The sequence below is a fragment of the Amblyraja radiata genome, chromosome 37, assembly GCF_010909765.2.
Source record: "Amblyraja radiata isolate CabotCenter1 chromosome 37, sAmbRad1.1.pri, whole genome shotgun sequence".
Classification (NCBI taxonomy): Eukaryota; Metazoa; Chordata; class Chondrichthyes; order Rajiformes; family Rajidae; genus Amblyraja; species Amblyraja radiata.
Window position 1 is genome coordinate 21,785,220 of NC_045992.1, and position 144,179 is coordinate 21,929,398.

The 144,179-nt window shown below is 47.5% G+C and overlaps 2 protein-coding genes across 2 annotated transcripts; both read left to right on the top strand.

The window, feature by feature from the left end:
• The first annotated feature begins 26,778 nt into the window (after positions 1 to 26,778).
• dnajc9 (DnaJ heat shock protein family (Hsp40) member C9) lies at positions 26,779 to 67,659 on the top strand. Its single transcript, XM_033012442.1, has 6 exons — positions 26,779 to 26,855; positions 27,764 to 27,980; positions 31,951 to 32,091; positions 45,981 to 46,235; positions 49,149 to 49,235; positions 66,850 to 67,659. Exons 2-6 carry the CDS (start codon positions 27,801 to 27,803, stop codon positions 66,964 to 66,966), a joined length of 780 nt encoding a protein of 259 aa, XP_032868333.1. The 5' UTR covers positions 26,779 to 26,855; positions 27,764 to 27,800; the 3' UTR covers positions 66,967 to 67,659.
• A 22,867-nt stretch (positions 67,660 to 90,526) lies between these two features.
• On the top strand, positions 90,527 to 140,100 carry LOC116966358 (tetraspanin-5-like). Its single transcript, XM_033012539.1, has 8 exons — positions 90,527 to 90,672; positions 117,551 to 117,601; positions 120,896 to 121,039; positions 126,255 to 126,425; positions 128,504 to 128,629; positions 134,334 to 134,384; positions 135,332 to 135,445; positions 138,105 to 140,100. Exons 1-8 carry the CDS (start codon positions 90,598 to 90,600, stop codon positions 138,174 to 138,176), a joined length of 804 nt encoding a protein of 267 aa, XP_032868430.1. The 5' UTR covers positions 90,527 to 90,597; the 3' UTR covers positions 138,177 to 140,100.
• The last annotated feature ends 4,079 nt before the right edge of the window (positions 140,101 to 144,179 follow it).

Consider the following 144,179-nt stretch of genomic DNA (forward strand, 5'->3'; position numbering starts at 1 on the left):
ACTGAAGCAGGCCTCTGAATGTAAAATTTGCCAACGAAGTAATCCAGGCAAACCAATTAAAATACCCTCAGGGGTGACGCCAATGCCATCACGACCGTTTGAATGCATACAGATTGATTTTATTGAAATGCCAAGGGCTCAGTGTTATAAATATTGCTTAGTTATTTTAGATTTATTAGCAGGTGGATTGAAGCTCTACCAACCACTAATAATACTGCTGAAACTACGGTAACATTGTTGTTAAGAGAAGTTATTCCCAGGTTTGGCCTACCTACTGTCATAAGCTCGGACAATGGTCCCCATTTTATTGCCACTATTCATAAGGAAATATGTGCACATTTTAATATCCGACAGCAATTTCACTGTGTACAGTGATGGTGGAAAGAGCCAATGGGGCATTAAAAAACAAAATTACCAAGCTGATGGGAGAAATGGGACAGACATGGATTAAAGTCTTACCCTTAGCATTATTTGAAATGAGGGTAACTCCCCACAGTGTTACGAAGCTATCCCCAGCAGATATTATCTACAGTAAACCTCTACGAACCCCCTGGGGAGCAAGCATTATTCATGAAGGAACCTTAGATTTACACGCATTAAACGATGAAATAATTACCTATGTTCAACGACTCACCCATATTCTGTCAGCATTGCATTTACAGGTAAAGGAGTCCCAGAGGCCGCTACCTGATGCTGACCAGTGCGAAATAGTCCAACCAGGGGACTACGTACTTATCAGAAATTGGAACCGCAAGAAACTCGACCCCCGTTGGAACGGACCATACCAGGTGCTGCTGACAACACCAACAGCAGTGAAGGTTGAAAACCATCCACGTTGGATACATCTCTCCGACTGCAGAAAGATTGGATACAAGGATGGCACGAGTGATGTTCGCTCTACTGACGATCCTAACCATGGCCAGGGTAACGTGGACTAATACCTATCTGGCTATGAGCCATGAGTTTGCCGTACGGGCACATGGGACTGAATGTTGGGTATGCACCGGTGTTCCGACTAGCAGTAAGGAAGGATTTCCCCTGGTCCCCATTCCATTAAACCTTACCGAGAGACTAGCGATGAGGTGCTTTAGTAACTCTGCTAAAAAATCGTCATGCCTAAAAATCATACGGATAACAAATACCAAAAACGAAACAATAAACATCACCTATGGAGGCCCGAAATACAATGATTTTGAAGGATGGTACACCCCTCCCTTCAAAGGAGATTGGAAATTGAACGTGACAAATGCAGCAGATATACCCCGACTACAGATAGTACAAGATCCGCACAGGCCAATTAATACTACCTGTTTTTGCCACCACCAAGGCACAGGTGTATTCTTGGGAAACAGTACTTGTATGTCAACTCAGGCAGCCACCATTATCGGCCCACCCCGACCAGTTAATGGCACATATTTTGTATGTGGATCCTGGGCCTACCCATGGTTACCAGGAATGCCGCCGGCTGACGAGGCAGCTTGGGAACGACTAAAAGGACCCCATCACTGGACAGGGTGTTGTTATGTTGCATATGTGGTCCCACGTATGAGAAGCATGAGCCAGTTGCACCAGCACACGGGGATTTCCAAGCGAAGCCTAGCAAAGGCTGAGCAATTTTTTATGATACTCTTCCCGTCCTTTGGTAGTATAATAGTGTCACGGGAACTAATTACAATGGCCTCCGCTTTAGAGCACTTGCTAATGCCACTGCCATCTCCTTAAATGCAACCCAGGAGGAGGTAGAAGGGGTAACAGCTGAAATGGTAGCTATTAGGACCGTAGTATTACAAAATAGAATGGCCTTAGATTTTATCCTGGCAGAAAAGGGAGGGACATGTGCAATAATAGATCGAGAATGTTGCACTTTTATTCCCGATGCTTCCTCCAACATTACCAACTTGGCTGCCCATATCAGAATGGAGGTAGCTAAAATAAGGAAGGTAGGAGCTGAATTCCATGGTTATAGCTCCGGTGGAGTTTGGTGGCCATTTAATATGTTTGGAGGGACTTGGGGAATGATTGTCCACTATGGATTGATTGTATTACTAGTTGTACTCGTAATTTGTCTGATGCGATGCTTATGGTCTTTCGTATGTACTCGGCAAGGACTGTAGTTATCAAAATTTTGATAAAAGGATGGAATGATGAAGCCGAATAAAGTTACAAAAATAAGAAGAAATTAAAATAGGTTTCTGGGCTAGCTTACAGCTTATATTTAGTGTCAAATTAGGCTTGCCTCAGGTTGCAGTGTGTGGGATAATAAGTACCATAACATTGTCTCCCAAGTGAGGAAGTGACAGAGAAAGAAACAGCTGGTCACATCTTTGAAGTAAGATGCCATAAACCAAATGACCAATGTTTATGGGGGAGGAGGCAATAAAGGAAGAGAGAAACAGCTAGTCACATCTTTGAAGTAAGATGCCGTAAACCAAATGACCAATGTTTAGGAGGGGCGAAGTGATGAGAGAGGATCCAGGGAAGTGGAAAGATAAGATGCCATAAACCAAATGGCCTATGTTTATGACGGACCAAGTGACGAGAGAGGATCCAGGGAAGTGGAAAGATAAGATGCCATAAACTAAATGGCCTATGTTTATGAAGGACCAAGTGACAGAGAGGAAACAGCGAAAGAGCTAGGGTGATCTCTTTGAAGATAAAATGACCTAAAAGCAAATGGCCAATGTTTTTAGTATATCTTCTACCATGTAAACAAAGGGCCTTTGATGTGATGCCTTTTCCTGTACCTCTGACCATGATTAATGTCTGTGGAATGTGCTAAGGTGACAAAGAAACACTATATAATGCGATGTAATTCTGTTGTTCAGAGAAGGGGACCGAGGACAGTCGAGTGTCTATATTGGTCACTTAGCTGGAATTCTCGCTCCCTTCCATCGGCCGATGTTAAGTAAAGTTTTGAACTGGTCTACCAAACAGTTTGTGTGGTGTCTGTTTATTAAGAAGCGAACCTGGTTTAGTAGTTATAAAAGTAACTTTTTCACCTGCACCTATTTTCTATGTTTCTATATTTCTATTTCGGAGAAAGCCCACGCGGTTATGGGGAGAACGTGCAAACTCCCTGTAGACAGCACTGCAACTCTACTGTTGCACCATGGTGCCACAAGATTCAAGCATCTGCAGTTCTATGTGTCTACAGGTGATGAACTACAGTCAAGGGAGCTTTTAATTTAGAGAAACAGCGTGGAAACAGGCCCTTTTGCCCACCATGCTGACCAACACTAGTTCTACCCTTCACCCTGGTGACAATTTAGAGGCCAATTGACCTACAAACCTGTACGTCTTGTGGGAGGAAACGGCAGCACCCAGAGAAAACCCACGCAAGTCACAGCAAGAACATGCCAACTCGGTACAGACAGTCCTTATAGTCGGGATAGAACCCGAGTCTCTGGCACTGCAATGCAGCAACTCTACCGCTGCACCACTGTGCCTCCCTGCTTGCTGTATGAAATAGATTGCAATATATTATAGCCGCACCATGAATACACTTTATTAGAGCACCAAATTGGTGCATTGGGAATGCCACCACCGACAGGTTCCCATCAGAGTTACACATCATTCTGAGGTGGAAATGTAACCTTGGTCATTTGTTGTCGCTGGGTTTAAACCCTGGAACATCCTGCCCAGTAGCACTGTGCGAGCACCTTTGCTGTCAGGACAGTTTTAGTTACGTTGGTAGCTGACTTCCATCTTTGATTAAATTAAAGAGCGGAAGAACTGGAGCTGGATACACTTCTTGATTGCTGAGAATTTCGTAAATAGGAGCCTTATTGAGATGGTCACACACAAGTTGCAGACAGCAAGTAACTGAGTGACCACTGGCAAGGGTAGAAGGAGTAGAGAGCCCTGTGGGTCCCAACCCGAAATGTCAACCATCCTTTTACTCGAGATGCTTGATCTGCTGAGTTACTCCAGCACTTTGAGTCTATCTTTGGTATAAACCAGCATCTGCAGTCCTGTTTCTATACTATTTTTGATACTGTTGGGCAGGGGGAATGAGTATGTAGGAGAAGGTAGCAGCAGCAATCAGGTCTGTGCTACCAACACTGCCTCTGAGCTGCAGCTGGGAAGGGTGAAGTCAGATAGGGCTGTAGTCACAGGAGATTGATGAGTTAGAGTAGCTGTGGCAGCAAACAGGTCTCCAGGATGGTGAGTTGCCTCGCTGGTGCCAGAGTCCATGATGTCTTGGTGGCTGCAAAACATTCTCAAGGGTAGGATTCCTCTGGTAGGTTACTGTGGAAGATTACACTGCATGGGACCCAGGGTGATCTAGATAACTGGATATGGATTAGCTTCATGGAAGGAAGCAGAGGGAGGTGGTGGAATGTTGGTTTTCGGACTGGAGACCCATGAGTTGTACCATGCCTCAGGGATTGGTGCGGGGCCCATTACTGTTTGTCATCTACATCAACAGTTTTGATGAAGGTGAGCAAGGCATGATAGTAAGTTAGTTGAAAGCACAGATGGAAGCTCAAGGTCGCAAGCTCGTCAACAAACCCCTCAGCACGGAGAACTATGAGACCGTCTCCTTTTGAAATGGCCATTATGAGGCATCTGTTCCACACTATATGATATATGACCTATTATTTATATATATAATTAACTAACTAACTAACCACTTACGCGCAATAAACTCAACTAACGTTAAAGGCGCAATGTACTATACTAACACGACTAACTATATAGCAGGAAGGATGGGGGAGGTTAGACATATATTTTAAATACTAAATACTAATTATGAATTACTTAACATACAGGTAAATGAAAAGTGTCATTATTGACGAGGTACTTTAACCCATAATTACTTTAATTTTAATCCAAATCTTCTACCTTCCCTTTTATTTTATTCTATTTTAAGCTGTTCAGCTGTTGACCTGATATGATAATTTTGGTAACAATTAGAGGGAACCGACTAACGTTGGGTCAAATTCTAATAGGGGGACAAGGCCCAGTGCATAATTTCATCGACGGAGGTCAATTTAAAAATAAATCTAGCTACCTTAGGTGGCTTTTTTGTAATTTATCGCTTTTTTGATAAATTACATTCACTTTTTTTGTTTATTCACAATTATTTGTTGTGTGACTTAACAATTTTTATGTACACTTTATTTTATGTTTTTCTTTTTCCCTTATTTATATTTAAAAGTGTCAGGAGATGTAGAACTACTGTAGAAATTATGAAGGACAACTCTGGATTCGGGATTCCGAGGTACTTGGCTGCATCACATGAATCATACAGTCTGGTAATAATAGCCAATGCAAGATAATAGTCGAATAAATATCGGAGGTCTCACCTTCTGTAGTTGGAACATCAGAGGTGCGAATGAGCCAATTAAGAGGGGTAAAATTCTGGCACAATTAAAATCATTAAATATGGATATTGCTTTCCTACAAGAGACACATCTGAAACAACAAACTCAGATCAGATTAAGGGCAAATTGGATAGGTCAAACCTATTACTCCTCATTCACCTCTAAAGCAAGAGGCACGGCTATTATAATTCGGAAGGGTATACCTTTTAAATTAAAGAAATCTATATCTGATAAAGAGGGAAGATATGTTATAGTCACGGGAGATATTTACAATACACCATTAACTATGATAAATATTTACGCGCCTAATTTTGATAACCCACAATTTTTTAGGAAAATAATAGATTTAATCGCAGAGCATAATTATCAAAATATAATAATGGGGGGAGATTTCAACTGTGTTATAGATCCATACTTAGATAAATCAATAAAGCTAGGGAAGCGTCTTGTTAAAACTAAGACCTGTGAATTTTTAAATACTTATATAAAAAATAATAACATAGCTGATATTTGGAGAATAGCAAATCCAAGCGGTAGGGAATACTCATTTTATTCATCAGTTCACAAAACTTATTCGCGAATTGATTATTTTTTATTGGACACAAAATTAATCCCGTATACGAATAAACCATCATATCATAATAGTATTATTTCTGATCATTCACCATTGACTTTTATACTTAAAATTGAGGGAATGCCGAGTATAAAACCTTTTTGGAGATTCAATGTACATATATTAAATAACCCGCAGGGTTATGAGTATATAAAAGAACAAATAAAACTTTTTTTCGAAATAAATGACACGCCAGGTATTTCTGCACCGCTATTATGGGAAACCTTTAAGGCATATATTCGCGGCGTCATAATTTCTTACCAAAGTTTTCAAAATAAGGAAAATAAAAGAGAACTTCAGCGGATAGAACAGAAAATAAAACTACTAGAACTGGACAATGCAACTGACCCAACCATAAATAAACATAATAAGATAACTTTATTGAAATATAAAGTCAATAGAATACTATCGGCTAGAGTAATAAAATTATTCCAAATTACAAAACAAGCACACTTCGAATTTGGGGATAAGCCACATAAACTACTTGCGAGGCAACTGAAGCAACGAGAAAAGGAAAAAACTATTACTAAAATTAAATCGGATAAGGGTGAGTTTTTAACACTGCCTAAGGATATTAACAAGAGGTTTGCCCAATTTTATCACAATTTATATACATCTAAAATAAATACAGATGTAAGTAAAATTACAAATTTTTTAGATAATTGCAAGCTCCCAAAATTGGATAGTTTAGAACAAGAGCAATTAGGAGCACGGATTACTAGTGAAGAAATAAAACAAATAATAAACTCACTGAAAAATGGGAAGACCCCAGGACCAGACGGTTTTAGTAATGAATTTTATAAAAGCTTTCAGGAGTCAATTATACCAAGATTATTCAATTTATACACGCAGGCTTATACCGAAAATAAACTACCAGAAACCCTAGCAGAAGCAACAATAACACTTATACCAAAAAAAGATAAAGATTTAGATGAACCGGGTTCTTATAGAGCTATTTCACTACTAAATACGGATCAGAAAATTTTAGCAAAGATTCTAGCTAGAAGGCTAAATATTTATATTAACAATTTAATAAATACGGATCAAACGGGATTTATACCCAAAAGACAATCATTTAATAATTTGAGAAGGCTTTTCAATATAATGTACTCTCATAATGAGGACAATGAAGATATTTCAGTTATCACGCTGGATGCAGAGAAGGCATTTGATCAAGTAGAATGGCAGTATTTATACAAGGTACTCCAAAAATTCAATATGGGAGAGAATTTTATTAGATGGGTTAAACTACTTTACGATAGACCTACGGCAAGAATATTAACTAACAATACGCTATCTCCAAAATTTTACTTATCAAGGGGTAATAGGCAAGGGTGTGCCTTATCACCATTGCTATTTGCCCTTATGATAGAACCGTTGGCCGAAAGGATTAGAAATCACCCGAATATTCACGGATATAACACTAAGGATTCAAAGAATAAAATTTCACTATATGCTGATGATATTCTTTTATATATTACTAATACACAAACGAGTATACCCACCTTATTAACACTAATTGAGGAATTCGGCTCTTTTTCAGGATATAGAATAAATTGGGATAAAAGCGAAATTATGTCTTTAAAACCACAGGATTCGAGACACTTACTAAAATTCCCCTTCAAAATTGCAACAGAAAAATTCAAGTATCTGGGTATTCAAATTACAAGAAGACACAAATCATTATTTAGTGCCAATTTTATACCACTATTAAATAAACTGAATGATATGATTAAATTTTGGAAAACACTTCCGCTCTCATTGTAGGTAGAATCAACGCTATAAAAATGACTTTCTTACCACAATTAATATATTTGTTTCAAGCGATCCCAATATATATTCCAAAATATTTTTTCAAAAAACTAGATTCCACTGTTACTAATTTTATATGGGATTACAGAACACATAGAATTCAACGAAAGCATTTGTGCAAATCTAAAGAAGTTGGGGGTTTATCATTACCTAACTTTATGTATTACTACTGGGCAGTGCATATTAAGAACATAATGTACTGGCTGGATAGTTCCACTCAGCAGTTGGAGTGGATAAGAATGGAGAAAGAGGAGTGCTATCCGCACGATATAGGAACGATCCTGCTCTCACCGATAAAATTGAATAGTATAATATACAAGAAGAACCCAATTATTCACAATATAATAAGAATTTGGAAACAAATAAAAGTATCCTTGAAATTAAATAATTTATCAGTACTAACCCCACTATTGAACAACCCCGCATTCAAACCTTCTCTCATCGACAACACATATCAACAATGGGATAGACTGGGGATTAGGAAAGTAGGGGATATGTATGAATTGGGTAAACTGTTATCATTTCAACAATTAAAATTAAAATTTAAATTGAAGGATAATCAATATTTTAAATATATACAGGTATGTGACTTTATGAAGAAATATATACATAGATTTCAAACTATATTTTTAGACCCTTTAGAAGAAGCAATGAATATTAAGGCTGATTCACAAAAATTAATTTCATACTTTTATAATAATATATTAGATAGAGAATCACCCTCAACAGAAGCACTAAGGGAAGATTGGGAACATGAGCTAATGATAAAGATCTCGAAGGATAGATGGGAAAAGTATTTGATGAATACACATAACTGTTCTATTAATACAAGACATAATTTAATTCAATTCAAATTATTACATAGACTATATTATTCAAAAACGAGGTTGAATAAATTTTATCCAAACGTCTCTCCCAGATGCGATAAATGTTTGTTTCAAAACGCTAATTTAACACATTCATTTGTAGGATGTACAAAGTTGAATAAATTTTGGAGTGATATATTTGATATATTTACAAAGCTCTTCAAGTCAAGAATAGAACCCAAAATGGAATGGATTATATTTGGAATAATAGGAGAAGATACCAATTTAAATAAAGACCAAAATGTTTTTTTTAATTATGGGTTAATAATTGGAAAGAAATTGATACTTAAATTTTGGAAAAATACAACCATACCAACTGTTAAAATGTGGATTAGGAATATGATGGACATAGCACGCCTTGAAGAAATGAGACTCCGACTAATAGATAAATATGACCAATTCTTAAGGAGTTGGTCTCCTTTCATCGACTTTTTGGAATCATGTGATGCAGCGGTACCATAAGGATTGCTGATTTCAGTTCATGACGTGGATAGATCTACATCTCCGAATATAGATTTGAAAAATTCTCTTTTAAGGGGCCTTTTCTTCTATTTCTACTTTCCACCTTTTCTTTTTTATTTTATTTTTTTATTTTTATTTTTTATATCCACACTTCACATTTTTCTACTCTCTACCATCTATTTTTCCACTCTTTCCCCTTTCTATTGTTTTCTTTTTCTTGTCTTGCCTACTCATAACATAAAACTAGAGGTTGTACATGGAATGGATTACGGTATGACATAGTTGGCACCTAAAATTAGGTGCCACTGTATTGTTTTGTATTGTATTAACTTCTAATAAAATAAACAAAAACAAAAAAAAAAACAATTACAGCACGGAAACAGGCCATCTCGACCCTTCTAGTCCGTGCCGAACACGTATTCTTCCCTAGTCCCATATACCTGCGCTCAGACCATAACCCTCCATTCCTTTCCCGTCCATATAACTATCCAATTTATTTTTAAATGATAAAAACGAACCTGCCTCCACCACCTTCACTGGAAGCTCATTCCACACAGCCACCACTCTCTGAGTAAAGAAGTTCCCCCTCATGTTACCCCTAAACTTCTGTCCCTTAATTCTCAAGTCATGTCCCCTTGTTTGAATCTTCCCTACTCTCAGTGGGAAAAGCTTATCCACGTCAACTCTGTCTATCCCTCTCATCATTTTAAAGACCTCTATCAAGTCCCCCCTTAACCTTCTGCGCTCCAAAGAATAAAGCCCTATATATATTACTAGACTAAGTGGGACCCGTTGGGTCCCATGTTCACACGAGAGGGCTGGTCCCCCGACGCAATATTCCCCCTCTCCACCATTTGATAGGTGCATTTTTACTTCAACCCAAACAACCATTTGTAGTGCATTTTTACTTCAACCCAAACAACCATTTGCAGTGCATTTTTACTTCAACCCAAACAACCATTTGCAGTGCATTTTGACTTCAACCCAAACAACCGTTTGCAGTGCATTTTTACTTCAACCCAACCCCCCCCCCCCCCAACAACCCTTTGCAGTGCCTTTTCACTTCAACCCAAATCCCCCCAAACTACCCTTTGCAGTGCATTTTCACTTCAACCCAAACCCCCCCACCCAAACAACCATTTGCAGTGCATTTTTACGTCAACCCAAAACCCCCCCAAACAACCATTTGCAGTGCATTTTTACTTCAACCCAAACCCCTCCCCCCCCACAACCATTTGCAGTGCATTTTTACTTCAACCCAAACAACCGTTAGCAGTGCATTTTTACTTCAAACCAAACAACCGTTAGCAGTGCATTTTTACTTCAACCCAAACAACCATTGGCAGTGCATTTTTACTTCAACCCACACAACCATTAGCAGTGCATTTTTACTTCAACCCAAACAACCATTAGCAGTGCATTTTTACTTCAACCCAAACAAGCATTAGCAGTGCATTTTTACTTCAACCCAAACAACCATTAGCAGTGCATTTTTACTTCATCCCAAACAACCATTAGCAGTGCATTTTTACTTCAAACCAACCATACTGTCAATTTCAAACCACATTAAGGGAACTCACAGTTGAGTAGACATGTGTTCAGTGTTATTCAGAGTTCAGAGAGACGTGATCCTCTGGCTTCCTCCATCTTGCAGAGACTGAGTGAGGCACACCACTTCCTGTATATAGTCCCTCCCCCTCCCTCCAGCGGGGGCAGCAGAGAGAATGGCTAATTTTTTTTAAACATTAATATCGCTCTGATTTTTCATCGATGGGAAAAATCCTCTGGTCCCGGAAGGCGGAGGGGGGCTCTGAGCGAGGTGGGCAAAAATGACGGCCGTAGGTGGCGGCGTTCGATCGGAAATCGCAGCATAGTGAGCCAAAAGCGGTCGATCAGACTTTTAGTAATATAGACGATTAATGAAAGATATGAAAAAAATAACAATGATAAAGGAACGGTGGAGTAAAGAAAGACATCTGCACCAGACATTGTGGGGCATTTTCATACCATCAGCAATGGTTGGATCTTGCTCCAACCCCCATAGTTTCATTAAAATACCCACTCAAGCATTTGGTGTGTGGCCTTACTAGTATTAGTGAGCACAGCTCTCCATATCTACCATCAAATGATGCAGTGAATTCAACTGGCTGAAGGATGATTCTTGTATGGTAAAGATTCTTGTATGTAAAAACACCTGGATTGTGTTTTTATGTTAATTTAAGTTTTGATTTGATACAAGGTTAGAAATATAGAAAATAGGTGCAGAAGTAGGCCATTCGGCCCTTCGAGCCAGCACCCCCATTCAATATGATCATGGCTGATCAGTACCCCATTCCTGTTTTTTTCCCATATCCCCTGATTCCATTAGCCCCAAGAGATAAATCTAACTCTCTCTTGAAAACATCTAGTGAATTGGCCTCTACTGCGTTCTGCAGTAGGCCCATTCTTAGTCACGTGTGTGACCAAAAATATGAAAAATTGTGGAATACATCTTGTAAAGAAGTTAAGTCTGACACACTTGTAACTTTACTTAATGTTTAATGATCACATAGGTTAGACACATTCCAGCACTGACTGCATAGTCTATTACCGTGCTGGAACCAAGGGGGAGAGAGAGAGATAGAGAGAGTTATTATACTTGATAACTAAGGCATGGTTAGTGGTACTGAGGTAGCTATATTATTGGTTGCATGCATGAACCATCTACATCCTTCCCCTTAGAAATCAAAACAGAATTGGAGCCATGGCAGTGTGATTACACAAAACATGCGAGTTTAAGCAAAGTCGCCGTAGCAAACAGGCGGCTTAACAATGCGTACAACGCCTTCCCCCCCCCCCCCCCATCGGAAAGAAGAGAAGGCGTAGCGGAAGCAGGCGAGAAGGTTAAAGCTGGAGAAGACGCAGTCGGAGCAGGAGAGGCAGGAGGGGAAGGAGAACATTTAGGATGGGAAGCAACCCGGCCAAAACCCGGCGGCAGCGGAAGAGGAGAACGCAACAGGCGAGGGGTCTGCGGCAAGCAGGGAACAGCAGGGCAATCGGCAGTGACAGGCTGGAACAGCAACGGAGGAGCATAAGGACCCGCAGGTGCGGGCTTCGGCTCGTTCACAGCCAGCAGGTGTTGACGGCTCCGACGTTAGACAGTCCCATTGTAGTCCACCAGGTAAGATCTGGGAGAGTCAGCCACACCAACCACGGTAACAAGGCGGGAATAGCCGGTGGTAGTTTGCATTCGAACGACCTGTCCGGGCAGTAGAGGCGACAGCGGGCGGCAGGACTTGTCGTGCGACCGTCGTTGAACCTCATGCTTCTGTTCAATCCGCTGTTGGACAATGGCAGGTTCTTGCACTTTGGGTAGCAGGGCCTGTTGGGCGATTGGCATGGGCGGTCTTGTCATCCTTGACATCAGACGCTGGGCAGGGGAACCCATGGTTGGGTCCCGGGAGATGTTACGTAGGTTAAGTAAGCCCAGGTAGAAATCGCAGTTGGACAGGCGGGACTGCTCCAGCAGACCCTTAGCACTACACACAGCCCGCTCGGCCAGGCCATTACTTTGTGGGTACTCAGGGCTGCTGGTGTAGTGATGGAAGTTCCACCTGGCAGCGAAAGCCTTGAATTCGGCGCTTGTAAATTGCCAGCCATTGTCGGTCTGCAAGCGGACAGGGGCACCGAAGGTGGCGAAGTGCCTGTGCAGTTTGCTGATGACCATCTCGGAGGTGATGGAAGGAAGTAGGTCCACCTCGAACCAGTTGGAGAACGAGTCAACCAGGACGAGAAAATGCTTGCCCCGCCATTCGAATATGTCGGCAGCCAGCAATGTCCAGGGCATGGTAGGCGCCGGCTGCTGCAAAAGGGGCTGGCGCTGCTGGTGTGGGGCGAGGTTGTTGCAGGAGAAACAGGAGGACACTCGGTCCCTGATGTACTTGGCCATACCAGGCCAGTAGAATTGTCCTTGGGCATGAGAAATAGTGGCATCGACCCCAGGATGACCGCTGTGGGCTGCGTTGTAGTAAAGATCATATAGAGAGGCCGGCACCATGACCTTGTGGCCCTTGACGATAACACCATCTTGGATCACCAGCTCATCGCGGACTAGGAAGAACGGCTGGGCACCCGACGGCAAAGTCTAGCGTCTGTCGGGCCACCCGCGCTTGATAACGGCTGCGAGCTGCTGCAAAGCAGGGTCAGCGGCGGTGTGCTTGGTCAGGCACTGCAGCTGCTTGGTCGGGACAAAGTTGACGTTCAGTACCAACAGGTCTTCCTGCTCGTAAGGGTGGCGGTCACAGGAGGCTAGTGGGGCACGAGACAGAGTGTCGGCCACATGCATCTCAGTGCCCCTCTTGTAAACGATTTGGAAATCAAAACGCTGGAGCTGCAACATCATGCGCTACATCCTGGCGGGGGCAATATGTATTGGTTTGTTAAGAATAGTCACTAATAGCTGGTGGTCGGTCTCGACTGTGAATTTGCTGCCGAAGAGGAAATCTTTAAACTTGGAGCAAGCGAACACCACTGCCAGGAGCTCCTTCTCGATCTGAGCATAGCTTTGCCACGTGTGGGTCATGGTCCGTGAGGCAGACGAGACCGGTAACAGCGAGCCGTCGTCGTAGAGCTGCAGGCAAGCAGCACCTAGCCCAAAACGAGAGGCATCACAGGTAACAACAATGGGACGGCGCAGGTCGAAGAATTTTTGAGTCGGGGTGCTGGTCAGCTTAGACTTCAGCCATTCGAAAGCCTGCTGGTGTTGTGGGAACCAGGACCAGGCAGTGTCTTTTTTAGTCAGCTGCCTCAGGGGCGAGCTCAGCTCACTGAGATTAGGTATGAACTTCCCCAGGTAATTGACCATGCCCAGGAATCGTTGCAGACCGAGGACGTCGGTGGGGGCTGACATCTCGGAGATTGCATTTGTCTTTTGCAGGTCGGGCTTCAGTCCATTAGAAGTGAAGATATGCCCAACGTAAGGCACTTCGGAGACGCGGAATCTGCACTTATTTTTGTTCAGTTTCAAATTGATCTGCCGGGCCCGGTCCAGGACCCGGCGGAGGTTCTTGTCATGTTCGGCGGCATTCTTCCCGTAAACTAGGATGTCATCCACGATGATGGCACACGGCATGCCGGCGAACAGCTGTTCCATGGACCGCTGAAACACCTCGCTGGCAGAGTTAATACCAAATGGCATCCGTAGGAACTTGAATCTGCCATAAGGAGTGGCAAACGTTGTCAGGTCGGAGGAACGTTTGTCGAGTGGTATTTGCCAGAAGGAACTCTTGGCATCAAGGACAGAGAAGACCGTGGCCTGGCCGACTTGAGCTGCAACATCTTCCACGGTTCTCATGGGGTAGTGTGGTCGCCTGATCGCGAGGTTCAGGTCCTTCGGATTAATGCACACCCGTATCTCGTTCTTATCCTTTTTCAGGGTGGCAACCATGGTGGAGACCCAGTCGGTGGGCTCGCTAACTGCTTCCAGCACTCCCGTAGCGACCATGCTCTTCAGCATCGATTCAACTTTATCCTTCATAGCGAGGGACACTCTGTGTGGTGCACGGACCACAGGCACCACCTTCGGGTCGGTGGCGATCTTGTAAACGAGAGGCAGCTTGCCCAGCTCATTGTCGAACAGGTCCGGGTACTCAGCTATCGATCCAGCAGCACCTGTACTTCATTGACAGTGTGGTCGAAGGACACCAGTCCTAGGTCCTGGCATGCCTGGTTGCCCAACAGAGTCACACAGTCATAGTCGAGAACATAGAACATGAGAGCCCACGATGATTTCTTCAGCACGCAATTAAAAGTGACCTTCCCCACTGGTTTCAGCACCTCGCCCCCATAAGCATGTAAAGTCGAACGGTCTGCAGTCAGCAGCTCATTAAGTCTAATCTTTTTGAACAGGCTTGTTGACATAACATTGACCTTTGCCCCCGTGTCGAGCTTAGCTGAGAAAGAATAATTGTTGACAGTAACGAGGACCGATGGATCAGGGAGTCGAGCAGGTACGTGAATACACTAGCATCTCCAAGAGAACTAATTGGCTCAGAGTCGTGGGCAGTGTCGAGGGAGGTCTGGGAACCAAGATCGTTATCGACTTGTACCAATTTGTTTAATACTTGTCTAGAAGCTGGGGGAAATTTCCCACGGGATCGGCAGGCTGCCGAGAAATGATTCAGTTTTTGATTATCCATCAAATGCATATAATTACAATTGGTGCACTTTTTAACAACGTGTCCGCCGGGGAGGTAGCTTGCCCGCGGCGCAGGTCTAGTGTTGTCTATTTTGGGAAGCGGTCTGTTGAGACCAGTTAAATTGATCGACCGGCTATCAGACTCCCGCTGTCCGAACAGCGGGTCAACAACTTCTGCCAACCTGCATGCGTGCATTGCTTCGGTCAGAATAAGATCAGGCTTTCTCAATAGCTCCGATCGCAGTTTCTGATCCAGCATACCTGTCACTAGAATGTCCCTAGTAAGCTGGTCAGTCATATTTTCAAATCGGCACCGCTGGGCGAGATAGCGCAGATCAGCAATAAAACATTCAACCGGTTCGTCAGGCTGTTGCTTCCGCGTAAAAAACTTAGCTCGCTCTAAAATGCGGTTAGAGGGCAAGTCACAAATCTCAGCAAACTTTCGCAGCAAACATACCGGATCGTTGGCAGACTCTGCAGGTACTTGAACCTGATCATTTTCATCCCGGACCACGGGATTGTAGGCAAAGGTTAGTGCTCTCCTCATGGCATCAGGACCAGCAAGGTTTAGCAGAAGAGATGCTTTGACGGCATCGGGATCGTTGCGATGAACGATATTAATGTAGTGTGTGAGATCCAACTCAAAAGTCGCCCAGCGCTCCGCTATGTCGGCATCAAAGACCAGTGGCGAGGGTTTGCGGCACGAGGATGCCATGGTGGCAAAGGGGTACGGAAAAAAAACTCCGATAAAGCAACACTTTCAAAGAAATAAAACCCGATAAACAGGAGGCCAGCGTTTTAACTTTCTGACACCATGTAAAGATTTTAAGTCTGACACACTTGTAACTTTACTTAATGTTTAATGATCACATAGGTTAGACACATTCCAGCACTGACTGCATACAGTCTATGCAGCAGCGGCTCGCCTGCAGTCCGTTTGTTTTTACTTTTTTGTGTTGTTTTTTTCCGTTTTGTCTAGTTAAGTTTTTGTTTTTTAGGTTGTGTTTATGTGGGGGGGGTGGGGTGGGGGGTTGAAACGGGGCTTGCTGTCTCTCCCTTCGGGGGAATGCAACTTTTTTGTCGTATATCCCCCTTCTCTGCCTCCGTCTGCGCTGAGGCCTAATGGCGGAGCTGGCGACCTCGTGACTCCGGAGGCAGAGCCAGTCAGGACTTGCCCTGGGCTCGCTCCCGTGAGGGCGGTCCGGCTCGGGGCTGGAACGGCACTACCGTGAGGGGCTGTGACGCTCCCGTGAGGGCGGCCTGGCGCGGGGCTGAGACTCTCCCGTGAGGGGCTGTGGCGCTCCCGTCGGAGCGGCCCAGCTCGAGGGTGGAATTGCGCTCCCGTCGTGGCGGCCCAGCTCGAGGGTGGAATAGCGCTCCCGTCGGAATGGCCCAGCTCGAGGGTGGAATGGCACTCCCGTCGGAGCGGCCCAGCTCGAGGGTGGTACGGCGCTCCCGTCGGAGCGGCCCAGCTCGAGTGTGGTACGGCACTCCCGTTGGAGCGGCCCAGCTCGAGGGAGGAACGGCACTCACGTGAGGGCGATCCGGCTCAGGGCTGGAACGGTGCTCCGGTGGCTGGGACGGCGTTCTGGTGGCAGTGACCTGAGTCCGGGGTTCAGCCGCGGGCCAGCGGCTGCGTCCGCTGGACTGGAGGGCTGCAGCTTCGACCACCCCGGGCCGCGGTGTTTGAGCCGGCCCGTTTGCGGGGTTCGTTGAGCCGCGTGACTGTTTGTACCATCGCCCGGTGGGGTATCGCCTCAGCGCAGAGGGAGAAGAGGAGGGAAGAGACTGCAGCCCTAAGATTTTTGCCTCCACCACAGTGAGGAGGTGCTTGGAGGACTCACTGTGGTGGATGTTAATTTGTGTTTATTGTTGTTTATTATTGTATTATTGTATGTATGACTGCAGGCACAAAATTTCGTTCAGACCATAAGGTCTGAATGACAATAAAGGTAATTCTAATTCTAATTCTAATTCTAATTCTTTTTTATTTTTTTTTTTATTTATTAGAAGTACGGTAAATTACAATAACATACAACACATATATCTTAATACATTTTTTGTACCGCTTCATTTTTTTTTTTTTTAAAGCTTTAAGAAAAAGATAGAAGTAAGGAAAGTAAAGAAGGTGCGCAAGAGTTGTGAAGTGCAGGAGAGTGTTGGGAAAAGAAAGCCCCTTAGAAAAGAAGTTAGAGAAGGAAGTAAAGTAAGAAAGTAGACCCTAGAAAAGAAAGAAAAAGAAAGTAAGGACAATCGCTCTATTATAACATTAAACTCCGCAGAAAGACTACCAACCAAGTCTGTTTTTGTTGTTTTATCTCCCAATGCCAGGTCCTGATACCATTTATTTATTTATTTATTTTTAAAATTACTATTGCACCTCATGCTTGTAATAGGTCCATAAACGTAGACCACGTCTTTTGGAATTGGTTTGCTTTATCTGCTCAGAGGAATCTCATCTCTTCCAGATGTAATGTTTCAAACATATTTGATATCCACATTTTTATTGTTGGTGTGGGCGCATTTTTCCAGAATTTAAGTATGAGCTTTTTTCCCATTATTAGCCCGTAATTGAGTAAATTCTTCTGATACACGTTTAATTCAGGGATACCTTCCGATATCCCAAAAATGATCCATTCTGGTTTTGGTACCAGTTTTATTTTAATTAATTTTGAAAAAATATCAAATATTCCATGCCAGAATTTTTGGATTTTTGTACAAAAAACAAAAGAGTGCGCTATGGTAGCTTCTTGACACAGACATTTATCACAGATTGGTGAAACATTAGGAAAGATTTTATTTAATTTAGTTTTTGAATAGTATAGTCTATGTAATGTTTTGAATTGGATAAGCGTATGTCGTACATTGATCGAGCATTTATGCACCTGTAGTAAATGTTTATCCCAGCTCTCTTTTGAAATTTTTATAGCTAATTCTTGTTCCCAGTCTCTTCTAATTCCATCTGTTGTGGGTATTTCTATGTTTAAAATGATATTATATAAGTACGATATTAAGTTAGCTGATTCCGCCTTTGTCTTCATTGCTTCATCCAGTAAGTCGGAAGGCATATTATGATAGTCTTTTGTGTATTTTTTCAAATAATCACAAATTTGAAGATATTTAAAATATTGGTTATTTTTCAAATTATATTTCAGTTGTAGTTGTTGAAATGATAGTAATTTTCCTACTTCATACAGATCTTCGAGCGTTTTGATTCCCATTCTTTCCCAATGTATAAATGATTTGTCTATGATTGATGGTTTAAACGATGGGTTATTGGCTATTGGTATTGAGAGAGATAGGTTTCTTAATTTTAGATTCTGTTTTATTTGTTTCCATGTTCTAATTGTGCTATGTATAATTGGGTTTTTATTATAATTTTTATTATTCAGATTTATTGGTGAGAGGATAATCGCTCCTATATTACTCGGGGAGCAATCCCCTTTTTCCATTACAATCCAGTCCGCCTGCTGGGCAGAATTGTCCAGCAGGTGAATCATATTTTTAATATTTACTGCCCAATTATAATACATAAAGTTAGGGAGCGCTAGACCCCCCCACTCTTTTCGTTTATTAAGGTGTGTTCTTTGTATTCTATGGGGCTAATTCTAATTCTAATGACCGTGCTGGAACCAAGGGGGAGAGAGAGAGATAGAGAGAGTTATTATACTTGATAACTAAGGCGTGGTTAGTGGTACTGAGGTAGCTATATTATTGGTTGCATGCATGAACCATCTACACATCTCTTCTAATTCTGAAAGCATTACAGGTATATTGTTTTGAACTGTATATATGATTCATATTTTTTCAGTTTATCAAGTGAAATATTTATGTTGTGCTGACAATCTTTGTTTAAGGTCAGAGGTTGAATGTGACAAAAGCATTTTTTGCATAACTCAGTTTTATCTTACAAATTCCTGTGAATTTTAAAAAGCTAGAATGTTCATAATTTTTGAATGAGTTACATTCTGTGATGCCATTTGGTAACGTGTGTGACATTTTGGTTCACTTTCCACTGAATGGCCCAGCAGAGAATTTCACAGATCCAGGTTCTTTTTGTTTAGTTTTTTTTTAGTTTAGTTTAGAGATACAGCATGTAAACAGGCCTTTCGGCCTACTGAGTCTGCACTGACCAGCGATCCCCACACACTACCACTATGCTTTACACACTAGGGACAATTTACAATTTTACCGAAGCCTATTAGCTGCAAATCTGTATGTCTTTGCAGTGTGGGAGGAAACTGGAGCTCCCAAAGAAAATGCACGCAGTCACTGGGAGAACGTACAATCTTTATACAGACATCACCCTAGTCAGAATCGAACCTGGGTCTCTAGCTGTGAGGCAGCAATTTCTACCTCTGCACCACCCTACTGACGTATATAATCCTGAAAGTAGAATATCAACTGCCTGTGTTAAAAAACTGTGTGTTTAGCATATAATTACTTTAAGTCATGAGGCAGAAAAAGGGCCCTTCGGCCCATCGTGTCCATGCTAACCATCGGGTATCCTTCAAAACTGATCCTGGCTACCTGCATGCAGTCCCTGGCTGACTGTGCCTGGGTGATTCAAGTGTTTGTCTCGATGCTCAAATGGTGAGTAAATTCCTTCATCATCCAGTTACCCAATGCGATCCAGATTCCAGTCATCTGGATATCAAAGACGGAGTTAAGGAAGGAGATTGAGAACCTCATAACCTGGTACCAAGATAACAATCTTTCCCGCAAAGACAATTGAGATTTTGATCGACTTCAGGAAGCAAACCCTGGTATGCATTGACGGTGCAGAAATAGATCGTTGAACGCTTCAAGTTCTTCGGAATAAATATTACCAGCAATTTGTCCGGGACTGTCATATCAAAGCAATGGCCAATAAACCACACAAAACTAGGAAGTTTGCCAAGTTCCCAGCTACTCTCAGATTCAGATTCAGATTCAACTTTATTGTCATTGTGCAGTGTACAGTACAGAGACAACGAAATGCAGTAGACAACGAAATGCAGTACTCTCACCAACTTCCTTCCATTGAATCCATCTACACATCACACTCCCTCTTTTTCCCTCTCCCATCAGGCAAGAGGTACAGAATTTTGAAAACACACACCTCCAGGTTCAGGGATAGTTTCTTCCCAGCAGTTATCAGGCAACGGAACCATCCTATCACCAACTAGAGTAGTCCTGGCCTACCATCTATCTCCCAAACTTCCACCCTCACCTTTCACTCCACTTCCCCACTGGCACTTCCCTATTCCTCAATTCCACCTCTATCCCCATATCCCTGCTTCCCAACATCCATTATTTCTCCCTTGCTCCCAATCATGTCCTGCCCTTGCTCCCCACCCATTACACCTCCACTCTGATACCCTCAAGAACCAACACAACCTTTTAACATCATTCCTCCCTGCAACCGTCCTACACTCTCATCCCCAACAGCTCTGAAGAAGGGTCTCGACCTGAAACGTTACCTATTCCTTTTCTCCAGAGATGCTGCCTCACCCGCTGAGTTACTCCAGCTTTTTGTGTCTACAGCTAATTTTCTCACACCCCTCCCCAAAACCCACCCACCCCCCACCTCATCGACCGGCCTCCTCATCATGTCCTCTCGCTACCCTCCACAAGACTGCTTCCTTCAGCTCCCAATCAATCCTGCCACTCTCTCCTTCCCCATGACCTCTCCACCAAATATCTTCCTTAGGTTAATAATAATAATAATAAATTTTATTTTTGGGCGCCTTTCAGAAATCTCAAGGACACCTTACAGAGATTAACAGGAATAAAAATTAAAAACAGAATTCAGTCCAAAAACAAAAAATCAAAAACACAATGTGAAAAGAGAGCAGCGGCAGCTAAAGCGCGCCAGCGTCCACTCTCCCTTCCGACAGCCATCTTGGACAAAGACTAACAGGATTACTTACAGACAAAAAAAAAATCACCCCCCCACAATGGTTACGCTACCCATCCTCCCCTTCACCCCACCATTCCCTCCCTCCCTCTCACGTCACACATCACCCCATCGCATTTACTATCCACTCACCCTCAACAAGCCCTCATCTCCGCTCCTGTTATTCTCCCTCCCAATCATCGCACCCTGCTTCTCTCTCCCACCATCTCCTCCACTCTCTTCACCCTCACCACCCTGAGCCTAACCCCAGCAGCTTTCTTCACCAACCCATCCCATCTCATATGTTCATAAGTTCGAGTAGAATTAAGCCATTTGGCCCGTTAAGTCATTCAATCATGGCTGATCTATCTTTCCCTCAACCCCATTCTCCTGCCTTCTCCCCACAACCCCTGACACCCGTACTAATCTGTCAATCTCCACCTTAAAAATATCCTTTGAGTTGGCCTCCCCCATCATCTGTGGCAATAAATCTCCTCCCCATCAACCCTTCAGACAGCCCAGAGCCTGAATAAAAAATCCTCCCTTCTATTAATTTCCCGACAACAAAACGTGTACATCTTTGTAGTGTGGGAGGAAACCGTAGCACCCGGGGAAAACCCACGCAGTCACGGTGAGAACGTACTAACTCCGTAAGTCAGCACCCGTAGTCAGGATCGAACCCAGGTCAGGATTGATCTGTCTGTGTGGAGTTTGTATATGCTCCCTGTGACCTGTGGTGGGTTTTCTATTGGTGCTCCGGTTTCCTCCCACAATCCAAAGATGTACAGGTTTGTAGGTTTATTAATCGGAATTGGTAACAGTAAAAATTGTAAATTGTCTCTAGTTTGCAGGATAGCGCTAATGTACGGGAATCGTTGGTTGGCTCCGACTTGGTGGGCCGAAGGGTCTGTTTCCTCGCTGTATCTCTGAACTAAACAAGACCATGCAAGAAAAAATACATTAGCGATGACATAATTAAAACAAAAGCAAGACCATGGCAATGTTACAATGCCCACAGTGTAATCGGGGAGTGGGAGGGGTGCACAGTTGGTTCAAACACCCAGTGGCAGAGGAGCTGCCCGTTGTGATGGCAGTAAGTCAGGGCCAACGTTCCCTCAAACAAAGGAAGAGACCACGGGTGACAAGGGTGTTTTATGTAAAGACAGGTGCGAACACTACTGAGAACTTGAGTCTGAAGAAGGGTCTCGACCCGAAATGTCTCTCCAGATCTTTAATTGGACTTCACTAGATTTTATCTTGCACTAAACGTCATTCCCTTTATCCAGTTTCTGCACACAGTTTGATTGTAATCATCTTTCCGCTGACTGGATAGCACGCAACAAAAAAAATTTCACTGCACCTGTAATGGAAGTCTAACATGGGCAGAACCTACAAAGTGAATGGTAGGGCTACTTGGGAGTGTTGTAGAGGGATCTAGGAGTGCAGGTGCATGGGTACATAAAGGTGGAGGCACAAGTAGATTGGGTGGTCAAAAAGGCGTTTGGCACATTGCCGTTCATCAGTCACAGTATTGAGTATAGAAGTTGGGATATCATGTTGATGAGGTTGTAGCGGCACCTGCTGGTGCCTGTGGGTAGTTGAACCCTGCGGTTGGCTACCGCAGTCATGTGACTGTGGGGAGGGGTTTTGTTTTCGCGCGTTTTCTGGGCAAGCCCCATTCATTCTTTTTCGACCACTTTTTCGTAGTGGTAAGAGCGTTTGTGTTTTGCTGTTGTATGATCTCCGTTGTTTTCACTGCTTTAACAATAAAGCTCGTTTGGAAACCAACTATCGTCTCGACTCGCTAAATTGGTGACCCCGACGTGCCCAATTGATATTGGACGCTGATATGCAGGACGATTCAGTTCCAGTCGCCGTTCCCGATGCCCATCAGAGTGCCGTCAGCCTCAAGCAGCCGCAGGTGTGGTTTGCACATGTGGAAGTGCAGTTTCACATGCGCTGCATCGTCGCGGACGAGACAAAATATTTTCATGTGGTAGGAGTCCTGACGCAGGAGTCAGCCTCCCGTCTGCTGCCTTTTCTGCAGAACCCACCCGCGACCACCAAGTACAATGGCCTCAAGGCCCTCATACTGCACACTTTCGGGCCCAACCGCCGGGACCGCGCCACCCGCCTTCTATACATGGATGGTTTGGGAGATCGCAAGTCGTCGATCCTCATGGCCAAGATGCTCGCGTTAATGGACGGACACTGCCCGTTCCTGCTATTCGAGCAGGCATTCCTAGAACAAATGCCAGACGACATCCGCCTCATGCTCGCAGGTGCGGATTTCGCCGATCCTCTGCAGCTCGCCGAACGGGCCAACGAACTCTGGCTGATGAAACATCAAGATGACGGCGCCATTAATCGCGTGTCTGCACCAGCGCGCCCTTCGCCTCAGCGAGACCGCAACGAGGCCCCGCCCACGAACCACGCGCAGAACCACAGCAGTGATCCGGGACTCGCGGAAGGCACCGTTGGTGTTACTATCACCTCCACTTTGGCGCGGAGGCTCGACGCTGCCGCCCACCCCGCACGTTTCAGGGAAATGCCTCGGCCGATCGTCTGTAGAGGCGATCAAGGTCGGCCCAAATAACCGCCTCTACGTACGCAACCGCCACTCCGGCCGCCGTTTCCTAGTGGACTCTGGTGCAATCGTCAACATCTTACCCCCGACCGGACGCGACACTCGTGCTGGTAAGCAGGGCTCCGTGCTCACTGCCGTGCTCACTGCCGTGCTCACGGCCTCATATTCAGAACTTCTCCGCGCACCTCAAGGGCGCCGCTTTCTTTTCCAAGGTTGACCTCGTCCGGGGTTACAACCAAATCCCTGTACACCCCGACGATGTTCCGATAACCGCCACGATCGGCCTGTTCCGAATGGCTTCGAATGCCTTTCAGGATAAAGGATGCCGCGCAGGCTGATGGACCAGGTCGGGCGGGGTCTGCCTTTCATGTTCATTTATTTGGACGACATTGTGGTCGCCAACGCCTCACAAGCGGAGCACGTCACCCACCTGGATAAGACCGTGGTCTTTGTTTCAGCTCCTCCACGAACACGGCCTCATCATTAACCCCGCGAAATGACAGTTTGGCCTCCGCTCCATCTCCTTCCTGTGGTACAGCGTTACCCCGCAAGGCGCTACCCCGCTCTCCGTGAAGGTCGAGGCCATCCGGCAGTTCCCCCGGCCGCTCACCGTGAAGGGGCTACAGGAGTTTGTCGGCGTGGTGAATTTTTATCACCGTTTTGTACCAGCAGCTGCTGACATCATGCCTGGCGGGTAAACTGCGGGACCTCGTGTGGTCCGAGCAGGCGGACGAGGCTTTCGAGGGTGCCAAGGCAGCCCTGGCCAACGCTACCATGTTGGTGCACCCGCGTGCTTCCGCCCCTACTGCATTCACTGTAGACGCCTCGAATGCTGCTGTAGGTGGTGTTCTGGAGCAGCTCGTTGACGGCCACTGGAAGACGTTGGCCTTTTTCAGTCGTCAGCTGTGGGCTCCAGAATGCAACTACAGCGCTTTTAACCGCGAGCTTCTGGCGCTGTACCTGGCCATCAGGCATTTCAGGTATTTCCTCGAGGGCCGGGCGTTCACCGCGTTCACGGACCACAAGCCCCTTACTTTCGCCCTGGGTAAGATCGTGGTCCAGCCCAGCTCTACGGTGCCCGGTTACACCATACGACCGCCTACCACCCGCAGGCCAATGGGCTGGTCGAAAGGTTCCATCGGCACCTTAAGTTGGCGCTGAAAGCCCGGCTTACGGGCCCGGACTGGGTGGACCAACTGCCCTGGGCCCTCCTTGGTATACGCACTGCACCTAAGGAGGATTTGGCTGCTTGCTCGGCTGAGCTCGTGTACAGCTTGGCCCTGCGGGTGCCCGGGGATTTTCTGCCTGCCGCCCGCGGTCAGGTCGCATCAACCCCGGCGCTGTTGGCTGGCCTTCGAGAACAGGTGAACACGTTGGCCCCTGTTCCCACTTCCAGGCATAGTTCGTCCGCGGTGCATGTGCCCGCGGTGTTACAACAGTGTGCCTATGTTTTCATCTGCAGGGACACTCACCGCTCGCCATTGCAGCGGGTTTATGAAGGCCCATTCCGGGTGCTGCGAGCCGGAGTCGCCACGTTCACGGTGGACTTGGGAGGCCGGGAGGAGTTTGTCTCCGTCGGCCGTCTCAAACCCGCCCACGTGGATGTGGACAGCCCGGTGGTCGTTACTGCACCGCGACATAGAGGTCGTCCACTGGCCGTCCCGCCCGTACTGAGTACGCCCGTTTCCTCCGCCCGTTATTTCTGCTCGTTTGCCTGCCCCCGGCTTTGTTTCGCTGGGCCCCCATGTTACGCCCGCTCCGTATTCGCGGGCCACACGTTCTGGTCATTCCATGCTGGTCCCCGCTTGGTTCCGTACCTCGGGTTCTGGTGGGGGGGATCCTGTAGCGGCACCTGCTGGTGCCCGTGGGTAGTCGAACCCAGCGGTTGGCTACCTCGGTCAAGTGACTGTGAGGAGGGGTTTTGTTTTTGCGTGTTTTCTGGGCAAGCCCCATTCATTCTTTTTCAACCACCGTTGTGGTAAGAGCGTTTGTGTTTAGCTGTTGTAAGATCTCCGTTGTTTTCACCGCTCGTTTGGATTGTATCGTCTCGACTCGCTAAAAGATTACATTTAGAGTGGCGTGTTCAGTTCTGGGCATTGTGTTATAGAAGAGATGTCAAGCTGAAAAAGGTACAGAGAAGATTTACAAGGATGTTGCCAGGTCTAGAGGGTCTGAGCTATAGGGTGAGGTTGAGTAGGCTGGGACTCTATTCCTTGGAGCGCAGGAGGACGAGGGGTGATCTTATTGAGGTGTATAAGATCATGAGGAATAGATAGAGTAGATGCAGAGCCTCTTGCCCAGAGTAGGTGAATCGAGGACCAGAGAACATAGGTTTAAGGTGAAGGGGAAAAGATTTAATAATCTGAGGGGTAGTTTTTTCACACAAAGGGTGGTGAGCGTATGGAACGAGCTGCCAGAGGAGGTAATTGAGGCAGGGACTATCCCAACATTTAAGAAACAGTTAGACAGGTACATGGATAGAACAGGTCTGGAGGAATATGGACCAAGCGCAGGCAAGTGGGACTAGTGTAGCTGGGACATGTTGGGCGGTATGGGCAAGTAGGGCCGAAGGGCCTGTTTCGACGCTGTATGACTGTATGACTACCTCGGTAAACGTGAGAATAATAAAGGAAAGTTTGGAGCTTTGTAAAGCACTCAGTCTCTCTATAGCGACTGAGAAGATGTAAAGGAGTTGTTTTGTCGCCTTTCTTAAAAGCCGGAATCGTTAATTTTTAGCCCAAGGGGACTCTTTACCTGAGGTGTGCTCTCTCTCTCTCTCTCTCTCCCCCTCCCCCTCCCTACCTTACCCTCTCCCTCTCCCCCTCTCTCCCGCTTCCTCTCTCCCCCTCTCTCTCTCCCTCTCTCCCCCTCTCTCTCTCCCTCTCCCTCTCCCTCTCTCTCCCTCTCCCCTTCTCTCTCCCCCTCCCCCCCTCCCTCTCTCTCCCCCCCTCCCTCTCTCTCCCCCCCTCCCTCTCTCTCCCTCACACACACACACACACACACACACACAGGCTGCGGGGGAGACAAGGCCTCATCGCCGTCACCATGGCGACCGGCAGCGGCGCCGCTCCCCGCCCCGTACAGCAGCGCGCATGCGCGGGGCCGGCGAGGTACGGACAGGCGGGAAAACGTGAGGTGGGAGAACGGCGGGTTCGGGCCGGTGATGACCGACCGGGTCTTGAGGGTTGCGGCTGGGGAGGGGGGCTGTCTGGGCCTCAGCTCCCGCTGGGCTCGGCTCCTGGGTCTGGGCTCGGGCTCAGGGTGGACTGGGCATGGGGGAGGGCTCTAGGCTCCGGCTGGCGAGGGCGGGGGGTCTGGCCTCGGGGTCTCGGGGCTGGAGTGAGTCCATTAACGGCGGCTGTCTCCCAGCACCATGTACTGCTCCAATCTCTGTCCCTGAATGTACACAAATCCTGGCTTGCCCGTGCTCAGTGACTGAGCTCCCTGCCCTTATTAGTAGGGAATTCCGAGGGTCTGCAGCCCTCTTGACTAAAGCCCCTTTTCTCTGTGCTGGTTGACGGGCCCGTTCCCCCGGGTCTCTGGGGCCTCGGTTGTAGGGGAAGCTCCGTCCCTGCTTCAGGCCTGCAGCATCTCTGTGTGGCCTCCAGCTTCAAGCACAACTTCTTCCCAACAACCAGCAGGCGACTGAACACTGCAAACCACAACTAAACTATGTCTCGGTTGCATTATGGACTTTGGGTTTTTATTTTGTACACACTAGTTTTACTTTTTTTTTAATATCTATTGAATAATGTATTAGCATGCCTGTTGTGCTGCTGCAAGTACGAATTTCATAGTTCCATTTCGATGCATATGACAATTAAACACTTAACTGCCTCTCATTCTTGTAACGTTCAAAGTGTATAGACCCAATACGTTTATCATTCCTTGGTTAACAAACCCATCGTCCCAAGAATTCAGTTGCTGCACTCCTACAGTAAGAAGTATATTATTCCTTGAATTGGGAAATCAGATGTGTGTGTATTTGGATGCAGTTCTAATCCTCTTGTGGTAAAGGCTGACCTATCCTTTTCTCTTGCTAGTTCTGCTGTGTGACAGGTGCAAGAAGCCAGCTTGGTCATGGGGCTCCTGGAGCAGTGTAAGGTCGAGTTTGGTACATCGGACTTGTATCAGGTGTTGGGCGTGAGGTCCAGGGCCTCCGAGGGGGAGATCCGACGGGGATATCGAAAAGTTTCCCTCCAAGTTCACCCTGACCGAGTTACGGAGGCGGAGAAAGACGCGGCCACTCAGAAATTCCAGGTCAGTTACTGCTACCAAGATGACATAGAAACATAGTTGGTTGGAGAGAATATGGAATATTGCGGTTCAGAGCGATGCGGTTTGTGTGACTAGTTGATTTTTGTTTCAGAGGCGCGGCGGTAGAGTTGCTGCCTTACCCAGGTTCGATCCTGATTACAGGTGCTGTCTGTACGTGGTGTGTATATTCTCCCCGTGACCTGCGTGGGTTTTCTCCGACATCTTCGGTTTCCTCCCACATTCCAAGGACGTACAAGTTTGTAGGTTAATTAGCATGTTAAATGTAAAAGTTGTCCCTAGTGACTGTAGGATAGTGTTAGTGTATGGGGATTGCTGGTTGGCGTGAACCGTGGGCCGAAGGGGACCAGTCACAAGAGGCCTTGATTGCCACTGTTATGCGTTCAGTTCTCGATCAAGGACCAATGCTGTGCCCTATACAATGCTACCAGAGCCCTATACAACTGCAGAAGAACCTCTTTACTCCTATACTGAAATCCTCTTGTTATGAAGGCCAACATTCCATTAGCTTTCTTCACTGCCTGCTGTACCTGCACGCCAACTTTCAGTGACTGGTGTACAAGGACACCCAGGACTCGCTGCACCCCCTTACCTCACCTAACCCCATTGAGATAATAATCTGCCCCCTTGTTTTTGCCGCCAAAGTGAATAACCTCCCATTTATCTATATTATGCTGCATCTGCCCACTCACTCAACCTGTCCAGGTCACCCTACAACCTCCTAACATCCTCTTCCCAGTTCACTCTGCCACCCAGCTTTGTGTCATCCGCAAACTTGCTAGTGTTGCTCCTAATTCCTTCTTCCAAATCATTAATATATATGGTAAACAGTTGCGGCCCCAACACCGAACCTTGCGGCACTCCACTCGCCACTGCCTGCCATTCTGAAAAGGACCCGTTCACTCCTACTATTTGCTTCCTGTCTGCCAACCAATTTTCTATCCATGTCAACACCCTACCCCCAATACCATGTGCTCTAATTTTAGTCACCAGTCTCCCGTGCGGGACATTATCAAAGGCTTTCTGAAAGTCTAAATACACTTTATCCACTGGTTCCCCTTCATCCATTTTACTTGTCACATCCTCAAAAAAATTCCAGAAGATTAGTGAAGCATGATTTCCCTTTCATAAATTCATGTTGACGTGGACTAATCCTTTTACTGCTATCCAAACGCCCCATTATTACCTCTTTAATAATTGACCAGCATCTTTCCCACCACCGAAGTCAGGCTAACTGGTCTGTAATTCCCAGTTTTCTCTCTCGCTCCTTTCTTGAAAAGTGTGATAGGTAACATTACCTATCCTCCAATCCACAGGAACTGATCCTGACTCTATTGAACATTGGAAAATGATCACCAATGCGTCCACTATTTCTAGAGCCACCTCCCTGAGGATCCTGAGGTGCAGACCATCCAGCCAAGGGGATTTATCATCCTTCAGTCCCATTAGCCTACCCAATACTATTTCTCGCCTAATGAAAATTTCTTTCAGTTCCTCTAGATCCTCTGTCCTCCAGTACATCTGGGGGATTATTTGTGTCTTCCTTAGTGAAGACAGAACCGATGTACCTGTTCAACTCTTCTGCCATTTCCTTGTTTCCCATAATAATTTCACCTGTGTCTGCCTTCAAGGGACCCACATTTGACTTTGCTACTCTTTTTCCTTTAACATATGTAAAGAAGCTTTTACTGTCCTCCTTTATATTCCTGGCCAGCTTCTCCTCGTGCTTCATCTTTTCAGCATGTATTGCCCGTTTTGTTTTCTTCTGTTGTCCTATGAAAGTTTCCCAATCCTCTGGCTACTCTTTGTTGTGTTATACATGCTTTCTTTTAGTTTTAGTTTGTTTATATACCTTGATTCCATTAGCCCTAAGAGCTAAATCTAACTCTCTTGAAAACATCCAGTGAATTGGCCTCCACTGCCTTTTGTGGCAGAGAATTCCATAGATTCACAACTCTCTGGGTGAAAGAAAAATTCCTCATCTCAATCCTAAATGGCTTACCGCTTATTCTTAAACTGTGATCCCTGGTTCTGGACTCTCCCAGCATCAGGAACATTTTTCCTGCATCTACCCTGACCAATCCTCTAAGAATTTTATATGTTTCTATAAAATCCCCTCTCATCCGTCTAAATTTAGTGAATACAAGCCCAGTTGACTCATTCTTTCATCATGTGTCAGTCCTGCCATCCCGGGAATTAACCTGGTGAACTACACTGCACTCTCTCAATAGCAGTAATGTCCTTCCCCAAATTAGGAGACCAAAATGGCACACAATACTCCAGGTGCGGTCTCACCAACTGCAGTAGGGACTTCTTGCTCCTAAACTAAAATATTCTCGCAATGAAGGCCAACGTGTCATTACTTCACTGCCTGCTGTAGCTGCATGTTTACTTTCAGTGACTGATGTACAAGCACACCCTTGGTCTTGTTGCACCTCTCCTTTTCCTAATCTGACACCATTCAGTTAATAATCCGCATTCCTGTTCTTGCCACCAAAGTGGATGACCTCACATTTATCCAGGACTGCCCCACCTTCTAAGCGATGTACAGGAGTCGCTGCGTCAAAGGCAGCCAGCATCATCAGAGACCCACATCATCCTAGCCCCATTCTCACTTCACTCCTGCCATGGGGAGGAAGGTACAGGAGCGTGAAAACTGCAACATCTGGGTGCAGGAGCTGCTTATTTCCAATCATTAGGCTTCTAAACACTATAACCTCTAAATAAGATCTGAACTACCTAGACTTGGGGGCATTGTTTTTGTCTCGGCACTATTATTGTTTGTTTTTTAATATAGTACTCTGCAACCACCATAATAAACGAAAATAGTTTTATATAACTGAATACTTTACATATCTGTTGTATCTGAATTTAATTCTTCCATTTTGGGACATTTAACAATAAAATTTGCTTAGAATACAATACGTGCTATTGTAGAACCAAAACAAAACCAATGATTGAAATCCTAATTTGCACACACTCACCCTGGTTTTGATCGGGAGATTGGTATGCTTCCGTACCCACACACACCTGCCAGTATCACATCACACAGACTGAAGAATTTTGACGTACGCATCTCCCAACACAAAGCTGGAAGCGAGATCTCCCCAGAGTAACATCCCAAGCAATGCACGATCCTGTGCTGAAGTCACGCCGCAGTCCCAGGTTTGGGCGGCACGGCGCCGCAGCGGTAGAGCTGCTGCCTTACAGCGCCAGAGACTCGGGTTCGATCCTGACTACGGGTGCTGCCTGTACAGGCTTTGAATGTTCTGTCTGACCGCGTGGGTTTTCCCCAGTTGCTCTGGTTTCCTCCCACACTCCAAAGACGTACAGGTTTATAGGTTGTTCAAGAAGGAACTGCAGATGCTGGAAGATCGAAGGTACACAAAAATGCTGGAGAAACTCAGCGGGTGCAGCAGCATCTATGGAGCGAAGGAAATAGGCGACGTTTCGGGCCGAAACCCTTCTTCAGACTTCTTCTGGAGAAGGGTTTCGGCCCGAAACGTCGCCTATTTCCTTCGCTCCATAGATGCTGCTGCACCCGCTGAGTTTCTCCAGCATTTTTGTGTACCTTCAGGTTTATATGTTAATTGGCATTGACAAAGATTGTAAATTGCTTCTAGTGTACGATAGTATTAGTGTACGGGGATCACTGGTGGACTCGGTGGGCCGAAGAGCCTGTTTCTGCGCTGTATCTCTAAACTAAACTAAAATTTCAAGTTATGGAATTGGTTCTCCCCAACATCACACAAAATTCACATCTAAATGAGGAATGGAAGCTTGGAATAATCCACCTCTCTGAGGTATCTGAGAACAAAGTTTTAACAGTGATCGATTCTTCTCAATTCCTGAGCTGAAATGTAAATCTCCCCTAGGTTAAGCTCAGACCGTATCTTCTGTTCTCTCTTTGAGTCTGGTTATCATTTGCGTTAATTATTGCTTGTGTTTCCCGCAGACGCTGGGTAAAGTGTACACAGTTCTGAGTGATGCGGAGCAGCGCGCAGTGTATGATGAACAAGGCATAGTGGACGAAGAAGCAGATGGCTTAACACAGGATCGTGACTGGGAGGAGTATTGGAGACTGCTGTTTAAAAAGGTACTGGCAGAGGTGACTCTCGGACCTGGGAGACTTGAGACCAGGAGCCTCAGGAACTGATGTGAAGCAGGAGTGATCAACGAGGGCCTGTTGTACAAGATCTTTTGAGCTGAAATTGGATAGAACGCTTAGGAGATATAAAGATAGCAGGAAAGGACTCGTGGAGAATTGGGGGGTTCCTACAGGGGTTATAAAATGTCCTTGGCAAATAGGATTAAGGTAAATTCAAAGGCATGTTATCCACACTTTTAAGGCTAGAGTGAAAATGAAACTAGTGAAAGGGTAAGACCAAGGATAAAGGAAGATATGTAGGCTTTGAGCTAGAGGGAGTCTGAGAGGCACTAAATATGTACTTTTCATCGGTTTTCATTAAAGAGAAGAATATGGCGGACATTGAGATCAGGCTTGTTAAGATCAAGGAGGAGGTGGTGTTAGCTCTATTGAAGAACAATAAGACGGAGGAGTCCTCGGGGCCTGATGGGATCTATCCCAGGTTATTGAGAGAGGCAAAAGAGGAGATGACGGAAGCCATGATGAAGATCAAGAGTCAAGAGTGTTTTATTGTCATATGTCCCGGACGGGACAATGAAATTCTTATTTGCTGCAGCACAACAGAATATGTGAATAAACATTGGGGGAGCAGGGGGATTGTGCGGGAGGGGGGGCAGCGAGTGTTGTGCAGCCGGGGAGGGGAGCGGGGAGGGGTTGTGCGGGAGGGGGGGAAGCGAGTGTTGTGCAGCCAGGGAGGGGAGCGGGGAGGGGTTGTGCGGGAGGGGGTGGCAGCGAGCGTTGTGGAGCAGGAGAGGGGCGGGGGGGTGTGGAGGCGGGGGGGAGTGGGTTGTGGGGAGAGAGCTCGGAGAAAAGACGGGGATTTTGGGAGGAGTATCACGGGGGAGGGGGCAGGAGCCAGCGAGGGGGACTAGAGGGGAAGGGGCTGGAGGACTCACAGTGGGCGCTGGACGTTATCCTCCGCCGCGATTAGAATCTCCGCTTTCCGTTTGGCTCCAACTCCACGCCGGGCCGGTTTGGGTCGCTACCGGTCCTTCCGAAAATTGTGTGTGGTTAGAGACTTCCGCCAGCCATGCAGAGCCTCTCTCAGCTCCAGTAAAGACGCGATAGCGCAGGAAGGAGCTGACCATCACGCTGACTGACTGGCAGGAGAGTAGATTGATCTGCGCACGCACAATTTTTAAACCTCGCTAACTATTACATTAAACTACCAATCGGAACGAACCTTGGTGCAATCGTAGTACAGGAGAACAGTGAGTAAACTGGCGAAAAATCCTAGCGCTACCGCGTTCCGTTTTTGCGCAAATAGAATGACCGCGCAAACCGGAAGATAACAAGATCAGAGTTTTAGTTATAGGTGATCACTGATCAGCATGGCTCTGTGTGGGGCGGGTTGAGTTTTTTTGAGGAGGTGACAAAGATGATTGAAGGTAAGGCAGTGGTTGTTGTTACTATGAGTTTGGTAGCTCATTTGACTAGGTCTCCCATGGTAGGCTGATTCAGAAGATTAAGATGCTTGGGATCCATGGTGACATAGTAGATTGTTCTCAAAATTGCCGGCCACAGAAAACACACGGTAGTGGTGGAAGGGTGTTACTCTGGCTGGACCTCTGTGACCAGTGGTGTTCCACAGAGATCTGTGCTGGGACTCCTTTTGTTTGAGATATAGATATATATTTGCAAATTACTTGAAAATTGGAGGAGTTGTGGATAATAAAGGAGGCATTTGATAAGGTCCCACATAGGAGATTAGTGGGCAAAATTAGGGCACATGGTATTGGGGGTAGAGTGCTGACATGGATAGAGAAGTGGTAGCAGACAGGAAACAAAGAGTAGGGATTAACGGGTCCCTTTCAGAATAGCAGGCAGTGACTAGTGGGGTACCGCAAGGCTCAGTGCTGGGACAGCAGCTATTTACAATATACATCAATGATTTGGATGAAGGGATGCAAAGTAACATTAGTAAATTTGCAGATGACACAAAGTTGGGTGGCAGTGTGAACTGTGAGGAGAATGCAGGGTGACTTGGACAGGTTGGGGGAGTGGGAGATGCATGGCAGATAAAGTTTAATGCAAATAAATGTGAGGTTATCCACTTTGGTAGCAAAAACAGGAAGGCAGATTACTACTTTTGAGTATAGAAGCTGGGATGTAATGTTAAAATTGTACAAGGCATTGGTGAGACCAAATCTGGAATATGGTGTACAATTTTGGTCGCCCAATTATAGGAAGGATGTCAACAAAATAGAGAGAGTACAGAGGAGATTTACTGGAATGTTGCCTGGGTTTCAACAACTAAGTTACAGAGAAAGGTTGAATAAGTTAGGTCTTTATTCTCTGGAGCGCAGAAGGTTAAGGGGGGACATGATAGAGGTCTTTAAAATGATGAGAGGGATAGACAGAGTTGATGTGGATCAGCTTTTCCCTTTGAGAAAAGGGAAGATTCAAACAAGAGGACATGACTTCAGAATTAAGGGACAGAAGTTTAGGGGTAACATGAGGGGGAACTTCTTTACTCAGAGAGTGGTAGCGGTGTGGAATGAGCTTCCAGTGGAAGTGGTGGAGGCAGGTTCGTTGGTATCATTTAAAAATAAATTGGATAGGCACATGGATGAGAAGGGAATGGAGGGTTATGGTATGAGTGCAGGCAGGTGGGACTAAGGGAAAAAAGTTGTTCGGCACGGACTTGTAGGGCCGAGATGGCCTGTTTCCGTGCTGTAATTGTTATATGGTTATCTAAATGGCGTCAAGTTGGGAAAAGAGGAAGTACAACGGGATCTGGGGGTCCTTGTACATCAGTCTATGAAAGTAAGCATGCAGGCAGTGAAGAAGGCGAATGGCATGTTGGCCTTTATAACAAGAGGAACCGAATATAGGAGCAAAGAGGTCCTTCTGCAGTTGTACAGAGCCCTAGTGAGACCACACCTGTAGTATTGTGTGCAGTTTTGGTCCCCTAATTTGAGGAAGGACATTCTTACTATTGAGGGAGTGCAGCGTAGGTTCACAAGGTTAATTCCCGGGATGGCGGGACTGTCATATGCTGAGAGAAAGGAGCAGCTGGACCTATACACTCTGGAGTTTATAAGGATGAGAGGGTATCTCATTGAAACATATAAGATTGTTACGGGTTTGGTCATGCTAGAAGCAGGAAACATGTTCCCGATGTTGGGGGAGTCCAGAACCAGGGGCCACAGTTTAAGAATAAGGAGTAAACCATTTAGAACGGAGACGAGGAAACACTTTTTCGCACAGAGAATGGTGGAGTCTGTAGGATTCTCAGCCTCAGAGGGCAGTGGAGGCAGGTTCTCTGGATGCTTTCAAGAGAGAGCTAGATAGGGCTCTTCAAAATAGCGGAGTCAGGGGATATGGGGAGAAGGCAGGAACGGGGTACTGATTGGGGATGATCAGCCATGATCACATTGAATGGCGGTGCTGGCTCGAAGGGCTGAATGGCCTACTCCTGCACCTATTGTCTATTGTCAAAGAGATCAGCTGGAGATATGAGTGGAGAATTGGTAGATGGAGTTTAATCTGAGCAAGTGCGAATGGGAGGTCAAATATAAGAGTATGTGGTAAATTGCGACGCCCTCTGGAGCATTGATATCTAGAGATCTTGGGGTCCAAGTCCATAGCTCCCTTAAAGTGGCGAAGATGTATGGCATACTTCTTTGCCCCAGGTACTGGGCATAAGTCAGGAAGTCATATTGCAGCTGTATAAAACTCCTGTTAGGTCACACGTGGAATAGTATGGGCAATTATGGTCACCTCCCATCTTTAAACTTTCCCCCTCCCACCTTCAAATTCTTTAATGTTAGACATTTCTATCCTGAAAACAAAACTAACTACCTACACTATTTATAACTCTCATAGTTTTCTATTTTGTATTCCATCAGCACTGATGCTCCAGGGAAAATGATCCAAGATTATCCAACCTCTCCTTCTAATTGATACTCTCTAATATAGGCAGCAGCCTGTTGAATCTTTTCTGCACCTCTGACTGGTGGTGTGCCTCAGGGGTTGGTGCTAGATGGATTGTTTTCTATCACCTCTATTAATAATTTGGATGTGCAAGGAATAGTTAGTAAGTTTACAGATGACACTAAAACAGGTGGTATGGTAGAGAGTGAAGAACATAGCAGAAATCACAGCTTCTTAAACACCACAATCGAGTCTGCCTCCACCACTACCCTGGCAATGTGTTCCAGGCCCCACCACCCTCTGGTAAGCCTTCTCTGCACCGTTTCCAAAGCCTCCACATTCCTCCTGTATTGTGGTGACCAGAACTCTAGATGCATCATGACTTGTATAGGACGTATAAGTCCTATAAAGCTGCATAACTTCCTGCATCATGGTTTCCTGAAAGTGGCATCACAGGTGTGTTGAGTGTGAAGAAGGTTTTTTTAGTTAGAAGATTTTGGAGTTGGGATACACACACAATGCTGTGGTAACTCAGCGGATTGGCTGGGGAAGATGTGCGGGTCTGGGTTAAAACATAGCCGTAGAGCCAGAGAGCAGTAAAAAATTACAGGGGCTGAAGTGAGAGAGGGTGGCTGCTCCACTGTGAAATCTCGTCAAGTAGGCCCACTTTGAAGAAGTTTTCCTCCGCCCTGCATTTCCCCGTCCAGCAGTGGGCCATTATGGACTCCACCCTTCCTGTGCTCATCTATTGGCGGGCCTGATTTGTTCTGGCCTTCTTTTCAGTCTGAAGAAGGATTCCGACCTGAAACGTCACCTATTCCTTTTCTCCAGAGATGCTGCCTTACCTGCTAAATTACCTACCTTATTTACACCACCATTTTGTGTCTGGCTTCTGTAAAAACCTGCACCTGCATTTAGTTGAAGTGTTATATTGTATTTGTAAGGTGCACTTGGAGTATTGAGTTCAGTTTTAGTCACCCTGCTTTGGGAAAGATTCTATTTATAGACAATACGTGAAGGAATAGGCCATTCGGCCCTCCGTTCAATTTGATCATGGCTGATCACCCCAATCAGTATCCTGTTCCTGCCTTCTCCCCATATTCCCTGACTCCGCTATCTTTAAGAACCCTATCTAGCTTTATCTTGAAAGTATCCAGATAACTGGCCTCCACCACACAAGGCACAGAATTCCACACTCACAACTCTCTGTGAGAAAAAGTGTTTCCTCGTCTCCGTTCTAAATAGCTTGCCCCTTATTATTATTTAGCTGGATAGGGTGCTGAAAAAAGGGCTAGAAGAAGGGCGGCACGGTGGCGCAGCGGTAGAATTGCTGCCTTGTAGTGAATGCCAGAGACTCGGATTCGATCCTGACTTCAGGTGCTGTCTGTACTGAGTTTATAATTTCTCCCCATGACCTGCGTGGGTTTTCTCCGAGATCTTCGGTTTCTTCCCACATTCCGAAGATGTACAGGTTTGAAGGTTAATTGGCTTGGTAAATGTAAAAATTGTCCCTAGTGTGTGTAGGATAGTGTTAGTGTGCGGGGATCGCTGGTCGGCGTGGGCCAAAGGCCTGTTTCCGCGCTGTATCTCTAAACTAAATTAAGGACGGTATTGGAAGAGGTTGGCCAGGCAGTGACTCATGGGGTACCGCACGGCTCGGTGCTGGGACCACAGTGACTAGTGGGGTACCGCAAGGCTCGGTGCTGGCACCGCAATGACTAGTGGGGTACCGCAAGGTTCGATGCTAGGACCGCAGTGACTAGTAGGGTACCGCAAGGTTCGATGCTGGGACCGCAGTGACTAGTAGGGTACCGCACGGCTCGGTGCTGGGACAAAGACACTGGAGCCAGGGGATTTGGGGAGAAGGCAGGAACAGGGTACTGATTGTGGATGATCAGCCATAATCAGATAGAAACATAGAAAATAGGTGCAGGAGTAGGCCATTCGGCCCTTCGAGCCTCAATATGATCATGGCTGATCATCCAACTCAGTATCCCGTACCTGTCTTCTCTCCATACTCTCCGTGATCCCCTTAGCCACAAGGGCCACATCCAACTCCCTCTTAAATATAGCCAATGAACTGGCCTCAACTACTTCTATGGCAGAGAATTCCAGAGATTACTCTCTGTGTGAAAAATGTTTTTCTCATCTCGGTCCTAAAAGATATCTTTAAACTATGTTCTGGACTTCACCAACATCGGGAACAATCTTCCTGCATCTAGCCTGTCCAACCCCTTAAGAATTTTGTAAGTTTCTATAAGAGCCCCCCCTCAATCTTCTAAATTCTAGCGAGTACAAGCCGAGTCTATCCAGTCTTTCTTCATATGAAATTCCTGACATCCCAGGAATCAGTCTGGTGAACCTTCTCTGTACTCCCTCTATGGCAAGAATGTCTTTCCTCAGATTAGGAGACCAAAACTGTACGCAATACTCCAGGTGTGGCCTCACCAAGACCCTGTACAACTGCAGTAGAACCTCCCTGCTCCTATACTCAAATCCTTTTGCTATGAATGCTAACATACCATTAGCTTTCTTCACTGCCTGCTGCACCTGCATGCCTACTTTCAATGACTGGTGTGCCATGACACATTTATCCACATATTATACTGCATCTGCCATGCATTTGCCCACTCACCCAACCTATTCAAGTCACCTTGCAGCCTCCTAGCATCCTCCTCACAGCTAACACTGCCTCCCAGCTTCGTGTCATCCGCAAACTTGGAGATGTTGCATTCAATTCCCTCGTCCAAATCATTAATATATATTGTAAATAGCTGGGGTCCCAGCACCGAGCCTTGCGGTACCCCACTAGTCTCTGCCTGCCATTCTGAAAAGGACCCGTTTACTCCTATTCTTTGCTTCTGGCTCGATGGGCAGAATGGCCTACTCTTGCTCCTTTCATTCCTTAGAGTATAGGAGATCATACATCACGTCTCTATGTTATGGAGGTGTATAAAATCATAATGAGAAGAGATGGGATGAATGCGCAGTCTTTTTCCAAAGGTAGGGAAATTAAGAACTAGAGGGCATAGATTTAAGATGAGAGAGCAAAGATTTAAAAGGAATCTGAGGGGCACCATTTTCACACAAGGTGAAACGGATATGAGCTGCCAGAGGAAATGGTTAAGGCAATTTCAAACACATTTAAAAGACATTTGCGCAGGAATACGCATAGGATAGTGTTACAGGGATACTAGACCAAGTGCAGACCCGTTGGGTCTGTGCCCCCAACGCGCGGTTGCGGGGGGTGGATTAGGGGGCGGCATGCGGCGTCGCACACACAAACTAACCACCCCCACACACACGCTAATTACCCCCCTTGATATTATATTAATATTATTAATTTGCACCTTTTACCCCATAACCGCCCTATCCACTGACGCATAGCCCCCAACTCGCAGGCGCATCTAGAGGGGGGGAGGGGCAGAGACAGAGAGGGGCAGAGACTAGGGGGAGGGGGTTGGAGGAGAGGGAGGGGGGAGGGTGGGTGAGGAGTGGAGAGTGGAGGAGAGAGAGAGGTGGGAAAGAAGGGGGAGGAGAGGGGGGAAGTGGGGGAGAGGGGGTGGAGAGGATGGGGAGGGTTTGGATGGGAGAAGGGGTGAGGGGGAGAGATTGGTGGGAAGGGAGGGGTGGGGGAGGAGAGCGGGGAGGACAGAGGGTAGGGGTAGGGTGGAGAGGGGGGGAAAGAGTGGGGAGGGGTAGGGAGGGAGTGGGTGGAGAGAGGGGGGAAGGGGCGGGAGATGAGGTTGGTGTGGGGGGGTGGAGGTGAAGGGGGGAGGAGGATGGGGGAGAGCGAGGGAGAGGGCGGCTCTGTTGGGGCCGACTGCGAAAGGGCAGTGAACCTCGGAAGCTCTCTGGACCTCGGGCGGCGTGGAGAGCCTCGGTAGCTCTCGCTTCACGATTCCCCGTGTCCCTGCGATCAATGGAGGAATTGCAGGTTTTCGCAGGGAGTAATGGCCGCCAGGGCCACCTTCTCATCGCGTGCCCCGCGCAACGATAATGGCCCCCACCGCCAGTTTCTACGATCGGGCAGGGGAGACGGAGAGGATTCAAGTAAGACGGTGGCCTCCGGGTGTGAGGGAGCGGTTTATATTTGTACGGCGCAGATTGACAGATTCTTGATTAGTACGGGTGTCGGGGGTTATGGGGGGAAGGCAGGAGAATGGAGTTGAGAGGGAAAGATAGATCAGCCATGATTAAATAGCAGAGTAGAATTGATCGATCGAATTGTCTAATTCTCCCCCTAGTAGGTATGTTGCAAAACTTACCTTCAACGGCGCTGCAGTTCTGCCGCTTCCCGTGTGCGCGACCTTGGCGCCTTTAAGAGGGGGGCGGGTTTAAAACGCGATTTTCTCTAGGGTGTTGAAATCGATGTTGCTCAGCCTACTTAGTTGCTGACGAAAAATCGCTGCGAAATTCGTTCGCTGCAGGTATTTTTAAACTAAATTGGGTTATTTAATTGTTATAGTAGATTAAAAATCATCCTCTAAAGCCGCGAACCCCGACAACGGGACGGATCTCATGTAGGGGACAAGGCAAGGTAGGTTGTTTATTTTTACATTAAAAAGGGCTTCTTAAGATCCCTTTATACAAAATGTTATGTTGCGAGTAGCTGACTTGGGGGCCCATTCAATCCCGCAGTATCTTTCATGCCGATATGGGGTACAAATTCACCGCAATGGCAGCGTTCTAAACCAGCGCGTTCCACATAATCCCACTGGCAAGCTGATTTAAATGGCCATTAATTTACAGCAATTGAACACTAAATCCCTTCCATTTGGCCTATAAATTAATGTCAAGGAGATTTAAAAATCATGTTTTATTGTGAATTCGTGTGTGAATGTTCTTTGGACACTTAGGCTATTAAAAAATGTTAATCTTTCCTTAAGAAATGGATAGATGTTTAGATCTAGTAATTGAATTTTGGAATTAGCTACAATTGGGTAACTAACTAATTTTATGCTTTAATTTCAGGTCATCCAAGTAAGATTGTTTAATATTTGTTTCAGAATGCTTCAATCTATAATAACTGAAAATTTATTTCAGTTCTCTTAATCTTTAATAAAGTTATGGGCTTTAGACTGTCCTCGATCACAGCTTTTGTGTTAAGTCAATGGAAAATCAATAGGGAACAAGATGCTAATTTCCGAGTATGAAAATGGCCATAACTTTTTTAATACTGAAGATATGAAAGTGAATTAGGTGTCAAATTAAACTTCTTTTTGTGCTTTATCTGATGGGATAAATTGCAGACTTGATTTTTAAAATCTCAAAATTTTGTAACATTGCTACCCCTAGAATTTATAGCTTTTGTCAATATTCCTGTCCACAAAAATCTAAAAGCTAAAACCAGATGCTGGGAGTCTGAAATGATTGCAAAGAATGCCTGAAATGTTCAGCGATCCGTCGGCACGTGGCAGAATCCTCATCAGCCTTTGAGGCCAGGACCTTCCTTGTTGTCAGGAAGGCCATTGAACTGAAACACTGACTCTCCACACGTGCTGGCTCACCTGCTTAGTGCTTCTAGGCATTATCTGATTTCATCTCAAGTTTACAAGAATGCCTGATGGAGAGAATCGTACAAGAAAACTCCAGTAGTCTGGCACGTGGTTGATGAGAAAGTCTGATGATTTGGTACCTGACTCATTTGTCAGTCGGAAGTGTAATCTGTGTATGATGCTGGAACCAGGGTAGGTAGGGTGAGTTAGGGGGGCGTGAGGATAGCGAGTGGGTGTAGGCAGAGCGTGGGATGGAAAAGACGGGGGCGGGGGGGAGGAAGGGCTAGATTGCAAAGGGTCAGCAAGAGGGGTGTGAAGGAGGTAGGGCAGGGATGGGAAGCAGGAGGGGTGGAGAGCTTGAGCAGGGGTGGGTGAGGAGAGCGTGGGGGTATTGAGGGTGGGGAGGGCAAGGATAGAGAGGATGAGCAGGAGAGGTCGAGCGGGCGGGTGGGTGGGGAGTTTATTTTGAAGACAGGTACAGTGCCTTCCATAATGACCCATCATTTATTTATTTGCCTTTGTACTCCACAATTTGAGATTTGTAATAGAAAAAAGATCAAGTGTGGTTAAAGTGCACATTGTCAGGTTTTACTTGGGCAGTGTTTACTACTTTTTGTAGTCTTTTCCTCTCCAGGGCGCTCAAATTGCCGAACCAAGCCACGATGCAACCGGTCAGCATGCTCTCTACTGTACACCTGAAGAAGTTAGAGAGAGTCTTCCTTGACAAACCGACTCTCCGTAATCTTCTCAGGAAGTAGAGGCGCTGATGAGCTTTTTTGATAATTGCGTTAGTGTTCTCGGACCAGGAAAGATCTACTGTGTCTCTGCCACAGAAGGTAGTGTCCGAGAACACTAATGCAATTATCAAGAAAGCTCATCAGCGCCTCTACTTCCTGAGAAGATTACGGAGAGTCGGTTTGTCAAGGAAGACTCTCTCTAAGTTCTACAGGTGCACAGTAGAGAGCATGCTGACTGGTTGCATCGTGGCTTGGTTTGGCAATTTGAGCGCCCTGGAGAGGAAAAGACTACAAAAAGTAGTAAACACTGCCCAGTCCATCATCGGCTCTGACCTTCCTTCCATCGAGGGGATTTATCGCAGTCGCTGCCTCAAAAAGGCTGACAGTATCATCAAAGACCCACACCATCCTGGCCACACACTCATCTCCCTGCTACCTTCAGGTAGAAGGTACAGGAGCCTGAAGACTGCAACAACCAGATTCAGGAATAGCTACTTCCCCACAGCCATCAGGCTATTAAACCGGGCTTGGACAAAACTCTGATTATTAATAACCCATTTTCTGTTATTTGCACTTTATCAGTTTATTTATTCATGTGTGTATATATTTATATCATGGTATATGGACACACTTATCTGTTTTGTAGTAAATGCCTACTATGTTCTGTGTGCTGAAGCAAAGCAAGAATATCATTGTCCTATACATTGTCTCTGCCACAGAAGGTAGTTGAGGCCAGTTCATTGGCTATATTTAAGAGGGAGTTAGATGTGGCCCTTGTGGCTAAAGGGATCAGGGGGTATGGAGAGAAGGCAGGTACAGGATACTGAGTTGGATGATCAGCCATGATCATATTGAATGGCGGTGCAGGCTCGAAGGGCCGAATGGCCTACTCCTGCACCTATTTTCTATGTTTCTATACAGGGACACATGACAATAAACTCACTTGAACTTGAAAATACATATTAACATGCCCATCACAGTGACTCCTCCACATTCCACACTGATGGAAGGTGGAAAGAAAATATTCAATCTCTTCCCTTCTTTGTTCTCCCGTGGTCGGGGGCCTCAAGCCTTCCATTGACGTGACAATCTTGGCTCCAACAGCTGGCGGTCGGGCCCTACGTGTCATGGCGATCAAGCTCCTATAGACAGTACAGGAGGAGGCCATTCGGCCCCTCGAGCCAGCACCGCCATTCAATATGATCATAGTTGGTCATCCCCAATCAGTACCCTGATCCTGCCCTTTCGCCATATCCCCTGACTCCTCTATCTTTAAGAGCTCTATCTAGCTCTCTCTTGAAAGCATCCAGAGAATTAGCCTCCACTGCCTTCTGAGGCATAGAATTCCACAGATTCACAACCCTCTGTGAAAAAGTTTTTCTTCATCTCAGTTCTAAATTGCCCACTATTATTAAACTGGTTCTGGAATCCCCCAACATCGGGAACATGTTTTCTGCCTATAGCGTGTCCAAACCCTTAATAATCTTATATGTTTCAATAAGATTTCGTCTCATCCTTCTAAACTCCAGAGCGTACAAGCCCAGCCGCTCCATTCTATCAACATATGACAGTCCTGTCATCCCAGGATTAACCTTGTGAACCTACGCTGCACTCCATCAAGAGCAAGAATGTCCTTCCTCAAATTTGGAGACCAAAACTTCACACAATATTCGAGGTGTGGTCTCACTAGGGCCCTGTACAACTGCAGAATGATCTCTTTGCTCCTATACTCAGCTCCTTTGTTATGAAGGCCAACATGCCATTCGCTTTCTTCACTGCATGCTGTACCTGCATGCTTACTTGCATTAACTGATGAACAAGTTCCCCCAGATCTTGTTGTACTTCCCCTTTTCCCAACTTGACACAATTCAGATAATAATCTGGCTTCCTGTTTTTGCCACCAAAGTGGATAACCTCACATTTATCCCATTAAACTGCATCTGCCATGCATCTGCCCACTCACCCAACCTGTCCAAGTCACCCTGCATTCTCATAGCATCCTCCTCACAGTTCACACTGCCATCCAGCTTTGTGTCATCTGCAAATTTGCTATTGTTACTTTTAATCCCCTCATCCAAATCATTAATGTGTATTGTAAATAGTTGCTGTCCCAGCACCGAGCCTTGCAGTATCACTCTAGTCACTGCCTGCCATTCTGAAAGGGACCTGTTTATCCCTACTCTTTGTTTCCTGTATGCCAACCAACACTCTATCCATGTCAGTACCCTACCATGTGCTCTAATTTTGCCCAATAGTCTATGTGGGACCTTATCAAATACTTTCTGAAAGTCTACGTACAGTACACCCACTGGCTCTCCATTGTCCTTTGTCCTAGTTAAATCCTCAAAATTCCAGAAGATTAGTTAAGCATAATTTTGCATGTCAGCTCGACCCCGGGTCGGGGCTGGTCGAACCTTCTGCGACTTTGGCGCATCCCAACATCGGCCTCTACCTGAGACTGCGAGCTCGACGGTGAAATCCGCGTTTGGGGTGTTGATCCCAGGCCAGGGTTCGCAGGCTCCGATGGTAAGTCCACAGCCCCGCTGTGGGGCTCAAAGTCAGTCTCGAGCAAGGCCTCCAGCTCTCTGATATTAGGCCGCAGAGCGATCGGAGATACGATCTGGAAAACAATCGCATCTCCGGCAAGGTAAGAGATTGGAAAAAAAAGTTTCCCCCGATCCCCTCCCCCCCCCCCCCCCCCCCCATCCCACATAAAACAAACCAGAGACCATTAACACAAACTTTTAAAACACACTAAAAATAATTTAAAAAACAAAAGGACAGGTAGACCGTTGGCGAGACTGCCATCGCTGATGGCACCACCCGGTGGAAATTATGGAGTACAGAGGCCAATAAATAAATGATGGGTCTTTGTCCCAAACATTATGGAGGGCACTGTGCTTGCAACAATGCACAGATTCCATTTACCGCTCCCTCTAAACACAACAGAACATTTACCATGCTGCTATGGTAGTTAAAAAAATAATCAATGATGATTTGTTATCACGTGTGACAAGTGCAAATACACAGTGAAATTAAATTCATAATAACAGTACCATCCCCTGTTTGGAGATTGTACATAGGTAGTCCACTGAGCCCACATGCAAGAGGTGCCGTGTTTTGGCATTAATTTCCAAGTCCAGTCCATGCTCCAGTTATGAGCCTTGCCCAATTCAGGCAAGCCCCAGGCTGCTGTGGGACTCCAGCCATCGCCTTCCTTGGCCAGCAACCAACATCCACTCCTCGCCTATCCACCTTTGTTCCCCCAGGGGCGCCTCCTGCAGCCAACCCTGAGGCGCAGTATAGAAATATGTGAGGGTATTAACAGGAGTGACATCCTATAGTCCAGAACATCTCGGTCTGGCACCACGTGGAATCACAGGTACAGGGTCCTGGATTATCAGGTTTTCTGCCTATAACAGAATCTCCTGACTACTGTGATGTAACATTTCTCTCGATACCTGTACTAGACATAGCTTTAGCAGATAGACACAGTACTGCTGTAACTCAACGGGTCAGACAGTCATTCAGTCTGAAGAAAGGTTCCGACCCGTAACATCACCATTTTTTTTTCTCCAGATATGCTACGTGTCCTGCTGAGTTACTCCAGCACTTTGTATCTATCCTCGGTATATACCAGCATCTGTAGTTCCTTTCTACATGTAACTTCCTGCATGTTCAGTGTGATCACTGAGTGACTAAAGATGCTTAATTCATTGTTGCCCAGGTGACGGTTGCTGATATTAAGAACTTTGAGGATATCTACAAGGGATCTGAAGAGGAGATGGTGGATATAAAGCAGGCGTACGTGGACTTCAACGGGGACATGGACCGCATCATGGAGTCGGTGCTGTGTTCCACAGCGGAGGATGAGCCACGGATACGAGACGTGCTGGAGAAAGCCGTCAAGGCCCAAGAGCTCCCGGAGTACAAGGCCTTCACCAAGGAGAGTGTGAACAAACAGAAAGCTCGCAAGAGGCGGGTAAGAGACTAACTGTTTCAATTTGTCATCCATCTGCTTGTTTTTCCCAGCTTGTCAGCCGTAGTTGTGAGAAGCCATCTGTGAGCCAGAACATTCCATGGATGTAACTATGAGTAGTTGTGCCAGAGACCCGGATTCAATCCTGACTACGGGTGCTGTCTGTACAGAGTTTGTACGTTCTCCCTGCCACCGTGTGCCTTTTCTCTGGGTGCTCCAGTTTCTTGCCACACTCTAAAGACGTACAGTTTTGGAGGTTATTTGGCTTCCATAAAAATTGTAAATTATCCCTGGTGTGTAGGATAGTGGAAGTGTACAGATGATCATTGATCGGGGCAGACTCAGTGGGCCGAAGGGCTGTATCTATAAAGTCTAAAGAAAGATTGCAGGATTTCAGCGCACATAACTTTTGTTGTAATTTTACGTGTTGTTCAAAAATACATCTAGCCGATTGAAGTTAAATTTGACGTTAAATGTATGTCCACATTTCCCTGACTTGATTTGGAAAGGTCCCACCGGCCTCAGGAGGCATCTACTGAAGCCTGCAATCCTTGACTTCTGAAACCCCTACAATGCCCCAACAGGCTGAGAGGGGGCAACGCTGGGCTGGAGCTTCCTGTCAAAGCTGGGAGCCTATTTATTAATTGTTATATAATTATGTATTTAAAACTATTTCTGCACGAGTGCCTTTTCTCTGGGTGCTTCGGTTTCCTCCTACACTCAAAAGATATACAGGTTTGGAGGTTATTTGGCTACCATTTCAATTTCATCGTCTTCATTCTTTAAAATCTCGTCTTCTCCAACTTTCAACAAAATTTAAGAATACTCGCCTTCTGCCTCTCTCAATCGCATATTCGTCTGCAAATGAAACTTGGTGAAAAGTCTCCACAAGTAGGATTTCTTGATGCAGGAATTTTCAACATTAGCATCATTTCCCCTTTTCACTACAGGAAGTTGTCGAAAATCGCCACAACAAATGGTAAGAATGCCACCAAAAGACTTAGTGTTGGTGTATACATCTTGAAGAGTTCTGTCCACCATTTCAAAGCTCCCTCCTAATCATTGGGCATTGATCCCAAACAATGAGCTTCGCTTGCCTCATCAAACGTGCCGTGTTAGAGTTACAGAATGTATCCTCGGTCACTTGGATGGGTATCTTGAATCGAGAATGTGCAGTTCTTCCAACTGGCATTAATTTAGCTGCTATCCCAGAGGATGCTACAGCAATAGCCACATCACCTTGACGTCTAACTTTGGAGAGGATCAAATAGGTGATAAATGTTTTTCCCGTTCCTCCTGGTGAATCAATGAGAAACATTGAAGAAAGCTTCCTTTTCAAGCAGTTGCGCACTTGGTCATACATTGCTCTCTGCTCAGCATTCAGCAGAGGCTCATTCTCCTCAACAAATTGCTGTTGTTCAGTTCTATTGTATTGCAATTCCTGCAGGGGGGGTGAGCGTCCTGCAGCTTGGGAAGGGGGACGGCTTGAGGCGGGGCTGCCGTGGTGGGGGGGCGGGTGCAATCGTCCTGCAGCCGGGGGAGGGGGCGGCTTCAGGCGGGGCTGTGGGGGGGGCTTCCTGCAGCCGGGGTAGGAGAGCGAGCGTCCTGCAGCCGGGGAGGGGCGTGGCTTCAGGGGGGGGCTGTTGGGGGTCCGTCCTACAGCTGGGGGGGGGGGGGGGGCACGTCTTCAGGAGGGGGCTGTTGGGGGGAGGTGTACTGCAGCCAGGGAGCGGACGGCTTTAGGCAGGGGCTGTCAGGGGCCGGGTGGGGGGAATGTCCTACAGCCGGTGTAGGGGACAGCTTCAGGCTGGTGTTGTCGGAGGGGGGGGGGGGTCCAACAACCTGCAGCCGGGGGAGAGGGATGGCTTAAGGTGGGGTCTGTCGGGGACCGGTGAGGGGGGAAGCGTCCTGCAGCCGAGGGAGGGGGACGGCTTCATGCAGGAGCCAGTGGAGGGAGGGCTTCAGCCAGGGGCCAGTGGGGTGGGGGAGAGGGGGGGGGGGCTTTCTTAAGGGCTAGTGTGGATGTTGTGGGTCGAAGGGACTGGTTTCCGGGTGGCTAGTACAGACATTGTGGGCCGAATGGAGTTTTCTTGGGCTTGTCCTGCAGCTGGGGACGGGGACGGTTTCAGATGGGGGTCAGCGGGAGTGTTCTGTAGCTGGGGTAGGGGGACGGCTTCAGGCAGGGGCCGGTGGGGAGAGAGCGCTGCCGTGGATCGGTGCAGTGGCCTGCCACTTTCTCAATGGGATGTTATAAAATTGAGGGTGCTGCCAGAGGAACAGGGGCAACACAGTGGTAGAGTTGCAGCCCTACAGCGCCAGAGACCCGGGTTCGATCCCGACTACAGGTGCTGTCTGTATGGAGTTTGTACATTCTCCCTGTGACCACGTGGATTTTCTGTGGGTGCTCTATTTTCCTCCCACACTCCAAAGACGTACAGTTTTGTAGGTTAATTGGCCTCTGTAAATTGCCCCTAGTTTGTAGGATAGTGCTAATGTGTTGGGTGACCGCTGGTCGGCATGGACGCGGTGGGCCAAATGGCCTGTTTCCACACTGTATCTAAAATCTAAAGGAAATATTCGAGACAGGTAATATAACAACATTTAAAAGTCACTTGGACAGGAGCATGGATAGAGGGATATGGGCCTAATGCAGGCAAGTGGAATTACCTTTGATAGGGTATCTTGGTCGGCAGGTAACGGTTGGGCCAAAGGGTCTGTCTCAATGCTGTGTGACTGGAGGTTGGGATGAGTCTGAGCCATACCATTGCTGAGGAAAGCTGTGTTCCTGTCCTTCTGCCCACTGCTCCACTCCTTCCCAAGTAGCTTTACGTTGTGTGCCTATCTCTCGAACGGTGTGATGGTGGTGTTATACGGCAGGCTGCTCTTTCATCATTAATTGGTATTTCTTCCTGTCAGAATGACAAAGAAGCGAAGGAAGCAGAGGCAGCGAGGCAGGAGATGGGGCTGGACACAGACACGGACTCTCTCAAAGCACTAATCCAGGTGAGTGAGACGGCAACATTGTGACACGCTCACACCCGGATACCCCATGTTGCCGTTTGTCTCCTGTCATCTTCTGAATCTTCTGAATTTGTAGTCGGCAGGGCAGTACTCTACATATCGCCAAATCGTCATTGTAACCATTTCTACAATATGCTGATTAGCTTCTTCCCTCATTACTAAAACTGCTAACTTGCTCCCGGAACTCTCAAGCATGGCGCTAAGGTGGCGCAGCGGTAGAGTTGCCGCCTCAGCGCCAGGAACGTGACTACGGGTGTTGTCGGTATGAAGTTTGTACGTTCTGTTCCCAATGTTGGGCGAGTCCAGAATCAGGGGCCACAGTCTTAGAATAAAGGGGAGGTCATTTGAGACTGAGGTGAGAAAAAACGTTTTCACACAGAGAGTTGTGAATTTATGGAATTCCCTGCCACAGTGGAGGCCAAGTCACTGGATGGATTTAAGGGAGAGTTAGATAGAGCTCTTGGGGCTAGTGGGGTCAAGGGATATTGGGAGAAGGCAGGCATGGGTTATTGATAGGGGACGATCAGTCATGATCACAATAATAATAATAATGGATGGGATTTATATAGCGCCTTTCTAATACTCAAGGCGCTTTACATCGCATTATTCATTCACTCCTCAGTCACACTCGGTGGTGGTAAGCTACTTCTGTAGCCACAGCTGCCCTGGGGCAGACTGACGGAAGCGTGGCTGCCAATCTGCGCCTACGGCCCCTCCGACCACCACCAATCACTCACACACATTCACACACATTCACACACAGGCAAAGGTGGGTGAAGTGTCTTGCCCAAGGACACATCGACAGTATGCACTCCAAGCGGGATTCGAACCGGCTACCTTCCGGTTGCCAGCCGAACAATGAATGGCGGTGCCGGCTCCAAGGGCCGAATGGCATCCTCCTGCACCTATTTTCTATGTTTCTATGTTCTCCCTGTGATCGCGTGGAATTTCACCTGAAGCCCAGGTTTCCTCCCACATTCCAAAGACGTACGGGTTTGTAGGTTAATTGGCTTCAGTAAAATTGTAAATTGACCCTAGAGTGAAGGATATTGCTAGTGTACGGGGATTGCTGGTCGGCATGGACTCGGTGGGCTGTAGGGTCTGTTTCCGCTCTAAACTAAACTAATTAGACCTGTGGCAACACAGGGGCAAAGAGTCGTTTGAAATATCATTGGCGGTTAGGTTAAGGAAAAATGTCAAAGCATTGTCTATCTATATTACTAAATCTCTGATCTTGACCGCTTTTGGCCCACTGTGCTGCGATTTCCGACAGAACGCCGCCACCTATGGCCGTCATTTTTGGCCACCTCGCTCAGAGCCCCCCTTGGCCTTACAGGTGCGGATGATTTTTCCCATTGATGACAAATCAGAGAGATATTAATGTTTTTTTTTAAATCACCATTCTTTTTGCTGCCCTTGCTGGAGGGAGGGGGAGGGACTATAAAACCAGGAAGTGGTGTGCGTCACAGTCTCTGCAAGGTGGATGAAGCCAAGGGTCACGTCTCTATGAGCTCTGAATAACACTGAACAAATGTCTACACAACTGTGAGTACCCTTAATGTGGTTTGAAAATGAAAATATGGTTTGTTTGAAGTAATAAGGCACAGCCTGCAAATGGTTGTTTGGGTGCTTTGGCTTGAAGTTGAAAGGCACTACTTACTGCAAATGGTGGCGTGAAGTTGAAAGGCACTACTTACTGCAAATGATGGCTTGGGTGCTTTGGCTTGAAGTTGAAAGGCACTACTTACTGCAAATGATGGCGGGTGATTTGTCTTGAAGTTGAAAGGCACTTATTGCAAATGGTGGCGGGTGCTTTGGCTTGAAGTTGGATAGCACTATTTACTGCAAATGGTGGCTTGGGAGCTTTTGTTTAAAGTTGAAAGGCACTACTTACTGCAAATGATGGCTTGGGAGCTTTGGCTTGAAGTTTAAAAAAATCTCCATTCTCTCTGCTGCACCTGCTGGAGGGAGGGGGAGGGACTATTAAACCAGGAAGTGGTGTACCTCACAGTCTGCAAGGTGGATGAAGCCAAGGGTCACGTCTCTATGAGCTCTGAATAACACTGAACAAATGTCTACACAACTGTGAGTATCCTTAATGTGGTTTGAAAATTAAAATATGGTTTGTTTGAAGTAAAAAGGCACAGCCTGCAAATGGTTGCTTGGGTGCTTTGGCTTGAAGTTGAAAGACAATACTTACAGCAAATGGTGGCTTGGGAGCTTTGGCTTGAAGTTGAAAGGCACTGCTTACTGCAAATGGTGGGTTGGGTGTTATGGCTTGAAGTTGAAAGGCACTACTTGCTGCAAATGGTGGCCTGGGTGCTTTGGCTTGAAGTTGAAAAGCACTACTTACTGCAAATGGTGGCTTGGGTGCTTTGGCTTGAAGTTGAAAGGAACTACTTACTGCAAATGATGGCTTGGGTGATTTGGCTTGAAGTTTAAAAAAAATTACCATTCTCTCTGCTGCACCTGCTGGAGGGAGGGGGAGGGACTATAAAACCAGGAAGTGGTGTGCCTCAAAGTCTCTGCAAGGTGGATGAAGCCAAGGGTCACGTCTCTATGAGCTCTGAATAACACTGAACAAATGTCTACACAACTGTGAGTACCCTTAATGTGGTTTGAACATGAAAATATGGGTTGTTTGAAGTAAAAAGGCACAGCCTGCAAATGGTTGTTTGGGTGCTTTGGCTTGAAGTTGAAAGGCACTTCTTACTGCAAATGGTGGCATGCAGTTGAAAGGCACTACTTACTGCAAATGGTGACTTGGGTGCTTTGGCTTGAAGTTGAAAGGCACTAATTACTGCACATGGTGGCTTGGGTGCTTTGGCTTGAAATTGAAAGGCACTACTTACTGGAAATGGTGGCATGAAGTTGAAAGGCACTACTTACTGCAAATGGTGACTTAGGTGCTTTGGCTTGCAGTTGAAAGGCACTACTTACTGCAAATGGTATCTTGGGTGCTTTGCTTGAAGTTGAAAGGCACTACTTACTGCAAATGGTGGCTTTGGTGCTTTTGCTTGAGGTTGAAAGGCACTACTTACTGCAAATGGTGGCTTGGGTGCTTTGGCTTGAAATTGAATTGCACTATTTACTGCAAATGGTGGCTTGGGAGCTTTTGTTTAAAGTTGAAAGGCACTACTTACTGCAAATGGTGGCTTGGGTGCTTTGGCTTGAATGGCACTACTTACTGCAAATGGTGGCTTGGGTGCTTTGGCTTGAAGTTGAAAGGCATTACTAACTGCAAATGGTGGCATGAAGTTGAAAGGCACTACTTACTGTAAATGGCGGCTTGGGTGATTTGGCTTGAAGTTAAAAGGCACTACTGCAAATGCACTTACTTCCTGTTTGCACTGTATATTGATTTTAGATAAAACACTACCACTTACGGCTGTGATTTATGGCCATCTTAATCAGTCCCCCCTCCGCTGAGCAGGTGCAGAGAATTCTTCCCATCAATGAAAAATAAAAGTGTTATTAGTGTTTAAAAAATGTTGAGACTCTCCTGTCAATCACGCCCTGAAAGCCACACCTTTTCCGGGGGGAGGGGTTATGAAACCCGGAAGTGTGGGTGTGGCTCAGTCTCTGCATGATGGGGGAGGGAGAGGTCATGACTCTGTCTGAGCTGTGAATCAACTGAACACACTGAATGTCTACTGAACTGTGAGTTTGGTGCTTTGTGTGGTTTTATGGTGGTTTCACCCTGCATGAAATGGTATGAAGCTGCATTTGAATTTGGTGGCCTTGGACCCTGCTTGAAATGGAATGAAACTGCACTTACAACCATATAACAATTACAGCACGGAAACAGGCCATCTCGACTCTTCTAGTCCGTGCCGAACACATAATCTCCCCTAGTCCCATATACCTGCGCTCAGACCATAACCCTCCATTCCTTTCCCATCCACATAACTATCCAATTTTTTTTTTTTACGTCCTATTTTGATTTGTCCTGCCAAGATGTAGCACCTCACACTTATCAGCATTAAACTCCATCTGCCATCTTTCAGCCCCCTCTTCCAACTGGCATAAATCTCTCTGTAGACTTTGAAACTCTACTTCATTACCCGCAACCCCACCTATCTTAGTATCATCTGCATACTTACTAATCCAATTTACCACACCATCGTCCAGATCATTGATGTACATGACAAACAACAGTGGACCCAACACAGATCCCTGTGGCACCCCACTCGTCACTGGCCTCCAACTTGACAAACAACCATCCACCATTACTCTCTGGCATCTCCCATTCAGCCACTGTTGAATCCATCTTGCTACTCCACCATTAATACCCAACCATTGAACCTTTGTAAACCAACCTTCCATGAGGAACCTTGTCAAAGGCCTTACTGAAGTCCATACACATAACATCCACTGCTTTACCCTCATCAATTTCCCGAGTAACATCTTCAAAAAATTCAAGAAGATTAGTTAAACATGACCTTCCAGGCACAAATCCATGTTGACTGTTCCTAATCAGACCCTGTTTATCCAGATGCTTATATATATTATCTCTAAGTATTCTTTCCATTAATTTGCCCACCACTGACATCAAACTAACAGGTCTATAATTGCTAGGTTTACTCTTAGACCCCTTTTTAAACAATGGAACAACATGCGCAGTACGCCAATCCTCCGGCACTATTCCCGTTTCTAATTACATTTGAACACTTGAATTTGGCGGCCTTGCACCCTGCTTGAAGTGGTATGAAACTGCACTGAATTTGGTGGACTTGCACCCTGCTGAAAGTGGTATGAAACTGCACTGGAATTTGGTGGCCTTGGATCCGGCTTGAAGTGGTATGAAACTGCACTTGAATTCGGTGGCCTTGCACCCTGCTTGAAATGGTCGGAACATGGATTTGAATTTGATGGCCTTGCACACTGCTTGAAATGGAATTTCAAGGAATAGTCATGAGTCAACTGCCAGCCCACCAGCCGTGAGTGAGCTGCCAGCAGATCAGGCTTGAGGGACTGAGCTGCCACCTCAAGAACCCATACCAGCACTCCAGAAAGCCCCCCCACTGGCCACCAATATTGGAATTGGTGGAGAGGTGGAATATTGCGTTGGGGGACCAGCCCTCCCGTGTGAACATGGGCCCACTAAGTCTAGTATATATTACTAAAAGTCTGATCTTGACCGCTTTTGGCCCACTGTGCTGCGATTTCTGAGAGAACGCCGCCACCTACGGCCGTCATTCTTGGCCACCTCTCTCAGAGCCCCCCTCCGCCTTCTGGGACCGGGGGATTTTTCCCATTGATGAAAAATCAGAGAGATATTAATGTTGTTTAAAAAATCCCCATTCTCTCTGCTGCCCCCGCTGGCAGCAGGGGGGAGGGACTATAAAACCCGGAAGTATAGTCCCTCGCTCAGTCTCTGCCAGACCCAGGAAGCGAGAGGGTCATGGCTCTTTGAGCTGTGAATAACACTGAACGCACGTCAACTCCACGGTGAGTCCCCTCGATGCGGCTGTAAAGTGGCTGCTGCCCAATTGTTTGCCTCGCCTTTTTAAAAAGTTTGTGTTCATAAAATGAATTTTGGTTGTCGGGTGGCTGCAGCCAACTTGGTAAACCAGTACCTTCGGCCCACAACACCCATACTAGCGCAACAGAAATCCCCCCCTCCCCCCACACTGGCGAGCAATATTGGAATTGGTGGAGAGGTGGAATATTGCGTTGATGACCAGCCCTCCCATGTGATGCAGGGACCCAACGGGTCCCACTTAGTCTAGTATAATATAAAGGCCAGGAGGTTAATTGGAGGGAAGACGAGGGAGCATTAGACAAAATGACAATCTGTGTATTGCACCACAGCATAGAGGTGAGATCGAAACTGAATACTTCTCATCTGCTTTCACTGAGCAGGACTTGGTAGCTCGATAATTCATGGGATAGGGAGATGAAATTCCAGAACACCATTAATATATAGGAGAGGAAATAGATGGTTTAGTGGATTTACAGGCGGATATCTCGTCTGAAGAAGGGTTTCGGCCCGAAACGTCGCCTATTTCCTTCGCTCCATAGATGCTGCTGCACCCGCTGAGTTCCTCCAGCAATTTTGTGTACCTTCTCCCCAAGGCCTGGTGAACATTGAACAGTGCAGCACAGGAGCAGACACTTCAGTTCACATTGTCTGTGCTAAACATGATCTCCTGTACCTGAACGTGATTCATTACCTGCATATCATTGTGCCTCTCTAAAAGCTTCTTAAACAACACTCTCATATCTGCCTCCACCCACCATCTCTGACAGTGCCTTCCAGTGTGTACAAAATAAACTTGCCCCGCACATCCCTTTTAAACTTCTCCCTTCTCACCTTGAAGCTATGCCCTCTAGTCTTTGTCATTTCCAACCTGTGGAAACTTTCTTCTGTGTAGGAAAGAACTGCAGATGCTCGTTTAAATCAAAAGTAGACACAAAATGCTGGAATAACTCAGCGGGTCAGGCAGCATCTCTGGAGGGAAGGAATGGGTGACGTTTTGGGTCGAGACCCTTCTTCAGAACTGATGTCAGGGGAGGGGGCGGGACAAAGATAGAATGTAGTCAGAGACAGTAAGACTAGTGGGAGAACTGGAAAGGGGAAGGGGCTGGAGAGAGAGAAAGCAAGGGCTATCTGAAGTTCGAGAAGTCAATGTTCACACCGCTGGGGTGTAAGCTACCCAAGCAAAATATGAGATGCTGCTCTTCCAATTTGTACTGGGCCTCACTCTGACAATGGAGGAGGCCCAGGATAGAAAGGTCAGCTGGAAATGGGAGGCGGAGTTGAAGTGCTGCGCCACCTGGAGATGAGGTAGGTTAAGACGGACTGAGCGGAGGTATTCAGCGAAACGATCGCCGAGCCTGCGCTTGGTCTCGCAGATGTAGAGAAGTTGACACCTGGAACAGCGGATACAGTAGATGAGGTTGGAGGAGGTGCAAGTGAACCTCTGCCTCACCTGGAAAGACCTTGGATGAAGTCGAGGAGGGAGGTAAAGGAACAGATGTGGCATTTCCTGCGGTTGCAGGGGAAAGTACCTGGGATGGGGATGATTTGGATGGGAAGGGACGAGTTGACCAGGGAGTTTCAGAGGAAACGGTCTCTACGGAATGCAGAAAGGGATGGAGATGGGAAGATGAGGACCAGGGGGACTCTGTCCTTGTTACGAGAGGGGGGAGGGGGAGCAAAAGCGGAGGGACGTGATATCGAGGAGACCCTGGTGAGAGCCTCATCTATAATGGAAGAGGGGAACCCCCGTTTCCTCAAGAATGAAGACCTCTCCGATGCCCTGGTATGGAACACCTCATCCTGAGCGCAGATGCGGCGTAGACAGAGGAATTGGGAGTAGGGGATCGAGTTTTTACTGGAAGCAGGGTGGGAAGAAGTGTTGTCAAGATAGCTATGGGAATCAGTAGGTTTGTGGTAGATGTCGGTCAATAGGCTATTTCCTGTGATGGAGACGGTTAGATCTAGAAACGGCTGGGAGATGTTGGAGATGGGCCAAGTGAATTTGAGTGCCGGATGGAAATTAGTGGTGAAGTTGATGAAGTCAGTGAGTTCTGCATGGGTGCAGGAGGTAGCACCAATACAGTCAATGTAGCGGAGGTAGAGTTCGGGGATAGGGCCAGTGTACACATGGAACAGGGATTGTTCAACGTCCTACAAAGAGGCAGCACTGCTGGGGCCCATGCGAGTGCCCTTAGCTGTGCCTTGGATTTGGAGGGAGCCAAAGGAGAAGTTGTTGCGGGTAAGGACCAGCTCTGCAAGGCAGCGGATAGTATTGGTAGATGGAAATTGGCTGGTTTCTTCTGCTTGTCTAACCTATCTGTGCCTCTCATAATTTTATATACTTCTATCACATCTCCCCTTTAACACTCCAGAGAAAACAATCCCAGTCTGCCCAATGTCTCTTTGTAGCCAATACCCTCTAATCCAGGCAGCCTTCAGGTAAACCTCTTCTGCAGCCTCTCCAAAGCCACCACATTCTTCCTGTAAGGAGGCAACCAGAACTGCACGTAATACTCCAGTTGCAACCTAACCAAAGTTTTATGAAGCTGAAACATGATTTCTTATACTTCATGCCTCAACCGATTGAAGGTAAGTATAGCACATGCCACTTTTGCCACTCTAGTCTACTTTAGTTGGCACTTTCAGAGACCCCAAGATCCCTCTGTACATCAATGCTGTGAAGCATCTTCCTATTAACTGTATACCTATTGTGAAGTTTAATATTGAGAAGTGCACGTTGTTGTTTTTTGGGAAGTATAACATGGGCAGGACTTACACTGTTTATGGCAGGGACCTGGGGAGTATTGTGGAGCAGAGGGATCTAGGAGTGTAGGTACATAGTTCCTTGAAAGTGGCGTCACGGGTAGTTGGGGTGGTCAAGAAGGCTTTTGGCACATTGGCCTTCATCAGTCAGAGTATTAAAGACACGGAGGCCACATTTATAGTATTGTTTAGTTTTGGAAAGATGTTGTTAACCTGGAAAGGGTGCAGTGAAGATTTATGAGGATGTTGCCAGAACTGAAGAGCCTGAGCTATAGGGAGAGGTTGAGCAGCCTAGGACTTTATTCCTTGGAGTGCAGGAGGATGAGGGGTGATCTTATAGAGACATAGCTAGGGTAAATGCACAGCCTTTTACCCAATGTAGGGGAATCACGGGACACAGATTTAGGGTGAGGGGGTAAAAAGATATAATAGAATGGAATGAGGAGGTGGAGGTTGAGGCAGTTACTATCACAATGTTTAAAAGACATTTGGACAGGTACATGGATAGGACAGGTTTAGAGGGATATGGGCCAAACACAGACAGGTGGGACTAGTGTAGATGGGGCATGTTGGTCGGCGTGGGCAAGTTAAAAACATTTTTTTAAAGTTTAGTTTAGAGAAACAGCGCAGAAACAGGCCCTTCGGCTCACCGGGATCAAACCTGCGCCAACCAGCGAACCCCGCACATTAACACTATACCCACTAGGGCAATTTGTACATTTACCAAGCCAATTAACGTACAAACCTGTACATCTTTGAAGTGTGGTAGGAAACCGATGATCTCGGAGAAAACCCACGTAAATCACGGGGAGAACGTACAAACTCTGTACAGACAGCACCCGTAGCCAGGATCGAACCCGGGTCTCTGGCACTGAATTCGCTGTAAGGCAGCAACTCTACCGCTGCGCCACCTTGACCTGTTTTCACACTGTATGACTTAACCGACCTCCAAAGTGCAACTCTTCACACTTGCTTGGATTAAACCTCGCCTGACATTTTCTGCCCAAATGTACAGCTAATCTAAATCCTGCTGTATCACTTCGTCACTGCCTGGGACTCCACCATTTATGGCGTCATTTGCAAAGGAACTAAGCATGGTTAGAAGATTGGCTGACTGGCAGAATAAAGGAGGCCTTTTCTGGTTGAGTTGAGAAGGATGAGGGGGAAATCTCGTTGAAACCTACCAAGTAATGAAAGGCGTAGATAGAGTGGATGTGGAGAAGATGTTTCCACTAGTGGGAGAGTCTCGGACCAGAGGGTACAGCTTCAGAATAAAAGGACATACCTTTAGACTGGCCATGAGGTGGTATTTCTTTAGTCGGAGGGTGGTGAATCTGTATTTCATTGCCATTGAAAGCTATGGAGGCCGTCATTGGGTATTTTTAAGGCTCGTTCTCGATGAATAAGGGTGTCAAAAGTTACAGTGCGAAGGCAAAAGAATGGGGATGAGAGGGAAATAGATCAGCAATGATCAAAATTGCCTAATGTTGCTCCTGTGTCTTATGATCTTATGACTGTTGAGGAATAAAAGAACAGTACAAGTCCAAAGATCCCAGAAGGTGGCAGCATAGTTAGATTAGGTGGTAATGGTGGCGTATGGGATACTTGCCTCAGAGTCATAGAATTCCCAGCATGGAGACAGGCCATTTGGCCCAACTCATCCATGCTGACCAAGTTGTCCACCCGAGCTTGCCCCATTTGCCTGATTTGGACTGTATCCCCATAAACATTCCACTCCGTGTCTGTCTAAATATCTGTTAAACATTGAAATTGTACTGCCCTCTCCAGCGTCTTCTGGAAGCCTGTTCCACACACCCAGTGTGAGAAATTGTCCCTCGGGTTCCTTTTAAATCTTTCCTCCCTCAACTTAAACCTCTCTCCTCTATTTGTGAACTCCCTTACTCTAGGAAAAAAGACTGAGCATTCATTTTATTGAAGCCCTTCATCTATATTACTAAAAGTCTGATAATTCCACCACCCTCTAAATGGAAAGGTTGCCCTTCAGTTCCTATTAAATCTTTCCCCTCTCGCCTTAACCCTTATGGGCCTGTACCACTTACGCGATTTTTTTCGGCGACTTCCAGTACCCGTCATAGGTTGTTGCAGGTCGGCGAAAATGTTCAACATGTTGAAAATTCAGCGGCGACCAGAAAGACACTACGACTCTTTGGGCGACTGAGGAGACTACTCACGACCATACAGGCGACACCCTGGCGACATGTCGCTGGGTGAAACCTGTATGGTCGTGAGTAGTCGCCCAAAGAGTCATACCTTGTTCTGGTCGCCGCTGGATTTTCAACATGTTGAAAATTTTCTGTGACCTGTTGCGACCTATGACGGGTGCCGGCAGTCGCCAAAAAAGCTGCATAAGTGGGACAGGCCCGTTAGTCCTCATGTTCTTGATTCCACTACTCTAGGTAAAGTAAAACTGTGCATTCACCCTATTTCTCTTGTGATTTTATACACCTCCTTAAGGTCACCCCTCAGCCTCCGGCTCTTCAAGGATTAAAGTCTGAGCCTGCCCAGCCTCTGCCTATAGGCTCAGGCCCTGGCAACATCCCTTCTAAGTCTTCTCTGCACTCGTTCCAGATTAATGGCATCTTTCCCACAGCAAGGTGGCCAAAACAGAATACAATACTCTAAATAAAGCTATTGATAATGTCTCATTCATTCATTCAGTTTCATTCATAAATGCGGCATCACCAATATCTTTCACAACTTTAGACTTTTGGACTTTAGAGATACTGTAAAGAAACACGCCCTTTGGCCCATTGATTTTGTGCCAAATACTGATCACCCGTAACACTAACACTATCCTACACACTAAGTAAATTGCTGCAGCTCTTGCAGAGACTTTTGTCTCATTGTGAGCCATGGGTGGTCACGGATAAGTTCTAGAGGGCTGGTGGATGGATCATGTTGTTTCTATATTCTAGATCATGCTAAAGAAGGCATATGTTGTGCTTGGCTTCATTGGTTGGGGCATTGAGTATAAGTGTCAGGAAGTGATGATGTATCTTTATAGGACTTTGGTTGGTCTAAGAATAATACAGTGGAAAAAGGCCCTTAGGCCCAACTTGCCCATGCCGACCAACATGTCCAATCTACTTGTCCCACATGCCTGCTTTTGGTCCATATCCCTCTAAACCTGTATCCATGTACCTGTCCAAATGTTTCTTAAACGTTGGCATGTAATGTTCCCACGTAAAGGAAATTAATTGTCCCTGTTCACCCCCTTTAAGCCTCTCACACACCTTACACATCGTTAAGCCTTCCTCCTTTGTAAATTAGAACAAGCTCACTTACACTAGTCCCACCAGCCTGTGTTTGGTCAATACCCCTCTCAACCTATGCTATCCATGTACCTATCTAAATGTTTGTTAAACGTTGCAATAGTAGCCACAAAGGATTAGAGTATTGCATGCAATGAAACATTTGAAGTATTGCGAGCAGTCCTGGTCACCCCATTACAGGAAGGATGTGGAGGGTTTGTAGGGAGTGCAGAAGATGTTTACTAGGATGCTGCCTGGATTAGAGAGCTTCGTCTAGAGATACAGCATAGAAACCGGCCCTTTGGCTCGCTGAGTCTACGCTGACCATCGAATACCCGTTAACACTATTTCTATGTTATCCCATGTTCTCATCCACTCTCTACACACTAGGGCCAGTTTACAGAAGCCATTTGACCTACAAATCCATGTGTCTTTGGGCTGTGGGAGGAAGCTGGAGCACCCTGAGAAAACCCATGTAGTCACAGGGAACGTGCAAACTACAGACAATATCTGAAGTTAGGATCAGGCCCAGCTCTCTGGTAGGATCAGGCCCAGCTCTCTGGTAGCTCTACCAGCTGTGCCACTAAAAGGAGAGTTTGGACAAACTTTTTTTTGGGGTATTGGAAGCTGAGGGGAGACCTGATGTAAGTTTATAAAATTATTAAAGGCATACAAAGTCTGAACCTTCTTCTCAAGGGTGAAATGTCAAATAATAGAAGCAAAGCATCAAAGCGACAGAGGCAACGTTTAAAGGAGATGTGCAGGGCAAGATTCTTTTGTAAACTTATTTTTTTACAGAAGAGGCTGGTGGGTGCCTGGAATGCGTTGCCAAGGTTGGTGATGGGAGCAGATATGATCGTGGTGTTTTAGTGGCTTTTAGATGGACATGCAGATGTGCAGGGAATGGAGGGGATATGGGTCATTTACAGGCAGAAGAGATGAATTCATTTGGTATCGTGTTTGGCACAGATATTATTTGCTGCAGGCATGATTCTGCGCTGTAATTTTCTAGGTTCACAGTTTACTGGAATTATTCATCTTTAATCTAGTTTAGGGATGCAGCATGGAAATCGTCCCTTCAACCCACCAAGTTTGTGCCGACCAGCAATCACCCAATAAACTCGCATTATCCTACACACTAGGGACAATTTGCAATTTGTACCAAAGCCAATGCCTTACAAACCTGTACGTGTTTGGAGTGTGGGAGGAAACCGGAGCACCCGGAGAAAACCCACGTGGTAACAGGGAGAACGTACAAACTCCGTACAGACAGCACCCGTAGTCATGATGGAACCCGGGTCTCTGTGTGAAAAAGTGTTTCCTCGTCTCTGTTCTAAATGGCTTGCCTCTTATTCTTAAACTATAGCCCCTGGTTCTGGACTCCCCCAACATCGGGAACATGTTTCCTGCCTCTAGCGTGTCCAAACACTTAATAATCTTATATGTTTCAATAAGATACCCTCTCATCCTTCTAAACTCCAGAGTATACAAGCCCAGCCGCTCCATTCTCTCAGCATATGACAGTCCCGCCATCCCGGGAATTAACCTTGTAAACCTACACTGCACTCCTTCAATAGCAAGAATGTCCTTCTTCAAATTAGGGGACCAAAACTGCACACAATACTCCAGAGCTAGATAGGGCTCTTAAAGATAGCGGAGTCAGGGGATATGGGGAGAAGGCAGGAACGGGGTACTGATTGGGGATGATCACATTGAATGGCGGTGCTGGCTCGAAGGGCCGAATGGCCTACTCCTGCACCTGTTGTCTATTGTCTCGGTGTGGTCTCACTAGGACCGTATACAACTGCAAAAGGACCTTTTTGCTTCTATACACAACTCCTGTTATGAAGGCCAACATGCCATTTGCTTTCTTCACTGCCTGCTGTACCTGCATGTCTACTTTCATTGACTGATGAACAAGGACCCCCAGATCCTGTTGTACTTCCCCCTTTCCCAACTTGACACCATTTAGATAATAATCTGCCTTCCTTTTTTGGCTACCAAAGTGGATAACTTCACATTTATCCACCATAAACTGCATCTGCCCACTCATCCAACCTGTCCAAGTCACTCTGCATTCTCATAGCATCCCCCTCACAGTTCACACTATCACCCAGCTTTGTGTCATCTGCAAATTTGCTAATGTTATTTTGAATCCCTTCATTTAAATCATTGATGTATATTGTAAATAGCTACGGTCCCAGCACTGACCCTAGTGGTACCCCACTAGTCACTACCTGCCATTCTGAAAGGGACCCGTTAATCCCTACTCTTTGTTTCCTGTCTGCTAACCAATTTTCTATCCATGTCGGCACTCTACCCCCAAACCATGTGCCCTAATTTTGCCCACTAATCCCCTATGTGGGATCTTATCAAATGCTTTCTGAAAGTCCAGGTACACTACATCCCCTGGCACTCCCTTGTTCACTTTCCTAGTTACACCCTCAAAAAATTCCAGAAGATTAGTCAAGCATGATTTGCCCTTTGTAAATCCATGCTGACTCAGACCGATCTGGTTACTGCTATCCAAATGTGCCGCTGTTTCATCTTTTGTAATTGACTCCAGCATCTTCCCCACCATCGATGTCAGGCTAACTGGTCTATAATTCCCTGTTTTGTCTCTCCTGCCTTTCTTAAAAAGTGGGATAACATTAGTTACCCTCCAATCCACAAGAACTGATCCTGAATCTATAGAAAATTATCACCAATGCGTCCACGATTTCTAGAGCCACTTCTTTAAGTACCCTGGGATGCAGACCATCAGGCCCTGGGGATTTATCAGCCTTCAGTCCCATCAGTCTATCCAACACCATTTCCTGCCTAATGTGGATTTCCTTCAGTTCCTCCATCAGCCCAGATCCTCTGGCCACTAGTACATCACGAAGATTGTTTGTGTCCTCCTTAGTGAAGACGGATCCAAAGTACCTGTTCAACTCATCTGCCATTTCCTTGTTCCCCATAATAAATTCACCTTTTTCGGTCTTCAAGTGTCCAACTTTGGTCTTAACTAATTTTTTCCTCTTCACATACCCAAATAAGCTTTTACTATCCTACTTTATATTCTTGGCTAACTTACCGTCGTACCTCATCTTTTCTCCCCATATTGCCTTTTTAGTTATCGTATGTTGCCCTTTAAACATTACCCAATCCTCTTGCTTCCCGCTCAACTTTGCTACATTGTACTTCTCTTTTATTTTTATACTGTCACTAACGTCCCTTGTCAGCCACGGTCACCCCTTACTCCCCTTGGAATCTTTCTTCCTCTTTGGATTGAACTGATTCAGCACCTTCGGTATTATTCCCAGAAACACCTGCCATTGTTGTTCCAATGTCATCCCTGCTAGGGTATCTTTCAGGGCAACATTGGCCAGCTCCTCTCTCATAGCTCCATAGTCCCCTTTATTCAAATGTAACACTGACACCTTCGATCTACTCTTCTCCCTCTCCAATCGTAGATTAAACATGACCATAATCACTACCACCTAATGGCTCCTTAACCTCAAGGTCTTTTATCAAATCCAGTTCATTACATAACACTAAATGCAGAATTGCCTTCTCCCTGGTAGGCTCCAATGCAAGCTGCTCTAAGATTCCATCACGGAGGCACTCCACAAACTCCCTTTCTTGGGGTCCAGTACCAACCTGATTTTCCCAGTCAATCTGCATGTTGAAATCTCCCATAACAACCGTAGCATTACCTTTACTACATGCCAATTTTAACTCCTGATACAACTTGCACCCTATGTCCAGGCTCCTGTTTGGGGGCCTGCACATGTCCCATTTGGGTCTTTTTACCCTTACAATAGCTTAGTTCTATCCATACTGACTCCACATCTCCTGTTTCAATGTCACCCCTTGCAAGGGATTGAATTTCATTCCTCACCGATAGAGCAACCCCACCCCTTCTGCCCACCTGTCTGTCTTTTCGATAGGAGGTATACCCTTGAATATTCAGTTCCCAGCCCTGGCCCTCTTGCAGCCATGTCTGTAATTCCCACAACATCATACTTGCCAATTTCTAACTGAGCCTCAAGCTCGTCCACTTTATTTCTTATACTTCACGCATTCATATATGACACTTTGACCTCGGTATTCACCTCCCCTCTCACACCGCTCGCAATTGGCCCTGACCTTACTCTCTTATCCCTTCTCGAACTTTCCTTCCCAATAAGTCGGGAGTCTTGTAACTTTTCTTGTACTCGCTTCCCCTTCAACTCCATCTTTATACTCCCAATTTGTCAATCCTTAACCCCCCCCCCCCCCCCCCACTATTTAGGTTAAACCCACACGTGTAGCCCTAGCAAACCTGCCTGCCAGAATGTCGGTCCCCCTCCAGTTAAGGTGTAACCTGTCCCTTTTGTACAGGTCACCCCTACCCCAGAAAATATCCCAGTGGTCTATAAATCGAAATCCTTGCTCCCTGCTCCAGCCCCTCAGCCACACATTCAGATCCCCTATCTCCCTGTTCCTGTCCTCACTAGCACGAGGTACTGGAAGCAATCCAGAGATAACCACCCTGTCCTGCTTTTCAGTTGTCTTCCAAACTCTCAGAACTCACGTTGCAGAACCTCTTTCCACTTCTTCCCGATATCATTTGTGCCCACGTGCACAACTACTGCCGGCTGTTCACCATCTTAGTTCTCTATGCCCCTCCATAAATGCAGGATGGAACCTGGGTCTCTGGCTCTGCAAGGCAGCAACTCTACCGCTGTGCCTCCATGCCAATCTCATCTGTGCATCACAACCTTTTTTTAACCTTCATTCTTTTTCTTTTGTGTGTTCTGTTACTGTGTACGTAAGGGTTGATTTGGCTGATGTTATTGCGAACCTATGTTGAAACATTATGCTGCTTGTGGAGTCACGGGTTAGGGCTATTCTCTAAAAGCTAGAGCAGAGTTCTGAGAAATTAGGAAACACTGTCACAAATGTTGCAATTGAACATAGTTGTGGTTTGTGGGGAAATAGAAGATATATGGAATTGGGTCAGAGATTAGTCACAGTATCGTTGGTGACAGCAGGCTTGAGTCAAACAGGAAGGCCCTGTGGCCATGTTTCCACCATATCCTGCTTCAGGCTGAAACTAGAACACAGTGCTGGAGTAACTCAGCGGGCCAGGCAGCATCTCCATATAACCATATAATATAACCATATAACCATTACAGCACGGAAACAGGCCATCTCGACCCTTCTAGTCCGTGCCGAACACGTGTTCTCCCCTAGTCCCATATACCTGCGCTCAGACCATAACCCTCCATTCCTTTCCCGTCCATATAACTATCCAATTTATTTTTAAATGATAAAAACGAACCTGCCTCCACCACCTTCACTGGAAGCTCATTCCACACAGCCACCACTCTCTGAGTAAAGAAGTTCCCCCTCATGTTACCCCTAAACTTCAGTCCCTTAATTCTCAAGTCATGTCTCCTTGTTTGAATCTTCCCTACTCTCAGTGGGAAAAGCTTATCCACGTCAACTCTGTCTATCCCTCTCATCATTTTAAAGACCTCTATCAAGTCCCCCCTTAACCTTCTGTGCTCCAAAGAATAAAGCCCTAACTTGTTCAACCTTTCTCAGGAGAACATGGGACATGGAGAAGCAATGTTTTGTGTTGGGGTTATTATTCGGACAGATTGTAATGGTGGGGAGGGTGGGGGGGGGAGCAAGCTAGAAAATATAGTACACGTGGGGTGGGCAGATAGTTGGATAAAAGCAAGAGATGATAGAAGACAAAAGGATCTGCAATCAAAACCTCCATCACTTTCACTAAAAAAACATCCACTATCACTTGTCAGGCATTGTCCCATCCCTACTTTTCCAGCTTTCCCTCCCTGCGATAATCAGTCTGAGGCAGGGTTCTGATCCATGACATTGTCTGTCCATTCCCTCCATGGATGCTGCCTGAATCACTGAGTTCCTCCAGCACTTTGTGTTCTCTGCAAGTGTGCTGGGAGCATCTGCGAGTGGCTCGTGTGTTTGGTGTGAGTGCAGAGCTCACCTCTAATACCTCTATAATACTGCGTGTCGTGTGCAGAGTAACCACCAGCTGTGTTCTTGTTTGAACCTTTCCATCCTCCAGAAGAGGCAGAAGGACCGAAAGAAGGAGGTGGACAGCTTCCTGGCTGCCATGGAGGCCAAGTACTGCGGCGACTCGCAAAAAGGTGGGAAGAAATCTGCCAGGAAAGGGAAGAAATAAGAGGAGCAGTTGTGCTGTTTATGTGCAGATGGAAGAGCTACAGATGTGAAGAACCTGGACTGATATGATGATGCTTGATGCAATTGTTATGTACATTAATTTTTTGCCTGAGATTTGCTCTTTCCACTAGCTTTGAGCTTTGTAATGTTATGTAATTTATTATGAATTATCGTCTACTAGGATGGAAAGGGAGACAAGTCCTGATGGTCCTGTTTTGTGGCAATGATGTGCTTCCTGGAAATCATTAATTTGGATGACATTGTAATTTAAACAGAAGTTCTATGTTGATAATCAAACAACAACATTGGTATGAAGTAATACACTGCTTCACAGAGTTCCATCGCCAGTGTTACTGGTTCCGACAATGCAAGTGTCCTTCACGGCAGGGGCAGGGGCAGGTGTACCGTGGGGGGCAAATCACCTGGGGTGGGGGCAAATCTTCTGCAGTGGAGGGGTGGTCTAGGGACCCACACTGGGGCGCGGGTGCATGGTATTTGCTCCAGCACGTTACATCACTTTGTGCACACTGACACATGCAGGAATAGAGATGCTTTCAGTTAAGACTTTTTTAAGCTCTTAAGTGCCTCTTACATGTTATGTTAATATTTCTGCATTAAACCATAGAGTATTGGATGAGAAGGCTGGAGGCTGTGGTAGTCATTGACAATTAAATATTTAGACTTTTGAAGTAAATGCCGTATGTACAATTTGTTGCTTGAAATTCCCTCTCAAGGTCACACTGCATTTGCAGTGAGCGTTTCCAGGCTCTTGATTGTCCGAATCTTCCAGCAGACTGTTGGAGATGGCAGGGAGGTCTGTAGTTTAGGGGTAAATCATAGAAACAGTCCCATCAGGGTGATTAGTGCGTGTGTGGAATAGGCTGCCAGAGAAATCTGTAGAAGCGGATACAATTACGCCTTTCAAAAGAGAGTTCAATAGGAAGGGTTTGGAGAGATATGGGCCAAATGCAGGCAAAGAGGACTAGCCCAGAATGCCTCTTAATTGGCATAGACAAGGTGGGCTGAAGAGCCTGTTTTTATTCTGTACAGCTCTGTGAACATCTGTAATACAGTGTCCAGAATTTGACACTATTCCTATAGAGGGTGTGCAAGTGTTTTTTTAAGAGGTTCAGCATAACTTCCTTAATGTTGTAAACAGTATCCTCAGTCAGAGCCACACCTCTTCCTCTCAAAACTGTTGTCGGCATCCTCTCTCCCCCCCCCCCCTCCCCCATCGTCTCTATAAAATGCAGCTCTATCTATTCTCAGACTATTTGGAGAATCATCGTGAAAACAGGACGTTCGGCCCACCGAGTCCATGCCGATCAGCAAAAATCAGTACACTAGACACTGCCTGTCCCACTGAGTTACTCCAGCATTTTGTGTCTATCTTGGGTGTAAACCAACCAGCATCTGTGGTTCCCGTACTCCAGTTCTAACCTACACACAAAGGGCAATGTACAGAAGCCAATTGAGCTCCAAATCTGCACGTCTTTGGGATGTGGGAGGAAACCGTAGTACCCAGAGAAAACACACATGGTCACAGGGAGAACGTACAAACGGACAGCATCTGTAATCGGGATCGAACCCAGGTGTCTGGCGTTGTGAGGCAGCAACTCTACCACTGCGCCACCGTGCTGCCCTTGTCCAAGTCTACCTGCACTCCCTTTCGTGTCATTATATTGCCTCCTCTTCTCCCAGTACATAGAACAGTCCAACAGAGGCCCTTCGGCCCATCAGGTCTGTATCTCGCTTGATGCCAAGTAAAACTAATCTCTGTTGCCTGCAAGTTATCCATATCCATTCACTGCACATCCTCTAAAATCCAGAATGCACTTCTTGCCTCGTGTGCCTATTTCACCAGCTGCTATCTTGTTGAGGTGATCTTTGCTCTACAACATATTCCTTTTGATTTCGGACTTTAGAGATACAGTGCAGAAACAGGCCCTTGGCCCACCTAGTTTGTGCCAACCAACAGTCACCCCGTACACTACACACGGGACGATTTACAATTTACCCAAGCCAATTAACTTACAAATCTGCATGTCTTTGGAGTGTGGGAGGACTCCAGAGCAACCGTAGAAAACCCACGTGGTCACAGGGAGAACGTACAAACTCCGTACAGACAGCACCCGTGGTCGGGATCGAACCCGGGTCTCTGACGCTAAAAGGCACCAACTCTACCATTGTGCCATCATGCCTCCCGTTCCTGTTTGGTGTCATGAAGTTGTAGTTCACTAAGTGCTGCCCCAGTAACAGACCCTGAAGATACCATTGCAGCACTCCACCAGCCCAAAACACTGCCATTCCACTGTTCACCCTCCCCCATCCCCACATTAAAGGGCAGCACAGTGACACAGCGGTAGAGTTGCTACTTTACAGTGGCAGGGACACGGGTTCCATCCTGACTGCGTGCTGTCTGTATGGAGTTTGTTTGTTCTCCCTGTGACCGTTTTTTTCCGGGTGCTTCGGTTTCCTCCCACACTCCCAAGACGTACAGGTTTGTAGGTTAATTGGCTTGGTAAAATTGTAACTTGTCCCTAGTGTGTGTAGGATAGCATTAGTGTGCGGGGATTGCTGCCGAAGCGCCTGTTCCTGCGCTGTATATCTAAACTGAACCAATCAAGGTGACGCCTCATAATAGATCATGTAGTGTTGCCACTTATTGCACTGATAGTCCTTTTGGTCCATCAAGCTTGTGCCAAGCATCAAGCACCCATTTAGACAAACCCCATTTAATCCTTACATGCCCATCATTTCCTCCTTGATTCACCCACTTATCTACACAAGGGGCATCTCACAATGGCTCATGAACCTATCACCCCTCAGGGTTAGGATGTGGGAGGAACACGCTAGGAAAATCCACACCGTCACGGGAAGAACATGCCAATGTCACAGCGGCGGGGTTCAGGGTCGAACTTCACTGGGGTTGTGATGCAGCCTTTCTCGTTCATTGTGCAAACAGCGAGCAGTATCTCATCAACCAGAGGACCCAGGTTTAAGGTGAGAGGGGTAAGATTTAATAGGAACCTGAGGGGCAACTTTTTCACACTGAAGGTGGTGGGTATATGGAACGAGCTGTCAGGAGGTAGTTGAGGCAGAAACTATCACAACATTTAAAAGACATTTGGACAGATACGTGGTTAGGAAGGGTTTAGAGGGATATAGGCTAAATGTGGGCAGCCTGGACTAGTGTAGATGGGGCAGGTTGGGCCAAAGGTCCTGTTTCCATGCTGTATGATACAAGCAGCAAGATGTCGATGAGCACAGGTTTACAGCCTGTGACAAAGGATGCCCACAGGATGGCCTGAGCCCTGGGCGAGCTCAACTATTCCCGATCGTAATCAATCAATCAATCAGTTTTATTCATAAAGTGCAGCGAAGTGAATTTGCCAGCAGCGGTACAATGAAAAGAACACAGAAAAACACAATAAAAATTTAACACAAACATCCACCACAGCATTCATCACTGGTGGAAGGCACAAAATCTGGCCAGTCCTACATTTCCCCCCGTGGTTTGGACCTCAACCCTCCAGGAGTCCAGATGTGCAGACAAGGTAAAAATCCAGGTAAGTCCTGAATCGGTGCTTCCCTACCCGAGACTGCGGCTTCAGGTTGGTGTAGGCCGCAGGCCGGCGGTCGAAGATTGAAAGTTCCTGCCGCAGCCAGAAGCACCGCAGACCGCAGGGCCGGCGGTCGAAGCTCCTCTCCAGGGGTCCCCGGCGAGGAACCCCGCTCCTGATGTTAAGTCCCTGCCACGCCCGCGGTAGAAGCAGGCCGCGGGCTGGCAGTCTGAGCTTCTCCTCTGGGGTCCCCAATGAGGGCTCCCAGGCTGCGGACGCCGTGCCAGCTGGAGCTCTGCAGACCCCAGCTTCAGGCTGCCGTGAGCCAGTGAACGAGCGCTCCCCTCCGGCAAGCCCCGGCAAGGGCTCGCCCGCTCCGCGCTGAGAGTCCACACTGCGCCAGCTGCTGAAGCCCCGGGCGCATCTCCGGGAAAGGCCGCAACGATCCTCGATGTTAGGCCACGGGGGAGCCAACATGGAAAAAGTCGCCTCTCCGTGGAGGAGGCGACCAAAGCGGTTTCCCCCTTACACCCACCCCCCACACAAGACACACAGAGAAACATTAAAAACATATTTAAACACGCTAAAAAAACAAAAACAGTAGAAAAAACTGACGGGCTGCCCTGATCACTTGCATTGATCACCTTGGTTATATATATCCTGGTTATCGACTTACCACAGAGTAGTCTAGTGATACAGTGTGGAAACAGGTCCTTTGGCCCAACCTGCCCACACCGGCCAACATACCCCATCTACACTCGTCACACTTGCCTACGTTTGACCCATATCCCTCTAAACCTGTCCTATTCATCTACCTGTCCAAATGTTTTTTAAACATTGGCATGTAACCTTCCCACGTAAAGGAAATCATCGTTGCTGTTCACGCTCTTTAAGCCTCTCACACACCTTACACATCGTTAAGCCTTCCTCCTTTGTAAAAAAAAACAAGATCTAATCTCTTAACATAGAATTTAAATCCTGGTAAATCCTGCTTTGGATGCACTGCATCCTTCCTCTAACGTGGCCACTTCAATCTTGTGATGGCAAAATTAGCATTTCATGCAATTAAAGCACTATCTATCCATCTACTGAATCGTGGCCAATGTGAGAGACCTGGGAGAGTGAGTGGGAATGACCGAGTCCCCATAGTGGAGAGATTGATAATTAGCAGATATTAAATTGATAAATTAGAAACGTGGGAAGGGAGTGGAAAGTTTTTTTCCCAGAGTCCGGAGGATCTGAAATCGCTGCCTGAAAGGAGGATGTAGGCTGAAACCTTCCTCATACTTGCCACCTACGTGTCTTCAAACCTCTACAGGTGTACGGTGGCGAGCACACAGACGAGTTGCATCGTATGATGGAAAGCACTGCAGATGCTGGTTTACACCGAAGATGGACACAAAATGCTGGAATAACTCGGTGGATCAGGCAACATCTCTAGAGGAAAAGAATAGGTGATGTTTCGGGTCAGAGTCTGAAGATGGGTCTCGATCCGGAAAGTCACCTATTCCTTTTCTCCAGAGATGCTGCCTGACCCACGGATCCACTCCAGCTTTTTGTGTGTATCCTGTGGTTGCATCACACCCTGGTTCAATAACTCAATCACTCAGGAATGAAGGAGGCTGAAGAGAGTGGTAGATGTTGACTGGGCCATCACAGGTACTGGCCTCCCCACCATCAAAGCATGCAGCCCACATTCCTAAAGGTAGCAGTACAGATCTCTCAGTCTGAAGTAGGGTCTCGAACCAAAATGTCAACTCTTCCCTTTTCTCCGGAGATGCTGCTTGACCCGCTGAGTTACTCCAGCACTTTGTGTCCACTGTGTCAACCAGCATCTGCAGGTCCTGTCTACACAGATAGATAAGATGGTTCAGGCACACAGAATATTTGCATATCTACAGGATTAGACCTAGCATCATCTAATACCCACACCACCATACCCACGCTCTCACCTCACTGCCATCATCGGGAACGATGACCTTCAGGTTCAAGAACAGCTTCTTCCCATCAACCCACCAGCCTGCACCACCCTAACCACAACCCTAGCTCAGCACCAAACCACTGTGTACTTTGTATAAGATCATACGTCATACTTCAACTTGCACTGGTTTTCTGATTTCCCACTATGACTGATAATTTATTGTTTATTGTATGTTTATATGCTGCAATATAACGTGCCTGTGAAGCCACAGCCTGTAAGAATGTCATTGTTCTGTTCCCAGTGCATATGACAAATAAACATTCTTGACTCTTGATGTAAATGGTACTTGCAGGGCCCTTTAGACTCTAAAGTTTAGAGCATTACCAGTTGGGCTGCAGAGGCTGAAAGGGGGAATGTAAATAGCTGTTTAAAAAAACGATGGTGAGAGTTCAGGGCATGCATGTTCCTGATAGAGTGAAGGGCAAGGCAGGCGCAACAATGTCTGGATGACGAGAGAAATTGAGGCTCTGGTCAGGAAAAAGGGGGCATGGGACAGGAATAGGCAGCTGGGATCAAGTGTATCCCTGGAGGAGCTTCAAGAATTGAGGAGCAAGAAGGAAATCAGGAGGGTTCACAGGGGGAAGGAGGTAGCTCTGACAAAATATTAATGGAAATCCAAAGAGATTTTATGTACATTAAAGAAAAGAGGGTAAATAGAGAGAGAATAGGGCCCCTCAGAAACTAAACCAGTCATCTCTGTGTGGAGCTGTAGGAGATGGCAAGGTCCTCACTGAGAATTTCTCTGGTTTTACAGAGGAGAAACACATGAAGATGGGGAACTTGGAACAGTTAATGTTGTTCAATTCAATTCAACTTTAATGTCATTGCACAAATACTAAGTATGGGTACAACCAAATGCAGTTTTGCGTCAGTCCGTAGTAGTAGTGCATATAGAAATTTAAAAAAAAAGAAGATACAGAATAATCAAAAATACAGAATAATTAAACAATGGGGACGGAGGACCAGAGAAATCTATCGGCGGGACTCCGAGTTCAGCAATGTGATGGTATAGTTGTAGAAGCTGTTCCTCATCCTGCTGGTACGAGACCTGAGGCTCCTGTACCGCCTCCCTGATGGGAGGAGGGCAAACAGTCCATGGTTGGGGTGGGAGGGGTCTTTAATGATCTTCCCAGCCCGTCTCAGACACCGTTTTCGGTGGAGGGCATCCATGGCAGGGAGCGGGGCACCGATGATGTGCTGCGCGGTTTTCACCACCCGTTGTAGTGCCTTCCTGTCCGCAACAGTGCAGCTGCTGTACCGTACCGTGAAGCAGGTGGTCAGGATGCTCTCGATGGTACAGCGGTAGAAGTTGGTCAGTATCTGGGGGGACAGGTGGGCTTTCTTGAGCCTCCTCAGGAAGTAAAGGCGCTGCTGTGCCTTTTTGATCAGCTTGGAGGTTGAGGGACCAGGACAAATCCTCCGAGATGTGTACCGCGAGGAATTTGTAGCTGGGGACGCACTCCACCTCAGTCCCGTTTATATGGATGGGGGTATGTCTGCCTCCTCTGACCTTCCTGAAGTCGACAATAATTTCCTTCGTCTTCTTGGAGTTGAGGACGAGGTTATTGTTGGCACACCAGGTTGTCAGGTGCTGGACCTCCTCCCTGTAGGCTGACTCATCGTTGTCACTGATCAGTCCTACCACCGTGGTGTCGTCAGCAAACTTAATGATGGCGTTGGATCCGTACTTAGGGATGCAGTCGTGGGTGAAGAGGGAGTAGAGGAGAGGGCTGAGCACACAGCCCTGTGTTCAGTGCTATAGTGGAGGAGGTGAGGTTGTTGACCCTGACAGACTGTGGTCTGTTGGTGAGGAAATCCAGTGTCCAGTTGCAGAGGGAGGTGGAGATGCCAAGTCCGCTGAGTTTGGTGATCAAGCTGGTGGGGATGACAGTGTTAAAGGCAGAGCTGAAATCAATGAACAGCAACCTGATGTAGGAGTTGTTGTTGTCCAGGTGGGTCAGGGCAGAGTGTAGGGCCGCCGATATGGCGTCCTCTGTAGACCTGTTAGTCCGGTAGGCAAACTGATGGGGGTCCAGTGTGGGAGGGAGGCTGGCTTTGAGGTGAGCCAAGATCAGCCACTCAAAGCACTTAGCAATGACAGGGGTGAGTGCCACTGGGCGGAAATCGTTGAGGCTCCCTGTGGCTGACTGTTTGGGCACTGGCACGATGGTTGATGTCTTGAGGCAAGTGGGGACAACACCCTGGGCCAGTGAGAGATTGAAAATGTCGGTGAAGACTGGGGATAGTTGTCCAGCACATGCCCTAAGCACCCGGCCAGGGATGCCATCGGGGCCGGCAGCTTTGCGCTCATTCACCTTGCTCAGTGCATCTTGTACAGCAGAGGTGGAGAGACTGAGGGGTTGTTCATTCGGGGGTGGAGCAACTTTGATGGCTGGGGTTTTGTTGTCTCCCAAAGCGAGCATAGAAATGGTTTAGCTCGTCAGGAAGGGTGGCGTTGTCTGGGGGAGGGGTGTTAACTTTATGGTAATCAGCAAGGGATTTGATTCCTTGCCACATGCGCCTGGGGTCAGAGTTGTTTTGGAAGTGCTCCTCAATCCGCCGTTTGTGATTGAGTTTGGCATTCCTAATTCCCATTTTCAGATTGGCCCTGGATGAGCTGTATCCCTCAGCGTTGCCAGATCTGAAAGCGGCATCGCGAGCCTTCAGTAGGAGTCTGACCTCCCTGCTCATCCACGGCTTCTGGTTAGGGAAGGTCTTGTAGTCTTGAGTGCCTCAGTATTACAGTCAAGGAGGTGCTGAACATCCTAAGGTGTAAGAAGGTAGATAAATCTCCCAGACATGATCAAAACTATCTGAGGATACTGTGGGAAGCTAGAGAAGAAATTGCAGGAGCCCTGGCTGAGATATATATATTATTGTTAGCTACGGGTGAGGTGCCAGAAGACTGGAGGATGGTTAATTGTGTGCCTCTATTTAAGAAGGGCTGCAAGGAAAAGCCTGGGAACTATAGACCTGTGAGCCTGACATCCATGGTAGGCAAGATACTGGAGTATTCTGAGGAATAAGATATACATGCATTTGGTTAGAGAGGAGCTGATCAGGGATAGTTATGTACATAGGAGATTGTGTCTTTCAAATCTGATTATTTTTTTTGAAGAAGTAATCAAAAGTCAATGAAGGCAGTGTTGTAGACATTGTCCATGTGGACTTCAGCAAGACATTTGATAAGGTTACGCATGGTAGGCTGCTCTAGAAGGTAGATCACATGGGATCCAGGGAGAGCTAGCCAACTGGATAAAGAGGCTTCATGGAAGGAAGCAGTGGGTGATGGTGGAAGGTTGTTTGTCAGACTGGAGGCCTGTGACTAGTGGTGTGCGCAGGGTTGGTGGGAGGCCTGTTGCTGTTTGTTATCTACAGTATATCAACAATTTTGATGAAAATCTGCAAGGCATGATTAGTAAGTTTACAGATGAACATTAACAGGTGGTATCTTAGACAGTGGAGATGGATATCTAGAGTTTAATTCAGTGTGAGGTGTTGTGTTTTGGGAAGTCAGACATGGGCAGAATGTTCACAGTAGGGGAACATAGAGAATACAGAACCGTACACAGTACAGCACAGGAACAGGCCCTTCAGCCCACAATGTCCCTGCCAAATGTAATGTCAGGTTAAACTAATCCCATCTGCCTGCAAATGATCCATATCCCTTCAATCTCCCAATATCCATGTGCCGATGTAAAAGCCCCTTAAACTCCACTATTGTATCTGCCTCCACCACCACTCCATATATCATGCACCCACCACTCTCCATGTAAAAAATAAATGCACCACATATATCCTTGAAACTTTGCCCCTCTCACCTTATTGCTGTGCCCTCGAGTCTTTGACATTTCCCACCCTGGGAAAAGGTTCTGACTGTCTACCCTATCTGTGGCTCATCAATTTATAAACTCCTGTCGGGTCTTCTCTCAACCTCAAATAAAGTATCCTGGAATATTTACCACTCCAGCCTGGTCTCATTCTTTTCCAACTCTGTATACTGCTCATTAGATTGAACCTAATTATTTCTATGTACACGTTGCCAGCCTTCATCACTGTCTGCAACATCTCCAAGTTTGGTGTCTCCAAACTTACTGACCAACCCATCTACATTTACATCCAAGTAATTTACAAATAACAGAGGCTCCAGCACACATCCCTGAGGAAGTCCACTGGTCACAGACCTCCTTCCAGAATTACACCTGTCCACCACAACCCTCTGCCTTCAATGAGTCAGCCAGTTCTGAACCCAACTGGCCAAGTCACCGTGGATCCCATGCACCTTAATCATCTGGGTCAGCCTCCCATGAGGGTCTTTGAGATCAAATGTCTCACTAAAATCCATGTAGGCAACATCCACCGCCCTACCCTCAAAGATCACCTTCATCACCTCCTCAAAATCCTCAGACAAGTTGATAAGACATGAGCTGCCCTGTACAAGTCATGCTGACTGTCCTTAATTTGCCCATTCTCTTCCAATTGGATAGGAAATGTTGGGTGGGATATGGGCCGAACGCAGGCAGGTGGGAGTAGTGCAGATGGGGCAAATTGGTCGGCGTAGGCAAGTTGGGCCGAAGGATCTGTTTCCATGCTGTAAGACTCTATGACTCGAAATGCTATCTCAAAATCCCTCTCCAATAATTTCCGTACCGCTGACGTGAAGCCCACCGGCCTATAAAATACCCTGGATTCTCTTTACTTCCCTTCATAAACAATGGAACAACATTGACATCTCTCCAGTCCTCTGGGACCTTGCCTGTGGCTAGAGAAGGTACAAAGGCCTTTGTCATGGCCCCTACATCCTCCACTCTTGCCTCTCAATGACCTGGGATCGATCCCATCAGGTCCTGGGGATTTTGTTTTGTAGAGTTTAGAGATACAATGCTGAAACAGGCCCTTCATCCCATCAAGCCCACACCGACCAGCGATCCCTGCACATTTACACCACCCTATACACACTAGGGATATTTTATGTTACATTTACACCAAGCCAATTAACCTACAAGGTACACACAATTGCTGGGGAAACTCAGCGGGTGCAGCAGCATCTATGGAGCGAAGGAAATAGGCGACGTTTCGGGCCGAAACCCTTCTCCAGCAATTTTGTGTACCTTCGATATTCCAGCATCTGCAGTTCCCTTTTGAACAATTAACCTACAAACCTGGTCCACTTTGGAGTGTGGCAGGAAACTGGAGCATCCGGAGAAAACCCACGCAAGTCACGGGAAGAACGTACAAACTTCGTACAGACAGCACCACTAGTCATGATCGAACCCGGGTCTCTGGCGCTGTAAGACAGCAACTCTACTGCTGCGCCACCGTGCTGACCACTTTTTCTTGCTTGCGGTATTTTCCATAAAAGCCCCATCTGATTTTTTTCTTTCTAAAGCTTAAATGTGTTTCATTTTTCATTTTGACCAAATATACAACCTGTTTGGACATCTTACCCTTCCTCCTTACCGGAACATGCCGGTCCGGAACTCCGAGGAGAGTGTTGAAGAACAGAATGTCCAAGGGGTACAGCTGAAAGAGACATCACAAGTTGCTAGGGTGGTCAAGCAGGCTTTTGGCACCCCGCCCTTCATTAGTCAGGATACTGAGTATAGAAGTTGGGACATTGTGTTATAATTGTTCAAGGCGTTGGTGAGGCCACATTATATTCAGTTTTGGTCACCCTGCTGCATGAAAGATGCCATTAAGCTGGAAAGAATGCAGAGAAGATTTACGAGGATGTTGCCAGTTCTCGAGGGCATGAGGTATAGGGAGAGGTTGAGCAGGCTAGGACTCTATTCCTTGGAATGCAGGAGGCTGAGGATCTTATATACAGTAGGTGTTCAAAATCATGAGGGCAATAGGTAGGATGAACGCATAGTCTTTTCGCTAGGTACGGGAATGAAGAACCAGAGGATATAGGAATAATGCAGGATGGGAAAGATTTAGTATGAACCTGGAGGGCATCTTTTTCATTTGGTGGGGGGCGAGTACGTGGATCATGTCGCCACAGGATGTAGTTGATGCAGGAACTATAGCAAAATGTAAAATATATTTCAATAGGGTCATGGATAGGAAGAGAACTTCTTCAAAGTAGACATACCTTGAGATTTTGCAGTAGAGCAGATGAAATGTGTAAGAAGGAACAGCAAATGCTGGTTGAAACTGAAGATGGACCCACTGCAAAATCTCCTAAAGGCAGGTCTACTTTGATGAAGTTCTCCTTTTCTCTCCGACGAGAGTTCAGAAACATCCTCTCTCAACATCCCTTATCCCTAACTAGTCTGAAGAAGGGTCTTGACCCAAAACGTCACCCATTCCTTCTCTCCAGAGATGCTCTCTGTCCTGCTGAGTTATTCCAGCTTTTTGGGTCTATCTTAGGTACTTGGATAGGAAAGGGATATGGGATAAACGTGGGCAAATGGCTATATCTTAGATGGAACATGTTGGTTGGCATGTTTGAGTTGGGCCGAAGGGCCTGTTTCCATGCTGTATAACTCTATAACTCTCGCCTTTCCTCAATTTAGCCCCCCAGTCCCTCTCCCCTGAGTCCAGTATTATCCTTATCAATACTGTACAAAAACATGGAATTACAATCACTGTTCCTGTTCTCCCACTGAAAATCCGACCAGCAGGCCAGGCTCAGTTCCCAACTCTAGTATGGTCCAGTATGGTCCCTTTCCTGGTTGGATTGTCTACACATGGCCTCAGAGATCTCGTGGATGCACCTCACACATGCTGCCCCATGTATGTGTCGGCCACAAGTGGGTCAATGGGATTGCATGAGCTAGCAGAGATTCAATGGGCTGAACAGCCTCCTGCTTACTCATTAGGGAACATGGTCATGAAGGGTAGGAGACAAATCACAGAAAGGATTTTAGTTTAGTTTCGAGATTCAACGGGAAACAGACCCTTCGACCACCGAGTCGACACCGACCAGTGATCCCCACACACTAGCACCATCCCACATTAGGGACAATATTTACATTTATATCAGGCCAATTAACCTACATACCTGTATGTCTTTGGAGTGTGGGAGAAAACTGAAGATCTCGGAGAAAACCCACGTGGGTCACGGGAGAACATACAGACAGACAGCACAGACAGACAGTACAGACAGCACCCGTAGTCGGGATCGAACTCTTATAGCTCCACCGCTGTGCCACCATGCCTGCCGGAGATTCATACAGCATGGAAACAGACCCTTCTGCCAACTTGCCCATGTCGACCAACATGCCTCATCTATACTAGTCCCACCTGCCTGAGTTTGGCTTGTGTGGGGCAAGGTTTTTTACACGGGGTGGTGGGAGCCTGGAGCACACTGCCAGAGGTGGTGGTGGAGGCAGGTATGAGAGGGGCATTTAACAGGTGTTTAGATTGGCACATGGATTTGGAAAGATATGGATCACACGCAGGCAGAGGATACTACGTTAACTTGGGATGGTGTTGGCCGATGCAATAGTGGCTTTTAGATAGGCACATGAGAAGAGCAGGGAATAGACTAAAGGGATATGGATCATGAGATTAGTTTAACTCATATTCATCACAGACATTGTGGGCCGAAGGGCCTGTTTCTGTGCCATATTGTTCTATGTTCTGTAAGTGGGGTGACCAATATTCCATTTATTGAGACACAAGGAACTGTTATACTTCTCTACTATCCTATCACTGCTCTTAAAGGCAGGCACAGTGTTTCCGGTACAAAATCACCATGGTTACCCTTCAGTACCTGGGGCTGCACAGTGGTGCAGTGGTGCAGCGGCACAGTGGTGCAGTGGTGCAGCGGCACAGTGGTGCAGCGGCGCAGTGGTGCAGCGGCGCAGTGGTGCAGCGGCACAGTGGTGCAGCGGCGCAGTGGTGCAGCGGCACAGTGGTGCAGCGGCGCAGTGGTGCAGCGGCACAGTGGTGCAGCGGCGCAGCGGCTCAGTGGTGCAGCGGCACAGTGGTGCAGCGGCACAGTGGTGCAGTGGTGCAGCGGCGCAGTGGTGCAGCGGCGCAGTGGTGCAGCGGCACAGTGGTGCAGCGGCGCAGTGGTGCAGCGGCGCAGTGGTGCAGCGGCGCAGCGGCGCAGTGGTGCAGTGGTGCAGCGGCACAGTGGTGCAGTGGTACAGTGGTGCAGCGGTACAGTGGTGCAGCGGTACAGTTGTGCAGCTGTACATTGGTGCAGCGGTACAGTGGTGCAGTGGTACAGTGGTGCAGCGGCACAGTGGTGCAGCGGTACAGTGGTGCAGCGGTACAGTTGTGCAGCGGTACAGTGGTGCAGTGGTACAGTTGTGCAGCGGTACAGTGTTGCAGTGGTGCAGCGGTACAGTGGTGCAGCGGTACAGCGGTACAGCGGTACAGCGGCCCAGTGGCGCAGCTGCACAGTGGTGCAGCGGTAGAGCTACTGCCGTACACTGCCGGAGATCCGGGTTCAATCCTGGCTACAGGTGCTGTCTGTACCGAGTTTGTACATTCTCCCCATGACCTGCGTGGGTTTTCTCCAAGATCTTCGGTTTCCTCCCACACTCCAAAGATATACAGGTTTGTAGGTTAATTATCTTGGTATGAAAGTCCCTAGTGTGTGTAGGATAGTGATTGTGATAGTGTACGGGGATCGCTGGTCGGTGCGGACTTGGTGGGCAGAAGGGCCTGTTTCCACGCTGTATCTATAAACTAAACTAAACTAAAACGACTCCAAGATATTTATGAAACCTGTGAACACAAATGTTCTTAACATGGCCACATCTGTAAGCAGGCTCCTCTGTTCCCTCGAATCCTACAGAATAGTTCTCTTTGGTCTCCTCATTCTGACAAAATCTATCATGTCACATCTGCATGTACGTTCATCTGCCACTCTTGTGCCCATTTTCTAAGCCTATCGGCCGCATCTTCCAGTCCATTATTACTAATAATTACATTAAATAATATCTCCTTTATCCTGTACACTGTGGACGGCTTGACTGTAATCATGTCTATTCATTTCACTGAGTGGATAGCACACAACTAAAAGCTTTTCACTGAACCTCGGTACACGTGACAATAATAAAAACAAAACTAAATATCTAATCCTCAGTACTGATGCCATTGTGGGCACTTTATGTTTTTTACCTAAGACGACACAGTGATGCAGCAGTAGAGCTGCAACTTCACAGCGCCAGAGACCAGGGTTCGAACCTGACTACGGGTGCTGTCTGTACGGAGTTTGTACATTCTCCCTGTGACCTGCGTGTGTATTTTCCAGGTGCTTCGGTTTCCTCCCACACGCTAAAGACATGCAGGTTTATAGGTTAATTGGCTTCAGTAAATTGTGCCTAATGTGTAGGATAGAATGGGCGATCATTGGTTGCTGTGGACTCGGTGAAGCAAAGGGCCTGTTTCCATGCTATATCTCTAAACTTCCAGCTCTAGAGATTGTATTTCTGTATCAGTGAAATAGAATACTCATCTATAAAAGTTGCTTTTAATGTTGTGAACCTCACGAGGCAATTTAAGATAGAATTGTCAAACAACTTTTCCCACCAGGTTATACAAGGAGATGGGGCATTGAAAGAGGAGAGATCTAGTCTCTTCAGTCAGAGGGTGGTGAATCTGTGGAATTCATTGCTACAGAAGGCTGGGGAGGCCGTCAATGGATATTTTTAAGGCAGAGATATATAAATTCTTGATTAGTACGAGCATCAGGGGTTATGGGCAGAAGAATAGGGTTGAGAGGGAAAGATAGATCAGCCATGATTGAATGGCGGAGTAGGCTTGATGGGCCAATTGGCCTAATTCTGGCCAAATGGCCTAAACTCCAGTGAATACAAGCCTAGTCTTTTCAATCTTTTCTCATATGACAGTCCCGCCATCCCAGGAATCAATCTCGTGAACCTACGCTGCACTGCCTCAATCCCAAGGATGTCCTTCCTCAAATTAGGAGACCAAAACTGTACACAATACTCCAGATGTGGTCTTACCAAAGCCCTATACAACTGCAGAAGAACCTCTTTACTTCTATACTGAAATCCTCTTGTTATGAAGGCCACCATTCCATTAGCTTTCTTGGCTGATCTATCTTTCCCTCTCAACCCTATTCTCCTGCCTTCAAATAACATTTATTGCAAGATAAAGTCAAGTAAAGTCCAATCAAAGATCAAAGATCCAAGGGTCTCCAATGATGTAGATAGTAGCTCAGGACTGTAGATGTTGGTAATGTTATTCACGTTATTCCTTTTATCGTGTATCTGAACACTGTGGATGGTTCAATTGTAATCATGTATTGTCTTTCCACTGTTTGGTTTGCAAACTACAAAAGCTTTTCATTGTACCTCGGTGCACCTGACAATAAACTAAACTGAGACAGCAACATAATCTTGAAGTCAACATGGTTTTGTTCATTGGGATTATCTTTGCCAAATCTTAGGTTTTTTTAGCAGTAGAGTTGCTGCCTTAGCGCCAGAAACCCGGGTTCGATCCTGACTGTGGGTGCTGTCTGTACGGAGTTTGTATGTTCTCCCTGTGACTTGCGTGGGTTTTCTCCAGGTGCTCTGGTTTCCTCCCACACTCCAAAGATGTACAGGTTTGTATGATAATTGGCTGGGTAAAAATGTAAATTGTCACAGAGGTCACAGTTTAAGGATAAGGGGGAAGTCTTTTAGGACCGAGATGAGAAAAACATTTTTCACACAGAGAGTGGTGTATCTGTGGAGTTCTCTGCCACAGAAGGTAGTTGAGGCCAGTTCATTGGCTATATTTAAGAGGGAGTTAGATGTGGCCCTTGTGGCTAAAGGGATCAGGGGGTATGGAGAGAAGGCAGGTACGGGATACTGAGTTGGATGATCAGCCATGATCATATTGAATGGCGGTGCAGGCTCGAAGGGCCGAATGGCCTACTCCTGCACCTATTTTCTATGTTTCTATGTCCCTAGTGTGTGCAGGATTGTGTTAATGTGCGGGGATCGCTGATTGGTGTGGACCTAGTGGGCCGAAGGGCCTGTTTCCTCGCTGTATCTAAACTAAACTAAACTAAACATGGAGCAGGGTGGATGAGGGAGGCCCAGTGGATATATTACATCCGGACTTTTGGAAGATGTTCGATTAGGTACCACAAAAACATCTGTAACAGCTGGAATGGTTGGGACCAGCATGTACTGGTAAACTTGGTCAGAGCATGGAAATGGTCTTTGTAATAACTAGATAATTTTACATGTTCGAAACACAAAGTGGAGGAACTCTGTGGGTCAGGTAGCATCTGTGGAGGGAATGGACAGATGACTTTTTGGGTCGGAACCTTTCTTCAGATCCGTCCTCAAATGCTGCCTGACCCACTGAGTTCCTCCAGCACTTTGCATTTCCCTCCAGATTCCAGCATCTACATTTTTTTGTTACACCAAAGCAACAAACTAATACCAGTACACAGAGAGACTAGTAGAAGGACTCAGAGAGCCGTGTTTGTTTGTGACAGTGGAGAGTGTGTATGTTTGCTGGTGTTGGATGGGAGAGGAAGGTGAGTACAGTGGTGTGAATGGACATAATGATAAAACAAGGTGCTTGCCAACTAAGACAATCCGAGTGTTCCCCAATGGATGAACATTCACAGGTTGAGGCCTGGTCTGCTGCATACAAGTCAAAGGATCCCGAGCAGTGCAAGAAGGCCCGCCATGATCACCGTAAAGCCATCAAGGATGCCAAGAGACAATACCAGGACAGACTTGAGTCCCAGTTTAAACACTCGGACACACGTATAATGTGGCAATGTCTTGATAAGATAACTGGCTGCAAAGTGGTCTGGCAGCATCGCTGGTGATAGTGCGGCCCTACCTGATGGACTTAATGCATTAACTTCTCGCTTCGAGCAGAAGGCCAACAAGGCGGTGACATCCATCCCATCCCACTCAAGTGTGCCTCTTCCCAGAGTGACTGTAGCAGAGGTTAGATCGGCCTTCCTGAGGGTGAAAGCAACTGGCCCAGACGGAATTCCTAGCCGTGTTCTTAGAAACTGCGTGGACCAACTATCGGATGGTGGCGGCTCGCCAGCAGTTTGTCAGTCATTTCGATTTATTTTTTATTTTTTAGTATGTCTAAATGTTTGTGTTAATGTCTCTAGGTATGTTTTTATGTGGGGGGTGGTGGGGGGGAGGGGGAAATCGTTTCCAGTCACTTACCTTGGCGGAATGCGACCGTTCTCCCTCCCCCGCAGTCTAACAACTTGGATTGGTGCGGCCTTTCCCGGAGATGGCCCAGAGCTTCAGCAGCAGGCGCGGCGTGGACTGTAACATCGCGGTACCAGAAGAAAGGCTCCAACCGCCAGCCTGCTGACTTTAACATCGTGAAGCCGTGGTTTGCGGAGCTTCTAGCAGCAGGCGTGGAGCGGACGTTACCATCCCGGAGCCAGGGATCCTTTGCCGGGGATCGCTGGAGAAGACCTCTTACCGCTGGCCTGCCTGCGGCCTATAACATCGAGAAGCCACCGTCTCCGGTAAGCAAGTAGCCGATTCGGGCACTCCAAGCCCATCAGGGGACAGTAATGAACTTGAAGTAGCTCACTCCTTTCCTGTGACTCCTCTACACTTAACACATGTCCTGAAGGATGGGGTCCCACCTGGAGAGCAGTTCAATGTCCATTGTTTGAATCACCAATTCGATGGGATGAACCAGTAAAGGCCAGACCACGTTCTCACAAGAAGAGTAGAACTTTGATGATGCGCTTTAAAAGATTGTACCATTTCACAGCTTCAGTATTGATTGAGGCTTCCAAGATGGCGTCTACTCCCGTCTCAGAGAGCAGGCGCCTTTCCAGTTCTCGCCAAGCCAGGTAACATTCTCTGTGACTATTGCCCCTTTTCATGTTTTGGGATCCTGGAGGGAAGTTTCCACCACTTCTCATTAGAATCCCAGCCTTCAGCAGATACCATGGCAAACTTAGACACAGAAGTGCTAGTCTTGGCTGTCTTGTGCCAAAATAATCGACATGGAAAGCAATACAATGCTTGTTTCTGTTGACTCCAGACAAGTCAGTCTCTTACATGTAGTTCTCCATCAGTGCTTTGAAATGTCAGTCTGCTTTCTGGGAAAACTTGATTTCAGGTGTTTTTCAGGAATGTTTTAGGCAGAGGGATGTGACCATTCATAACATATTTTTCTATTTCCTTTTGAGACGGAAACTCGGTTGTGATATATCCAATGTCAGGGCCTACATTATGATTACTCCCCTCGTCTTCCAAATTCACTTCCACATGCGCCAGTGTGTCTGTTTCTTTCTGTTTTCCATTTTCATTTTCTGCATCTGCCCCTTCAACAAAATCCTGCGCATGATGACCCAAATCACCTGCTCCTTGTTTGGGGACGAGATTTCCAACAGTTTCTTCCTGCTCCAACTTTACTTCGGAGTCACGTGAGTGACTACGTGAAGAACCCGTCCAGCACGCATGCGCGACATGAGCGTTCACGCAATGCAACAGCGACGAACGGGAGTACAAGCGCTCCCACTACAAGCTTAAAAAGGCGGACCGTCAGGTAAGTACTTACTCTGAGGTCATAATTACAAAACTTTGCTCTGCTTTGTGCACTCCAGATCAAGAAAAGCTGGAAAATGAGCAAAGCAAGACAAGGAAAAAAGACCGCCCCCCGTTCGACTCCAACAGAACAGGAGCGTTCCATCAGTGGGGGGCGAGAGACGGCAGGACCGCACACGCTGCGGTCCACAATCATTGATACCGAGCCGAGCCCAGTACCGCTAGCGCAGCCTGACCAACAGCAGCGGACTGGAGGCAAATCAAAAAGAAAAGCAAACCGGCCGGTAATCTCTGATAACTCCGACGAGGAAGACTCGCCACCCGAGAGCGGCAGAGGCAGCCGCCTGAGCCGCATGGAAAGGCTCATGGAGCAAATGCTCCAGCGAGACTTGCTTCGGGAGCTGGAGCAGTCTCGCCAAGGGAGTTCAGGCACTCCCGCTCCAGTGCCTTACAATGCACTGGCCATCGCTTCCCCCTCAGCCGAGGGCAGCGTTGGTGACCAGGTCAGGAACAGGGGTCACTGGCCGAAGATGTTGGGAGTACGCACGGGGTACAGGACCAGGAAGAGCTGCTGGGTGTGGTGAATCGCTACGTGGCTACACACGAGCAGGGCAACCATTGCAGCCAAAACCGGTGGCCAGCATTGACTACCTGTCCTTCAAACCCCTACAAGAACAGGTAGTCAATGAGGCACTAGAACTCTACTCGCCTCCGGAGAACTGCATTTCGCTTAACGTACCGGCCGTTAACAGCCAAATCTAGGGGTACGTTGGGCAGAGTATCCGAAACCAGGAACTAAAATTGCAGCGCATCCTCAAGCTCCTGACGTCAGCCATAACATCCTATGCTCGTTCCGTGGATGGGGTGGACATGACCACCAACCAGCAAGACACTCTGGCTCTGCTGTGTAACACCCAATATGAAATAAACAACCTCCGCAAAGAGATAATAAGACCTGCCCTCAATCCCAAATTTGCAGGACTGCAAAACACCGGCCTCAGAGCCACAGATCCTGCTATTTGGTAAGGACTTGACTAGAGGAAGAGTCCAAAGCATTCGGCCTCATGAGGGCAGGCCCCGGAATGAGCAGACCCACACAACCCAGACGGCAGTACCCCACCACGTCCATCAGTCGACGTCAACCTCATGGGACTGGTGAAAGCTCGGAGTCCGCATACCATCCCCAAAAGCTTTTTTTAGGCCAGGGCCCAGAGCGGACCCCATGGAAAATGCGCCACCCCCACCCAGCAGTACATCCAGCAGCACAACTACGGATGAAGAAACAGATGAAAGGAACACTCCCATAACTATGGAGGTAGGTGGGTCTGGTTCCTACCAGCATATAAAAAGTGGGGGAACTGTACTAACAGGGGGGAGATTACACCTGTTCATGGAAGCATGCAGGACTATCACGAATGATAGTTATATACTTAACAGTATTCGTGGATACAAAATAGAATTCATTCAAGAAAATATGCCACCAGTTCAGCATGCACCCCAAAGGGTCTTTACCCTCTCAGTCAAAGAAAAACTAGAGGGTCAAGCAGAACTGGTGAGGATACTTACAAAAGGTATCATTGAGAAATCCAAACATGAACCTTTGGAATTTGTCTCAAATATATTTACCAAAAACAAAAAAGATGGTGGATGTCGCATCATCATTGCCTTAACCTCTTACTAAATACCTTTGTTAAGTATATACATTTCAAAATGGAAACATTTGTAACAGCCAAACAAATGATTTCCAAAGGATACTTTATGGCAAGCATCGATTTAAAAGATGCCTACTATTCAGTACCCATTCAAAAGGATCATCGCAGATACCTGAAATTTACCTGGATGGGGCAACAATGGCAGTTTAAAGCATTGCCTAATGAGTTAACATCAGCCCCAAGACTATTTACCAAGATATTAAAACCAGCCTTGGCAATATTAAGAAAACAGAGACATATTATCATGGCATATCTTGATGATATCTTAATAGTAGGCAAAACCATGGAATTGGCTAAATCAGCTGTATTAGCTACCAAACAATTGTTTGAAACGCTGGGATTTGTCTTACATCCAGATAAATCTAAGTTGACGCCATCCACAACTATGGACTATCTGGGATTCACAATTAACACAGTCCACATGTCTGTAACGTTGCCAAAAGATAAAGCAGCAGAATTGGCACAGACGTGTAACAATTTAATGGTTAGCGATCGACCAATCATCCGACAAGTGGCAAGAGTAATTGGCAAAATAGTAGCAGCATTTCCAGCTACACAATTTGGACCTCTGCACTATCAAAACCTACAAAGAGCAAAAGTGCAGGCGTTAAAACGACATGCAGGTCACTTTGACCGAACCATGAAATTACCCATTGAAGCAATATAAGAGTTACAATTGTGGATAGAGAACATTTGGCATAGTTCCAGCCCTATCATCATCAATAACCCAACGTTAATTATACAAACAGATGCCAGTGCTCAAGGCTGGGGAGCAACTAATACCATATCCAGCACAGGTGGTAGATGGACTAACCTAGAATCATCTTTACTACAGACACTGGGCATAAATTATTTGGAAATGTTGGGTGCGTTTTATGGTTTAAAAGCATATTCTATGAATATGCACCACTTGCATGTTCGTTTACAGATTGATAATACCACGGTGGTGGCCTATATTAAGCATATGTGCGGAATAAAATCGATATCATGTGACAATTTGGTCAACATAATCTGGCAATGGTGTGTCGATAGACATATTTGGCTAGCAGCAACTTACCAACCAGGTAAGCTAAATACAGTGGCAGACACCAGGTTACGCAAATTCAATGATAACACCGAATGGATGTTAAATCCTAAAGCATTTGCTAAAATTACAAAGCAATATGTCACACCAGATATCAATCTCTTTGCATCCACACTAAATCACCAGGTACCAATGTATGTCGCTTGGGAACCAGACCCTGAGGCAGCAGCGATAGATGCATTCGCGCTGGACTGGGGGTACTATTTATTTTATGCCTTTCCCCCATTCTGCCTCATCAGTCGGGTACTACGCAAAATACAGATGGACTCTGCTTCAGGTATTTTGATAATACCCGACTGGCCTACACAGCCATGGTTCCCAGTGGTCCTCGACATGGTCATCGAAACTCCAATGACCATTCCCAGTAGCCCAGACCTATTGACTCACCCGGTATCAGGCATAAGTCATCCATGCCATGACAGAATCAACCTACTGGGTTGCAGATTCTGAAAAGACCACTGCTGGGCCTGGGATTGTCTGACAGGACCATCAACACGATGACAGCGTCCCACCGTGTGTCCACCAGGAAACAATACCTATCGAGCATAAGGAAGTGGGAAAGATACTGCTCGAAAACTGGGACTACATATACTCATCTACAACTGTAACCAATGTACTGGAGTTCCTGGCTGGCCTTCAACATAATGAAGGACTGAGCTACAGCGCCATCAATACTGCCAGAAGTGCTCTGTCAGCCTACTTAAATCAGGCACCAGGACAACAGGCCATAGGGTCTCACCCACTGGTGATCAAACTTATGAGAGGGATATTCAACTCCAACCCCCCTAGACCTAGGTACACCCAAATCTGGGATGTCAATGTGGTCCTGACATAACTAAGGGGATGGTCACCAGCCAGGTCTCTCACCCTGGAACAGTGGAATAATGGTATTTATCCTGTAATAAATACCATTATTGTTTTACAAACAGTGGATGTGTGGGTGCGTGTGTGTGTGTAGGTGCAGGTGTGGGTGCGTGTGCATGTGTGGGTGTGTGTGGGTGTAGGTGTGTGTGTGTGTGTGTGTGGGTGCGTGTGTGGTTGTGTGTGGGTGTGAGTAGGTGTGGGGGTGGGTGTGGGTGCGTGTGCATGTGTGGGTGCTGTGCGTGTGTGGGGGTGGGTGTGTGTGGGTGCGTGTGTGGGTGTGTGGGTGGGTGTGTGGGTGGGTGTGTGTGTGGGTGGGTGTGTGGGTGGGTGTGTGTGTGGGTGGGTGTGTGGGTGTGGCGGTGTGTGTGGGTGTGTGTGTGAGTATGGGTGGGTTTGTGCGAGTGTGTGTGTGTGAGTGGGTGACGTGTATAGTGTAGTAATGTATAATATAGTAATACAATGTATAGTGATATGTAATAATGTATAGTTTTCACGTATATTTATGTACACGATTCACGTACAGCCTTTATCCTGTAACAGTACACTGTGGACGGCTTGATTGTCATCAGGTAAAGACTCTCCGCTGGCAGGTTAGTCCGCAACAAAAGTGTTTCACTGTACTTCGGGACACAATACAATAAACTCTATTCAACTATGAGTTGAAGGTGAGAAGGGGGTAAGTGTAGTGACCGGACACCCAGGGATTACAGACAACACATGGACACAGAGCGGTCCACAACCCCTCCCATGGCTTCTCCGTCACCCTGTCTCTGTCCCTCCCTCTCATCTGCCACCTTGTTCCGGGTTTGTAGTGAGGCGGGGACGGCCGCTGCGCTTCCTGCTCCGCCTTCAGTCAGGAGCCGCCGCCGGGGACAGGACACAGGGGACAAACAGACAGACAGAGCGACTCGGGGAGGGAGGGAGCGCGGGGCTGGTGTCCCGGGCAGGGAGGGAGTGTGAAGATGCCGTTCTACAAGCAGCGGCAGGTCAGCTGCCTCTACAAGTACCTGCTGTTCGGCCTCAACGTCGTCTTCTGGGTGAGTGGGGCCGGGGAGGAGGGAGGGATGAGAGGAGAGGAGGGGGATGAGAGGAGAGGAGGGGGAGGAGAGGGAGGGATGAGAGGGCGGGGGAGAGGAAAGGAGAGGGAGGGGGGAGAGGGGGAGGAGAGGGGAGAAGGAAAGGGGAGGGGGACTCGTCGCGTCGGTGTGTGGGGGGGGGGGGGGCGAGGGGCAGCGCCGGGCGGGAGTGAGTGGGTGAGTGGGGGTCCAGTGGAATTCCCGGAGTCCTGGCCGCATTGACCCGGGACGGTCCGGTCCGGCCTTACCCTGGACACTTTGCCCCCGGTGACCGGGACGAGGAGCCGCTGTTGCCGCCTGCGCTGCGGGTGAGAGCGAGGGGCGAGAGCGGCGCCAGGTTTGTGCAGGAAACGCTGCAACCTGCAGCTGGTGCAACGCATCCTGTGGCGGGGAGAGAGGGCAGACACAGCCACCCCTTACCCTGGCATCACACCGTATGCTTCCTTCAAGGTGGAAGCGCTGGTTAAAAAGGCTTTAGGCACATTGGCCTTCATCAGACAGGCAGACAGAATAACATTTAGTGCAAGATAAAGTCTGATTAAAGAGTAAACGAGGATGTCCAAAGAGATACATATTAGCTCAGGGCCGCTCTCTAGTTGGTGATAGGACGGTTCAGTTGCCTGAGAAAACTGTGAAGAAACTGTCCCTGAATCTGTTTTCACACTTGTGTACCTCTTGCCCGATGGACGAGGGGAGAAGGAGTGACCGGGGTGAGACTGGTCCCTGATGATGCTGCTGGCCTTGCCGAGGCAGCATGAGGTGTAGATGGAGTCAATGGAAGGGTATTGGTTTGTGTGATGGTCTGGGCTGCATTCACAATTTGCTGCAATTTCTTGCGGTCTTGGATGGAGCTGTTCCCAAACCGTGCTGTGATGCATCCTGATAAAATGCTTTCCACAGCACATCTGTAGAAGTTGGTGAGAGTTGTAGGGGACATGTCAAACATCCTAAGCCTTCTAAGGAAGTTTAGGCGTTGGTTGTTGCTTCAATATGGGTGGTCCAGGAGAAGTTGTTGGTGATATTGACACCTTGGAACATAAAGTTTTCAACCATTTCTACTTCAGCACCGTCAATGCAAACTGGCGCATGGGTAGCGCTTTGCTTCTTGAAGTCCATCACTATCTCCTTTGTCTTGTTGACATTGAGGGGAAAGTTGTTGTGTGGGCACCAGGTTATGAGGTATGGAATCCCAGCACAGGAATAGACCCTCAGTTCAGCGAGTTCCCCTGAATACTAGAACTCATTTTCCATCACTCTTGGCTATTTGCTCCTACAGTGTCTCCTCTCCTCCTCCTGATTCCACCACTCACCCACCCACCCCTGCACTGGGAGACAGTTTACAGTGGCCGGCAACACCTATGGTCACAGGGAGAACATGCAAACTCCACACAGACAGCACCTGAGTTCGGGATTGAACCCTGGTCTCTGGCGCTGTGAGGCAGTGGCTCTGTTAACTGAGAATTCTCACACATGCTGATATCTCCACGTTTAAAAAAACAACTTGCCCCGCATATCTCCTTTAAACTCTGTCACTCTCACCTTAAAGCTGTGCCCGCTGATATTTAGTTTTTCAATCTTGGGAAAGGTATGTAGAATTATGAGTGGTATAGATAAATCATAAGGTCATAAGCTTTAGGAGCAGAATTAGGCTATTCGGCCCATCAAGTCTTCTCCACTATTCAATCATGGCTGATCTATTTCACCCTCCAAACCCCATTCTCCTGCCTTCTCCCCATAACCCCTGACACCCTGACGTACTGATCTAATAGGGTCAGAATCTCAGAATCAAACATTAGAGGGCACAGCTTTAAGGTGAGAGGGGCAAAGTTTAAAGGAGATGTGCAGGGCAAGTTTTTTACACAGAGATGAGTAGGTGCCTGGAACGTGCTGGTGGAGGAGGCAGATGCAATGGTGGAATTTAAAAAACCTTTGGATAGGCACATGGATATGGATCACGTGCAGGTAGATATGTGATCGGCTTGGTATCATATTTGGCACGGGCATTGTGGACCGAACGGCCTGTTCTTGTGCTGTACCGTTCTCTGTTCTGTGATTTTGCTTCTCTCTCTCATCTTCCTAATGAAATCTCGTGCTAAACGATCGTATTGGAAGCAGTTGCGTAAATGTGGATTGTGACCCATTTGACTTTGGAGGTTTGGACCATCTCACTGCCCTATCTCCAATGATGCAGTTGGTGGGAGAGTGGATGTGAGGAACTATTTCTCAGAGTTGGGGAATACAGAGGTAAGCTGATTCAGGAGTAATCCCAGGAAGCAGTTGGCAGGGATCTAGACCATTGCTTCCAGATTGTGTGTGTTGGGGCAGAGTGGAGATCACAGTGTGGTGGACACATGCCTGTGTCAGTTGTGTACAGAACAAAAGGATTGGGGGCGGGTCAGTCATTATGCGATGTAATGAACACTGAATTCTCTAATTGTAAGTAACATCCCACTTCCCCCTCCCTCAGGAGGTCAGGTAGCATCTGTGGAGGGAATGGACAGGTGACGTTTTGAGTCGAGACGCTCTAGTTTAGTTTAGAGATACAATGCGGCTCACCGAGTCCATGCCGACCAGCGATCACCCTGTACACTAGCACTATCCTACACCACGGACAATTTACAAATTTTACCAAAGCCAATTAGTCTTTGGAGTGTAGGAGGAAACCGGAGCAGCTGGAGAAAACCCACGTGGTCACTGGGAGATCGTACAAAAACATCCGTACAGACTTGTATCCACCTATCACTTGCCAGGCTTAGTTCTGCTACCACATGCCTTTACCAGCTTCTTCCCCCACCCCCCCCCCCCCCCCCCCCCCCCCCACTACAGTCAGTCTGAAGAGGGGTTCGATCCTGACTACAGGTGCTGTCTGTAAGGAGTTTGTACGTTCTCCCCGTGGCATGCGTGGGTTTTCTCCGAGAACTTTGGTTCCCTCCAACACTTCAAAGACGTGCAGGTTTGTAGGTTAAATGGCTTGGTATAAATGTAAAAAATTGTCCCTAGGATAGGATGGTGTTAGTGTGCTGGGATTACTGGTCGGTACGGACTCGTTGGGATGAAGGGCCTGTTTCCACGCTGTATCTCTAAACTCAACTAAAAGGTCCCGACCCGAAATGTCTCTCCACAGATGCTGCCTGACCCGCTGAGTTCCTCCAACACTGTGTTGTTGCTGGATTCCAGCATCTGCAGGCTGTTCGCTCTCTGTTCCTGCCTCTCAAATAGGGACATACTGTGCAGGAGACAGCATGCCAATAGGCTGCATTTAGTGAGCGCCTGACTCTACACGGTGAACACGGACTGTGGCTGCCTCACTGAGCAACAGTGAAGGGCTGGGAGCTGTGAACATCCCTGTCCTCAGTCACCACCCAGTCTGCATGCTCGGGATTGCATTTATCAGCACAAACATACATTGCAGCACACACACGCACTCTGTGAGATTGGCTGCCTTGCCTGGCAGCCTCCTCGCCCCCACCCCCACTAGTTGTGTCATCTTGCACAATGCTGTGGCATCGCAAACATGCTGTGATAACAGCTCCCTCATCCACTGTCAATATTTACTCTCTGTCTGTGTGTCTCTGTGTGTGTGCGCCTGTGTGTGTGTGTGTGTGTGTGTGCCTGTGTGTGTGTCTCTCTGCGTATGTGTTTGTGCATGTGTGTCTGCGTTTGTCTATGCGTGTATATGTGTCAATGTGCCTGTGTGTCTGCGTATGTGTCTATGCGAGTGTGTGTGCGCGTCTCTACGTGTGTAAGAATATGTCTGGATGTGTCTCGCTTTTTGTGCCTGTGTAAGTATGTCTGTGTGTGTCTCCATATAACCATATAACAATTACAGCACGGAAACAGGCCATCTCGTGCCGAACACGTATTCTCCCCTAGTCCCATATACCTGCGCTCAGACCATAACCCTCCATTCCTTTCCCGTCCATATAACTATCCAATTTATTTTTAAATGATAAAAACGAACCTGCCTCCACCACCTTCCCTGGAAGCTCATTCCACACAGCCACTACTCTCTGAGTAAAGAAGTTCCCCCTCATGTTACCCCTAAACTTCTGTCCCTTAATTCTCAAGTCATCTCCCCTTGTTTGAAGCTTCCCTACTCTCAGTGGGAAAAGCTTATCCACGTCAACTCTGTCTATCCCTCTCATCATTTTAAAGACCTCTATCAAGTCCCCCCTTAACCTTCCGCGCTCCAAAGAATAAAGCCCTAACTTGTTCAACCTTTCTCTGTAACTTAGTTGCTGAAACCCAGGCAACATTCCAGTAAATCTCCTCTGTACTCTCTCTATTTTGTTGACATCCTTCCTATAATTAGGCGACCAGAATTGTACCCCATATTCCAGAATTGGCCTCACCAATGCCTTGTACAATTTTAACATTACATCCCAACTTCTATACTCAATGCTCTGATTTATAAAGGCCAGCACACCAAAAGCTTTCTTTACCACCCTATCTACATGAGATTCCACTTTCAGGGAACTGTGCACAGTTATTCCCAGATCCCTCTGTTCACCTGCATTCTTCAATTCCCTACCATTTACCATGTACGTCCTATTTTGATTTGTCCTGCCAAGATGTAGCACCTCACACTTATCAGCATTAAACTCCATCTGCCATCTTTCAGTCCACTCTTCCAACTGGCATAAATCTCTCTGTAGACTTTGAAAATCTACTTCATTATCCACAACCCCACCTATCTTAGTATCATCTGCATACTTACTAATCCAATTTACCACACCATCATCCAGATCATTGATGTACATGACAAACAACAGTGGACCCAACACAGATCCCTGTGGCACCCCACTAGTCACTGGCGTCCAACCTGACAAACAACCATCCACCATTACTCTCTGGCATCTCCCATTCAGCCACTGTTGAATCCATCTTGCTACTCCACCATTAATACCCAACCATTGAACCTTCTTAACCAACCTTCCATGAGGAACCTTGTCAAAGGCCTTACTGAAGTCCATATATACAACATCCACTGCTTTACCCTCATCAATTTCCCGAGTAACCTCTTCAAAAAATTCAAGAAGATTAGTCAAACATGACCTTCCAGGCACAAATCCATGTTGACTGTTCCTAATCACACCCTGTTTATCCAGATGTTTATATATATTATCTCTAAGTATCCTTTCCATTAATTTGCCCACCACTGACGTCAAACTAACAGGTCTATAATTGCTAGGTTTACTCTCAGACCCCTTTTTAAACAATGGAACAACATGCGCAGTACGCCAATCCTCCGGTACTATTCCCGTTTCTAATGACATTTGAAATATTTCTGTCATAGCCCCTGCTATTTCTACACTAACTTCCCTCAATGTCCTAGGGAATATCCTGTCCGGACCTGGAGACTTATCCACTTTTATATTTCTCAAAAGTGTCAGTACTTCCTCTTCTTTGAATCTCATAGTTTCCATAGCTACTCTATTTGTTTCCCTTACCTCTGTGAGTGTGTGTCCCTGTGAGTGTGTGTGTGTGTGTATATACATCTCTGATGTGTCTGTGTGTGTGTACATATATCTCTGATGTGTCTGTATGAGTGTGTGCGTCTCTATGTGAGTGTGTGTGCATATATGTCTCTGTATATCTATGTCTGTGTCTCTGTCTCTGTGTGAGTGTGCACGTATGTCTCTGGTGAGGGTGAATGTATGACTATGTGTGTGTGCATGTCTGTGTGTGTGTGTGCATGTCTGTGTGTGCAAGTCTGTGTGTGTGTACGTATGTGTCTGAGTGTGTGTGTGTGTCTATGTCTTTGTGTGTGTTTGTGTATGTATGTCTGTGTATGTCTCAGTGTGTGTACGTATGTCTCTGTGTGAGTGACTTTGTGTCTGTGTGTGTATGTATGTCTCCGTGTGTGAGTGTGTGTGTACGTATGTCTGTGTGTGTGTGTACGTATGTCTGTATGTCTGTCTATGTCTGTGTGTGTGTGTCTCTATGTCTGTGTGTGTGTCTTTATGTCTATGTGTGTGAGTGTGTCTCTGTCAGTGTGTGTCTCTATGTCTGTGTGTGTGTGTGTGTACGTATGTCTGTATGTCTATGTCTATGTCTGTGTGTGTGTGTGACTCTATGTCTGTGTGTGTGTCTTTATGTCTCTGTGTGAGTGTGTGTCTCTATGTCTGTGTGTGTCTCTGCATGTCTGTGTGTGTGTGTGTGTCTCTGCATGTCTGTGTGTGTGTGTGTACGTATGTCTCTGTGTGTGAGTGTGTGTCTCTATGTCTGTGTGTGTGTGTGTCTCTCACTCTCTGTGTCAGTGTGTCTGACTGCGACACCAGTTTGGAGGAGTTCACTTTGTGTACACAATGTTTGACCGTGACATGCCCCTGTCCCACGCCTCCGCTCTCAGCCTGAATCAATGTGATACTGCCCCAGCATTCCTAAGGGCCAGATAGGGAAGCTCCTCCTGTCTCTGGAAGCTTTCCCCTGGTTCTCACTGGCCTCTTCCTTCACACGTTGGATAACTATGCAGCATCGTCTTGACTGAAACGGAAATGAAAGAGGAAGTGAATCTTGCAAGTAAGGTAAACAATCTTACGACAGATAAAAGAACAGTCCTGGACGTTGGTTCATTGATGGGGAGGTAACTGCCCGCACCCAGTTAGAGTCAGCGGGCAAGGGAGAGTGTTTGATCACACTGGTGACCGGGGAGAGCTCTGGGGAGTAACACTGCAGGATAGCAAGCACTGACCTGTAAGAGTCATAGAGTGATACAGCGTGGAAACAGGCCCTTCAGCCCAACTTATCCATGTTGACCAACATGCTCCATCTACACTAGTCCCACCTGCTTGTCTTTGGCCCATATCCCTCTAAACCTGTCTTATCCATGTATATTATAGGTTTTTAAACAATGTGATAGTCCCTGCCTCAACTACCTCCTCCAGCAGCTCGTTCCATACACCCACCACCCTTTGTGTGAAAAAGTTACCCCTCAGGTACCTATTAAATCTTTCCCCCCTCGCCAAGAGACTCTGTGCATTCATCCGATCTATTCCGCTCATGATTTTATACACCTGTATCAGATCACCCCTCATCCTCCTGCGCTGCAAGGAATAAAGTCGTAGCCTGCTCAATCTCTCCTATAGTTCCCACCCTCGATTCTTGGCAGCATCCTGGTAAATCTTCCCTGCCCCCTCTCCAGCTTGACCACATTGTTGCTCTTGTAGAGATGGTCTTGGCTGTCGAGTTACATTCCCCGACAGTGGGGATGTGTTGGATGTTAGTGTTTCTGGGATGGATGTAAGGCTGCAGGCTCTTTGAGATGGCCTCTGCTCAGTGTGGGCCACCAGTGTTACTTCCCACTTTAAAGATGAGCGCCACGATGGCGCAGCTGTAGAGTTGCTGCCTCGCAGCGCCAGAGACCCGGGTTCCGTCCTGACTACGGGTGCTGTCTGTATGGAGTTTGCACGTTCTCCCTGTGACCGCGTGGGTTTTCTCTGGGTGCTCTGGTTTCCTCCCATATCCCAAAGATGTGCATGTTTGTAGGTTAATTGGCTTCAGTAACATTGTCGATAGTGCTTTAGATATAACTAGTGTGTTGGAGATAACCGATCAGTGCTGACTTGGTGGGCCAAAGGGCCTATTTAACCATATACCCATATAACAATTACAGCACGGAAACAGGCTATCTCGGCCCTTCTAGTCCGTGTCGAACACGTATTCTCCCCTAGTCCCATCTACTTGCACTCAGACCATAACCCTCCTTTCTTTTCCCGTCCATATAACTATCCAATTTATTTTTAAATGATAAAAACGAACCTGCCTCCACCACCTTCCCTGGAAGCTCATTCCACACAGCCACTACTCTCTGAGTAAAGAAGTTCCCCCTCATGTTACCCCTAAACTTCTGTCCCTTAATTCTCAAGTCATCTCCCCTTGTTTGAAGCTTCCCTACTCTCAGTGGGAAAAGCTTATCCACGTCAACTCTGTCTATCCCTCTCATCATTTTAAAGACCTCTATCAAGTCCCCCCTTAACCTTCCGCGCTCCAAAGAATAAAGCCCTAACTTGTTCAACCTTTCTCTGTAACTTAGTTGCTGAAACCCAGGCAACATTCCAGTAAATCTCCTCTGTACTCTCTCTATTTTGTTGACATCCTTCCTATAATTAGGCGACCAGAATTGTACACCATACTCCAGAATTGGCCTCACCAATGCCTTGTACAATTTTAACATTACGTCCCAAATTCTATACTCAATGCTCTGATTTATAAAGGCCAGCACACCAAAATCTTTCTTTACCACCCTATCTACATGAGATTCCACCTTCAGGGAACTGTGCACAGTTATTCCCAGATCCCTCTGTTCAACTGCATTCTTCAATTCCCTACCATTTACCGTGTACGCCCTATTTTGATTTGTCCTGCCAAGATGTAGCACCTCACACTTATCAGCATTAAACTCCATCTGCCATCTTTCAGTCCACTCTTCCAACTGGCATAAATCTCTCTGTAGACTTTGAAAATCTACTTCATTATCCACAACCCCACCTATCTTAGTATCTTCTGCATACTTACTAATCCAATTTACCACACCATCATCCAGATCAATGATGTACATGACAAACAACAGTGGACCCAACACAGATCCCTGTGGCACCCCACTAGTCACTGGCCTCCAACCTGACAAACAGCCATCCACCATTACTCTCTGGCATCTCCCATTCAGCCACTGTTGAATCCATCTTGCTACTCCACCATTAATACCCAACAATTGAACCTTCTTAACCAACCTTCCATGAGGAACCTTGTCAAAGGCCTTACTAAAGTCCATATATACAACATCCACTGCTTTACCCTCATCAATTTCCCGAGTAACCTCCTCAACAAATTCAAGAAGATTAGTCAAACATGACCTTCCAGGCACAAATCCATGTTGACTGTTCCTAATCAGACCCTGTTTATCCAGATGCTTATATATAATATCTCTAAGTATCCTTTTTATTAATTTGCCCACCACTGACATCAAACTAACAGGTCTATAATTGCTAGGTTTACTCTTAGAACCCTTTTTAAACAATGGAACAACATGCGCAGTACGCCAATCCTCCGGCACTATTCCCGTTTCTAATGACATTTGAAATATTTCTGTCATAGCCCCTGCTATTGCTACACTAACTTCCCTCAATGTCCTAGGGAATATCCTGTCCGGACCTGGAGACTTATCCACTTTTATATTTCTCAAAAGTGTCAGTACTTCCTCTTCTTTGAATCTCATAGTTTCCATAGCTACTCTACTTTTTTCCCTTGCCTCACATAATTCAATATCCTTCTCCTTGGTGAATACCGAAGAAAATAAATTGTTCAATATCTCCCCCATCTCTTTTGGCTCTGCAAATAGCTGTCCACTCTGACTCTCTAATGGACCAATTTTATCCCTCGTTATCCTTTTGCTATTAATATAGCTGTAGAAACCCTTTGGATTTACTTTCACCTTACTTGCCAAAGCAACCTCATATCTTCTTTTAGCTTTTATAATTTCTTTCTTAAGATTCTTTTTACATTCTTTATACTCCTCAAGCACCTCATTTACTCCATGCTGCCTATAATTATTGTAGATCTCTCTCTTTTTCCGAACCGTGTCCAATTTCCCTTGAAAACCATGGCTCTTTCCAATTTTTACTTTTTCCTTTCAACCGAACAGGGACATAAAGATTCTGTACTCTTAAAATTTCACCTTTAAATGTCCTCCATTTCTCTTCCATATCTTTCCCATAAAACAAAATGTCCCAATTCACTCCTTTTAAATCCTTTCGCATCTCCTCAAAGTTAGCCTTTCTCCAATCAAAAATCTCAACCCTAGGTCCAGTTCTGACCCTCTCCATAATTATATTGAAACTAATGGTATTGTGATCACTGGACCGGAACTGTACCCCAACGCATACCTCCGCCACCTGTCCCATCTCATTTCCTAACAGGAGGTCCAGCACCGCCCCTTCTCTAGTAGGTACCTCTATGTATTGCTGCAAAAAACTATCCTGCACACATTTTACAAACTCCAAACCATCCAGCCCATTTACAGAATGTGTTTCCCAGACTATGTGTAGAAAATTGAAATCTCCCACAATCACTACCTTGTGCTTACTACTAATATCTGCCATCTCCTTACATATTTGCTCTTCCAATTCTCGCTCCCCATTTATTTCCACGCTGTATCTCTGAACTAAACTGAAATTAAAATCATCGTAGATCTTTTGCCTCAATATCCCTTCCCTCTACTAACCTGCTTCCCTTGATATCCCTTCAATACATTCAGTCTGAACCACCATTCACTGTACCTCGGTACACATGACAATAATGAACCTAAACAGAAAGACTTCCAAAGATTCACATCACTTCCAGCTGTAGGAATCTCACACGCCTCTGCCCTAACTGGTCAACTAATTACTTTGAGGTGTGGAAACAAGGAACTGCAGATGCTGACTTACAAACAAAGGCGCAAAGTGCTGGAGTAACTCAGCGGGTTGGATAGCGTCTGTGGAGAACATGTGTAGGTGACGTTTCAGGTGTAGATTCTTCAGACTGAGAGACTTCAGACTTTTCTTTCGAGGTTTTTTCAGATCTCTCTGCCCCGCAGCATTCTCCGGAGTTCTACTGTTGATTGTTAAGTCCTGCCCTGGGTTGACGTCCCAAAGTGCAACACCTCACATTAGTGACAGTTCAATTCTACCTGCCATCCCTCGGCCCACCTTCCCAACTGATCTATATCCTGCTTAGCATAGAGATACGGCATGGAAACCGGCCCACTGATTCCACGCCGACCAGCGATACCCTTACAACAGCATTCCTACACACCAGGGACAATTTTCAACTTTACCGAAGACAATTAACCTACAAACCTCTACATCTTTGGAGTGTGGGGGAATATAGGAAGCATCCGGAGAAAACCCATGCAGGTCATGGGGAGAATGTACAAACTCCGTACAGACAGCGCCCATAGTTAGGTTCGAACCTGGGTCTCTGGTGCTGTGAGGCAGCAACTCTACCGCTGTGCCACTGTGCCGCCCTAAAGTGATTCCTGGGTCTAAATACCAGAGGTATGTGGAGTTTAGAAGAATGAGGGGGGATCTTATAGAAACATATAAAATTATAAAAGGACTGGACAAGCTAGATGCAGGAAAAATGTTCCCAATGTTGGGCGAGTCCAGAGCCAGGGGCCACAGTCTTAGAATAAAGGGTAGACCATTGAAGACTGAGGTGAGAAAAAACATTTTCACCCAGAGAGTTGTAAATTTGTGGAAATCCCTGCCACAGAGAGCAGTGGAGGCCAATTCACTGGATGGATTTAAGATAGAGTTATATAGAGCTCTAGGGGCTAGTGGAATCAAGGGATATGGGGGAGAAGGCAAGCATGGGTTATTGATTGGGGACGATCAGCCATGATCACAATGAATTTGCAGGGAAGTCATAGTTTGCAAGTCTCAGTTACTGAGACAAAACTCAGTCAGTTTGCAAGCACTTTGTATGTTTTCATGAGATCACTCTGTCCCGTGGGTTGTAGTGAACCTGGCCCCAGCCTGCTTCATGTGTCCCTGCATGACTAACCCACCAGTGAAGCGAGCCGCCTCTCACACTCTGCCACCGCCGGCTAACCACACACTTGGCTGTTGAGTGAGTGAGGCACTGCCTGCAAGCTGCTCTCAGTGCCCTGTGTTCACGGGTGGCCAGATCTCCTTGAAATCCAACTCCGTTCAATCTCTCAATTCAAGGAGTGGCACGGTGGTGCAGCGGTAGAGTTGCTGCCTCACAGCGCCAGAGACCCGGGTTCGGTCCTGACTATAGGTGCTGTCTGTACGGTGTTTGTACGTTCTCCCCGTGACGACGTGGGTTTTCTCTGAGATCTTCGGTTTCCTCCCACACTCCAAAGATGTACAGGCTTGTAGGTTAATTAGCTTGGTACAAATGTAAATTGTCCGTAGTATGTGTAGGATAGTGCTAGTGTACGGGGATCGCTGGTCGGTGCCGACTTGGTGGGCCGAAGGGCCTATTTCCGCACTGTATCTCTAAACACTAAAAAAAATTTCCTGTGGTAGACTCATTCCACTAGTTGTGGTTCATCCCGACTGTCTGACTCTTGGTTTCCTGTGCCACTATTTACAGATCACAGCATCCAGAATGTTTATTTCCAAACCCGTTCTGCAGCTTGTCCCACATTTGCCCTTCAGTTTAGTTTAGTTTATTATGGTCACTTGTACCGAGGTACAGTGAAAGGTTTTTTGTTGCATGCCAACTAGTCAGCAGGGAAACTCTACAAGATTACAATCAAGCCATCCGTCCACAGTGTGTATATGCAAGATAAACGAAATCGAGTGTGAAAGGCAGCTGTTGGAGTAGAGGTTTACAAGGGTGGAGCGACTGTAATGAATGATTACAGATCCACTTTAACACAGAGTCGCCTGGCTTGGTGGCCTCTTGGTCATAAGAAATAGGAGTAGAATTAGGACATTCGGCCCATCAAGTCTACTCTGCCATTCAATCATGGCTGATCTATCTCTCCCTCCTAACCCCGTTCTCCTGCCTTCTCCCCATAACCTCTGACACCTGTACTAATCAAGAATTTATCTCCGCCTTAAATATATCCACTGACTTGGCCTCCACAGCCTTCTATAGCAAAGAATTTCACTGATTCATCACCCTCTGACTAAAGAAATTCCTCCATCTCCTTCCTAAAAGAACGTCCTTTAATTCTAGTCCTAGACTCCCTCACTAGTGGAAACATCCTCTTCACATCCACTCTATCCAAGCCTTTCACTAATCGGTATGTTTCAATGATGTCCCCCCTCATTCTTCTAAATGCCAGTGAGTACAGGCCCAGTGCCGTCAAACGCTCATCATAGGTTAATCCACTCATTCCTGGGATCCTGGAACTCTTGGAATTTGAGTTTAGTTTATTGTCACGTGTACCGAGGTACAGTAAAAAGCTTTTGTTGTGTGGTAACCAGTCAGCGAAAGACAATACATGATTACATTCACGCCATCCACAATTTACAGATACATGACAAAGGGAATAACATGAGTAACGTTTAGTAGAAGGTTAAGCCAGTATAGTCCGATCAGAGTTAAGGGCCTGTCCCACCAGCATGCGATTGCATGCATCTAGCGTGACCAAATGTGGTCGCTTGAGGCGCAGGGCCGGTCCCACTTCGAACCGCGGAGGCGTATGGAATTGTGCGGGGCTGGTACCGACATCGCGCGGGGCTCCGAAAATCCTGCACTGTCCGAAAATTCCGCGCGCCAACGGCCTGTCGGCGCGTTGAGGGCGTACGCAGCGTCTTTACGGCATACGCCTAGTGTTGCGCGATGACGTCACCGCCCGGCATGCCGTTGCGTGATGACGTCACCGCCCGACGCCGTGCGACGTACAAATTCAGTCGGCCCACCTCCTGCCCAGCTGATTGGTGAGTATGATGTCGAGACCAGCCCCGCACAACTCCATACGCCTCCATGGTTAGAAGTGGGACCGGCCCCGCGCGGCCGTACGCCTCAAGCGACCACGTTTGGTCGTGCTAGATGCATGCAATCGCATACTGGTCTCCATTGAGGTAGATAGTAGTTCAGGACCGCTCTCGAGCTGGTGATAGGATGGTTCGGTTGCCTGATAACAGCTGGGAAGGAACTGTCCCTGAATCTGGAGGTGTGTGTTTACAAACTTCTGTATCTGTTGCCTGATGGGAGAAGAGGGAGTGGCCACGGTCCTTAATTATGCTGCTGACCTTGCCGAGGCATTGTGAAATGTAGATGGAGTCAGTGGAAGGGAAGTTGATTTGTGTGATGGTCTGGGCTGCACCTTAGAGGTCATTGATCTACACGATGAAAGGCATTGGTTCTGGTGTCGGCTCCCGGACAACGACACATCTTCCCGGTCCACTAGTTAGGATAGCGTGGTGGTGCAGCGGTAGAGTTGCTGCCTCACAGTGCCAGAGACCCAGGTTCTATTCTGTTTGCACGGAGTTTGTATGTTCTCCCTGTAAATGCATGGGATTTCTCTGGGTGCTCCAACTTGACAAGAACAAACCCTTTGGCCCACAATGTCTGTGCCGAACATGATGCCAAGATCATTTCTTATTTACCCACATGTAATGCATATACCTCCATTCCTTTAATATCCATGTGCCTAGCTAGCCTTTTAAATACCACTATTGCATCTGCCTCCACTACCAACCTTGGCATCACGTTCCTGGCACTCACCACCCTCTGTTTTTAAAACAATGTTGTTCCCACACATCTCCTTTAAGCTTTGCCCCTCTCAAACGTTTCCTCCCACATCCCAAAGACATCCAGGTTTGCAGGTTAATTGGCCCTCTGTAAATTGCCCCGATTGTGTAGGGAGTGGATGAGAAAGTGGGATAACATAGAACTAGTGTGAACGGGTGATCGATGGTCCTGTTTCCACATTGTATCTCTCAACACTAAACAGGCCCAGTTACCCATTAGTAAATAGGATACAGTTCCAACGTTCAAACGACTGTTCATTCAATCCCTGACTGTTTCTAATAGTGGCCCCACCATTGGGTTCAACTTCCTTGATCTATCTATACCTGCTCTATTCCTGCACCAGTTTTTTTGAACAAGGGTGCAGCATTTGACATTTCCCCATCCTGCATTATGTGTAATTTGGAAGATTGTAACATTCAAGTGGCGTTCATGGATATGGAGGGATGTGGATCACATGCAGGCTGAGGTGATTAGCTTATGGCATCATGTCCAGCATGGACATTGTGGGCCGAAGGGCCTTGTCCTATGCTGTACTGTTCTACCTTCTATGTGTAACCAGAGACTAGATGATCTCTTCCCCTCAGTAACCCAGGATATATCCAACCCAGTGATCTGCTGACTGTGAGCTGGCCCGAGTCACAACACCACCTTTACACTTTAGAGATACAGCGTGGAAACAGGTCGTTCAACCACCGAGCCTGCGCCGACCAGCGATCATCCCGTGCATTAACCTACATACACCAGGGTTAATTTTACAATTTACAGAAGCCAATTAACCTACAAATCTGTACATCTGTGGAGTGTAGGAGGAAACTGGAGCACCCAGAGAAACTCCACGGGGAGAACGTACAAACTCCGTACAGACAGCACCTGTAGTCAGGATGGAACCCGGGTCTCTGGCATCGGAGTGGTATAACAATACCATAAGTAGCTGGTTAATTGGCTTTAAGGTCAGAGGGGGAAGGGTTAAAGGAGATGTGCAGGGCAAGTATTTTACACAGAGTGAATGAGAGGTGTGTGGAACGTGCTGCCAGGGATGGAGGTGAAATCGGATACAATAGTGGCGTTTAAGAGGCTTTTAGACAGGCAAGGTGGTACAGTAGTAGATTTGCTGCCTTACAGCGCTGATAACCCTGGTTCAATCCCGGCAGCGTTTGTACGTTCTTCCCATGACCATGTGGAGTTTCTCCAAGATCTTCAGTTTCCTCCCACACTCCAAAGATATACAGGTTTGTAGGTGGATTGGCTTGGTATACATGTAAATTGTCCCTAATGTGTGTACAATAGTGTGAATGTACGGGGCGTGAATGTTTCCGCGCTGTATCTCTAAATTAAACTAACACGGATATGCAAGGATATGGATCAACTTGGTTTAACTTGGCATTAGGGTCTGCTCGGGCATTATGGGCTGTTTCTGTGCTGTTATGGTCTGTGCTCCAGTGTAAAATACTCATTTAGCATCACTTCATAAGTAGATTTAATTTTGGATTTCCTCTCCTCTTACCACCTGGCACCAGAGACCCAAGTTTGATCCTGACCTCGGATGCTGTCTGTGTGGAGTTTGTACGTTCTCCTTGTGACCACATGGGTTTCCTCTGGGTGCTCTGGTTTCCTTCCACACCCAAAGACTTGCGGGTTTGTAGGTTAACTAACTTCTGTAAGGTGTCCCTTGAGTGTGTAGGATAGAATAGTGTATAGGTGATTGTTGGTCAGCACAGATTCAGTGGGCCGAAGGGCCTGTTTCACGCTGTATCTAAATTAAATTAAACTAGTGCACGTGTATGGTGACAATAGACAATAGGTGCAGGAGTAGGCCATTCGGCCCTTCGAGCCAGCACCACCATTCATTGTGATCATGGCTGATCATCCACAATCTGTACCCCATTCCTGCTTTTTCCCCCATTTCCTTTCACTCTGCTATCTTTAAGAGCTCTATCTAACTCTCTCTTAAAAGCATCCAGAGAATTGGCCTCCAAAGCTTTCTGAGGCAGAGAATTCCAACACTCTGGGTGAAAAAGTTTTTCCTCATCTCTGTTCTAAATGGCCAACACAAATTCCTAAACTGTGGCCCCTGGTTCTGGACTACCCCAACATCGGGAACATGTTTCCTGCCCCTAGCGTGTCCAATCCCATAATAATCTTATATGTTTCAATAAGATATCCTCTCATCCTTCTAAATTCCAGTATATACAAGCACATTCACTCCATTCTTTCAACATATGTCAGGCCTGCCATCCTGGGAATTAACCTTGTGAACCTACTCTGCACTCCCTCAATAGCAAGAATGTCCTTCCTCAGATTGGGAGACCAAAACTGCACAAAATATTTAATGTGTGGTCTCACCAGGGACCTGTACAACTGCCGAAGGACCTCTTTGCTTCCATACTCAACTCCTCTTGTTATGAAGGCCAACATGCCATCAGCTTTCTTCACTGCCTACTGTTCCTGCTTGCTTACCTTCAGTGACTGATGAACAAGGACCCCCAGATCCCGTTGTACTTCCCCTTTCCTAACTTGACACCATTCAGATAATAATCTGCCTTCCTGTTTTTGCCACCAAAGTGGATAACCTGACATTTAACTACATTAAACTGCCATGCATCTGCCCACTCCCCCAACCTGTCCAAGTCACCCTGCATTCTCATAGCATCCTCCTCACAGTTCACAATGCCATCCAGCTTTGCGTCATCTGCAAATTTGCTAATGTTACTTTGAATCCCTTCATCTAAATCATTGATGTATATTGTAAATAGCTGCGGTCCCAGCACCGAGCCATGCGGTACCCCACTAGTCACTGCCGTTAAACCCTAGTCTTTGTAGAGTTACTCTACTCTACTCTACTGCCAACAAATGTTCTATCCGTCAGTACTCTACCCCCAATACCATGTGCTCTAATTTTGCCCACTAATCTCCTATGTGGGACCTAATCAAAGGCTTTCTGAAAGTCCAGGTACACTACATCCACTGGCTCTCCCTTGTCCATTTTCCTAGTTACATCCTCATTATCGTTGGTGCGTGCTGTGAAGGGCTTATTTCCACACTAACTCGAAACTAACCACTTTGCTATCTCTGACGGCCTCTTACTCAGCTGCTTCCTGGTGAGTCAGGTTGGGACTGGCCCGGTACGGTGAGCAGCCTGGGGCTGGGGTGGAAGAGAGAGGGCTGCTCACGATGACTGGACCAGGCAGCAGCATGCAGCGACTGGTGGCTCCGTTACTCACTGGAGCGAGTGTACGTGTGTCAGTGAGTGCAGCAGTGAGGCCATTGCTTCAGGGGAGAAAGGATCCCATGTGGTGAAGCCAGGCCCGGCACACTGCTCTGCTTACTCCTCATCCAATCATCCCTGAATCAGCTTGGCCGTGTTTCACACTCGCACACCCACACTCACACACCCGCACACCCGCATACTTGCACAACCACGCACTCGCACGCTCACACCCACACACTCGCATACTTGCACAACCATGCACTCGCACGCCCACGCACTCGCACTCGCACGCCCACGCACACCCACACCATGTCACCCCACGTTGGTCCTATGTCCAAGCTGCACATGCCCTCCGTCATAAGTCATAGGAGCGAAATTAGACCATTCGGCCCATCGAGTCCACTCTGCCATTCAATCATGGCTTATCTGTCTTTCCCTCTCAACCCCTTGTCTCCACAAACCTCCGACACCCGCGCTGATCAAGAATCAGTCAGAATCCACCGTGTAAATACCCAAACACCCTCCCCGACACTCTCCCCCCAGGCTGTGAGTCTGTGTGGGGTTGGGGCTTCCCCTGCTATCCCAGCGTGGGACTCTAGTCGGGAATGGTGCCATGTATGTGCCACAGTTGTTGCTTCCCTCAGCAAGCAGGAGCGGTTGTTTGTGGCCATTGTATCCAGTCAGTGCCGACAGGAAGGCAAGGTCACTATCTTGGTCCCCGGACGGTCAGGAAACCAACTGTAACAGGACACCATTGCACACCTTAAAAGGGTTTAAGTCCTGGTGAATTAGGGGTTCAAGGTGTTCAAGCTCTCAGGCAATGTGTGGAGGGTGGGTTTGTGTATATATGGTTCTGTTGAGTTTCACTGTGTATAACTAATTATCACCTAGCCCACAGCCAACAATGGATCATTGTGAGCTCCACCTTTCCTTGATCATCGTTACTGCTTGCATATCTTTCATTCATTTGTTCTCTCTATATCACCGTCTATATCTCTCGTTTCCCTTTCCCCTGACTCTGTCTGAACAAGGGTGTCAACCGGAAACATTACCCATTCCTTCTCCAGAGATGCTGCCTGTCCTGCTGAGTTACTGCAGCTTTGTGCGCCTATATCTTTGGTTAAACCAACATCTGTTGTTCCTTCCTACACATGATCTAAGCGTATTGTCTCAGTGTTTCCAACCCAATAAACTCATTGCAAGGGACTGCAGATTTCCACATACTTCGACCTCATCCTATCCCCTCTGGTCCAATCTCTCCTGTCCAATGTCTGAGATACCCCACACGCCCTTAGTCTCTTTAATGACTTCTGCTTTCCGAGTTCCCCGCTCCCTCATCTTTACTATGGATCTTCAGTCACTCTACACCTCCATCCCCCACCAGGAAGGTCTTATAGATATTTGTTTAATCCTCGACCACAGAACCAGCCAATTTCCCTCTACCAACACTCTCCTCCACCGAGCAGAGCTGGTCCTCGCCCTTAACCACTTCTCCTTCGACTTCCCAATTTCTCTGAACCTAAGGCATAGCTATGGGCACTCGCATGGGCCCCAGCTATGCCTGCCTCTTTGTAGGGTACATTGAACAATCCCTGTTCCAGGTGAACACTGACTCTATCACCGAACTCTATCTCCGTTACATTGACGACTACATTGGTGCTACCTCCTGCACGCATGCAGAACTCATGGACTTTAGTAACTTCACCACCAATTTCCATCCTGCACTCAAATTTACTTGGACCATCTCCGACACCTCCCTCCCCTTTCTTGATCTCACAATCTCCATCACAGGAGATAGACTATCGACTGACGTTATTACAAACCCACTGACTCCCACAACATTCTTGACTACACTTCTTCCCATCCTGCTTCCTGCAAAGACTCTATCCCCTACTTCCAATTCCTCCGTCTACATAGAAACATAGAAAATAGGTGCAGGAGTAGGCCATTCGGCCCTTCGACCTGCACCGCCATTCAATATGATCATGGCTGATCATCCAACTCAGTATCCTGCACCTGCCTTCTCTCCATACCCCCTGATCCCTTAGCCACAAGGGCCACATCGAACTACCTCTTAAATATAGCCAATGAACTGGCCTCAACTACCTTCTGTGGCAGAGAGTTCCAGAGACTCACCACTCTCTGCGTGAAAGATGTTTTTCTCATCTCGGTCCTAAAGGATTTCCCCATTATCCTTAAACTGTGACCCCTTGTCCTGGACTTCCCCAACATCGGGAACAATCTTTCCTGCATCTAGCCTGTCCAACCCCCTAAGAATTTTGTAAGTTTCTATAAGATCCCCCCTCAATCTTCTAAATTCTAGAGAGTACAAGCCGAGTTTATCCAGTCTTTCTTCATATGAAAGTCCTGACATCCCAGGAATCAGTCTGGTGAACCTTCTCTGTACTCCCTCTATGGCAAGTATGTCTTTCCTCAGATTTGGAGACCAAAACTGTACGCAATACTCCAGGTGTGCTCTCACCAATACCCTGTACAACTGCAGTAGAACCTCCCTGCTCCCTACGCCACATGTGCGCCCAGGATTAGGTGTTCCACATCAGGACATCCGAGATGTCCTCATTCTTTAGGGAACAGGGGTTTACCTCTCCCATCATGGATGAGGCCCTCACACGCATCTCCTTCGTATCCCGCAACTCCGCCCTTGGTCCCCCTCCCCCTAGTCACAACGGAGACGGTGTCAAGAGTGTTTTATTGTCATATGTCCCGGACGGGACAATGAAATTCTTACTTGCTGCAGCACAACAGAATATGTGAATATTTCAACATTGTATATAACGGGAAAAAAAAGAAAAAGTTCAATAAATATCAAATATAGTGCAAATAACAAATAATAATATAGTCTTTTTCCGTTCAGAGCTCATAGCTTATTCGCTGTGTTTAATAGCCTGATGGCTGTGGGGAAGAAGTTGTTCTTGAACCTGGACATTACATTCTTCAGGCTCTTGTACCTTCTTCCTGGTGGCAGTGGTGAGATGAGTGTGTGGCCAGGATGGTGTGGGTCCTTGATGATTTTGGCTGCCCTTTTGAGGCAGCGACTACGATAGTTCCCTTCGATGGTGGAGAGGTCAAAGCCGGTGATGGACTGGGCAGTGGTCACAACTTTTTGTAGTCTTTTTCGCTCCTAGACGTTCAAGTTGACGAACCAGGCCATGATTCAACCAGTCAGAATGCTCTCTACCGTGCCCCCTAGTTCTTACCTTCCACCCCATCAGCTGTCACATACAACACATAGTCCTCTGACATTTTCGCCACCTCCAACAGGATTCCACCATGAGTGACATTTTCCCATCTCCACCCCTTTCCGCCTTCCGCAGCGACCATTCCCTCCGCAACTCCCTGGGTGACTCATCCCTTGCCACCCAAACCACCCCCTTTCCACGTACCTCCTCCCTCGACTGTCCAGGGACCCCGACAGTCCTTTCAGGTCACGCAGAGGTTCACTTGCACCTCCTTCAACCTCATCTACTGTATCCATTGTTCAAGATGTGGACTCTTATACATCGGCGAGATCAAACGCAGACTGGGCGATCATTACGCTGAACACCTTCGCTCAGTCTGCCTGAACCAACCTGATCTCCCGGTTGCTGGACATTTTAATTCTCCTTCCCATTCCTAAGACCTTTCTGTCCTCGGTCTCCTCCATTGTCAAAGTGAGGCTAAATGCAAATTGGAGGAACAGCATCTTATATTTTGTTTGGGCAGCTTACAGCCCAGTGGCATGAATATTGATTTCTCTCACTTCAGGTAGCCCCGGCATTCCCTCTCCCTCTCTATCCCTCCCCCACCCAAGTCACACTAGCTTCTCATTTTCACCCTACAAACAGCTAACAATGGCCTTTCCTTTATCATCATTACTTATATCTTTCATTCATTGTTCTCTATCTCTCCACGTCACCGTCTATATCTTTTGTTTCCCTTTCCCGTGAATTTTAGTGTGAAAAAGGGTCTCGACCTGAAACGTCACCCATCCCTTCTCTCCAGAGATGCTGCTTGTCCCGCTGAGTTACTCCAGCTTTTTGTGTCTAACCGCAGATGGTAGTTTACCATAAAAATGCAAAAGTGCTGGAGTAACTCAACAGGTCAGGCAGCATCGCAGGAGAACATGGATAGGTGACGTTTTGGGTCAGGACCCTTCTTCAGGCTGATTGTAGTAGCAGGTAGAATGCTGAAAGAGGCGTGTGGGCGGAATAAAACCTGGCAAGCGATAGATAGGTGAATACAGTTGAGGGGGGTTTGATTGGAGGAGGAGTAAACTGAAGCCAGGGGGAGGCCTAGAGGTGGAAGGAGACGGGGGGGGGGGAGGAGAGAAGAGACAGGATAGTGGGGGGGAAATGAGTGTATATTGGGGTGGGGTGGGTGCACAGGAAAGAGAGGGTGAATGGCGAGGAAGTTACCTAAAATTGGAGATTTCAATATTCATACTAGGTTGTAAGCTGCCCAAACGAAATATGAGGTGCTGTCCGAGCCAAGTTTAATAGCCTGATGGCTGTGGGGAAGTAGCTATTCCTGAACCTGGTCATTGCAGTTTGTGTGGGTATGGAGGAGGCCCAGGACAGGAAGGTCAGAATGGGAAGGGGAGTTAGCAACCGGGAGATCCAGTTGGCCTTGGCAGACCAAAAGGGTTAATTGATTGAAAGATACAGCATGGAAGCAGGCCATTCGGCCCACCGAGTCCATGCTGACCATCGATCACATGTTAACATAGTTATCCCACTTTCTTATCCACTCCCTACACACGAGGGCCAATTAACTTACAAACCCGTGCGTCTTTGGGATGTGGGGGGGAAACCGGAGCTCCTGGTGGAAATTCATGTGGTCACAGGGAGAACGTGCAAACTCCACACAGACAGCAGCAGTGATCAGGATTGAACCCGGGTATCTGGCACTGTGAGGCAGCATCTCTAACCACTGTGCCAGTATGCTGAGTCGGCAAGGCCAGCAGCATAATCAAGGACGAGTCACACTTTCTCTTCTTCCCTCTCCCATCGGGCAAGAGGTACAGAAGTGTGTAAACGCACACCTCCAGATTCAGGGATAGTTTGTACCCAGCTGTTATCAGGTAACTGAACCATCCTCTCACCAATTAAAGTGCGGTCCTGAACTACTATCTACCTCATTGGAGACACTCAGACTGTCTTTGATCAGACGTTACTAGCTTTATCTTGCACTAAACATTATTCACGTTATCATGTACCTATACACTGTGGACGGCTTAATTGTAACTTCCACTGACTGGTAAGGACGCACCAAAAGCTTCTCACTGTACCTCAGTACACATGACAATACACTCAAACTCCACAAGGTTGCCTGATCAAGGGAGGTATGGTGGACTGGGTCTTTATTCTTTGCTGTGTAGATGAATAAAGGGGAATTCCACTGTGTAATAAGGACATAAGGGGCATGCGAGGGTCAACAATGCGATGTTTTCACTGGTGGGTGAAACAAGGAATTTGGTTTTAAAAGCGTGGAGTCTAGAATCTTCTATTTTCAGGGGGAGGTGAATCTCTGGGATTCTCTGTCCCACTAACGTGTGGCGGGAGGTTATTTCATGAGTGGACGGGGTTGCAGGCTCTGGAGATCTGGCACAGACTAGGGCCGCACGGTGGCGCAGCAGTAGAGTTGCTGCCTTGCAGCGGCAGAGACCCAGGTTCGATCCTGACCACGGGTGCTGTCTGTACGCTATTTTTAAGTTCTATCTGTGACCTGCGTGGGTTTAAGTAGGTTAATCGGCTTGGTATAAATGTAAAATTGTCCCTAGTATGTGTAGGATAGTGTTAGTGTACGGGGACTGCTGGTCGAAGGGCCCTGTGGCGGTGCAGGCTCAAGGGGCCGCGTGGCGGGGGGAGGGGCCGAGGGACGAGACAGGCTCGAGGGGCCGAGTGGCCACCTCCTGATGTGTAGGATAGTGTTAGTGTGCGGGGATTGCTGGTCGAGCGGAAAGATGTAAGCTTGGAGAACCAGTGGGAAGCTAGGAAATTAGAAGGGCAGGAATCTGTGGAAGTGGTATTGAGGCCTGAGAAATAGTCTGCCCACTGGACAATAATTCAGCAGAGTTGGTTTAGTTTAGAGATAAAGCTCGGAAACAGGTCCTTTGACCGACTGAGTCCACACTGACCAGCGATCCCCGCACACTAACACTCCTACACACTAGGGACAATTTACAATCTTTACAAAAGCCAATTAACCTACAAACCCGCACGTCTTTGGAGTGTGGGAGGAAATCGGAGCACCCGGAGAAAACCCACGCAGTCACAGGGAAAACATACAAACTCCACACAGACAGCACCCGTAGTCAGGATTGAACCCGAGTCTCTGGCGCTGTGAGGCAGCAACCCTACCGCTGCACCACTGTGCCGCACCTATGTTCACATAAAGACTGGGAAAACCAAATCAGTAACGCTGGTGTGGGAGAATACATGGAATCTACAACATTGGTAGAATTGAACTGAATCAAAATAAAGGGAGTTGTGTGTTGGGGGCAAGAACTAGCTGTGGGAACCGGAGGCTATGATGGTAATCGCATGTTGTTTGAAAAACATATCCCAAATCCCAGGGGAAAGTGCGCCGACTGTGGCTAACAAAGGAACGGTACGATTAGAAGGGAAGTGGCTCGTCATGTTGCCAGGGGAGCGGTCAGCCTGGAACGTTGGAGGCTTCAGGAAAGGAGTCCAGATCCCGATATGGAGAGGGAAGGAAGAGTGGGTGGCTGCTGGAAATGGGGCTGTGTCCATAGGGACATCTCTCTGCGTAGGATGGGTTGGACCAGGGGCACGCCTGGAGCTTAGTTTAGTTTAGGGATACAGCGCGGAAACAGGCACACCGAGTCCACGGGAACACCAATCCTCGCACACTTAACACTATCCTACACACTAGGGAAAATTTACAATCTTTACCGAAGCCAATTAACCTACAAACCTGTACATGTTTGGGGTGAGGGAGGAAACCGAAGCACCCGAGAAAACCCACGCAATCACGGGGAGAACGTGCAAACTCTGTACAGACAGCACATGTTGTCAGGATCAAACCCAGGTCTGCGGCGCTGTGAGGCAGTAACTCTACCGCTGTGCTACCGTGATGCCCCCGGTGAGGGGAGAGCAGCTGATCTCAGTCACATGGGGACAGGCCCTTCAGCCCACATTGTCCATATTGACCAAGTTGGATATTGGACTGGTCCCATTCACATGTAATTGGCCAATAACCCTCTAAACTCTTCCTATCCAAATGTGTTCAATGTCATAATGATCTCCGCTTCTGCAGCTTCATCAGGCAGATGATTCCTGATGATAGAGCACGCAGCACAGGCAATGCCACCTGTGGTGCCAGTGAACCAGCAGGTGAGGCTGATGGCTCCAGAGCCTTTCTGCAGTTCAGTTTTACGGGACCAACAGAGGTCACGGCCTCCGAGTAGAGTCCAACGGTACCGGAATGTTCTGCCTGGGCCGCTGAGGGGCCGAGGCACCGGCCCGCAAAGTGGGGCTTGGAAGTCAGCGATGGGGAAGGGATCTGCCGGCTCTGACCAGGCCGGAGTTCCAGAGCCTCATCGGTTGCACCAATCCAGATGAGGACGAGATCACCGCCTCATTTTCAGGAGGCTTCCGTAGTCGGGGGGGGGGGGGAGATTTCAAGTGCGCTCTTGGAATTTTGTCCGGATTAAAGGAGGTGCCTGGACCATCAGTTGCCGGAAAATGGGTGGTGGACATTTACTCCAAATGCCGCCCCATCAACACCTTATACAACTGTAGCATGACTCCCAACTTCTCTATTCAATGCCCTGACTGATGAAGGCCATGTGACAGTCCTTGACCACCTTGTCCACCTGTGATGCCACTTTCAGGGAGCTAAGTATCTGTTCAAGGCTAACATATGATGGGCGTTTGTAGGCACTGGGCCCGTGTTCACTGGAGTTTGAAAGGATAAGGGAGGGGGATCCTCATTGAAACTTACCGATTAGTGAAAGGCCTGGATAGAGTGGACATCAAGAGGATGTTTCACTCGTGGGAGAGTCTAGGACCAAAGGACATAGCCTCGGGACTAAAGGACGTTCCTTTAGAACGGAGGTGATGAGGAATTTCTTTAGGCAGAGGGTTGTGAATCTGTGCAATTCTTTGCCAAGAAAGATAATTGATATTTTTAAGGCAGAGATAGATAAATTCTTGATTAGTACGGGTGTTAGGAGTTTTGGGGGAAAAGGCAGGAGAATGGGGTTAGGAGGGAGATATAGATCAGCCATGATTGATTGGCAGAGGAAAGTAGATGGGCCGAATGGCCTTATTCTGCCCCTATCACTTATGACCTTCAGACGAAGAAGGGTCTCGACCCGAAACGTCGCCAATTCCTTCTCTCCACAGATGCTGCCTCACCCGCTGAGTTACTCCAGCATTTTGTATCTACCATCCCTCTCATCATCTTGTACACTGAATATCTAAACTACTTATGTACCTGAAGATAACTATAATGTAGAGGACTCATCCACCTGCCCCGTCTGCCCGTACGTGGCACCGCAGTAGAGTTGCTGCCTCACAGCACCAGAGACCTTGGTTCGATCCTGACTACGGGTGCTGTCTGTATGGAGTTTGTACCTTCCCCCCATGATCAAGTGGGTTTTCTGCAGGTGCTCCGGTTTCCTCCAACACTCCAAAGATGTGCACACTTGTAGGTTAATTGGCTTCTGTAACAATTATAAATGTGTGTGGGATAGTGTTAGTGTTTGGGGATCACTGGTTGGCACAGACACGTAGGGCCTGTTTTTGCTCTGTGTAAGTAAACTGAAATTGGGTCTTAAATACTCAATCGTCAATTGTGCTTTACTTGTCACTTAGACAACTACACAGTCATTTTGCATATATTACACATGTGGGCACCGCCATTGTCGCCATTATCCAAAGTCCGGTCGGCCCGCGTGCTCGATGTACTGGAGCAGTTCGCATCAACCGATGTCCCTCTCCTCTCCTCGCACGGCCATCTTTGTGTCCCAGGGCGCTTCCTGCAGCTGACATTGGAGGCGTTAACCCGGTTTACCAGCCGACCAGTCCTTGCTCCTTGCGTCTGATGTCTCCAGTTCCCAGTTCCACCCATCGCCAACCTTCGGGCAGGTTCCCGGTCCTGCTGGAGAGGCCTGCCAGCCGGGACTAGCCCTGTGTATGTACCCTTGCTCGCCCTCCTGTCTCCCCTCACTACGACCTCCTGCCCACACGCGCCCACCTGCCCATCTGCTCCTACTTGTAACACCACCCCTTCCTGTAGGAGCAGGTTCTGCATTTTAAACCCACAACAGATGTGAAGTGAATCGACTTTATTATTTACACTTGTTTTGCGTGGCTGCCTGTTGAACTGTGCTCTCTCTCTCGCTCTCGCTCTCTCTCTCGCTCACTCACTCTCTCTCTCTCTCTCTTGCAGGTGGCAGGTGCTGGGCTCCTTGCAATCACCTTCTGGGCGTGGAATGAGAAGGTAAGCTTGCTGTGTCTCCCTGGTCAACCCATCCTTGGGCACTGGGCATCTGGGGCACAACTTGCGGTGAGAAGAGTTGGTGCAGCGGTAGAGTTGCTGCCTTACAGCGCCAGAGACCCGGGTTCGATCTTGACTACAGGAGCTGTCTATGTGGAGTTTGTACATTCTCCCCGTGACCTGCATGAGTTTTCTCCAGTTTCCTCCCACAATCCAAAGATGTACAGGTTTGTAGGTTGATTGGTTTTGTATAATTGTAAATTGTCTCTAGTATGTGTTGGATAGTGTTCATGTACAGGGGTCGCTGGTCGGTGCCGACACGGTGGCCAAAGGGCTGTTTTCACAATGTATCTCTAAACTAAACCAAACCAGAGGGTGGGTCTCAGCCCAAAGTCATTACACCCTCATCAGTCAGAGGGTGGTGAATCAGTGGAATTCTTTGCCACAGACGCCTGTGGAGGCCATGTCAATGGGTATTTTAAAGGGGCAGATTGACACATTATTGGTTCATACAGGCGTCGGGGGTTATCGGGAGGAGAATAGGATTGAGAAGGAAAGATAGATCAGCCATGATTGAATGGCATAGTAGACTTGATGGGCCGAATGGCTTCATTCAGCTCCTATGGCTTATGAACATATGAAGGACCAAAAGTGTGGACCGGGGTATATTGGGCATGGGCAGCGTTGGATGTGTGAGATTAGCGCATGGTGTCCAGTTTGTGAATATCACTCCCCGATGCTATATAAATGCACAATATTGTTCACCCTGACATGGCCCAACGTCTTGCTAACTCTCCCTCGACACTTCCCCTTTAGTTTAGTTTAGAGATACAGCGCGGAAACAGGCTCTTCGCCCCACCGATTCCGCACCGACCAGCGATCCCTGCACTTACACACGCCAGGGACAATTTACACTTATACCAAGCCAACTAATCTACAAACCCCTACGTCTTTGAAGTGTGGGAGGAAACTGAAGATCTCAGAGAAAACCCACACAGGTCATGGGAAAACGTACGAACTCCGTACAGAGAGCACCCTTAGTCAGGATCGAACCCGGGTCTCTGGCACAGCAACTCTACCCGCTGCGCCACCGTGCCGCACGTCTTGAGCTGCAGGAGTTTCACAGCACGTTGGTGATCGAGGGTTGGGGTCCGTGCTGCACCCTCAACCCTTCTTCTCCCTTCGGCCCGACACACCCAATGCAAGGGCAGTGCCCCTGGCGATGTCTCATGGCAGTGATGGGCATCCGTGCTGAGCCGAGCAACCGCGTGCTCCCGCAGTCAGCCCGCTGAGTGTGAGTGGGCACAGGTGATGAGTGGGTGGTCGGGGCACAGGTGTCTGGGTGAGCGTAGATCCCATCCTGAGAGAGGAGAGACACAAAGCACTGGAGTAACAGGCAGCATCTCTGGCGAGAAGGAATGGGTGACGTTTCAGCTTGAGACCCTTCTTCAAGCTGCCTGTCTATTTTCGGTGTAAACCAGCATCTGCAGTTCCTTCGTACAAATATTCTTCAATACTGAATATTAAATAACGATGTCACCATTCTCGGTAGGGATACATTCTGCCCCCAGTGTCCCAGAAATCCCCCAGGGTGCCCGTGAACACCGCGGAGTCCCTCTCTAGTCCCACCCGGGCACAGACGTAACCACGGATAAGAGGGTTATATCTGTGTCTTAGTGTCAGCCCTGTCTACATCAGATACATTAACGGTGTCAGGTAGGATTGCCAACATTCTCACTCCCAAATAAGGGACAAATTCCCGACGGCAATTCCCGAATCTGCTGCGGCTGGGTGAATGATGAGTTGTCCCGGGTGCTGGACTGCACACAAAGCCCAGCCGGCGGGCCAGCTGAGGAGTTTTGGCCCGGGTGCCGGAGGCGTGCGAAGCGCCCTGGGCCTTGTGTGTGTGCAGGTTAACAGTGTTGGCCCTGGGCCTTGTGTGTGTGTGTGTGTGTGTGTGTGTGTGTGTGTGTGTGTGCGAAGGGTGGACAGGCTGGCCGGGCGTCGGTGCTGACCGACGGGGCCACGGGCGAGGTGCTGCTCCTGCACTACGTCGGGACGGGTGAGGCGGGTCCGGACGTGGCGCTCCGACCCACAGTCCCCTCGACCCGAGTAGTAGCTGTCAAATACGGGACAACGGCGATCCCGTATGGCACAAACCAATTTAGCCCAATATACAGGATGTCCTAGCTAATACGTGACAGTTGACAGTTGACTGGATAGCATGCACAAAAGCTTTTCACTGTTCCTCCGTTCACGTGACAATAAACTGTAAACTAAACAAGGTTAACGATTTCAGACTTAGTGTCAGTCTTGTCTCTGTTACACAGGATAACAGTGTCAATCCTGTCTGTTAGCCAGGTTAACAATGCTGGCCCTGGTATCGGCCCTGCCTTGTGTGTGCGCCAGGTTAACAGTGTTGGCCCTGGGCCTTGTGTGTGTGCAGGTTAACAGTGTTGGCCCTGGGCCTTGTTTGTGTGTGTGTGTGTGTGTGTGCAGGTTAACAGTGTTGGCCCTGGGCCTTGTGTGTGTGTGTGTGTGTGTGTGTGCAGGTTAACAGTGTTGGCCCTGGGCCTTGTTTGTGTGTGTGTGTGTGTGTGTGTGTGTGTGTGTGTGTGCAGGTTAACAGTGTTGGCCCTGGGCCTTGTTTGTGTGTGTGTGTGTGTGTGTGCAGGTTAACAGTGTTGGCCCTGGGCCTTGTGTGTGTGTGTGTGTGTGCAGGTTAACAGTGTTAGCCCTGGGCCGCGTGTGTGTGTGTGTGTGTGCAGGTTAACAGTGTTAGCCCTGGGCCTTGTGTGTGTGTGTGTGTGTGTGTGTGCAGGTTAACAGTGTTGGCCCTGGGCCTTGTGTGTGTGCAGGTTAACAGTGTTGGCCCTGGGCCTTGTGTGTGTGTGTGTGTGTGTGTGTGTGTGTGTGTGTGTGTGTGTGTGTGTGTGTGTGTGTGTGTGTGTGTGTGTGTGTGTGTGTGTGTGTGCGCAGGTTAACAGTGTTGGCCCTGGGCCGTGTGTGTGTGTGCAGGTTAACAGTGTTGGCCCTGGGCCTTGTGTGTGTGCAGGTTAACAGTGTTGGCCCTGGGCCTTGTGTGTGTGTGTGTGTGTGTGTGTGCAGGTTAACAGTGTTGGCCCTGGGCCTTGTGTGTGTGTGTGTGCAGGTTAACAGTGTTGGCCCTGGGCCTTGTGTGTGTGTGTGCAGGTTAACAGTGTTGGCCCTGGGCCTTGTGTGTGCAGGTTAACAGTGTTGGCCCTGGGCCTTGTGTGTGTGTGTGCAGGTTAATGCTGGTGTTTCCTCCATTACCAGGGCGTGCTGAACATCCAGTCGATCACGGAGCTGAAAGGCTTCGACCCAGTCTGGGTGATTCTCACGGTGGGCCTGCTGACCTTTATCCTGGGCTTTGCTGGCTGCATCGGAGCCCTGCGTGAAAACATCTGCCTGCTCAAGTTTGTGAGTATCACACCCTGCACTCTCAGAAACATTCTGTTTAAGAAACGTTTAAGATAAGTTTATGATAAGTTTTATTCTACAATTGGAGAGGGAGAAGGGTAAATCAGATGTGTCGGTGTTACAGTTGAGCAAAGGGGACTATGGGGCCATGAGGGAGGAGCTGGCCAAAGTTGACTGGAAAGATACCCTAGCAGGGATGACAGTGGAACAACAATGGCAGGTATTTCTGGGAATAATACAGAAGGTGCAGGATCAGGTCATTCCAAAGAGGAAGAAAGATTCCAAGGGGAGTAAGGGGCGACCGTGGCTGACAAGGGAAGTCAGGGACAGTATAAAAATAAAAGAGAAGTACAACGTAGCAAAGATGAGCGGGAAGCCGGAGGATTGGGTAATGTTTAAAGGGCAACAGAAATACTGGTAACTAAAAAGGCAATACGGAGAGAAAAGATGAGGTACGAAGGTAAGCTAGCCAAGAATATAAAGGAGGATAGTAAAAGCTTCTTTTGGTATGTGAAGAGGAAAAAAATAGTTCATAAGGTCAAGGTTGGACCCTTGAAGACTGAAACGGGTAAATTTATTATGGGGAACATGGAAATGGCAGATGAGTTGAACAGGTACTTGGGATCTGTCTTCACTAAGGAGAACACAAACAATCTCCCTGATGTACTAGTGGCCAGAGGATCTGGGGTGATGGAGGAACTGAAGGAAATTCACATTAGGCAGGAAATGGTGTTAGATAGACTGATGGGACTGAAGGCTGATAAATCCCCAGGGCCAGATGGTCTGCATCCCAGGGTACTTAAGGAAGTGGCTCTAGAAATCGTGGGCGCATTGGTGATCATTTTCCAATGTTCTATAGATTTGGGATCAATTCCTGTGGATTGGAGGGTAGCTAATGTTATCCCACTCTTTAAGAAGGGCGGCAGAGAGAAAACGGGGAATTATAGACCAGTTAGCCTGACATCGGTGGTAGGGAAGAAGCTGGAGTCAATAATAAAAGATGAGATAGCCGCATTTTGGATAGCAGTAACAGGATCGGTCCGAGCAAGCATGGATTTACGAAGGGGAAATCATGCTTGACTAAAATTCTGGAATTTTTTGAGGATGTAACTAGGAAAATGGACAAGGCAGAGCCAATGGATGTAGTGCCCCTGGACATTCAGAAAGCATTTGATAACGTCACACATAGGAAATTAGTGGGACGACAGATGGCACAATGGGCTAAGTGTTCAGCTGGCAACCGGAAGGTAGCTGGTTCGAATCCCGCTTGGAGTGCATACTGTCGTTGTGTCCTTGGGCAAGACACTTCACCCACCTTTGCCTGTGTGTGTCCTTGGGCAAGACACTTCACCCACCTTTGCCTGTGTGTGTGGATGTAATTATGTGAAGCACTTTGGGGTCAATGCAAGTTGACTAAAAATGTGCTATATAAATAAAGAAATTTAAATAATTTAATTTAATTTGGGCAAAATTAGAGCACATGGTATTGGGGGTAGGATGCTGACATTGATAGAAAATTGGTTGGCAGACAGGAAACAAAGGGTAGGAATTAAAGGGTCCCTTTCAGAATGGCAGGCAGTGACTAGTGGGGTACTGCAAGGCTTGGTGCTGGAACCACAGCTATTTACAATATACATTAATGACTTGGATGAAGGGATTACAAGTAACATTAGCAAATTTGCAGATGACACAAAGCTGGGTGGCAGTGTGAACCGTGAGGAGAATGCTATGAGAATGCAGGGTGACTTGGACAGGTTGGGTGAGTGGGCAGATGCATGGCAGATGCAGTTTAATGTGGATAAATGTGAGGTTATCCACTTTGGTTCACGAGCCTAATTGCTGGGATGGCGGGACTGTCATGTGTTGATAGATTGGAGCGGCTGGGCTTGTATACTCTGGAATTTTGAAAGATGAGAGGGGATCTTATTGAAACATATAAGATTATTAAGGGTTTGGACACGCTAGAGGCAGGAAACATGTTCCCAATGTTGGGGGAGTCCAGAACCAGGGGCCATAGCTTAAGAATAAGTGGTAAGCCATTTAGAACAGAGATGAGGAAAAACTTTTTCACACAGAGAGTTGTGAGTGTGTGGAATTCTCTGCCTCAGAGTGGAGGCTGGTTCTCTGGATGCTTTCAAGCGAGAGTTAGATAGAGCTCTTACGGATAGCGAAGTTAAGGGATATGGAGAGCAGGAACGGGGTACTGATTGGGGATGATCAGGCATGATCACATTGAATGGCGGTACTGGCTCGAAGGGCCGAATGACCTACACCTGCACCTATTGTCTATTATGAGGGGAATGGAAAGGGTAATTCCACAAGAGTTCCACTTTTACCCAGAGCATGGGTATTGAGAACCAGAGGACATAGGTTTAAGGTGAGGGGGTAAAAGATTTAATTGAATCCTGAGAGACAACTTTTCTTTTATACAAAGGATGGCGGATATATGGGACGAGCTGCCGGAGGAGGTAGTTGAGGCAATGTTTAAGAAACATTTAGACAGGTGCATGGATAGTGTGTAAGAAGGAACTTACAGATGCAGATGCTGGTTTAAACCGAAGATTGACACAAAGCTGAAGTAACTCAGCGGGACAGGCAGCATCTCTGGGGATCTTATAGAAACATAAAATTATAAAAGGACTGGACAAGCTAGATGCAGAAAAAATGTTCCCAATGTTGGGAACATTTTCACAACATTTTCACACAGAAACCAGAGGCCACAGTCTTAGAATAAAGGGGAAGCCATTTAAGACTGAGGTGAGAAAAAGTTTTTCAACCAGAGAGTTGTGAATTTGTGGAATTCCCTGCCACAGAGGGCAGTGGAGGCCAAATCACTGGATGGATTTAAGAGAGTTAGATAGAGCTGTAGGGGCTAGTGGAATCAAGGGATATGCGGAGAAGGCAGGCATGGGTTATTGATTGGGGACGATCTGTCATGATCACAGTGATTGGCGGTGCTGGATCGAAGGGCCGAATGGCCTCCTCCTGCACCTATTTCTGTTATGTTTCTGGAGAGAAGGAATGGGTGACTTTTCGGGTCGAGATCCTTTGGTTTCGAGGGATATGGGTCAAGTGCAGGCAGGTGGGACTGGTGTAGATGGGACATGTTGGTCGGTGTGGGTAGGTTGGGCCGAGGGGCATGTTTCCACACTGTATCACTCTATGACTAAAGGCCTTTACTCATTGTTCTCCACCTGTTCATCTCATCCCCACTCCTGATGGGCCGTTGCCTCACAGCGCCAGAGACCCGGGTTTGATCCAGACTACGGGTGCTGCCTGTACGAAATTTGTATGTTCTCCGTGTGACCGCATGGATTTTCTCCGGGTACTCCTGTTTTCTCACACACTCCAAAGACATACAGATTTGTAGGTTAATTGGCCGTAAAAATTGTAAATTGTCCCTAGTGTGTAGGATAGTGTTAGCTTATGGGCAGTGCAGATCTGATGGGCCGAAGGGCCTGTTTCCACGCTGTATCTCTAAAGTCTAAAGTAAAGCTGCAGCCTCACAATGCCAGAATCCTGGGTACGATCCTGACCTTGGATGCTGTCCGTGTGGAGTTTGCATGTTCACCCTGTGACCACTCGGGTTTTCTCTGGGTGCTCCGGTTTCCTCCAACATCCCAAAGACAAGCGGGTTTGCAGGTTAATTGGCCCTCTGTAAATCACTCCTAGTGTGTAGGGAGTGGATGAGAGAGTGGGATAACATGGAACTACTCATTGAACGATGGTCGGCGTGGACTGTGTGGGCTGAATATCTCACACTATATCTATTAAATAAAATCAAGAACTGAACTAAATACACAAAAAACTAGTTTAGCAAGCGAGTAATCTGTTGTTTTTCTACAGATGAAGACTTTTGATTTGAATGAGGGCGGGTTTTTATGGGAATAACCTCTAACTGGGACATGCTCGGTGTGAATTTGCAGGGAGGTCGAGAAAGGAGGAAATGATTCTTATCAGCTTTTAGAAAAGAAGCTTTGCACATGGGCAGAGGAGGTTTACCAGAATATAATAAATAAGTGGTTTATACCAAAGATAGACAAAAAATGTTTGAAATCAGGCAGCATCTGGGGAGAGAATCCATTTTCTCCAGAGATGCTGATGTGTCTATGTGAGTTATTGCAGAATGATGCCGGGATTATGGGGAATTAGCTACAAGGAGAGGTTGGGCAGATATGGGATTGAGTGGTACTAGAAGTATATCAAATTATGAGAGGCATAGATTGGGTCAAAACCTTGTTCCCATGGTGGAAATGTCAAAGACTAGAGGGCACAGCTTGAAGGTGAGAAGGGCAAGGTTGTGTTTTACAGTGTGGGTGGGTGCCTGTAACTCACTTCCCTTGATGTTGTGGACGCTGAAAGGACAGTGGTGTTTTTTGGATGGGCTCATGGATATGGAGTGATATGGATCACGTGCAGGCAAAGAGAATAGTTTAACTTGGCATCATATTGGGCACATCCATTGTGGGGTGAAGCTACTGTGCCACAGTGCTGCCCTACAGGGTGGGGATGAGGTGAACAGGTGGGGGACTATGGTGGCACAGCGGTAGAGTTGCTGCCTTACAGCGACAGAGACTCGGGTTCAATCCTGACTACAGGTGATGTCTGTACGGAGTATGTACATTCTCCCCGTGACCGCGAGGGTTTTCTCCAGTTTCTTCCCACACTCCAAAGGCGTACAGGTTTGTAGGTTAACCTGCCCCATCTACACTAGTCCCACCTGTCTGTATTTGGCCCATGTCCCTGTAAACTGGTCCTATCCATGTACCTGTCTAAACGTTTCTTATACTTTGGGATAGTCCCTACCTCGACTACCTCCTCTGGCAGCTTGTTCCCTATTCCCACCACCTTTGTGTGAAAAAGATACCTGTCAGATTCCTATTAAATCTTTCCCCCTTCACCTTAAACCTATACCCTCTGGTTACGGTCTACCTCGCTTGTTACCCTCTCCCGACTCTCAGTCTGAAGAAGGGTCTCAACCCGAAACGTCACCTATTCCTTTTCTCCAGATATGCTGCCTGACCCGCTGAGTTACTCCAGCTTTTAGTGTCTCGATTCACCTACTCTGGACAAGAGACTGTGCGTCTACCTGATCTATTCCCCTCATGATGTTATACACTGATCACACTGGGGGAGATGAGGGTTGGGGGTTCCAGGGCTGATGGGCCCAGTGCCTGTTCTGCATGAGCCCATGGTTTGCCATCCTGTTTTGCAGTTCTCGCTGATCATCAGCACGATCTTCACGCTGGAGTTGGCGGCGGGGATCCTGGGCTTTGTGTTCCAGGACTGGGTGAAGGAGCAGGTGCAGAGCTTTGTCCGAGACAACATCGGGGTGTACCGCGAGGACATCGACCTGCAGAACCTCATTGACGCCATTCAGAAATACGTACGTGTTCCTCTCCCCTGTGCTTCCCCATCCGCTGCCGCAGGAGGGTGGGATGTGTCACCACGGTAGAGTTGCTGCTTCACAGCGCCAGAGACCCGGCTTCCATCCTGACTATGGGTGATATCTGTACAGAGTTTGTACGTTCTCCCCGTGACCGCATGGGTTTACTCCGGATGCTCCGGTTTCCACCCACACTACAAAGACTTGCAGGTTTGTAGGTTAATTGGCTTCGGTAAAATTGTAAATTGTCCGAGTGCACATAAGATAGCGTTAGTGTGCGGTGATCGCTGGTCGGCGTGGACTAGGTGGGCCGAAGGGCCTGTTTCCGCTCTGTATTTCTAAACTAAAATAAATCTGCTGCAAAGATGAGGACATTCGGATTATTTAAAAAAAAAAGGTTTATTTGTTCATTTTAGAGATACAACATTGAAACAGAGCCCTGGCATTGGCATCTATCTTCTGAGTCGATACGTTGCAGGGCACCTGAAGACTTTGTAGTCTGATCACTGCCTCTTACAACACAACCGTTAAGTTACCTTCACAAGTTTAGTTTAGAGATACAGCATGGAAACCGGCTAATTAGCTTATGGAACTTCTCCCGAGAGTGTAGGATAGTGTTAATGTACGGGGTGGTCACTGATGGGTGCGGAAGGGCCTGTTTCCACGTTGTATCTGTAAAGTCAAGTAAAGCTTGGCGTTCAACACCATCATCCCCTCCAAACATATCAAACACAGGCTTCCCGTGGAGGGAGGGAGGGAGGGAGGGAGGGGGAGAGAGAGAGAGAGAGAGAGAGAGAGAGAGAGAGTGCTGGACAACTCTCCTATCCACTTGGGACAACCATAGAACGTGTCATGTGATGGGACGGTGGTGGTGAGAGGGAAGATCTTCACGTTCCTGGGTGTGCGTATCTCTGGATGATCTATCCAGGGCTCCACACATTAATGTCATCACAACGAAAGCCCACCCTGCTCAGAATCTCACCAGACGTTCTACCATGGAGAGCGTACTGACATCACAGCCTAGTTCGGTCACCTGACAGCCCAGAAACGGAGGAGGCTAAAGGAGGCGCTGCCTCAAGAAGGCAGCTCGCATCATCACAGACCCACACCACCCTGCCCACACACTCATCTCTTGGTTTTCTTCATTAGTACGGGTGTCGGGTTATCGGGGAGAAGGCAGGAGAATGTGGTTGAGAGAGAAAGATAGATCAGCCATGATTGAATAGAGTAGTGGGCGTGATGGGCCGAATGGCCTAATTCTGCTCCTTGAATTTATGAACTATCTCCCTGCTACATCAGGAAAAGGTGCAGGAGCCTGAGCACCGTGATCTCCAGGATCAAGAACAGCTTCATGCTCTTGAACACAGCACAACCCTAACCACAATCTTGCATCAGCACCGGGCTACTACGGAGTCAAAAGAAGGGTCCCGACCCGAAACGTCACCTCTCCAGAGATGCTGCCTGACCCGCTGAGATACTCCAGCACTTTGTGTCTAGCTTTTTAAAGCAGCTTCTGCAGTTCCCTGTTTCTCTGGTGGACTTTGTTTTGGCTGCACTACACAATAATGCTCTGGCAATCTACAGTAACTGACCACTTACTGAGCCATTGTTTATCCTGAACTCTTGCCGTTGGAACTTCACATTGAGAGCCGCCCTGTTTCCTATCAGGCGGGAACAGATTTGAAACCACTTCCTCTGTGGGTGCTGTTTCCTGTTTGTCAATCGTGGCTTCCTGCCCTGTGAATACATCTCCCTCTCTCCCCCTCCTCCCTCCCCCCTCCTCTTCCCCCTCCCTCCCCCCTCCTCCCACACTGCTTCCTCCCCCCTCTTTCTCCCTCCTTCACCTCCTCCCCTACTCCTTCCCCCTCCCTCCTCCCACACTGCTTCCTCCCTCTTCCTCCTTCTCTGCTTCTCCCTCCTCCCTCTCCCCTCTCCCCTCTCCCCTCTCCCCTCTCCCCTCTCCCCTCTCCCTCTCCCTCTCCCCTCTCCCCTCTCCCCTCTCCCCTCTCCCCTCTCCCCTCTCCCCCTCCTCTATCACCTCTCTGCCTCCTCTCACCACTCTGCTTCCTCTCCCACAGATGCAGTGCTGCGGTGCTGGTGGTCCTGACGACTGGAACAACAACGTCTACTTCAACTGTTCGCAGGAGAACGGGAGCCGGGAGCGGTGCGGCGTTCCCTTCTCCTGCTGCATCCCTGACCCCGCAGTAAGTATGGACACCCTTCTCCACGCTGACCAACACTGCATTCCCAACTCGTGTTCACCACTAAAACCACAAGTGTACAAAATCATAAGAGGAATTGATTGGTTAATGCACAGGGTTCTGTTAGAGTTCTGTCAGTTCTTGGCACCATGTTGTATGAAAGATATTGTCGAGCTGGAAAGATAAGATCATAAGTGACAGGAGCAGGATTTGGCCATTCGGCCCATTCAATCTCTCCCTCCTAACCGCATTCTCCTGCCCTCTTCCCATAATCCCTGACACCTGTACTAATCAAGAATCTATATCTGCCTTAAATATATTCACTCAATTGGTTTCCACTTTCTTCTGTGGCAAAGAATTCCATAGATTCACCACCCGCTGACAAAAAAAATCTCCTCATCTCCTTCCTAAAATAACCACCGTAAATTGGATTAGCAGCACCTCATATTTCGCTTGTGCAGTTTACACCCCAGTGGAATGAACATTGACTTCTCTAATTTCAGGTAATCCCTGCTTTCTCCTCCCCTTCTCAGCTCTCCCTCAGCCCACTGTCTCCGCCTCTTCCTTTCTTCTTCCCGCCCCCCACCCTCGCATCTGTCTGAAGAAGGGTCTCGACCCGAAACGTGGCCTATTTCCTTCGCTCCATAGATGCTGCCTCACCCACTGAGTTTTTGCAGCATTTTTGTCGACCTGGGATCATTGTTGTAAACCTCCTCTGGACCCTCTCCAGAGCCAGCACATCCTTCCTCAGATATGGAGACCAAAATTGCTCACAATATTCCAAATGTGGCCTGACCAGCGCACTATAGAGCCTCAGCATTACATTCCTGTTTTGTATATAAGCCCTCATGAAATAAATGTTAGCATTGAGTTTTCTTTCTTTACTACCGATTCGACTTGCAGATTCACTTTTTGGGAATCCTGCACCAGCACTCCCAAGTCCCTTTGCACCTTCGATTTATGGAATCGCTCCCCATTTAGAAAATAATCTACGCTTTTATTCCTACTACCAAAATGAATGACTCCACAATTTGCTACACTATATTCCATCTGCCACTTCTCTGCCCACTCTCCCACTTTCTATCCAAATCCTTCTGCAGGGTCCCTGCTTTCTCTACACTACCTTCCCTTCCACCTATTTATGTATTATCTGCAAACTTGGCCACAAAGCCTTCAATCGCCTCGTCCAACTCATTAATGTACCAAGTGAAGAGTAGCGGCCCCAGCACAAACCCCTGTGGAACTCCACTAGTCACTGGCAGCCAACCAGAAGAAAGCCCCCTTTATTGCCACTCTTGTATTCTGCCAACCAGTCAACCTGCTATCCATGCTAGTAACTGCTCTTTGATACCATCTCATCTTCCTCAGCAGCCTCACGTGTGGCACCTTATCAAAGGCTTTCTGAAAATCTAAGTAAACAACATCTACTAACTCTCCTTTGTCTGTCCTGCTATTTACTTCTTCAAAGAATTCCAGCAAATTTGTCAAACAAGATCTCCCCTTCACAAAGCCATGCTGACTTTGGCCTATTTTATCGTGAACTAAGTACTCCATGACCTCATTCTTTATAACAGACTAACCGGCCTATAGATCCCACTATTCTGCTTTGCTCCCTTCTTGTGCAGCGGAGTGATATTGGCAATTTTCCAATCTCCTGTCTCTAGTGATTCTTGAAATATCACTATCAAAGCCACTTCGTTCAGAACCCTACCTAGGGTGCAGTCCATCCGGTCCAGGTGACTTATCCACCTTCAGCCCTTTTGGCTTTGCAAGCACCAGTAATGGCCACTCCACTAACTTTCACCTCCGACTTTCTTGAATTTCAGGCACGTTGCTGGTGCCTTCCACTGTGAAGACTGATGCAAAAAAGTTATTCAACTCCTCTGCTATTTCTTTGTTCCCCATTATCATTTCTCCAGCATCATTCTCCAGCCGCCCTCTTGTCTCTTTGTTGCTTTTTATATAACTGAAATAACTCTTGCTATGATCTTTTATATTATTATTACCTTCATATTTAATCTTTTCTCCCCATATTGTCCTTTTAGTTACCTTCTGTTGTTCTTTAAAAGCTTCCCAATCCTCTGGCTTCCTACTAATCTTTGCAATGTTATATGCCGTCTCTTTTAGCTGTATACTGTCCTTGGCTATCCTTTTCAGCCATGGTCACCTCTTTCTCCCCCTAGTATCTTTCTTCCTCTTTGGAATGAAAAGATCCTGCATCTTGTGGTTTATTCCCAGAAATTTCTTCCTTTCCAGTCAACTTTGGCCGGCTCCTCCCTCATGACTCTTTGCTCAGCTGCAATACTGACACATCTGATTTCTCCTTCTCCCTCTCAAATTGCAGATTAAAACTTGTCATATTGTGGTCACTGCCCGCTAATGGTCCTTTACCTTGAGCTCCCTTATAATCCGGTTCATTACACAGCACTAAGTCCAGAACTGCCTTCTCCCTGGTACTACAAGCTGCTCTAAGAATCCATCTTGGAGGCACTCTACACAACTCCTTTCTTGGGATCCAGTACCAACCTGATTTTCCCAGTCTACCTGCATATTGGCCACCGTAGCATTACCTTTCTTACATGACAATTGTATCTCCTGATGTAATGTACCCTATATCCTGGCTACTGTTTGGGGGCTTGTAAATAACTCCCATGAAGGTATTCCTTACAATTTCTCAGCTCTATTCACAATGACTACATCTAATCCATTGTCATCCCTCACTAAGGACTGAATTTAATTCCTTACCAACAGTGCTACCCCACCCCTTCTGCCCACCTGTCTGTCTTTTCGATAGGACATATAACCTTGAAGATTCAGCTCCCAGCAACGATCCTCTTGCAGCCACGTCTCTGTAATTCCTACAACCCCATACCTACCAATTTCTAACTGTGCCACAAGCTCATCCACTTTATTTCTTATACTGCGTGCATTCAAATACACACCTTTAATTTGGTATTCTTCTCCCCGCTCACACAGGTCCCGATTTTACCCGACCTTACTCTCTTATCCCTTCTTAAACTTTCCGTCCCATAATTTCTGGAGACTTCGGTAGATGCACAGAGTCTCTTGCCCAGAGTAGGGGAATCGAGGACCAGAGGACATAGGTTTAAGGTGAAGTGGAAAAGGTTTAAAAGGAATCTGACATGTTCACACAAAGGGTGGTGAGCATATGGAACAAGCTGCTAGAGGAGGTAGTTGTGGCAGGGCCTATCCCAACATTTAAGAAACAGTTAGACAGGTACATGGATAGGACAGGTTTGGAGGGATCTGGACCAAGCGCAGGCAGGTGGGACTAGTGTAGCTGGGACATGTTGACCTGTATGGGTGAGTTGGGTCGAAGGGCCTGTTTCCACACTGTATCACTCTATGACTCTAAGGGGATTTGTGTTTGGGCAGCTCACAACCCAGCGTTATGAACATTGATTTCTCTAACTTCAAGTAAGCCTTGCTTTCCCTCTCTCTCCGTCCCTCCCCATCTTAGTTCTCCAACTGGCTTCCTGATTAATTTTACTGTTTGTTTGCCTCCTTGTCACTTAGTGCTAACAATGAACCATCCTGCATTATCCTTGCCCATTTTCCCCTTTGATGTCTCGTTTTCACACCTTGCGCTTCCATATCTCAGTGTCTCCCTCTCCCCTGACACTTGGGCTGAAGAAGGGTCTCAACCCGTAACATCACCCATTCCTTCACTGCAGAGATGCTGCCTGTCCTGCTGAGTTACTTCAGCATTTAGTGTCTAAGAAGGGGATTAGTTTAGTTTAGAGATACAGCATGGAAACAGGCCATTTGGCCCATCAAGTCCATGCCAACCATCTGCTCACACTTTTGACTGAATATTTAATTTTATGGAGTAAATGCTGGATAATTCATTGCTTTCTTCCACAAGTCACACCATTTACATCATTTGCAAAAAATGTTTCCACCTTGACCCTTGGATGTAGGCGACAGGGTGTGGTAGATGGCTGGAGGGGGACTATAGTTTAGAGATACAGCATGGAAACAAGCTCTTCTGCCCTCCAAGTCCACACCGACCATCAATCACCCGTTCACACTAGTTCCATGTTATTCCCCTTTCTCATCCACTCCCTACACACTAGGGGGCAATTTTCAGAAGGTCAATTAACCTACAAACCCGCACGTCTTTGGGATGTGTGAGGAAACCGGAGCACCCAGAGGAAACCCACGCAGTCACAGGGAGAATGTGCAAACTCCCCTCAGACAGAGCCTGAGGTCAGGATGGAAGAGGGGTCTCTGGCGCTGTGAGGCAGTGGCTCTACCCACTGTGCCACTGCGCTCCCTCAGATTGAAGGGGTAGTGGGAGATTCCCAGGAATATTGACAACGTGGGGAAGTTTATTGTTATTGGGGGAGATTTGATGGCCTGAATGCAGATACTGCATGTCTGTGGAACTGATGCGCTACAATGCTGAGAACTATATTCTGCACTCTGTATCTTCCCCTTTACTCTACCTATTGTACTTGAGTTTGACTTGATTTATTTATGTACAGCATTATCTGATTTTATGTAGGAATCTGAGAGTGGGTGTATGGAACGAGCTGCCAGAGGAGGTAGTTGAGGCTGGGACTATCCCAACATTTCAGAAAGTTAGACGGGTACATGGATAGTACATGTTTGGAGGGATATGGACCTAACGTGGGCGGGTGGACTAGTGCGGCTGTGACATGTTGGCCAGTGTGGGCAAGTTGGGCCGAATGGCCTGTTTCCACGTTGTAATACTCTATTTGTGAATTTGTGAAATTCTCTGCCACAGATGGCAGTAGAGGCCAATTCACTGGATGAATTTAAAAGAGAATTAGATAGAGCTCTAAGGGCTAGCGGAATTAAGGGATATGGGGAGAAGGCAGGCATGGGTTATTGACTGTGGATGATCAGCCATGAATGGCGGTGCAGGCTCGACGGGCCAAATGGCCTACTCCTGCACCTACTTTCTATGTTTCTATGACTAAGGAACTGCAGATGCTGGTTTACACTGAAGATGGACACAAAGTACTGGAGTAACTCAGCGGGTCAGGCAGCATCTCTGGAGAAAAAGGATGGGTAACGAACTGTCTGAAAGAGGGTCTGGATCTAAAATGTCACCCATCCTTTCTCATCAGAGAACCCACTGAGTTACTCCGGCATTTTGTGTCTATTATCTGATTTTGAATGGATAGTGTGCCGAACATAGCTGTCAGTGTGAAACTATCCACTCCGCAGTGTGGAGACCAGCACAGTGTGGAGTACTCCAGCTGTGACCACTTTAACCATCTGCAAGTCAAGTCAACCTTCCCTCTCCCTAAACTTGGTGGGGGGTGTTGAGGGAAGGGGGGGGGGGGTGGGGGGGTGTTGAGGGGGGAGGGGTTGAGGTGGGAGGGGTTGAGGTGGGAGGGGTTCAGTGTTGAGGGGAGAGGGGTGTTGTTGAGGGGAAGGGGGGCGTTGAGGGGAAGGGGGACGTTGAGGGGAGAGGGGTGTTGTTGAGGGGAAGGGGGGCGTTGAGGGGAGAGGGGGGCGTTGAGGGGAGAGGGGTGTTGTTGAGGGGAAGGGGGGCATTGAGGGGAAGGGGGGCGTTGAGGGGAGAGGGGACCGTTGAGGGAAGGGGGGTATTATGGGGAGAGGGGTGCTGAGGGGGGGTTTTCGGGGGAGGGGGGAGTTGTTGAGGGGTGGGTGCTGAGTCAGAGTGACGTGGGACTTTGTTCCTGCCTTACAGCACAACGTGGTGAACACCCAGTGTGGATACGACATCCGCGCCAAGGGCCAGGTAAGGAGGCCCCTGTCGCCGTGCTGCCCGGAGGGGGAGGGGGTCCTATATGGGTCGGGCCATACACGGTCTGAATGATCACCACCCGCCTTGCCCACTGCTTGAGACCAGGGTCCTGACCGCCCAGTGTCCTCTCCACCCCTCCCATCCGTCATGTCTCACCACCCCTTTCCCCCCCCCCACTCTGTCGTGCCCCATTCCCACCCCCGTCATGTCCCCCCTCTGCCCCCTCCCCTCCCAACTCATCCTCTTCATCCCCTACCTCATCTTGCCTCACCTTCCCCCCTCTTTCCCTGTGTCCCCTCTCCATCCCCCCCCCACCCAATCTGTTCTGTCAAATTCCCCATCCCACCCCTACCCTGTGTCCTCTCTCCCCACCCCCATTTCCTGTGTCCCCTGTGTGTGTGTGTGTGTGTGTGTGTGTGCGCATGTGTCCCCTGTGTGTGCGCATGTGTCCCCTGTGTGTTTTCCCCTGTGTGCGCGTGTGTGTATGTGTGTCGTGTGTGTGTGTGTCCCCTGTGTGGGCGTGTGTGTGTCCCCTGTGTGTGTGTGTCTGTGTGCGCGTGTGTCCTGTGTGTGTGTGTGTGTGTGCGCGCGTGTGTCGTGTGTGTGTGTGCTTGGGCATGTGAGTGTCCCCTGTGTGTGTGTGTGTGTGTGTGCGCGCGTGTGTCGTGTGTGTGTGTGCTTGGGCATGTGAGTGTCCCCTGTGTGTATGTGTGTGCGTGTGCGTAGGGGCAGGGGGTTACTACTGTCTGATTCACCTCTACCCCATTGCGGACATTGGACTCCATGGAAGTGCCGCGCTGCAATGTTGAGCTGCACTCTGTATCTCCCCCTGCACCCATTGTACTTGTGTGTGAGTGTATGGTGCTTAGTGGGGTACATGTGATGAGACGGGGTACTGGGCATGGTGCCGGTGCGCGACACTGACCTCTGTCTGTGATCAGGTGAAGGACAACCTGGTCATCTACACCAAGGGCTGTGTTCAGGCCTTCGAGGACTGGCTGCCCCGGAACATCTACTTCGTAGCTGGAGCCCTGCTCGTCATCGCCTTCCTGCAGGTAAGAACGCCTCACTGCGACCCCTCACCCCATAGTGCGACCCCTCACCCCACAGTGCGACCCCTCACCCCTCAGTGCGACCCCTCACCCCTCAGTGCGACCCCTCACCCCTCAGTACGACCCTCACCGTGGACCCCTCACCGCGACTCCTCGACCCTCACTCCCACCCCTGACACCGAACCCTCAACCCTCACAGCGACCACCTGACCCCTCACTCTGACCCTTTGCCCCTCCCCCAGATCCCGTGTCATCACTCCGACCAGGAGACAAGACCAGTGGGGATGGTGGGGGGGAGGGTATCTCTGGGAAGGTACAACCAGGGTGACCCTAGAGACAGACCATAAGATAAATGTGCAGAATTAGGCCATTCAGCCCATCTTGTCTACACCACCATTCAAGATGGCTGATCTGTCTCCCTCACAACCCCATTCTCCTGCCTGCTCCCCATAACCTCTGACATCCATACTAATCATCAATCTTTGCCGTAAAGATATCCATTGACGTGGCCTCTATAGTCATCCACAGATGTACCACCCTCTGACTAAAGAAATTCCTCCTCATCTCCATTGCGGCGTCACGGTGGCTCAGCGGTAAAGTTGCTGCCTCACAGCACCAGAGACCCGGGTTTAATCCTTGCTTCAGGTACTGTCTGTATGGAGTTTGCATGTTCTCCCTGTGACCACATGGATTTTTTCTGGGTGCTCCGGTTTCCTTCCACACTCCAAAGACATATAGATTTGTAGATTTGCTAAAATTGTAAATTGTCCCTTGTGGATAGTGTTAATGTGCGGGGATCGCTGGTCAGTGCGGACTGGGTGGGTTGAAATGCCTGGTTCCACGCTGCATCTCTAAAGTCTAGTCTATAGGACTCGCTGCCTCAAAGGCAGCATCATTGAAAAAGTTACTTTTATAACAACTTAACAGGTTCGCTTCTTAATAAACAGACAACACAAACTGTTTGGTAGACCATATAACCATATAACAATTACAGCACGGAAACAGGCCATCTCGGCCCTACAAGTCCGTGCCGAACAATTATTTTCCCTTAGTCCCACCTGCCTGCACTCATACCATAACCCTCCATTCCCTTCTCATCCATATGCCTATCCAATTTATTTTTAAATGATACCATCGAACCTGCCTCCACTACTTCCACTGGAAGCTCATTCCACACCGCTACCACTCTCTGAGTAAAGAAGTTCCCCCTCATGTTACCCCTAAACTTCTGTCCCTTAATTCTGAAGTCATGTCCTCTTGTTTGAATCTTCCCTATTCTCAAAGGGAAAAGCTTGTCCACATCAACTCTGTCTATCCCTCTCATCATTTTAAAGACCTCTATCAAGTCCCCCCTTAACCTTCTGCGCTCCAGAGAATAAAGACCAGTTCAAAACTTTACTTATATTCGGCCGATGGAAGGGAGGGAGAACTAGTCAAGTGAGCAATTACAGACATTTCACCGTCCTCATTCACTTCCCTGAACAACAGAATTACATCGTATTATATAGTGTTTTTTTTCACCTTAGCACATTCCACAGACATTAGTCATGGTCAGAGGTACAGGAAAATAAAGGTTTCTACAGAATGCATCACATCAAAGGCATTTTGTCACATGGTTCAAGATATATTAAAAACATTGGCCATTTGGTATTGCCCCTTGAATCTAGTTTCCTCTCTGTCACTTCCTCTCTCATAAACATCGGACATTTGGTGTAAGGCATTTCACCTCTCAAATCCATCAGAGATCTAGCTACTTCTCTGCTTCCTCTCTCGTCACTTGGGAGACAAATGTTATAGTATTCATTATCTCACACACCGCAACCTGAGGCAAGCCTAATTTGAGACTAAATATAAGCTGTAAGCTAGCCCAGGATCTTCTTATATTTTTAACTTAATTCGGCCTTATCATCATCAGAGACCCACACCACCCTGGCTACACTCTTATTTCACTCCTGCCATCGGGAAGGTGCAGCAGCCTGAAAACTAACATCCAGGTTCAGGAACAGCTTCTTCCCACCAACCATCAGACACTTGAACGCTATACTACACCAACACTAATTTGGTTGCATTAACGACTTTGGGCTTTGTGGCACTGGTTTAGTTTAGTTTAGTTTTAGTTTAGCTCTAGATTGGTTCTAGATTAGTTCTGAATCTGTTCTAGATTTGCTTAGTTAGTGATACAACATTGACACAAGGCCTTTTGCCCTGAACATCACTCTGACCATCGATCACCCGTTCACACTAGTTCCATGTTATCCCACTTTCTCATTCACTCCCTATACACTGGGAGGCAATTTACAGAGGGCCAATAATCCTACAAACCTGCATGCCTTTGGAGTGTGGGAGAAAACCGGAGCACCCGGAGGAAACCCTCGTGGTCACGGGGAGAACGTACAAATTCCACACACATACAGCACTCGTAGTCGGGATTGAACCCGGGTCTCTGGTGCTGTGAGGCATCAACTCGAGTCGCTGTGTCCCTGTATTGTGGATATTAATTAATGGATTTTGTTTGTTTTATTGCATGTTATCTGTGCGTACTGACGTGCTGCTGCAAGTGAAACACTGAGTTGCTGCAGCATTCTGTGGGGATGTCATTGTTGGCGCGTGTGTGTGGGCATTGTTCCACTGCTGACTCTTACCTCCATCTTGTTTCCATCAGATGTTCTCCATTTACCTTGCGCGTTCTCTGATTGGTGAAATCAAAGCAATAAAGGCTGGCTGGCGCTTCTGACCGCCCAGGATCCAGGCATCGAGTTCAGCGTCGCAAACTGTCAAAGAATGTGTATTTTTGTGCCAAAGGACAATGTAATCGTGACTGTATTTGCTGGTTCGCCCAGTGGGTGGATCTGTGCTGCCCCTCTGTATCTCCAGCACCACCGTGCCAGCAGACTGGCCCTGATCTCCTTGCGAGGGTCGTCCTGCCATGCTGGGCACTGCGGGTGTGTGTGAGGAGTTGTTTGTGCACTGTCAGTGGTGGTGCCAGGTGATGAGCGTTTACTGCAGGGCAGCGCTGGGGCAGACTGGAGACCTCGTGACACCGCCACCGTTACCCTCTAGTCCGTGCTACACTGATGGGCAACAGCACAGGAGATGTGTACACATCGCGGGGTAAACACACAATGTTGGAGTAACTCTGCGGGACATGTTGCATCTCTGGAGAAAAGGAATGGGTGATGTTTCGGGGCGAGACCCTTCTTCAGACTGATTCAGGGGAGAGGGAGATACAGAGATAAGGAAATGTAAGGTGTGAAAACAAGACAAAGGGGATAGAGATCAAGGACAATGTAGAGTATATCATTGTTAGCTGGGAGAAGGTAACAAAGTAAAAATGTAAACAAGGACAGTCAGACTGCGGAGAACTGGGCAGAGGGGGCAGGGATGTAGACAGGGAAGGCAAGGATTACTTAAAGTTAGAGAAGTCAATGTTCTCTGCACACCGTGGGCTGGGGGGGCGGTGTACAGACCCAATGCACTTGTTACTGTGTACGTCGAGGGCTCAGGGGCAGCATACACACCGTGGGCACTTGTCTGGTGTACACACTGTCGGCACAGGGACTGCGTACGCACCATGTAGTTTACATACCATGTGGACAATGTAGACACTGGGGGCATGCGCGTAGTGTACATATAGGGGGGTAGGGTTGCCAACTTTCTCACTCCCAAATAAGAGACAAAAGGTCAAAATACGGGGCAATTCGTTGAGCGACTCGGCCGTGGCTGGGTGAATGATGAGTTGGCACAGGTACTGGACTGCACACAAAGCCCAGCCGGCGGGCCAGCTGAGGAGTTTTGGCCCATCCAACTCCTGAACCGATGATTGGTCATGAGAAGGAGGGGTGGTGGTGTTGCCGGTAAATGAAGGTCCAAAAGTTGGACAGCTGCCGGGCCTCGGGCGAGACACTGCTGCTGCTGCACTCCATGGGCTGCACTACATTGGGACGGGTGAGGCGGGGCCGGACGCGGCACTCCGACCCGACGGTCCCCTCGACCCGAGTAGTAGCAGTCAAATATGGGACAAGGGACAAACCAATATAGCCCAATATAACGGGATGTCCTGGCTAATTACGGGCCAGTTGTCAACCCTACCACTGTCACTGAGCCCTGGGCTGCAGTAGCAGTTGTGTCTGCTACAGGCAGGCTTCTGCAGCCCAGAACAGGCCTCTGTAACCCAGAACAGGCCCCTGTAGCCCACGACAGCCCCCTGTAGCCCATGACGGGCAGCTGTAGCTGGCACCAGTACAGAGGCCATGTTCCCTGCCCTGCCCCGGGGGGGTGGGGTGGGGGTTCAGCACCGGCCCTTGTTTGGCCGTTCCTGGGTAGAGAGGGGTGGGCATTGCCCCTGACCGAGTGACACCCTCCGTCACGCTGACCCCTGCTGGGGTGAGGTGTGTGTGTGGGGACAGAGGGACGGATGGCTCTGTCACGCCACCAGCTTCCATACACCACAACATTATTGTCTGAAGAAGGGTCTTGATCTGAAACGTCTCCCATTCCTTCTCCCCAGAGATGCTGCCTGTCCCGCTGAGTTACTCCAGCATTTGTGTCTACAATGTAAACCAGTATCTGCAGTTCTTCTACACAACATTTTTGTTGTTGAATATATGAATATTTGTATTTGTTTTTTTAAAAAGTGAATAAAGAAGCTTGGCTTTTGATGCTCTGTGTTGCTGAGGTGTTTGTAGACTCGAAAACAATGCTTCAGTCTCCCCTCTCCTTAAACTGGCAGTACAGCACAGGAACAGGCCCTTCAGCCCTCAATGTCTGTGGCCACCAAGACCAACTCTTCTCTGCCAATACATCATCCATATCCCTATGTAGATAGACCCAAATTGCTGGAGGTCAAGCAGCAGCTCTGGAGAATAGGATTGGAGACATTTTGGGTCGAGACCCTTCATAGAAACATAGAAACATAGAAATTAGGTGCAGGAGTAGGCCATTCGGCCCTTCGAGCCTGCACCGCCATTCAATATGATCATGGTTGATCATCCAACTCAGTATCCCGTACCTGCCTTCTCTCCATACCCTCTGATCCCCTTAGCCACCAGGGCCACATCTAACTCCCTCTTAAATATAGCCAATGAACTGGCCTCAACTACCCTCTGTGGCAGAGAGTTCCAGAGATTCACCACTCTCTGTGTGAAAAAAGTTCTTCTCCACTCGGTTTTAAAGGATTTCCCCCTTATCCTCAAGCTGTGACCCCTTGTCCTGGACTTCCCCAACATCGGGAGCAATCTTCCTGCATCTAGCCTGTCCAACCCCTTAAGAATTTTGTAAGTTTCTATAAGATCCCCTCTCAATCTCCTAAATTCTAGAGAGTATAAACCAAGTCTATCCAGTCTTCCCCAGACGTCACCCAGTAATCCAGAGTCTGAAGAAGGGTCACACAAAAATGCTGGAGAAACTCAGTGGGTGCAGCAGCATCTATGGAGCGAAGGAAATAGGTAACGTTTCGGGCCGAAACCCTTCTTCAGACTGATAGGGGGTGGCGGGGGAGAAGGAAGGAAAAAAGGAGGAGGAGGAGCCCGAGGGCTGGAGGATGGGAGGAGACAGCTCGAGGGCTAAGGAAGGGGAGGAGACAGCAAGGGCTAACAAAATTGGGAGAATTCAATGTTCATGCCCACCGGATGCAGGCTCCCCAAGCGGAATATGAGGTGCTGTTCCTCCAATTTCCAGTGTTGCTCACTCTGGCAACGGAGGAGACCCAGGACAGAGAGGTCGGATTGGGAATGGGAGGGGTGTTGAAGTGCTGAGCCACCGGGAGGTCGGGTAGGTTCTTGCGGACCGAGCGGAGGTGTTCGGCGAAACGATCGCCCAACCTCCGCTTAGTCTCACCGATGTAGATCAGCTGACATCTAGAGCAGCGGATGCAGTAGATGAGGTTAAGTAGTGTCTGAAGAAGGGGCTTCCAGTAGGCAGCAGAACATGGTGGCTGATTAGACAGAGAGCTCCGTACAGTCAGATAAATAAACCTCCCCTAAATTCCAAGTAAGTGAGTATTTACGTTTTAATGAGTACAGTACGAGTGGGGGAGTCAAAACAAAGAGCAGAAAGATGCAAGAAACAGAAGGACAGGCTGGAAGCGACACAGACAAAGACAAAAACAAACAGGCTGGTGGTGACGATGCAACATTCAAGCGGGATATGAGGGAAGAGCTGGCCGAACTTAAACATGAAATGAATCATCAGATGGCGGCGAATGCGCAAGCAATTCAAGACCAAAAATAAACTGGAAGAAGCCGCCGCCCGAATAGAGGCGCTGAAACATGGAGTGTTGCTGCAAACACCGTACTCCAGGAAACACTGAAAGACCAGAAGTTACTTGTCGACAAACTGAACGTTCTGGAGTCAGATCCCGAATAAATAATATGCGGATATACGGTGTGCCGGAGGGTACGGAAGGCAGCTCAGTACCTCAGTTTGTGGAGAAACTGCTCAGAAGTGAAATGTCAATCCTTGAAACGACAGATTTACAAATTCAACAAGCACACAGAGCCCTGGCACAGAACCAAGCCCGAGCTCCCCTCCGAGATCCATAATTGTCCACTTTCTCCAGTTTAAAGTTAAAGAGATGGTTCTCAAACAGGCATGGCAAAAAAAGATCCAACTTGGAGAACAAATGCTATCTTTTGACCACAAACAGCGTAAGGCATACAAACATGTTATTGGTTTGTGAGGCCCTAGGCTGTTCCATTGGGAGGCCCCTCACTATTACACTAAAAACACTATTATTCTGAAATGGAAGCCAATGAAGGTTGTTTAGAGACTACAGTGCGTTGTGACGGCATATGTAAGAAAGGCATATGACAGTGTCAAAATATTATACACCTAGCAGGGCTCTCACTTATATTTTTTTCTCTTGTCAGCTGAGCAACCTTGGCAGCTTTTTAAGTTGCCAAATGACAGATTAGGTGGTCATTTAAGACGGCTTGCATGACGCGGGCGATAATGTGCTCAGACGAAGTGTGTAGCTACCAGTCGGAATTATGCTCCATGAAGCATTCACATATTATTTCTGCTTCAAATAAAATCACAAACTAAACATATTCACCAATCAAGACATGATATATCCCACAATGACATGCAGCAAAATTACAATACAGTATCTCAACTCTTTTTACACATTGCAAGTAATGCAAATTCTATTACTTCTTTCCACTTCCAAACAAAAATGTGGTTGGATTATTCAGCATATGATCAACCTCGGTGAGACCAAGAGCAGGCTTGGCGATCGCTTCGAACAACACCTCCACTCAGTTCGCAAATAACCAACCTGATCTCCCGTGGCTCAACACTTCAACTCCCCCTCCCATTCCGAATCCGACCTTTCTGTCCTGGGCCTCCTCCATGGCCAGAGTGAGGCCCACCGCATTTTGGAGGAGCAGCACCACATATTTGCTAGGGTAGTTTACACCCCAGCGGTATGAACATTGGCTTCTCTAATTTCAGGTAGTCCTTGCTTTCTCCCTCCTTCCCCTCCCATTCCCAGCTCTCACGGCCTACTATCTCCGCCTCTTCCTTTCTTTTTGTGTCCACCCCCGACATCAATCTGAAGAAGGGTCTCGACCCGAAACGTTGCCTATTCCTTCGCTCCATAGATGCTGCCTCACCCGCTGATTTTCTCCAGATTTTTGTCTACCAATGGGAGCCCAACCACTGGCCACATCTTCCCATCTCCTCCCCTGTTGGCTTTCCGCAGAGACCGCTCCTCCATAACTCCCTGGTCAATTCGTCCCTTCCCACCCAAACCACTCCCTTTCCTGGCACTTTCCCTTGCAACCGCTGGAAATGCTACACTTGTCACTTTACCTACCCCCTTGACTCCATTCAAGGACCCAAGCAGTCTTTCCAGGTGTGGCAGAGGTTCACCTGCATCTCCTCCAACCTCATCTATTGCATCCGCTGCTCGAGGTGTCAGCTGCTCTACATCGGTGAGACCAAGCGTAGGCTTGGCGATCCCTTCACCCCAACACCTCCGCTCGGTTCGCAATAACCAACCTGATCTCCAGGTGGCTCAGCACTTCAATTTCCCCTCCCATTCCCAACAATGGTATTATTGACAATAATACAAAGAAATTAACGCTCCCCCCGGGCTTAAATTATATATTTTTGCAGCGTCTAAAATTCTCTCTGCAATTGGAACAGGTTTTATAACGGCTAGTTGTAGAATGTTAAAAAATTATTTCCATGGACCATCCTGCTGTTATCAGGGTAGGTCCAATGGCACATCCATACTGTTTAGGAGCCGCTGACATGGATGCTGCTCTGGTGGGGTGAGATGTGTAATATCGGTATCCACTCCAGCAGCTCCCAATACCTGCTTGCCTGAGGTCGCCCGCGCTGGAACTCCGGTGAGCTGGGGACCGGCGTTAAAAACATCGCGGAGCTGCGGGCGGCGGCGCTGAACTTTACATCGGGAGCCTGGGATCTCGCGACGAGATCGCCAGTTGAGCTCCATTCGATGCGGCCTTGTCGGCTCCGGAAGCCACGGTCTCGAGTATGGAGGCGGCCGTTCCAGGGTTCCCATGCCGCTGAGAGGACTCTCCCGACGCCGGAACATCATCACCCGACGAGGACGGCCTGGAACATCGGGCCTCCGTAGAGGCAACTGTGGAGGCCTCAATAGGCCCGACTATGGGTGGACATTGGGGATGGGACTGGACTTCGTGCCTTCCCCCATAATGGGAACCATTGTGGGGGAATGTTTTTATGTTAAAGCTATTTATTATTGTTATGT

Bases quoted from the DNA above. Each gene is read 5' to 3' on its own strand.
- LOC116966358 (XM_033012539.1), top strand. From the start codon at position 90,598: ATGCCGTTCTACAAGCAGCGGCAGGTCAGCTGCCTCTACAAGTACCTG. The intron at 121,040-126,254 runs GTGAGTATCACA...CCTGTTTTGCAG, and splicing joins ACATCTGCCTGCTCAAGTTT to TTCTCGCTGATCATCAGCAC. The intron at 126,426-128,503 runs GTACGTGTTCCT...CCTCTCCCACAG, and splicing joins TTGACGCCATTCAGAAATAC to ATGCAGTGCTGCGGTGCTGG.
- dnajc9 (XM_033012442.1), top strand. From the start codon at position 27,801: ATGGGGCTCCTGGAGCAGTGTAAGGTCGAGTTTGGTACATCGGACTTG. The intron at 32,092-45,980 runs GTACTGGCAGAG...ATTGTTGCCCAG, and splicing joins GGAGACTGCTGTTTAAAAAG to GTGACGGTTGCTGATATTAA. The intron at 49,236-66,849 runs GTGAGTGAGACG...TCCATCCTCCAG, and splicing joins CTCTCAAAGCACTAATCCAG to AAGAGGCAGAAGGACCGAAA.